At 46.1% G+C, this 144179-nt stretch overlaps 1 protein-coding gene across 5 annotated transcripts; it reads left to right on the top strand.

Moving 5' to 3' along the window:
- The first annotated feature begins 28966 nt into the window (after positions 1-28966).
- LOC138663465 (oocyte zinc finger protein XlCOF7.1-like) lies at positions 28967-116445 on the top strand. 5 transcript variants are annotated; one of them, XM_069749684.1, is made up of 7 exons: positions 28967-29010; positions 71939-72088; positions 72218-72364; positions 72449-72572; positions 72656-72750; positions 72946-73036; positions 115455-116445. In XM_069749684.1, the coding sequence occupies exons 2-7, from the start codon at positions 72011-72013 to the stop codon at positions 116390-116392; spliced, it is 1473 nt and encodes a 490-aa protein (XP_069605785.1). In that variant the 5' UTR covers positions 28967-29010; positions 71939-72010; the 3' UTR covers positions 116393-116445. The 5 variants fall into 5 exon arrangements, with proteins under 5 accessions (XP_069605785.1, XP_069605783.1, XP_069605782.1 ...); XM_069749682.1 differs by having other exon boundaries at positions 115452-116445; XM_069749681.1 differs by having other exon boundaries at positions 72656-72807.
- The last annotated feature ends 27734 nt before the right edge of the window (positions 116446-144179 follow it).

The following is a 144179-nucleotide window of genomic DNA, read 5'->3' as shown; positions in this document are numbered from 1 at the left end:
CGCAGATTCATTCCACAGAGTGAGTACTGACCACTTCCTAAATTTCTGACAATATACTTCTATATCATCCTGACCCTGGCACAAAGCCAGCAAATTTTTCTCAGCCTGATCCACTGAATTAGGCTCATCGTAAAGCAATCCGAGCGCCAGGAAAAACGCATCGACATTACTCAATGTAGGGTCTCCTGGCGCAAGAGAAAATGCCCAGTCCTGAGGGTCGCCGCGCAAAAAAGAAATAATAATCAAAACCTGTTGAATAGGATTACCAGAAGAATGAGGTTTCAAAGCCAGAAATAGCTTACAATTATTTTTGAAATTAAGAAACTTAGTTCTATCACCAAAAAACAAATCAGGAATAGGAATTCTTGGTTCTAACATAGATTTCTGATCAATAGTATCTTGAATCTTTTGTACATTTATAACGAGATTATCCATTGAAGAGCACAGACCCTGAATATCCATGTCCACACCTGTGTCCTGAAACACCCAAATGTCTAGGGGAAAAAAAGACTGAACACAGAGCTGAGAAAAAAAAATGATGTCAGAACTTCTTTTTTCCCTCTATTGAGAATCATTAGGTTGGCTCCTTGTACTGTTATGTAGGCAATCCAGAAACACAGTGTGCCAGCAATCAGAGCACAAACAGTGATCTGATAATAACCCAAAAAAATAGAACGAGCTCTGAGACGTGGAATCTCTGTAGACCGCAATACCTGAACCTATCCTAACACAACTAAAGGCAGCTGTGGATTGCGCCTGTCACTACCTATGCAACTCGGCACAGCCTGAGGAGCTGACTAGCCTGAAGATAGAAAAACAAGCCTGACTTGCCTCAGAGAAATACCCCAAAGGAAAAGGCAGCCCCCCACATATAATGACTGTTAGCAAGATGAAAAGACAAACGTAGGGATGAAATAGATTCAGCAAAGTGAGGCCCGATATTCTAGATAGAGCGAGGATAGCAAAGAGAACTTTGCAGTCTACAAAAAACCCTAAAGCAAAAAACCACGCAAAGGGGGCAAAAAGACCCACCGTGCCGAACTAACGGCACGGCGGTACACCCTTTGCGTCTCAGAGCTTCCAGCAAAAACGAATAGACAAGCTGGACAAAAAAAGTAGCAACAAAAGCAAGGAAGCACTTATCTAAGTAGAGCAGCAGGCCACAGGAAAGATCCAGAAGCTCAGGTCCAACACTGGAACATTGACAAGGAGCAAGGAAGACAGAATCAGGTGGAGTTAAATAACAAAGCAGCCAACGAGCTCACCAGAACACCTGAGGGAGGAAGCTCAGAAGCCGCAGTACCACTTGTGACCACAGGAGTGAATTCAGCCACAGAATTCACAACAGAGCAGGCTCTGTGAAGCCACCTCCCTCCCTGCAGGACCCGGATCCGCGGCCATCTTGGATCCGGGGCTGGAGGAAGCAGGGAGGGAGGTGAGACCCTCGCAGCAACGCGATCACATCACGTTGCTGCGGGGGGCTCAGGGAAGCCCGCAGGGAGCCCCCTCTCTGCGGGAAGCTTCCCTATACCGCCGGCACATCGCGATCATCTTTGATCGCGGTGTGCCAGGGGTTAATGTGCCGGGGGCGGTCCGTGACTGCTCCTGGCACATAGTGCCGGATGTCAGCTGCGATAAACAGCTGACGTCCAGCGCGATCGGCGGCGCTCCCCCCGTGAGCGCCACCGATCGCGCTGGACGTACTATCCCGTCCATGGTCATGGGGGCCCACCCCACCTCGACGGGATAGTCCGTTCCATGTCAGAAAGGGGTTAATCTGTGGTATAGATCTTTACTTTGTGTCTGGCTGCCGCTGCGCTGGGTGGTTAATTACAGCAGGCTGGTTCGGCTAAATGTGACGACAGGACTACCTCCACCCCTCTGTAACCGCATTGGTCCTCGGTTCCTTAAAAGCCCTATGACGCCTCCTTATAGACACGCCCCCAAGAGGAAGCTATCGCGAAACGTGCGTCGGGGTTCGGCAGGAATTGGCGTGCCACGTGTGGCGGTTGGCGGGGAGCATTGCATTCTCAGGTAATATGTACCATTAGGTTTTCTTATCCCGTGTACTGACATCCATTGATACATGCAGGTTATGGTGTTCATGACACCATGTCCGTTCTAGATTACTAGATTTATGCATTTGTTGTATTTTTTGTTGTTGGCCATATCCATTATACACAGAGGGTGCACTTCGGTCTTTGTGCGGCAGCATGGCTTTTAGCTGCATATGATCCATCTCAATATTAATATCACGGGGCCGATACATCGCATATAGTGGTTGTTGACATTAAGCTTTATTATTTATTTTGTTGATTTTCCTTATATTTAAACTACATTTCCAATCATTGTGCCCCTCTGGTTATAAACCTATGAATTTGGCTTATATATATTTAGCAGCGAGATTTATGGATGTTTAGTGCAAATTTTCTTAGTGGATTTAGTGAACTTTAGGAACTATTAAATTATTGAAGTATTGTGCAATATTGCATGTAGTATTATCCTCTATTCCTTCTTCTCGCAGGAGATTTATAATTATACTCAAATTGTTCACATTGATATTCAAATTACTGACAGTTAGTGATGTGAAATTAATAGAGGTATTTTCTCAGCATGCTCTACTGTTTAATAATCGGATGTATTCAAAGAATGCTGATTTTATCTGGTGCTCCATTGCTATCATTAGAATTCGCTCTACGCCTACCTGCCACTATATATCCATCTGTATGGTTTTGAGGCATTGTTTTATTTTTTGTATTTGTTTGTATCAATAAAGTTATAACTTTTTATTGAAAAGAATCAAAACACTCTTTGATTTAGCACGCAGTTTAATGATTGCCTAGCTGATCAGTATGTTTAATGATTTAGTAGGGTGTTACCCATCCCATATGGTGAGGTAATGGGTCAGGGTTATATGTTTACACTCTTCCTACTATGGATAACATTTTCAGGCATTGCACGCTGTGCTACTTTCACCAGATGGCCACACTGTCCTAAAACTGTTTTTGGTTTCGACAAACGTTTTTGGCCAGATACGGGCCTGCCAGATGACAGCTGTTGCGATGTAGATGGCTGCTGCGGATCATCCTCCTCTGCTTCTGAACTACTGGCAGTGGCACCCTCTTCCCCCAATGGCTGCCAATCTGGGTCAACAACTGGGTCATCTATCACCTCCTCTTCAATGTCATGTGCACCTTCCTCTGTGTCACCGTGTAAGGTGCTATTGCGTTCAGGATGGGGCACCATAGTCTCATCAGGGTCAGATTCTGGCTCAGTACACTGCGAGGGCAATGTAATGATCTGAGTCAAAGGAACAGCATAATAATCTAGCTGTGGCTGTGCATCTGTGCACTCCATGTCCGATTCATCTTGTAATGGGCTGTTAACAATTTGGTATTTTTGTGAGTTCTGCCCTTGGGCTCCCTCTGGTGGTTTCGAGTGGAACTGCTGCTCCTTTAGGTAGCTGTAGCAGCTGCCTTCACTAATCGCCTTGCCTGGGTTTGTTATTTAAAGCTGCTCTGGGCTTTAGTTCTTGCCTGCTGTCAATGTTCTTGGTTGGATTTGGTTCTCTCCTTGGAATTCTCATATGGCCAGTCCTTGTCTGCAAAAGATAAGTTTTTGCTAGTTTTTGTTTGTCCATTTGTTTGGACTCTATTGCTTTGCAAATATGTCTCTTTTTGTCCAGCTTGTCACTATGTCTTATTCAGGCTAGCTGGAAGCTCTGGGAAAGCAGATTTGCCCCTCCACACCGTGAGTCGGTGTGGAGTTCATTTTTGTAAACTCTGCGTGGATTTTGTAGTTTTTAATACTGACCGCACAGTATCCTTTTCTCTCTGTCTATCTAGTTGAGTATTGGCCTCCCTTTGCTGAATTCTGATTTCATTTCTGTGTACGTCATTTCCCTCTCCATTCACAGTCAATATTTGTGGGGGGCTATCTTTCCTTTTGGGGGTTTTCTCTGAGGCAAGATAGCTTTCTATTTCCTTCTTTAGGGGTAGTTATTTCTTAGGCTGTGAAGAGGTGTCTAGGGAGAGTCAGGAACATCCCACAGCTATTTCTAGTGTTGTTGTTAGGATTAGGGACTGCGGTCAGTAGAGATACCACCTTCTCAGAGCTCGCTCCATGTTGCGTTTTAGCCACCAGGTCATATCAGTGTGGCCTCTTAACCACCAGGTCATAACACTCAACACCTCGAGCCTTAGGTGCTATTTTGCTTTTCCGACTACCACCAGATGCTGCACCACCACCATCAGTACCAGCTGACAATGACCGCCCATGGCCTCTTCCACCAGACTTCCTCGTTTTTGGAAAAATCTAACCAAAATAACACCGTTATATGGTACTGTGAAACAAGGTAAAAGGTGTATATAAACTTGTGGCGAATTTAAATCTCCCTTTTTTTGGGGGGGTAGACTGCAACAAAACTCAGGCGTAGTGTATTACACTACACAATGTAACTGGCAGAACGTGGCTGGCTGATATACGACAAACTAACAGAACTGATGTAGATCCACTTAGTGCCAATTTAAATCTCCCTTTTTTTGGGGGGAGCCTGCAACAAAACTTAGGCCCAGTGTATTGCACTACACAATGTAAGTGGCAGAACGTGGCTGGAAGATGTACGATAAACTAAGAGAACTGTGATGTAGATCCACTTAGTTCCAATTTAAATCTCCCTTTTTTGGGGGGGAGACTGCAACAAAACTCAGACCCAGTGTATTACACTACACAATGTAAGTGGCAGAACGTGGCTGGAAGATGTATGACAAACTAAGAGAACTGTGATGTAGGTCCACTTAGTGCCAATTTAAATCTCCCTTTTTTTGGGGGGAGACTGCGACAAAACTCTTGCCCAGTGTATTACACTACACAATGTAAGTGGCAGAACGTGGCTGGAAGATATATAAAAAAATACAACGGCTGTAGTACAATTTCAATCTCCCTACAATGATCTCAGGAAAAGTATGGCAGCAATAAAAAGGACTGCTGCACACAAAAGTGTGGACTAGGGTTGTGCGACTTTTACTTTTTTAGGGTCGAGTCGGGTTTCGCAAAACCCGACTATCTCAAAAGTCGAGTCGAGTGAAATCGGCCAATTATCGCGAAAAGTCGGGGATCGGCCAAACACAATGCAAAGTCAATGGGAAATCTCTCTCTCTCTCTCTTCTCTTCTCTAATCTTCTCTCTCCGTCCCTGAACAGAAAAGCTGGTGTTACACATTGCAAATCGCTACAGCGCACAAGCGAGAAGATGGCGATAGGCGTGCACGCCCCTAAGACTTATGTCATCACTCTGCCCACGCTCCTTCATTGGTTGAAAAAATGGCGCCAGACGCGTCATACGTAACGCGACTTTGGCGCGAAGATCGCCGACCGCATGGGCGATCCCACACTAGGATCGGGTCGGGTTTCATGAAACCCGACTTTGCCAAAAGTCGGCGACTTTTGAATTTGTCCGATCCGTTTTGCTCAAGCCTAGTGTGGACAAATAAACAAGAGAACTGTGCAGAAAGGAGCAACAGGATTTTTGCTTTTAAAAAAGCAGTTGCTAAGATCGGCAGAAGTAAGATGGCGGTCGGCGTGCACACCCCTTTATAGCCCCTGTGACGCCACAGAAAGCAAGCCAATCACTGTCATGCCCTTCTCTAAGATGGTGGGGACTGAGACCTATGTCATCACGCTACCCACACTCTGTGCCCTCCTTCATTGGATGAAATGGTGCTGAAAACGTCATAGAAAACGCGACTTTGGCGCGCTGATCGCCGACCTCATGGCCGATCCCACACTAGGATCGGGTCGGGTTTCACGAAACCCGACTTTGCCGAAAGTCGGCGATTTTTCAATTTGTCCGATCCGTTTCGCTCAACCCTAGCTGGGATGGGCAAACCCGTGTAAAATAACTGGATTTTTACGCTGAACTATGAAAAGGATCTGGCTATTGTCTGCAGTGTCAACAACCAAAAGCAGAAACAAAGGGGGCGCTGGATTGCTTTGGAATAAAATAATCAGGATTAGGCTACTTTCACACATCAAGTTTTTTCATTCCGGCCCATTCCGGCTATTTTTAGAAAAACCGGAATTGGCGAAATTAAAAACCGGAACAGTTTTTACCCCATTGACTTGTATTAGTGCCGGATTGCGCCGCAGGGCCCAACGTTCCTTCCTGTTTTTTCCGGATCAGGCGAAAATTTCAATTCCGGCGTCTGGAAAAATGTCTACAGTAACGTTTTTTGTCGGCGGCGAAAAAGCCGTAACGGTCGGATCCGGCCTTTCCGGCTTTTTCCTACAATGCATGTCTGTGGACGCTGGAATGTGCCGGATCCGGAAAAAGCTGGATCCAGCGACCTGATACGGCTTTTTAATCTGAGCATGTTCAGAACATATTGGCCTGCCCCAGAACACATATATAAACAATGCCAGTGAGGCCCTCAGTCATTACCAGCCGTAGAGAGCCTGCCAGCAAGAGAGCCAAGAGCCTGCCTGCAGAGAGCCTGCCAGCAGAGAGCCAAGAGCCTAGCCTGCCAGCCACAGAGTATATCAGCCAGCCATCAGCCATGTCTTCTCCTGGGAGCCCTCCTGATCGTCGGCAGCGCACTGAGGTAAATAAAAGTTCTGTTTATAGAGATTTTTTTTTTTTTGCACAGTCTGAATGTCTATCTATCTATCCCATATCTATCTAAGTGTATATATATATATTTTATTTATTTATTTAATTAATGTATTTATCAATCTCTAATTTTTGTAGGAAGCTGCAATGTTTTTGTTTATAGATATTTAACTCACTTCTGCTTGTCCTCATGCAGAGAGATCACATAACTGTTTTCAAAGCGGTTTATGATCCATGTAGATCTGGACATTTGTCTGTTCACTACATTTATTGTGTCCTGCTGTCTCAACTGAGTTAGATTGATTGCTGACGAGAGGAAAAAAAAAGGTGAGTTCTAAGGCTACTTTCACACTAGCGTTGTACGACGCACGTCGCAATGCGATGTTGCGACGTACCGACGCATACTGTGAAAGCGCCGCACAACAGGGGCAGCGGATGCAGTTTTTCAACGCTTCCGCTGCCCCATTCTGAGCTGCGGGGAGGAGGGGGCGGAGTTCCGGCCACGCATGCACGGTCGGAAATGGCGGACACGACGCACCAAAAAACGTTACATGCAACGTTTTTTGGTTGTGACGTGTGGCAAAGCGTCGCTAATGTTAGTCTATGGAGAAAAAACGCATCCTGCAAGCAATTTTGCAAGATGCGTTTTTTTACCAAAATGACGCATTGCGACGTGCGTCGTACGACGCTAGTGTGAAAGTAGCCTAAGAACTAGCCTTCTATAAATGTAGACATACTTTGGGGATGCATTCGTGCAGGGGTGCATTCGTGCACTATTATTCGTATACAATTTCTAAGTACTGGCAGTTATAACATGACAGTTAGACAGGGCAGAAGACAGGTAAGACAATCTAAATCTAAACACTGTTCATTTGGAACAGAACAAATACTCACCATATGTACTTGTATAATCTATATCCTGGCTACTGCACTCTCTCACAGTCACCGCCTTTCCATTAACTCTTTACACTCCATCCATATCGGCCCCTCTGTCCTTTCCACTCCTATATATAGCACTCATGCTCTGTTCACATTGCTTAACAGCGCAGATCCATTCGGTCCCTCCATCCAACACAAGAGACACTCTCACAAATCACTTAACCATCTGCTCACTCTTTCTATCCTCCTTCTCCTAGTCGCAGGAGACATCTCTCCCGGCCCCCCATGTTATAGCCAGTCAAACCTCCCAACTGCTACACTCAGAAACCCCTCGAACCTTATTAATATTTCCTGCATGCCTTCTGTCTCTTTCAACTGTGCCCTTTGGAATTCTCGATCTGTGTGTAATAAACTCTCCTTCATCCAAGAAAGGCCGTACTGGGGGCCCACGGCACGTAAAGGAAGGCCGCCATGACTGGGTTACGTGGGACCTGGGGAGCTGGAGCAGTTAGAAGGGATACGGTGGTAAGGGGTTAACTGGGAACATGAGGGGTGGCTCTAGGGGCATTTTTTGAAAATAAGGGGTGGAACTAGGGGATTGTGGGGAGGGGGCACATAAAAAGGGGCACGCTCCTCACGCAGGCATCCATTTTAGGTGCCTGCGTGACAAGTGAGGAATCTCTGTCACACTTACCAGAATGGACGTTGAAGCGATCCTCCAGCGTCTCCGGACGGCAGCCAGCTCCCAGGGGACAGATTGGCTGAATGCATCCGTTAACAGCCTTCTCCAGGGGACATCGGGAGCACCATCGCAGGCACCGCAGGACGGGCGCCGGCCGCGGAGGACTAGGCCTCCGGCGCGCCTAAGCCCGGACATCATCCCCAGGGCCCGGCGACGAAATAGGAGCCCCTCTGCGGACCCTCCGGTAAGCAGCGCTGTTCCCTCCACCTCACAGCGCGGCGCCGGGAGGAATCCTCCAGTGCGGCGGGGCCTACAACGGGGGGTGGATCCTTCCTCCCCTCCTTCAGTGTCCGGGCGACGTGGGGCGGCAGGAGCAGGAGCCGGTACGGCGGCCGCCAGCATGCCCGCTGGCGCCGCTCAGCGTGGGAGGCAGCGACAGCCGAGGAGAGGGGGGTCAGGTGCGGTGGCCCCTCAGCGCCGAGGATTATGCGGGCGGCAGTCGGCTGGCCCTGGCATCAGCGTGCGGCCTTCTGCAGTGCACAGCTCTGGAGTCTTCAACGCAGCAGCGCCCTCTGCTGGTGGTGGCCTGGATATTGCAAGTTCTGCGCCCTCTGCTGGTGTTGGCCGGGATTTTCCTGCAGCTGCGCCCTCTGCTGGTGATGGCCGGGATTTTCCTGGATCTGCGCCCTCTGCTGGTGATGGCCGGAACTTTCCTGGATCTGCGTCCTCTGCTGGTGGTGGCGGAAATTTTCCGGATTCCGGCAGGCGACATTCCGTCGCTTCGGTACGCAGTGCCGGGGACGTATCCGTGGCAAGGAGCCGCACATCTTCCATCGGGCGGCAGGATGCTGGCTCGGCCTTTTCCCTTTCCGCAGCACCAGGGCAGTCGACGGCATCACCGAGTCGCCAGGACACGGATACGGCCGCCAGGAGTTCGGCGGGCAACATCGCGGATCAAGCCGGTCGGGATGCAGGACACCTTCGGCTGGGAGCTGGATCTTCGGCTGCTGGGCTCACAGCACCCAGGCAGCTAGGTGAGAACATTTTCCCTATCTTTAATTTGCCAGGCATAGTTTCCCCTGAAGCTAGGAATAGTGACATTACTTCGGGAGTTGCTAGCGGGGGTATGGGTTTAATCCTTAGAGGTTTAGGGGAGCTAGCGGGCTTGTGGGGGTCCGGTCTTAGCAGGGGGTCTTTGCCGTCAGCTGCTTGGTTGGGAAATACGGGGTCGTTTGAGGGGTCTAGACAGTTGTCTGAAGTTACGGGTACATCCAGCAGTGCGGGTCCTGCGGCAGACACGGGGAGCTCATCAAGGGAAAAGGACGGAACAGCACCAGGGCCTGGGTCAGGAATTGATGCACCAGGTGAGGGAGCTTTGCAGGATAAGGAAAAGGAGGATGTACCGCAACTAGACGATGCGGCTAGGGGGGAGGTCTATGTCTGCTTCGAGGGCCCGTTAGGGGCACATTTAAAACAAGAGGTTAGGGAAAAAATCTGGAAAGGGGAGTACATAGAAATATTTTCTCTTTTACCCCTAGAGAGATTTAATTTGGATAGACCTAGAAGGGAGGACTCTAAAAAAGAAGATGAGGAGAAACGGAGATATAGGCTGATTCCCAGATCATTTTCAAATTGGCTGCAAGCTTTCGCTATTATGGCTAGCGTAATCGGGGAGAAGGCCCCGGAAAATTGCTCGGCATTATTTTGTTACTTAGATGCCATAGGGGAGGCTTACAGGACCTATGGGGGACAGGGTTGGTTACGCTATGACGAACAGTTTCGTCAGCGTAAGGCTTTTAGGCCAAGTATCAGGTGGGATCACAAGGACATAGCGTTGTGGATGAGAGTTATGGTCCCGTCCCGTTTAGGTCAGACTAGCCAGCCTTTTCACGGGGGCGCCGGGAGTTCAGGGCAGTCAGGACACTCGGCGGCTTTGCAGAAGGGACTGTGTTTCGCCTTCAATGATGGCATATGCAGATTCGGGAGCAAGTGTAAATATAGGCACGAGTGTTCAACCTGCGGGGGGGTGCATAGCGCTTCAAAATGTTTCAGGGGTAACAGGCAAAAAGTTGGAGATTCAGCTGACAAAAGGGGTGACTCCGGTGCAGTGGGTCGTGATGGAGGCCTTTCTAAGTAGATACCCTGATAGGTCAGCTGCAGTTTTATTGCGCGACGGTTTTAAGGAGGGTTTCAAAATCCCTTATGTTGAGCAGGATGTTAGTTTAAAAAGAAAAAATTTGAAATCGGCGTTACAATTCCCGGAGGTCGTGTCGGAGAAGTTGAATAAGGAAGTTGCTCTGGGAAGAATGGCAGGCCCGTTTGTCGCCCCTCCGATTGCAAATCTGAGGGTGTCACCTCTTGGCGTGGTCCCTAAGAAAGAACCTAATAAATTTAGGTTAATCCATCACCTGTCATTTCCGAAGGGATCTTCGGTTAATGATGGTATTGATCCCGAGTTGAGTTCGGTGTCGTACTTATCATTCGATTCAGCGATGGAGTGGGTTAGAGCATGTGGAAAGGGGGCTAAGCTGGCTAAGACCGACATCGAAGCGGCCTTTCGTTTGTTGCCAGTTCATCCTGACAGTTTGCATTTATTGGGTTGTTTTTGGGATGGCGGCTTCTTTGTTGATCGTTGTCTTCCCATGGGTTGCTCGATTTCATGTGCTTACTTTGAGGCCTTCAGCACGTTCCTAGAATGGGTGGTGAAAGATGTGTCTGGGATACGCTCATGTTCGCACTATCTGGATGACTTTCTGTTTATAGGGCCAGCGGAATCAGCAGATTGTTCGATTTTGTTGCATACAATGGAGAGTGTGACAAAAAACTTCGGGGTGCCTTTGGCGGAGGATAAAACAGTTGGTCCGGTGACAGTGTTGAGCTTCCTAGGCATTGAAATCGACACGGTAGCAATGGAATGTAGGCTACCTGCAGACAAGGTTACCGCGTTGCGCCAAGATGTGGTTAATACGATTGGTTTGAAGAAGATAAATTTGCGCAGTTTGCAATCGTTGTTAGGGAAACTGAACTTTGCATGTAGGATCATGCCGATGGGTCGAGCGTTCTGCCGCCGCCTATCCTTGGCAACAGTAGGGGTAAAGTCCCCTTTGCATTTCATCAGGATAAAGAAAGAGTTTCGGGACGATTTGAAGATGTGGGCGGATTTTCTGGACGAGTACAATGGCAGATCTCTGTGGATTCAGCCGGTGGCAGATGCTACCTCCTTGGGCATTTTGGTGCATGTCGTTGAAATGAGTGGCTTTGGTCTTTTCTTTCATGGTAGCTGGTCAGCAGCGGCTTGGCCGGAAGAATGGAAGGAGGAGGGGTTAACAAACAACCGGCTACTGTTGCATTTGTTCCCCAGGGTAGTTGCGTTGGCCCTGTGGGGTGACAAATTGAGGAATTTGAAGATTTCTTTTCATTGTGAGCATGTTGGAACGGTGACGGCGGTAAACTCGTTGTCAGCGGCTACGCCTGCAGTAGTGAAGGTCTTGCAGCACTTGGTTTTCCTGGGTCTTAAGTTTAACTTATGGATTGTATCTGAAGTTAGCTTGTCAGCGCCTGATCCAATAGTTGTTGCTCTTTCTCAATTTCAGTGGCAGCTTTTCCGGGATTTGGCACCACAGGCGGAGAGCGCGGGCCGGGATTGTCCAGTGGAGTTGTGGAACCTGCCGCGAGGGCCGTAACAGAGTTATTTACCAAATCGCTCGCGGATTCATCTTGGTCTCATTATAATCAGGCTTGGAGCTTGTGGGAATCCTGGATGTCAAGTATGGACCAGGATATGGAGGAGGAGTATGGTTTGTTGTTGTTCTTAGGTCATCATTGGGAGGCAGGTTGGTCTGTGACACGTTTGAATAAGTTTCTGGCGGGGCTAGCCTTCAACCTTAAATGGAGGGGGGGTAAGGATATAACGAAATCCTTCTTGGTTCGGCAAGTTGTTCGGGGTTGGAAGAAAGGCTGGAAGGCTTCGGACGGTCGCCGACCCGTATCTTATGAGGTGCTCTCAGCCATTGAGCGGAAGTTGCAAGAGGTGTGTTTTTCCGAATGGGAAGTGGTTCTGTTCTGTTCAGCCTTTTCTTTGGCCTTCTTTGGGGCATTTCGGTTAGGTGAGTTGGTTAGCCCGTCCGTTAGTAAAAAAGGTATTTTGTTAAGAGAAAACGTGGATGTCGAAGGGAATAAGGTGGTAGTGTTTATTAAGGCTTCCAAAACGGACGTGTATGGGAAAGGGTGCAAAGTGGTGTTGTTCAATGTTGAAGGATCCCCGGTGTGCCCGGTGGCATCCGTGAAGAAGTACATGGCAAAGGGCGGGGTGTTAGACGAGCCATTCTTGGTGCACGAAAATGGGTCTTTCTTGTCCCGTTTTCAGTTTATTTCTGTTTTTAGGAAATGTTTGGCGGCAGCGGGCTTACCTGCAACACAATATAGTGGTCACTCCTTCAGGATCGGGGCAGCGACTGAGGCCGCTAGGTGGGGCCTTGGTGAGGATGTGGTTCGGAGAATTGGGAGGTGGGAATCTTCAAGATTCCAGTCGTATGTTCGCCCAAACCTATTGTGAGTTAGAAGCTGTGTTAAGTTAATTGTTTGTTGCCTTTCTTTCTGTGTTGCAGGGCCTGATCCGATGCTCGTCTGGATCATGGGGCATTCGTATGTTGTATGGGCTGCGTTGCGTGCTGCGGTTCGTCCGGACGGTCGTCAGTTGGGTCTTTCTCGAGAGACAGTGACTTTACGATGGATCGGTAAAAGGGGGATGGTGTGGAAGGAATGGTTACCTGAATTTCATCGTTTTGTTAGACTGGATAGAGTGCCGGAGATCGTGGTGATACATTTAGGGGGGAATGATTTGGCTAAACGGTCTTGTAGGGAGCTGATTAAGGATATCAAATTCGATATCCTGAGGTTCTGGGTCATGTTTCCAAAAGTGTTGTTGGTGTGGTCCGACATCATTCCCCGTAAAAGATGGAGAGGTGCTAGATCACACGAGGGGGTGAACAGGGCCCGGATTAAAATAAACAGGGCCATATCTCGGTTTATGGTGAGGAATGGCGCGTTGGCCGTGAGACATGTGGACTTGGAATCGGGTCAAGGAGCTTACTGGAGAGCTGATGGCGTGCACCTGAACGCGGTGGGTAATGATATGTGGTGTTTGGCTATCCGTAGTGGCATTGAATTAAGCTTGAAGGTGTGGAGGGACATGAATGGCTAAGGTGTCAGGCCATTCGTGTTCGTGGCGGGGGTGGAGGTCCTCGAAGTCGGTGGAAATGGTAAATCGTGGTTCAATGGGGTGGGGATCTTGAGAGGTCCTGGACACCCCATGAGAGAATTTAACAAGGCGCGGTACGGTTATTCCGCGTGAGGTAGATTTATGGACCCCTGGCATGGGGGTGGGTTCGGTGGACCAGGATTGGTTGTTATCTATCCCTGAGCTGATGCTTTACGGCTGGGGGTAAGACTCATCCTGGGCTGAACATTGTGGAGTTTTTGGGATACTGAGTTTTTTATAACTTTGGGGCTTCGAGGACCGCCCCTCCTATTCTGGGTTGTCATAAAAGTTCTGTTATCTTTTATTTAATAAAATGGCTGCTGTGGCCAATTAAATCCAACATATGTCTCCGTCTGCTGTTTTGAGTACGTTAGAAGTTTATTCTTTAGATTGTTAAGAGATCTGTTTAAGGGGGTTGGGGTAATTTTTTCCAGGTCACGGAACTCACGTATACCCTATGTCATGACTTCTTCCTTTCTAATTCTCTTAATCTCCTGGCTCTTACTGAAACCTGGATCCAGCAGTCAGACACCACCGCTGCTGCTGCTCTTTCATATGGTGGACTACACTTTTCTCATACCTCAAGATCGGACAGCAGAGCAGGTGGAGGCGTTGGTCTGCTCCTTTCAGCCAAATGTACCTTCCAAGTTATTCCCCAAGTACCCTCACTTGTCTTCCCTTCCTTTGAGGTCCATGCTCTCAGACTCTACATCCCCTTCTCCATGCGAGTGGCGAAGGTGTATCGTCCTTCCAGCCCCTCTCATCAGTTCTTGGATCACTTTGCCACCTGGCTTCCACACTTTCTCTCCTGTGACACCCCCACCCTCATCATGGGTGATTTCAACATCCCCATTGCTTTTCCTCTCTCCCCATCTGCTTCTCACATTTTATCTCTAACCTCCTCTTTGGCCTCTCACAGCATACTAACTCTCCAACGCATGAAGATGGAAACTCCCTTGACTTGGTCTTCTCCCGGCTTTGCTCAGTGGAGGATTTCACATACTCTGCTCTCTCGCTCTCTGACCACAACCTTCTTTCATTCTCTATCAAGAACTGCCATCCTGCCCAGGTCACCCCCACTTTCCACATTTATAGAAACATACAGGCCATTAACACCCAGAAACTTATGAAGAACTTGCAGTCCTCATTGGCCCCAATCTCCTCCATCTCATGTCCTGATTCTGCTCTGAAGCATTACAATGAAAACCTGCAAAGTGCCCTGGATGAAGCTGCACCTCCTATACATAGAACAACTCGGCACAGACGGCACGTTTCCTGCAGCGGTGCTCCAGGTGCGCCGAACGTCTGTGGAGAAAATCTAATCTTCCCGAAGATTTCATCCATTATAAATTCATGCTAAAAACATACAACTCTGCCCTTCACCTCTCCAAACAAACCTATTTCAACACCCTCATCTCCTCGCTGTCCAATAACCCTAAACGTCTCTTTGACACTTTCCAGTCCCTACTCAACCCAAGAGTGCAGGCCCCAACCACGGGTCTCCGCGCTGACGATGCACTGTCCTCCCTCCCCCATTGCATCTAGTTCACTCTCTGACTTTGAACCAGTTAAAGAAGAAATAATCAAGCTCCTTGCATCTTCTTGCCCAACCACTTGCCCCAGTGACCCCATTCCGTCACATCTCCTCCAGTCCCTTTCCCCGGCTGTCACTTCTCACCTAACAAAAATATTCAACCTTTCTTTCTCTTCCGGTATTTTTCCCTCCTAATTTAAGCATGCCATCATACATCCATTACTTAAAAAACATCCCTCGATCAAAACTGTGCCGCTAATTATAGACCTGTCTGTAATCTTCCCTTCATCTCTAAACTCCTCGAACACCTGGTCCACTCCCGTCTTATCCGCTATCTCTCAGATAACTCTCTTCTCAACCCTCTTCAATCTGGTTTCCGCTCTTTACACTCTACTGAATCTGCCCTCACTAAAATCTCTAATGACCTACTAACAGCTAAATCTAATGGTCACTACTCCATGCTAATTCTCTTGGATCTCTCCGCAGCATTCGACACTGTGGATAATTAGCTCCTCCTCACTATGCTCCGCTCCATTGGCCTCAAGGACACCGTTCTCTCCTGGTTCTGCTCCTATCTCTCTGACCGCTCCTTCACTATCTTTTGCTGGTTTCTCCTCCTCTCACCTTCCCCTTACTGCAGGGGTTCCTCAAGGATCAGTCCTAGGTAGTGTTGAGCATTCCGATACTGCAAGTATCGGGTATCGGCCGATACTTGCTGTATCGAAATTCCAATACCAAGATCCGAAATTTTTGTGATATCAGAAATCGGTATCGGAGTGTGCGGCGCATGTGGTTCCAAGGGTCTGGAGGAGAGGAAACTCTCCTTCAGGCCCTGGGATCCAAATTAATGTAAAAAATAAAGAATAAAAACAAAAAAATATGGCTATACTCACCCCTCCGAAGAACCCTGGCTGTCACCGCTGCGACCGTCCGGTTCCGTCACTGAGAATGTAGTGAGTGAAGGTCCTTCGATGACATCGCGGTCAGGTGAGCGGTCACGTGAGCGGTCAGGTGACCGGTCACCTGACCGCGACGTCATCGAAGGTCCTTCACTCTCTGCATTCTCAGTGACGGAGCCGGACGCTTGCAGCGGTGACAGCCAGGGTTCTTCGGAGCGGTGAGTATAGCCATATTTTTTATTTTTATTCCTTATTTTTTACATTAATATGGATCCCAGGGCCTGAAGGAGAGTTTCCTCTCCTTCAGGCCCTTTGGAACCATCGAGGATAAATTCCGATATTTGTGTCCCATTGACTTGTATTGGTATCGGAACTCGGTATCGGCGAGATCCGATATTTTGCCGGTATTGGCCGATACCATCCGATACCGATACTTTCAAATATCGGAAAGTATCGCTCAACATTAGTCCTAGGCCCTCTCCTCTTCTCTTTGTATATGGCCCCTATTGGACAAACAATCAGTAGATTTGGTTTCCAGTATCATCTCTATGCTGACGACACCCAATTATACACTTCTCCTCCTGATATCATGCCGACCTTTTTAGAAAACACCAGTGATTGTCTTACCACTGTCTCTAGCATCATGTCCTCCCTCTATCTGAAACTGAACCTGTCAAAAACTGAACTCCTCATGTTCTCTCCCTCTACCAACCTACCTTTGCCTGACATTGCCATCTCCGTGTGCGGTTCCACCATTACTCCAAAGCAAAGCTGCCTTGGGGTCATACTTGATTCCGAGCTTTCATTCGCCCCCCACATCCGATCACTGGCTCGCTCTTCTTATCTGCATCTCAAAAACATTTCTAGAATTCGCCCTTATCTTACTTTTGACTCTGCAAAAACTCTTACTGTTTCAATTATTCATTCTCGTCTGGACTATTGTAACTGTCTACTAATCGGCCTCCCTCTTACCAAACTCTCTCCGCTCACCAACCATTACACCGATGCCTCTACCTTGTGCCAGTCATTACACTGGTTGCCCTTCCTCTCCAGAATCAAGTACAAAACTATTACCTTCATCCACAAAGCACTCCATGGCTCAGCACCACCCTACATCTCCTCTCTCGTCTCAGTCTACCACCCTACCCGTGCCCTCCGTTCCGCTAATGACCTGAGGTTAGCATCCTCAATAATCAGAACCTCCCACTCCCATCTCCAAGACTTTACACGTGCTGCACTGATTCTTTAGAATGCACTACCCAGGTTAATACCATTAATCCCCACAGTTTTAAGCGTGCCCTAAAAACTTATTTGTTCAGATTTGCCTACCGCCTCAACGCATTAATCCAACTATCCCTGTTTGGCCCATTAAAAAAACAAAACTTAAACCATAATCAGGTTCCTCGCATCATGTTCTCATACACTTTATACAGTTAATAGCCTCTGTGTCTTTACTGCTGCATACTTAGGCAGTTAACTGGTTCATGCAGCTTTACATGAACACCCGAGCATTACACTATGGCTGGTCCGAATAACTAAAGCAATTGTTACCATCCACCTCTCGTGTCTCCCCCTTTTCCTCTTAGTTTGTAAGCTTGCGAGCAGGGCCCTCACTCCTTTTGGTATCTATTTTGAACTGTGATTTCTGTTATGCTGTAATGCCTATTGTCTGCACAAGTCCCCTCTATAATTTGTAAAGCGCTGCGGAATATGTTGGCGCTATATAAATAAAATTGTTGTTATTATAATTATTAGCAGAAGAGGTGCTTCCAGAAGAAGACCGAAGGGGTGGAGAGAGACCTGGAGTGGGATTGAAATTGGTAAGTGTCTTGCATGCATCGCGGAACCACAACCTCACACTACACCCAACACATGCAAACAAAAGATCCTTACCGAAAGAACACTGCACATAACACATAAAAAGCCAATACACAAGCACATAATTTTTGTTTTTTTTCTTATAGTCTTCTGATTCTGGTGCTCGATACAGAGGTCCTCAGAGCGGCTCCCAGGGTTGTCGGCGTGAGAGTGCGGGCGGCCGTCATCGTGTAAGCATCTCCTTATTTTTTTTATTTGAACTTAATGTTGTTTTGAATGTAATGTTTTTTTTTCTTTTTTTTTTCAACAAGCTTCACAGCGTGCTCCTGACTCGGACGGTGAGGAGGTTGGGCTAAATATTGACCTCCTCATCGATCGGATCCGAGAGAGGGAGCCGCTGTGGAACATGGGTGACCGCCTCGCTGATGTCATTGTGACCTGTCGGCTCTGGGAGGAAGTCTGCGAACAGCTGGTAAACAACTGGGAGGACCTCGATGTTCGGGCCCAGAATCAAGCACGTAAGTATACACAGTTCAGTTATGTTGATGGATTTAAAGTGTTGTATCCTAACCAATTTGTGTTTCTCCTTTTTTTGTACAGGTGAGAGGATTGTCAAGCGGTGGCGGTCAATCAGGGATAACTTCAAGAAGGAGTTCAACAAAGAGTTGTGGGCCCCGAGTGGTTCTGGAGGACGCAAGAGCAGATATAAATATGCCCAAGCCCTGTTGTTCCTCAGGTCAACGATGGTGAGCCGAAGGTAAATATTACCCACCACGTTTAATAACCAATGTTTTACATGTCTAACCCTCTTTTGCTGTTTCAGCCAGGGCCATGCAATATCAGTATATTATATTTTTTTTCTCTTTGTTCCACAGCACCGTCGGCAGCACTCAGGAGCCTGCAGCAGAGTTGAACCCTTCTGCGGCGATCCCTCAGAAGTCCGCCACCGCGGGACACTTCGACAGTCCCGGCCCCTCTGCACCTTCCCAGCCTTCCCTCATATCCGATCCCTCGATCCTATCCACCAGCGCTGGAGCATCCTGGCCGGCTGCATTACATGAATCTGCTGGTGAGGATATAGCTTTTCCTTTACCCCACCCCTCTAATGCTGCCACCTCTACTACACCGGTGGCTTTGGGGCGGCAGCGCCAAAGGGGTCAGCTACAGAGCTATGTGCCCGAGTTCTTCCACCTGAATGCATCCTTCCAGAACTGTCTCAAAGTTTTGGTCGAGCAAATGGCTGCAGGTATCAATTTGGTAACTAAAAGCATTCTCGAGTTACATACACTTCTGCTACGGATGCATTCAGAAGCAAATCACCGAACCAAACTTTTTTCCGGTCGGTACTCGAGCGCATGGATAAGCTATCTCCTGATAAGCAGATGCAAGTAATGCAATCGTGCCAGTCTGCTCTAGCGCTTGTTAGTTTTCAAGCCACTGCACCTGCCCCCCTCCAGCCAGTCCCTCATTCCTGCCCCGTACCAGCATCCTACCCGTGCCAGCCTCCTGCCCCGTACCAATATCCCACCCCATACCAGTTCCCAACAACATCTTCCGCGCCTCCTCTCCCTGCCCACTACCACCAGTCTCCTTCACCCATCATGTCAATATCCCAACCCTCTTCTCCACCCATCACCTCTTCTGCCTCTCAATCCATCAACTACACCCCTCCATCATTTGAAATCCAACTCCCAGTTTCCTGTCCACCCGTCCACTTTCTTTCTCCACCCCTTCACCGCTACCTACTGATCCTTCACCGCCACCACCACTTTCCTCTCTCAACACTTCCACTGTCGAACTGTCCCAATCTGACAGCCCCTGAAGCAATATTTCCACCCCAAATTATTCTAACTTATAAAACTTATTTTGGTTAAAAAAAATTGTTTAATAAAACTGTTTTGTTTAAACAAAATTTGTATTTTATTCATAAGGTATAGTAATACATTTAAGAATGTGGTTAGAGGTTAAATACTTCAAACAGGTACATAACTTGGGTAAAAGAAGGTAAAATACTTTGGGTACAACCCAAACAGGTACACAACTTTGGTAATATAAGGTTAAATACTTTGGGGCAACACAAACAGGTTCACAACTTGGGTACAATAAGGTAAAATATGGTTAGCAAGGTCCAGGAAAAATTGTTCAAACTCTCTCATCCTGCCAGTCTACTCTTCCTTCAGGTGAGATAAAGTATTCTGCGAATTGGTCCCTCATTCGGGAAACTGCCACAGAACTTCTATACGTAATGTTGTGATAATCGGCCAAGGTGGTTTCTTCTGAGTGGTCTTCAATGGAAATCTGTTCCTTGCATATCACATAATTGTGCAGGACTACACACGCTTTCACCGCCTCGTCAACAGTGTCAGTCTTCAAGTTTATAGATGTCAATAGAACTCGCCATTTGGTGGTCAAAATCCCAAAATCACACTCCACCATTCTCCGTGCTCGTGAGGCAGTAGTTAAAAATTCTTTTAGTTTGCATTAATCCACTACTGGAGCAGGGTTTCAGCAGGTGTTCCAACAGCTGGAGAGCTTCATCACCAACACAAACAAAAGGCATTGGGGGCCCAGAGGTTTGAGACAGTGGTCTTGGGGGGCGGAGGGGGGGAGAATTGGAAGGTGTTTCTATACAGACGACGCCCCATTGCAGACAGTTTGTAAACTTGGGAATCATTTGAGCGGCCATACGCCCCAATATCCACCGCTATAAATTTGAATTCCGCATCGGCGATGGCCATCAGCACAATGGAGAAGTGTTTTTTTATAGTTGAAATATTTCGAGCCAGAACCAGCCGGTTTCACGATGCGGATATGTTTCCCGTCCACTGCGTCCACGCCATTGGGAAACTGACACACTTGCTGGAATTTCTCGGCTACTTCCAACCAACTCTCCATTGTGGGATGTGGTATAAATTCACCGTGCAAAGAGTCCCACAATGCACAGCAGGTTGCTTGACAATTCCAGAGATGGTGGAAATCCCAAGTCTGAACTGGAAATGGAGTGACGAAAGGGATTCTCCAGTTGCAAGGAATCTGTGAATAAAAGCAAGGCAAACATTATTACAAAATACCAGCAATAACATTACAGTTAGAAGGCAGCATTACACAGTAGCAGATATGATAAAAAGATCACTAAAAAGTATTCTAAAAAAGAATTACCAGCTACAACATAAAAGTGTGCTTTACAGGTTGAGAAACAATAAAATGGCTTACCGAAGAGTTTTCATCAGATGCTCCGCCGGTGAAATGGAGAATAGGCAATAAGTATCACTCCTTTGGATGAAATGTCCAATTCGGTCCACCAAAAGATCGAAGTTCTCCGCTTTCATCCGCACATACGAGAAAAATTTCTCTGGGTCTCCTTGTAGATCCATGTACAGTGTAGAAAACACCCCACGTGTCATTCTCTGTGCAGTGATGGGGTGGATCCACAAACGCCGTCGGCGCAAACGCATGATGCGTTGCTTCTCTCGCTCCTTCTCCAAAACAATTGTTTTCAGGCGATTTGCCTCCACAGTGAAATCCACGTAGATCTTCAGAATATTCGCAATAACGACATCCATCTTGCTCTCCAAACACTTGCTCCTCTACGACCTGTCACTGATGGGCTGTAGGAACACTGTGTATATAGTATTCAGGGGGCCAATCACATTTTGGAGCCTCCCAGGGGAGTTTTTAAAAACCGGATCCGTCAAAAACTGGATGAAGAGGGGGCGTGGCCTATCTGCCGATGGAGTAGGTCGCACAGAGCGGGAGCTCCGCGGCCAGGAACCTTAAAGCGGCTCATATCTACCTCTCCGGCGTCCTCGCTCACCTCCACGATATCGGTACCGTTCCCCGGTGCGGTGGTGAGTGTATGGGGAAATCCAAAGCTGGCGCCCGTGATCCCTATAGGAGAATTCCTGATTTCTTTGCGGCCACCCCACAGCCACCGCGGAAATCCAAGATGGCGCCGTCCTCCCCCAGGCCTTCCCGCTCTTCACAACGCAACGCTCAAGCGTCGCAATTAGGTGGTGCAGCGTCGCATTCAGGCGGAGCAGCGTCGCATTCAGGCGGAGCAGCGTCACATTCAGGCGGTACAGCGTCGGATTCGGCTGACGGTCCGGTGACTGCTGCTCTCCTCAAGGGCTTACTTGGAGACCTCAGAGCCTCCATTCAAGAGGATATGCGCACTATGCTGGCTGAATTAAGAGGGGAGGTGGTGGAGCTGGGTAACCGCACTGATCGATTGGAACGCAAGATGGCGGAGCTGGTCTCTTCACATAACGAACTCTGGGACGCTCATGAGACCCTGCAAACCCTGGCCACTAAAACCCACTCTAAAGCCCTGGACCTGGAAGATAGGTCCAGGAGAAATAACATTAAACTCAGAGGTATTGAGAAGTCTGTCCTGGCAGGAGATTTGAAGCTATTTTTGCAGGATTTTATGGCTGCAGCTCTCCCTCAGTTTGCTCCAAAGGATATTATAATTGACCGTGTGCACAGGATCCCTAAACCGTCTGGCCTGGGGCCCTCCGTCCCAAGAGATGTGCTGGCTCGCATACACTTCTACGAAATGAAGGAAGATTTTCTCCAGGCTCTAAGGAAGAACCCAGCTCTTCCTGAAAGATTTGCACGCATCTCTGTCTTTCCAAATCTCTCCCCGGGTACTTTGGCCCTTCGGAGGGCCTTTGGCCCCTATACTGCCATCCTCAGAGAGAAGGGCATCCTGTACCGCTGGGGGTTTCCTACCAAGCTTCTTATCCGTAAAGATGGATCGATTACCACCTGCCTGACTCCGTCCCACGCAGCTACCGCTCTCTCCAAATGGGGACTCTCATCCCCTGACTCTCCGGTCTCCGTGACCCCTCCAAAGCCTGGGGCTGGCGGAAGTCTCAGGGCCCGCATTACACCGGACTGGGAGGTGGCCTGAGCCCACTGCATCTATGGTTCCTGGCTATTTTCCCGCACGGATTTACTTTGTTTTCCTTTTTCCTTTTTTTAAGCTGCGCTGGTTCCTCTTTTTAGAATATCCGCAGCATTTGTTTGCCCCATAGGTGAACTGTTTTTCTGATTCTCACCTTTAGGACTCAGGGTATCCCTGAATGGACCTCGGTCCACTGGTTTATTTGTTGTGTGTCTTGTTTGTTTCCTCCCCTTTTTTTTCTTCCCTTCTCTCGGTCTCCCCCTACTTATGCTCTGGTTTACTGGCCACATGTCTTTAATTCTTTTACACAGGTTATCGGTGTCTAGAAGATTGTAAAACTGTTTGCATGCCCTCAGTATGAGTACTTCGTTGTATTCAATTAATGTTAATGGTCTCAACTCTCCGGGCAAGAGGTCTGTTGTATTGCGTCAGTTGGGCAAATCCCGTCATGATATTTTGTGTCTTCAGGAAACACACTTGCTGGAATGTGATAATCCCAGAATGCACTCAGGTTTATACCCGCATCAATTTTTTGCCAATGGTCCGTCAAAAAAGGCGGGAGTAGCCATTTTCTTTAGCAGGGCCAACTCCTTTCAGCTGGTTCGCTCTATAGCGGATCCGCTGGGTAGATTCATTGTGGTTCTATGCCTTATCAATAATGCCCCCTACACCATTGCCTCGATCTATGCCCCTAATGTAGGGAAGTGCTTAAATTTCTGGAGGGGGTTTTCAAAATTCTACACGATATCCAACACGGTCACAAACTGATTGCTGGTGATTACAATGCCCCAATGTCAAGAGAACAGGACTGCACTGCCTCCTACCTGTCATGATGCGAGGCGGGACCTCTAGCTAACTCTTTCAACCTACATGATATCTGGAGATATCTGCATTGCGGCGAGAGAGACTACACGTTCTTGTCTCCCAGGCACGGTTCCTATAGCAGGATTGATTTTGTGCTGGTGACGTGACTCTTCCTCACTGCATTTCAGCAGATATAGGCAGTATCACCTGGTAGGACCATGCCCCGGTGTCCCTTACCCTAAAAGACCCCTTGGCCATCAGGCCCCCCGCGCACTGGCGTCTCAACGCCCATCTCCTTGCTGACCAATCCAACTCCCAGTGTATAGAGGAGGCCTTGCGGGAATTTTTTGACTCCATTGATACTCCTGACATATGTGACGACACCCTTTGGTTTGCCCACAAGGCGGTAATTAGGGGTTGTTTCATTAAGCTGGCGGCAATGGCAAAAAGGAAGTATAATGCAGCTCTCCAATCTGCCCTAGATGAATTAATTCATCTGGAATCTGCTCACAAACTATCCCCTACTCAAGCGCTTCTCTCTGATCTTTCTAAAGCTCTCATGCATGTCCGCAACTTACTCCTCCATAAGGCTGAGAAGGCCCTGAGGAAAACTAGAGCTAAATTTTATACAATGGGGGATCGAGCGGGTGCTGTTCTGGCTAGACATGTTAGGAAGAGAGAGGCTCAATCCAAGATCCCATTCTTGCTCAGGCCTGACGGTTCCCAGGTGCGCAACCCTATTCATATTGCTGAGGAGTTTGCATCTTATTACTCCTCTCTCTATGACCTCGGGTCTGACCCGGGGATTCCCCAGCCTTCGCGGGAGTCAATTTTGGCATTCTTGGAGAGGGCTAATCTCCCCTCGGTCACCCCGGAGCAGCTCTCTTTCCTAAACTCCCCCATTGTCGAGTCTGAGCTCTCGCAGATTGTCAGAGAAGCCAATAAGGGTTCCTCTCCTGGGCCAGATGGCTTTTCTTTTCTTTACTATGCCCAGTTCTTTTCTGCCCTCTCCCCTTATCTTCTGCGCCTTTTTAATAATTGGTTGTCGACAGGCAGTATTAGGGCTGAGGGGTTGGAGGCTTCCATAGCGACTCTCCCCAAACAAGGGAAACCCCCAACATCTCCGGGAAACTTCCGCCCGATAGCACTCTTAAACTGCGACGTTAAGATTTATGCAAAAATCTGGGCCAACAGATTATTCTCAGTTCTCCCTAGCCTCATTCACCCCGACCAAGTTGGGTTTGTTCCTGGCAGACAGACCAGGGATGGCACCAGGCGCCTGATAGACCTTTAAGATGTGGTGGAAAGGGGGGGCCTCCCCAGTGTATTTCTGTCGCTTGATGCGGAAAAAGCGTTCGACAGGGTGCACTGGGGATATATTGAACTCACACTGGAGAAATTTGGGCTCACCGGACAAATTGGTAAAGCGGTTATGGCATTATATTCCAACCCCTGTGCGTCGGTTCGATCGGTGGGATTTAGGTCTCGGACATTTCCCATTCGGAATGGTACGCGTCAGGGCTGCCCCCTCTCCCCTATCATCTTTGCTCTGGTCATGGAGCCTTTGGCTGCCATGGTCAGGCAGAGTGCGGACATAGGGGGAATTGGGGTGGGGGGAATTGAACACAAAATTGGTCTATATGCCGACGACGTGGTCCTGACCTGCACCTCACCTTTAACCTCGCTGAACGCGATCACCTCCATTTTAACTGAGTTCTCGGCGGTTTCATATTACAAACTTAATTTGACCAAATCCACAATTTTTCCCCTTTTTTTCCCAGCCCCCCTTCAAATCCAAATTCAATCTCAATACGCATTCATTTGGGCTCCCCTGGGCTTTACGTACCTAGGTATCAGGATAACTAGGCTAGACAATATAGTTCGTGTAAATTGTGAGGAAACTCTTGCGGAGGTCAGGAAGGGCATGGATCACTTATCGAATGCGTCGCTCTCATGGATGGCCCGCATGCAAACTGCTAAAATGCTATTCCTACCTAAAATTATGTATCTTTTCCGCTGCCTTCCCCTTTTTATCCCCTCGAAGTTTATTTCAGCTTTTCAATCGCTTATAGATCGGTTTATTTGGAACAAGAAGCCTCACAGGGTCAGGCGTTGGATTATGTCCCTACCGTATTCTGTGGGTGGGCTGGGCGCTCCTGCGGTGCAGTCTTACTATAGGGCGGCGATCCTTGAGCCCCTTAAAATATGGTGGGAGGGGAACTCATGTTTGCCCTGGTTTCTTATTGAATCTCACTTTGCCCCCAAAAACTCGCTTAAATTGCTCTTAGAGCTTCAGCTGCTTCGGGTTCCTCCTGTGGGCCCTTGTCTCCGTTCTATTAGGAATGCTTCTAAACTTTGGGCGCTGCTTAGCACCTCCCATCTGGTGTTTATGTATGATTATGTCTCTTTGCAGGCTTTGGAGTATGCTATCGGGCACATTTCTCTTTCCTCCTGGAGAAGTCGTGGGGTGCTCCGGGTGGCAGACCTATTCGGCTCAGATGGCCTTCTGTCGTTTGAGGACCTCTCAGGGAGATTCTCCCTTACTAATTCTGACTTTTTCCAATACCTTCAGCTCCGTAGCTTTCTCAGGTCATGTCGGTCGTTCGGGGCACCCCCGCCTTTGACAGAGGACCCGGCTCATAGATTCTTCAGACCGGCCACTATATTGCCCCATGGCATCTCCATTATCTATAAAGCCCTCATTTCCTATAGTACTACTGACAAGTTTCCTTTTATGACTTCCTGGGAGTCCTCGCTGGGCTTTGAGGCCTCCCTGGAGGATTGGCAGTTTGCAATGGTACATCCCTCTAAGTTCTGCTCATGCCTTGGCCACTTGGAACAGGTGAAAAAAATTCAGCTGCATTGGTACCTTACCCCTGTCCACTTGGCGAAGTTTTCCCCGTCTTCTTCTCCTGTTTGTTGGAAGGGGTGTGGCGCTTTGGGGTCCTCCTCTCATGTCTGGTGGTCGTGCCCGCAGATTCAGGCTTTCTGGCGCGAGGTGGAGGCATTGATTGTCGATCTGACTCATCTCCCCCTTGCGCTGAGTGGTCAGCTCGCTGTCCTAGGCATTTCCCTCATTGATCTCCCCTCCCCTCTCCGGCCCATAGTCTCTAATGTCCTAGTTGCCGCCAGACAATGTATTGCGAAGCATTGGAAGTCCTCGGATCTCCCTTCCAGAGCCGAACTGATCTCCAAGATCGATTTACACTTCTGCTATGAGGTTATTATGGCTCAGGGTTTATCGAGGAAAACTAGGGTCCTCTCATGGTGGGACCCCTGGGTGTCCTCGGCATACATCTCTCAGTCTGCTCTTACCCTCATTTAAAATGCATGTTTCTTTAATTTTTTTTGCTGTATCTGACACTGTAAGGCTACATTCACACTAGCGTTGTGCGCCGCTGCGTCGGCGACGCAACGCACAACGCACGCAAAAACGCAGCAAAACGCACGCAAAAACGCTGCGTTTTGCGACGCATGCGTCGGTTTTTGCCGAAATTTGGACGCAAGAAAAATGCAACTTGTTGCGTTTTTTTGGTCCGACGCTAGCGGCAAAAAAGACGCATGCGTCGCACAACGCAACAAAAAAAAAAACGCATGCGTCCCCCATGTTAAATATAGGGACGCATGACGCATGCGTCGCCGCTGCGTCGCCCGACGCAAATGAGCATAACGCTAGTGTGAACGTTACCTAATTGTGTATTTTGTACTGATTATGTTGTGGTCTTCAAGTATTATGCACTGGATTTTTCCCTCCATCCCCCTTCCCTCCCCGATTGCCCTTCTCTCCCTTCCTTCCCCTCCTCTTCCTGAAGTTGTCTGATGTGTTGTTTGACATGCAATATCTCAATAAAAATTTATTGGTTAAAAAAAAAAAACTGGATGAAGAAACGGATGCCAACCGTATGGAACGGATCCGGTTTTCTGCTGGATCTGAAACCCGGATCCGTCGGAAAACCGGATCCGTTCCATGTGGTTCTCAAAATTGATCTGGATCTGGCTCTGCGGCGTGGCACGACGCCGGAATTGGCAAGGCGCCAAAAACCTGATGTGTGAAAGTAGCCTTAGGGTATGTGTCCACGTGCAGGAAACGCTGCGTGTCTGACGGTGCATAGAGCCGCAGCGTCAGACACGCAGCGTCCAGATGTTACAGCATAGTGGAGGGGATTTAATGAAATCCCGTCTCCACTATGCGTGGTAACACGCACGCGGCGGCCCTGCGACTCCGGACATGCTGCGCGTCTTTTCAGATCGCAGCATGTCCGTATATCTTGCGGCGACGCAAGATATAGCACAGGGCCCTATGGTGGGGAGCGATGATCCCGGATGTGTGTTATGAACACATCCGGCATCATCGCGTCCCAGAAAGGGGGCGGGGCTTACCGCAGAGCGGCTAAGCCGCTCTGATGATACCGCCGGCCATCCTGAAAGTGGACACATACCCTTAAGATCCCAAAAAAATTATTCCTGGCCTCTGATACCTGGGGCTATGTATATATGTAATAGGCAGCAGCAGACAGTGATGGAATGGACCCTCTTGATGTATGCAGTGATATCTATATACCCACATACAGTGCCTGCAGGCCTTGCACTGATATGTAAAGAGCCACATACACTCCCCTGCCTACCTAGCACTGCAATCAATATACTTTGTAATTAGTCCTTAGAAGGGCTGTTGGTTTAGCTGGATTTGGGGATTCTATGATGGTAGACCCTCACTAACTGAAAACCCCTCACATCTGACCCGATCTCGGCAGAAACTCTCCCTATGCTGTCTGAATCCAGAGCTGAATGCTACGAGCAGGGCAGCGCCAGGTCTCTGACAGACATGATGATGCGTGCGGCCAGCCAATCACTGTAATGCCACAACCAACATGGCTACGGCATTACAGTGAGTGGCAGATAATCCCTGCATGAAAGGAGTAAAGGATAGAGAAGGTGAGCTGTGATTTCATTAATCTCTCTGAAGTCCAAGCATGGACACAGCCCTCCATCCTATTAACAAAAAACCCCTCAGCGACTGGACAGGTGGATGGCCGTATATGACCCTTAGGCCGGGATCACACACAGCGAGATACGGCTGAGTCTCGTAGGTTAAAAACAATCTCTGGCACCGGGACTCCGGAGCGGAGCGTGCGGCTCCATGTGTTGCTATGCGGCCGCACGCTCCGCTCTGGAGTGCCGGTGCCAGATCTTGGTTTTAACCTGCGAGACTCGTCCGTATCTCGCTGTGTGTGATCCCGGCCTTAGCCGGATACTGGAAGGGGATAAATAAGTCGATGGCACATAGCACAATCATATGCCGCCATATAGTAGACGTCCGGTAACTGGTGATAATTCCCTCATGTGTGGGGTCTATTTGTCTCCAGAGAAATCACACGTTACATTCCACACATAACACTGTGTAGAAAAGGCGGCGCGGGGTAATTGTGCCAGTAGTGAGGGGGAATAATGGCGGAAACGTCACTGACTGAGGAGAAGTTTCCATGTAGAGTCTACACTGCGGATATCATTCACTGAGGCCCCTGATCATGTGACCCCTGACTCCTCCCCTCCTGTGACCTCATCACAGGTCCTGTGCGCACAGAGCAGCCATATATGTGGAGTGCGGCTCTGCAGGTGGAGGTAGGTGCTGGAGATTCCCCATGACTTAGCATGGGAGACATTACCCCTTCTGCACTGAGACTCTTTTGGGGTTGTTGTTGCCACTTTATAAGAATCATAACGTTTTTGTTCTGTTTCCTGTAATAGATACATACGACCCAACTATGGAGGACAGGAAGTGAGGGAACGGATTGTTCTCCTAGTACAGGGCCCCTTTCTTGGCCCCCACACAGTGTAGTGCCCCCATTATGCCCTGTAAGCAGGGTTCTGCCCCACACCCAGCTGCCTCGGGCACTTTACCATGAGCTGGTACCTCAGATTCTTCCCCGCACCCCTTTCCTTTGTTGGCGCCAAATCTGTTCTGCCTTTGGGGCTATGGCCTTTATAATATCAGTAACTGCGTCATCAAGGTCTCCTGACCAGGTGCACCATCTAGACTCTTCCTCCCTGAAACCTCCCTCTTCCCATTGATGTCACATGGTCCCGTCTGGACGGCAGATAGCAGTATTTGTACAAATGCAGCACAGCCCTGAGGAGTCTTTTTTATGACCCTCCTTTTTACACCCCTTATGCAATATATATGATGCCGCTCACACAGTATAATGTTTCCACAGTACTGGTATCTCTCGTAAAAAATGTATTTTCACAGTACCGCCATACCACCACACACAGTATAATGTTCTCATAATACCGCCATACCCCCACACACAGTATAATGTTCCTACAGTACCTCCATCCCACCACACACAGTATAATCTCATAGTACCGCCGTCCCCACACACAAAGTATAATGTTCTCACAGTACCGCTATACCTTCACACACAATATACTCTTCTCATAGTACTTCTATACTCCCACACACAGTATAATGTTCTCACAATAGTGGCTTCCCACCAGGTACGGACTGGGGGTGAAATTCAGTCCTGGCATTTGAAATCACACAGGCCCATGGTGTCACCGTCCCCAATAACCAGATGGGGATAAATTACTAATATTACCCTGGATGGAGGAAGGGAAGATTTATTACAAGACCAATATTTCTAATTATACCCACGGCATGCTGAGGTAAGTGACGGAGTGACCGGATTTGTGCTCCATCACAACTGTTAACAGTATGGGTATCTTGAGAACATTGATTCTGTTAACAACATAGCACACAAGGCATCCCACAAATTGCCAAATGGCCAGTCCGGCCCTGCTTCCCACAGACACAGGACAATGTTTCCACAGGATTGGCATCCCCCTCACACACAGTATAATGTCCCCACAGTACTGCCATCCCCCCACTTTTTAATCTTCCCACCGTACTGCCCCCTACATGCACAATATGGTACCATCCACCTCACTGACTACCTCCAACCACCGACAGTTAATAAATACTCTCTTAGCCTCATTCTTGGTGCAAATACTAATGAACCCAGGATCTGTGAGATATTTACCATACAGTAATTGGATAGGCAGGAGTGTATCCAAAACGGTAGCCCACTTGGTTGCTATGATGCATATGAATTGACAGGGCTCAGTGGGGTGCGGTATTGGTCACCCTCCCCTTTCCATCATCACAATTTCAGCGATATCCACATTACCATGACGGTGATACCATTGAATAGAATAGTCAATCAGGGATTCGAAAGCTCCTGATCCACCATTCAGCCTTCGCTTCTGAGTCTGAGACTCCGTGCACTGCAGACACAATGATGTCACTACATCACACCTGTAGTATGGAGCCTCAGTACTCACACCGCACAGACCAGAGCAGCGTACCTCAGGAACTGGGTTGGCTGAATAGTGTGTGTTGTTTTTTTTCAAATATCAGGAATTGTGGGGGCATCATATTAAGAGAGAAGCTGTTGGGACTCTCATGCTGAATGTGTGGCTGTTAAGGGCCATTATACTGGGGTTGTGGTGGACTTTGTAAATGCCTCCATACTGATTGGGGTTTTTTATTTTGTGTAGCAGGTTGTGGTGGCCATCATTAGAGATGAGCGAATATGTTCGGAAAACGATCGCCAAGCATAAATTCGGCACGAGTATGGTACATTCGGATTCCTGATCGGTAACACAAGCATTTTTCTACCTCAATAAACATGAGAGCGTCACGAACAAAGAGAGTCATGCCGGCTCAGACGTCACCTGGATTAACAAGGTCCATGTCAGATGTCGAGGAACCAGGACAATCTTAAGATAAATGGGCTACTGGACCAAACCATACATGAACAAGGCAAGAAAACCTGGATCTGATGAAATGCTACTATAACAGCAGACCAAATGGGAGAGGATATATGAAGCATATGAAGAAACTCTGGATGGACACAAGACCTGCATGTCCACTAATTGAGAAACAACTAGTCACCCAACATTTCAATATCATAAAGAGAAAGCTATTATCACAATTTGAGATGGAACAACTGCACTGCAGATCCACCCAACATGAAGACCTGGAAGAACAACATGTGCTACCCACTGAAGATCCTGATCCAACCCTGCAACTAGAGAGCACTGCAGCTGATCTGAAATAGAAGATCTTAGATAAACCAGAGATCGACTGCCAAGGCTCAGCAAAGAAAGACCACCAAACAGTATGCTAGAGGATGCCAATAGAGCAGCTCTTGCATCAATACCTACCACCACCATAACTCAAACTAATAAGCTGATCTATGCTACTGCCTCAGCAATCATGTAAATGCTTGGCTATATAACCAGCAAGAACAACCGAAGTACAATGCTCCCCTTGAAAAAGAAGACTGTAGATAAAGATCAAGGTACCACTAAGGGAAGTCAGCCAACTATCAGAAACACAGAAGTGTGTAAAGATCAAGAATAAGACCAAGCTGGACAAGTACAAAAGGCCTGACCCCAACTGAAGAGACTGTTAAACAAAGGCTCACAGCACTCGCTGCAAGACAAGGGAGATGCATTAGAGAAGCTGAAGCCAAGAAGATAAATGCCCTGTTCTCCAAAGAACCATCAAAAGTGTAAAAAAACACAACACCAGTGCAATGTGGCTGCAATATCTGAGAATGAAACACAGCAACCACCTAGAACAAGAACCAGTCACCATTACAGAAGCAGACATCCAACAGCGGGTCAAGAACATGAAGAGCTGGACAGCATCTGGCCCAGACATGATCCTCACCTACTGGCTAAAGAAATTCACAGTGATACATGAATGCATGGCAAAGCAGATGAACCAACTGCTAGAAGCAGGCCACCACTCAGCTTGGCTAACACAAGGAAGAACAGTGATGATCATGAAGGGTCCTCACAAAGGAACCGTTCCATCCAACTACCGCCCAATAACCTGCATTACAACAACATGGAAACTTCTGTCAGGCATCATAGCCACCAAGCTACAGAACCATATAAACCAGTACATGAATCCAGCTCAGAAAGGCATTGGGACTGACATCAGAGGCTCTAAGCACCAGCTCCTAGTAGATAGAGCAGTCACTCAAGATCCAGACAGACCAATCTCAGAACAGCCTGGGTTGACTACAGGAAGGCTTATGACTCAATGCCACACACATGGCTCTGTGTATGCTTGGCTCTGTACAATCTCAACAGGAAATTAAGAACCTTCCTCAGAAACTCAATGGGGCTATGGAGAACAACATTGTAAGTCAACTCAAGATAACTAGCACAAGTGACCATCAAATGCGGCATATAACAAGGTGGTGCACTGTGCCCATTGCTGTGCTGCAAAGGCTTGAACTCAGTCAGATAATTACATAGTCTGGCTATGGATACAAGTTCAAGAGTGGAGGCAACATCAGCCACCTCTACGTGGATGACATCACGCTGTATGCGAAAAGCGAACAAGAAATCAATTCACTGATCCTCCTGACAAGGATCTAAAGTGAAGACATCAGGCTGTCCTTGAGACTGGAAAATTGCGGCCGGTTGTTAATAAAGAGAGGCAAGGTAGTCAAGACTGATGGAGTGGAATTACCAGCAGTGCACATAGCAGATGTACAGACATACAGGGATACGGTAACCATGATGGTGGCAAGGAAACAGCAACATCCAAATACTATCAAAGGGTAAGACATTCCTGAAGAGCCAGCTCAATGGGAAGTATAAAATCTGCGCCATCAATACATATGACCTGCCCGTTATCAGATACCCTGCTGGCATAGTGTGCTGGCAAAAAGAAGAGATGGAAGCTGCAGATGTGAAGACACAAAAGCTCCTCACAATGCATAGAGGTCTCCACCCTAAGTCTAAGACCCAAAGATTGTATACCAACAGAAAGGAGGGTGATCGAGGCTTGATAAGCATCCAAGCCACCATCACGGATGAAACCAGGAGTATCCAGGAATACATCAGAAAAATGACACCAAAAGATGAGATGCTGAGTGAAAGCCTAAGGCAGCAGCAACAACAGATCTGGAAGGAAGAACAGGAACATGAAGCGCCATGGCAAGACAGCCGCTGCATGGGAAGTACCATCGACAGATAATAGAGGTGGTTCACATGGAGAAATCCTACCAATGGCTGGAGAAAGCTGGACTCAGAGACAGCACAGAGGCACTAATGATAGCAAGAGCAAGCACTAAGTACCAGATCCATAGAAGCATGAATCTACCACACAAGACAAGACCCAAAGGTGCAGACTATGCAAAGAAACCTCAGAAACTATCCAACACATAGTGGCAGGATGCAAAATGCAAGCAGGAACAGCGCGAACGCCATAACCAAGTAGCGGGAATTGTATACAGTAACATCTACACAGAATATGACCTAATTCTCCCTAAGTCCAGGTGGGATACCCCAGAAAAAAGGTGGTGGAGAATGAAAGGGCTACAATCCTGTGGAACTTCAAGATCCAGACTGCTAAGCAGGTGTTGGCTAACCAACCAGACATTGTGATAGTGGACAAGGATCAGAAGACAGCAGTAAAAAAAAGATGTGGCAGTGCCAAGTGACAGCAACATCAGAATGAAGGAGAATGAGAAGCTGGAGAAATAGCAGGGCCTCAAAGGAGAACTGGAGAAGATGTGGAAGGCGAAGGCAACAGTGATTCGATTCCAGTGGTGGGTGGAGCACTTGGAGCAGTGACCCCTAAGTGGGAAGAATTGCTACAACAGATCCCAGGAGCAACATCTGAGCTCTCTGTCCAGAAAAGCGCAATGCTGGGGACACCGAAGATCCTGCGCAGAACCATCAAACTCCCAGATCTCTGGTAGAGGTTCCAAGAATGAAAAAGGACAACAAAGACCACCTCCATTGGGGGTGAGAAGGAAGTTTTTTTTTTTTTTATAGATGTCAGTGACACAGTGTATAAATATTACCTAGATAGAAGAAAAGTCAGTAATTCAGCAGCCGCGGTAGTGTAAAATCACTGCAGGAGCCGACAGGATAGAAGACATGGATTACATACAGTAAATACAAATAGAATAGGTAGATATATAGATGTCAGTGACAAATACAATTAGTACAGTGTGTAGCTTACTGTACATGTATTTAATTAATAAAAGATAATTTTCTGAAAAAATGGCGTGGGCTCTTTGAGATCCCCACTAGCACCGTGAGGAAGTCACACGATGCAGAGGCGAGTTCACCAGAAGAATTTCACTGCTGTGAATTTCAACTCTCCTCTGCACTGTGTGACTCTTTCATGGTGCTAGCGGGGATCTCACTGAGGTCACAGCAGTTCAGCCTGGCTGGGAACGCAGCCTCAGTGACGTCACTGCTAGTCACTGACGCTGCGTTCCCAGCAGCTCGTTCACCAGTGGTTCTCAGCCTGGACGGTGACATCTTGGCACCGCCCAGGTTGAAAACTATTTCTCTCCCAGACATGGATTACGGCGTGGGACAGAACGACAGACAGGTATGGTATATTGATGTTTTTTATTTTAGTTTTAGTAAAGGAGATCAAGGGCTTTGTTGGAATAAGGTGAGGTCGTAAGTATGGTTTAATTGAGATTATTAAAGGAGTCTTGCTGTGTCTTTATTTACCATATAACTATAGGATTAGTAATGGATAGGTGTCTTACTCTCCATTACTAAGCCATGGGTTAATGTCACCTGACAATGCAAAGGTGACATCAACTACACAAATTTGAACCCCACTCGCCACCACTATAGGGCAAGTGGGAAGAGCCGGGCAAAGCACCAGAATTGGCGCATCTAATATTTGTGCCTTTTCTGGGCAGCTGTGGGCTGCTATTTTTAGGCTGGGGGGTCAATATCCATGGCCCCTTACCAGCCTGAGAATACCAGCCCCCAGCTGTCTGCTTTAGAAAGGCTGGTTGTCACAAAATAGGGTGGACCCCATGCCATTTTTTAAAATTATTTCAATAAAAAGAGTGTGAGCACCCCTTTATTCTTGATAATCAACCTCAACCTTGCTTAATATGATAACTGAGGGTTGCAGCCCTCAGCTGTGAGTTTTGCCTGGCTGGTTATCAAAAATGCAGGGGAACCCACACAGTTTCTTTTGTTATTTATTTACAGCGCAGAAGCGCCTGATGAATACACCCATCAGCCACTACGGCTCTCACTGTTCTTAGCGGCTGTAGGTGTCGGATGATGGGTGCTGTAGCCCCATCAGCTGATACCAGTGACTAGAGGTAAACTTTTTACCTCCGGTCACAGATGAGCGGTCACGCTGTCTTCTGACGGGGTGGGAACCGCGGCTCTCTGACCGGCGGGGATAATTTTACCGCCGATCAGAAGCGCTACGGCGGTGTTTACCACGCTATCACACAGCTCGGGAATCACCAGCTTTTGTGCTGTGCATGTTCGGCTATTTTCGGCGATTTAATCAATGATTAAATCGGCGAATATTGCAAATTCGACGATCGTGAGCCGAACAGAACATTGAAATAACGCTCATCTCTAGCCATAATACTGTGTGAGGTGCTGTGGGGCCGTCATACTGTGTGGGAGACCTCATACTGAGCTACATGGGCACACAGGAGAACAATTGTGACCTTGTGATGAGTCAGATAGAGAGTGAGAAGTTCAGACCTTTGGTCTGTATGATTGCAGTCCTCCTGAATTGATATGGTGTTGTGTGCCAGGAGTGAGACATCAGATAGTACGATCTGAAGGTAAGCAAAGATATAATGGAAGGAGGAATTTGGATTCTAGGCAGGGAGCATAGTGGAGACAAAGAGCAGGAAGAGGTCATTATTTCAGGTTTGCTGAACTACTGTGGCTTATAATAAAAGTTATGTACTGCCACATGCAACCGGAAAGTTCCTGACTCTGTACAATGCAGAAGAGGCATTCATCAAGTGTTGTGCCTGCTATCTAATGTATATACTTCTCATCAACTTCTTGTTAAGTAAAGTAAAGTCTATTGTTGAACTTTGGTATACCTCATTCATCTCCATACCATCTGGTCTGGGCCTACAACGACAGCATGCAATCTGCAGAGTCAGGAGATATGACTCTGCTATATCTAATATATAATTGCCTAGAATACTACTTCCTGCAATTTGTGCCAACTTCCGTGGCTTTGTCCGGAGCTAATGTCCGGAGCTAATGTCCGGAGATAAGTGACATCAACAGTGTCCAGTGTCTGATTGGTTGCCGCCTGCTGCGAGCGACCAATCAGAAACGTGCCGTACTGTGACACACTCCGCCCGCCATTTTGGTGTGATTTTTGAATTTTTACCTCACAGCAAGTTTCTACTGCGTGGAGGCGGGCCCAGTGACGTTGCTCTTCAAGCTCCTGCCGAATTTCGTCAAAAAAATGATAATACCATTTACCAAAACTATATATATATTTAGTTGGGAAGTGGTTCAGTGACATTTTCACACCAATTTTGAACTTTTATTTGGTGTTTTCTCCATATACTGCCTATTATTCACTGACTGTTATACTGAGAGACTGCCGTTTATTAACCTCTTCTTTGCCACATTGGGTATATTGCTCTATTATTTGCCACATAAGGACATTGTCTATTATTGTCCAGCAATTTCTCTGCAATATAAACTGCCTATTTATTAACCCCTTCATGACCCAGCCTATTTTGACCTTAAAGACCTTGCCGTTTTTTGCAATTCTGACCAGTGTCCCTTTATGAGGTAATAACTCAGGAACGCTTCAACGGATCCTAGCGGTTCTGAGATTGTTTTTTCGTGACATATTGGGCTTCATGTTAGTGGTAAATTTAGGTCAATAAATTCTGCGTTTATTTGTGATAAAAACGGAAATTTGGCGAAAATTTTGAAAATTTCGCAATTTTCACATTTTGAATTTTTATTCTGTTAAACCAGAGAGATATGTGACACAAAATAGTTAATAAATAACATTTCCCACATGTTTACTTTACATCAGCACAATTTTGGAAACAAAATTTTTTTTTGTTAGGAAGATATAAGGGTTAAAATTTGACCAGCGATTTGTCATTTTTACAACGAAATTTACAAAACCATTTTTTTCAGGGACCACCTCACATTTGAAGTCAGTTTGAGGGGTCTATATGGCTGAAAATACCCAAAAGTGACACCATTCTAAAAACTGCACCCCTCAAGGTACTCAAAACCACATTCAAGAAGTTTATTAACCCTTCAGGTGCTTCACAGCAGCAGAAGCAACATGGAAGGAAAAAATGAACATTTAACTTTTTAGTCACAAAAATTATCTTTTAGCAACAATTTTTTTATTTTCCCAATGGTAAAAGGAGAAACTGAACCACGAAAGTTGTTGTCCAATTTGTCCTGAGTACACTGATACCTCATATGTGGGGGTAAACCACTGTTTGGGCGCACAGCAGGGCTTGGAAGGGAAGGAGCGCCATTTGACTTTTTGAATCAAAAATTGGCTCCACTCTTTAGCGGACACCATGTCCCGTTTGGATAGCTCCTGTGTGCCTAAACATTGGCGCTCCCCCACAAGTGACCCCATTTTGGAAACTAGACCCCCCAAGGAACTTATTTAGATGCCTAGTGAGCACTTTAAACCCTCAGGTGCTTCACAAATTGATCTGTAAAAATGAAAAAGTACTTTTTTTTCACAAAAAAAATTTTTCGCCTCAATTTTTTCATTTTCACATGGGCAGTAGGATAAAATGGATCATAAAATTTGTTGGGCAATTTCTCCCGAGTACGTCGATACCTCATATGTGGGGGTAAACCACTGTTTGGGCACTCGGCAGGGCTCGGAAGGGAAGGCGCGCCATTTGACTTTTTGAATGGAAAATTAGCTCCAATTGTTAGCGGACACCATGTCGCGTTTGGATAGCTCCTGTGTGCCTAAACATTGGAGCTCCCCCACAAGTGACCCCATTTTGGAAACTAGACCCCCCAAGGAACTTATCTAGATGCATATTGAGCACTTTAAACCCCCAGGTGCTTCACAGAAGTTTATAACGCAGAGCCATGAAAATAAAAAATAATTTTTCTTTCCTCAAAAATGATTTTTTAGCCTGGAATTTCCTATTTTGCCAAGGATAATAGGAGAAATTGGACCCCAAATATTGTTGTCCAGTTTGTCCTGAGTACGCTGATACCCCATATGTGGGGGTAAACCACTGTTTGGGCGCACGGCAGGGCTCGGAAGGGATGGCACGCCATTTGGCTTTTTAAATGGAAAATTAGCTCCAATCATTAGCGGACACCATGTCACGTTTGGAGAGCCCCTGTGTGCCTAAACATTGGAGATCCCCCAGAAATGACACCATTTTGGAAACTAGACCCCCAAAGGAACTAATCTAGATGTGTGGTGAGGACTTTGAACCCCCAAGTGCTTCACAGAAGTTTATAACGCAGAGCCATGAAAATAAAAAAAATTATTTTCTCAAAAATGATCTTTTAGCCTGCAATTTTTTATTTTCCCAAGGGTAACAGGAGAAATTTGACCCCAAAAGTTGTTGTCCAGTTTCTCCTGAGTACGCTGATACCCCATATGTGGGGGTAAATCACTGTTTGGGCACATGCCGGGGCTCGGAAGTGAAGTAGTGACGTTTTGAAATGCAGAATTTGATGGAATGCTCTGCGGGCGTCACGTTGCGTTTGCAGAGCCCCTGATGTGGCTTAACAGTAGACACCCCCCACAAGTGACCCCATTTTGGAAACTAGACCCCCAAAGGAACTTATCTAGATGTGTGGTGAGCACTTTGAACCCCCAAGTGCTTCATAGAAGTTTATAATGCAGAGCCGTGAAAATAATAAATACGTTTTCTTTCCTCAAAAATAATTATTTAGCCCAGAATTTTTTATTTTCCCAAGGGTTACAGGAGAAATTGGACCCCAAAAGCTGTTGTCCAGTTTCTCCTCAGTACGCTGATACCCCATGAGTGGGGGTAAACCACTGTTTGGGCACACGTCGGGGCTCAGAAGGGAAGTAGTGACTTTTGAAATGCAGACTTTGATGGAATGGTCTGCGGGTGTCACGTTGCGTTTGCAGAGCCCCTGGTGTGCCTAAACAGTAGAAACCCCCCACAAGTGACCCCATTTTAGAAACTAGACCCCCCAAGGAACTTATCTAGATATGTGGTGAGCACTTTGAACCCCCAAGTGCTTCACAGACGTTTACAACGCAGAGCCGTGAAAATAAAAAATCATTTTTCTTTCCTCAAAAATTATGTTTTAGCAAGCATTTTTTTAGATTCACAAGGGTAACAGGAGAAATTGGACCCCAGTAATTGTTGCGCAGTTTGTCCTGAGTATGCTGGTACCCCATATGTGGGGGTAAACCACTGTTTGGGCACACGTCAGGGCTCGGAAGTGAGGGAGCACCATTTGACTTTTTGAATACGAGATTGGCTGGAATCAATGGTGGCGCCATGTTGCGTTTGGAGACCCCTGATGTGCCTAAACAGTGGTAACCCCTCAATTCTACCTCCAACACTAACCCCAACACACCCCTACCCCTAATCCCAACTGTAGCCATAACCCTAATGACAACCCTAACCACAACCCTAATTCCAACCCTAACCCTAAGGCTATGTGCCCACGTTGCGGATTCGTGTGAGATATTTCCGCACCATTTTTGAAAAATCCGCGGGTAAAAGGCACTGCGTTTTACCTGCGGATTTTCCGCGGATTTCCAGTGTTTTTTGTGCGGATTTCACCTGCGGATTCCTATTGAGGAACAGGTGTAAAACGCTGCGGAATCCGCACAAAGAATTGACATGCTGCGGAAAATACAACGCAGCGTTTCCGCTCGGTATTTTCCGCACCATGGGCACAGCGGATTTGGTTTTTCATATGTTTACATGGTACTGTAAACCTGATGGAACACTGCTGCGAATCCGCAGCCAAATCCGCACCGTGTGCACATAGCCTAATTCTAAAGGTATGTGCACACGCTGCGGAAAACGCTGCGGATCTGCAGCAGTTTCCCATGAGTTTACAGTTCAATGTAAACCTACGGGAAACAAAAATCGCTGTACACATGCTGCGGAAAAACTGCACGGAAACGCAGCGGTTTACATTCCGCAGCATGTCACTTCTTTCTGCGGATTCCGCAGCGGTTTTACAACTGCTCCAATAGAAAATCGCAGTTGTAAAACCGCAGTGAAATGCGCAGAAAAAAACACGGTAAATCCGCCATAAATCCGCAGCGGTTTAGCACTGCGGATTTATCAAATCCGCAGCGGAAAAATCCGCAGAGAACCAGAATACGTGTGCACATACCGAAACCCTAACCCTAGCCCTAACCCTAACCCTACCCCTAACCCTAACCCTACCCCTAACCCTAACCCTATTCTAACATTAGTGGAAAAAAAAAAATTTCTTTATTTTTTTATTGTCCTTACCTATGGGGGTGACAAAGGGGGGGGTCATTTATAATTTTTTTTATTTTGATCACTGAGATAGATTATATTAGTATTTCCAGCCATGGCCGATGATATTTCAGCATCGGCCATGGCTGGATTGTAATATTTCACCAGTTATAATAGGTGAAATATTACAAATCGCTCTGATTGGCAGTTTCACTTTCAACAGCCAATCAGAGCGATCGTAGCCACGAGGGGGTGAAGCCACCCCCCCTGGGCTAAACTACCACTCCCCCTGTCCCTGCAGATCGGGTGAAATGGGAGTTAACCCTTTCACCCGATCTGCAGGGACGCGATCTTTCCATGACGCCGCATAGGCGTCATGGGTCGGATTGGCACCGACTTTCATGACGCCTACGTGGCGTCATGGGTCGGGAAGGGGTTAATATCTGCATTCCTGCAAAGAACTATTGCCTATTATTAACTGGCTATTTTCCTACTACCTGACACTGCCTCTTATTAACCTGTTGTTTGCCACCACCACGCTTAAAGCTGTTTAGCTTAGCCAACATGAGCTCTAATAGTAAGGATACTAATGACACAGAGCCCAAAGCTGCTGATGGCGCACGTAAGATTAGGTCTGATATAAAGTATACTAATAATGCAGAGCAAAAAGGCAAGTTGTCGTCTGATGTCTTTCATCCCTCCCCTCATAAGCATGTTCATGGATCCTGTGTAACTGTACCTTAAATAACAAGAATTGTCAAGAGCTGGTGAGTGCAGCCATTTTTTGTTCTTTCTTACTATTATTTATTAATTGTATTATTCTTACATTTGAATAAATAAAGTATATATGGATTCTAGACTCCCGATTCTTTAGAATCGGGCTGCCATCTAGTGTATATATATATATATATATATATATATATATATATATATATATATATATATATATATATATATATATATATCTCTATATATATATCTATATATATATAGCATCGTGATTACTCGCTAATCCCGCCCCCTGCACAGTAGCTCCGCCCCACCACATCACCACACATAATCCCGCCCCCACCCCATTACCACACACAATCCCGCCCGCCCACCACATCACCACACATAATCCTGCCCCCAAACACATCACCACACATAATCCTGCCCCCCAACACCACACATAATCCCGCCCCATTATCATACATAATCCTGCCCCACCACATTACCACACATAATCCCGCCCCCACCACATCACCACAGATAATCCCGCCTCCCACATCACCACACATAATCCCTCCCCCACCACATCACCACACATAATCCCGCCCCCCACCTCATCACCACACATAATCCCGCCACCCCAACACATCACCACACATAATCCCGCCTCCCAACACCACACATAATCCCGCCCCCCACCATATTACCACACATAATCCTGCCCCCACATCACCACACATAATCCCCCCACCACATCACCACACATAATCCCGCCCCCCACCACACCCACATTACCACACATAATCCCCTCCACCACATCACCACACATAATCCAGCCCTCCCACACCATTACCACACATAATCCCGCCCCCACATCACCACACATAATCCCGCCCCCCACACATCACCACACATAATCCCACCCCCCACCACATCACCACACACAATCCCGCCCCCAACACATCACCACACGAAGCTCCATCCCCCACACATTACCACATGAGGCTCCATCCACACACATTACCACACGAGGCTCCGTCCCCACACATTACCACACGAGGCTCCGTCCCCACACATTACCACACGAGGCTCCATCCACACACATTACCACACGAGGCTCCGTCCCCACACATTACCACACGAGGCTCCGTCCCCACACATTATCACACGAGGCTCCGTCCCCCCACATTACCACACGAAGCTCTGTCCCCACAAATTACCACACGAAGCTCTGTCCCCACAAATTACCACACGAAGCTCCGTCCCCACAAATTACCGCACGAGGCTCCGTCCCCACAAATTACCGCACAGGCTCCGTCCCCACACATTACCATACGAAGCTCCGTCCCCACACATTACCACACGAGGCTCCGTCCCCACACATTACCACACGAGGCTCCGTCCCCACACATTACCACACGAGGCTCCGTCCCCACACATTACCACACGAGGCTCCGTCCCCACACATTACCACACGAGGCTCCGTCCCCACACATCACCACATCAGGCTCCGTCCCCACACGTTACCACACGAGGCTCCGTCCCCACACTGTTATTAACTTCATTTTAAAGGGACACTGTCACCTGAATTTGGAGGGAACAATCTTCAGCCATGGAGGTGGGGTTTTGGGTTTTTTGATTCACCCTTTCCTTACCCGCTGGCTGCATGCTGGCTGCAATATTGGATTGAAGTTCATTCTCTGTCCTCCGTAGTACATGCCTGCGCTAAGCAATCTTGCCTTGCGCAGGCGTGTACTATGGAGGACAGAGAATGAACTTCAATCCAATATTGCAGCCAGCATGCAGCCAGCGGGTAAGGAAAGGGTGAATCAAAAACCCAAAAACCCCGCCTCCATGGCTGAAGATTGTTCCCTCCAAACCCAGGTGACAGTGTCCCTTTAAGTTAATTTACCACCTGCGTAAGCGCTATTGAATGTTGTCATTATTTACTTTAATCACCAGCAGCGTTAATTAGGTAGCAATGAGCGTGCCGAGCGTTAGCTGGCTTGGAAAAGCTAGTCTGTCTATCTATCTACGGTATCTATCTTAGCTGAAGAGCCCGGCATTGCCCGGGCATAGTGACTAACTGTGGTTAGTTCTAACAAATTATAATGATTATCCTCCATCCCATAGTCCAGTCCCCATATACTATTATTGTTATTATTTATTTATATAGTACCATTGATTCCATGGTCTGTACGTGAGAAGGGGTTACATACAAATATCACTTACAGTAAACTAACAATCTGATACAGAGGGGAGAGGACCCTGCCCTTGCGGGCTTACATTCTGCAGGATGGTGGGGAAGGAGACATTAGGTTTTGGGGTTGCAGCAGCTCCAGTGCTGGTGAGGGGGTAACTCCAGTAGTGGTGAGGAGGTAGCGGGGTCAGTGCAGGCTGCAGGTTTCCTGTAGAGATGGGTTTTCAGGTTCCATCTAAAGGATCCGAATGTGGTTTGTAGTCGGACATGTTGGGGCACAGAATTCCAGAGGATGGGGGATATTCAGGAGAAGTCTTGGAGGCGGTTGGGTGAGGAGCCAAAAAGTGTGGCGGAGAAAAGAAAGTCTTGGGAGGTCCGGAGATTACGCGAAGGGGAAAATATAGGGAGATTATTTCAGAGATGTATGGAGGAGACAGGTTATGGATGGCCTTGTAGGTCAGTATTAGTAATTTGAACTGGATATGCTGAGGGAATGGGAGCCAGTGAAGAGATTTGCAGAGGGGAGAAGCGGAGGAGTAGCGAGGAGAGAGATGAATTAGTCGGGCAGCAGAGTTAAGAATGGACTGGAGAGGTGCAAGGGCTTTAGCAGGGAGGCCACAGAAAAGGATGTTGCAGTAGTCGAAGCAGGAGATCATTACACATCCTGCATTCTATAGTCCAGTGCCCATATACCCATCACACATCCTCCATCCGATAGTCCCGTGTCCATATACCTATCACACATCCTCCATCCCATAGCCCAGTGCCCATATACCTATCACACATCCTCCATCCCATAGTCCAGTGCCCATATACCCATCATACATATCCTCCATCCCATAGTCCCGTGTCCATATACCTATCACACATTCTCCATCCCATAGTCCAGTGCCCTTATACCCATCACACATTCTCCATCCCATAGTCCAGTGCCCTTATACCCATCACACATTCTCCATCCCATAGTCCAGTGCCCATATACCCATCACACATCCTCCATCCCATAGTCCAGTGCCCTTATACCCATCACACATTCTCCATCCCATAGTCCAGTGCCCATATACCCATCACACATCCTCCATCCCATAGTCCAGTGCCCATATACCCATCACACATCCTACATCCCATAGTCCAGTGCCCCTATACCCATCACACATCCTCCATCCCATAGTCCAGTGCCCATATACCCATCACACATCCTCCATCCCATAGTCCAGTGCCCATATGCCCATCACACATCCTCCATCCCATAGTCCCGTGCCCATATACCCATCACACATCCTCCATCCCATAGTCCCGAGCTGTGTGGCGCTGAGCAGGGAGTTCCTGGAGATGTGCTGTTATGTAACCCGGCAGTGCAGCTCTGTGTGCGGCCGCTGATGATGCGATTTTCTATGCCGGTAACAATAGATCGCTATTCTCTCATTTCTGTCATGTGCTCTCTGCTCCTTTCTGGGGGGCAGACAATGGCTGGAGCTTATGTTCCCAGGGATGCTGGATTTCTCCCACCCGGTCAGTGTCTGCTGAGGTGTTGTGGAGTGGGAAAACTGTTGCTCATAGCAACCAATCACAGCTCAGCTTCTTCTGAACAGCTCTGGTAAAATGAAAGATGCTGAGTGATTGGTTGCTATGTGGAATGGGCGTGGCTTCACCCCCCCCCCCCACACACACACACACACATACACTCAGCTATATATATCTACTATATAATTGTCTAAGGGTCACTTCCGTCTTTCTGTCTGTCTGTCCTTCTTTCTGTTACGGTTATTCATTCGCTGATTGGTCTCGGCAGGTGCCTGTCATAGCTGCCGCGACCAATCAGCGATGGCCACAGTCCGGAAGAAAATGGCCGCATCTTCCTCCCTTCAGTCAGTGCTCGGTGTCCACATAGTCCCCTCCGGTCAGCGCTCACACAGGGTTAATGGCAGCATTGACCGTGGTGTAACGCACTCGGTTAATGCTGCTATTAACCCTGTGTGACCACCTTTTTACTATTCATGCTGCCTATGCAGCATGAATAGTAAAAATATCTAATGTTAAAAATAATAAAAAAAATTAAAAATAGTTACATACTCACCCTCCGGTGACCCCCCTCCCCCCCCCGGATCAGGAACCGGCCTTACCTGCTCTGCGCAACGCCCCGGTGACCGCTTCATGCATTGCGGTCTCGCGAGATGATGACGTGCGGTCTCGTGAGACCGCTACGTCATCATCTCGCGAGACCGCAATGCAATCTTCAGACCAGAGCGCTCGACAAGCATCGGGAACCGGCCGCTTCGATCTGGAGGCTCCAGGAGGTGAGTATGTAACTAATTTTTATTTTAATACGTGACTGGCCAATATACTACGTGACTGTGCTGTATACTATGTGGCTGGGCAATATACTATGTGGCTGGGCAATATACTATGTGGCTGGGCAATATACTATGTGGCTGGGCAATATACTATGTGGCTGGGCAATATACTATGTGGCTGGGCAATATACTATGTGGCTGGGCAATATACTATGTGGCTGGGCAATATACTATGTGGCTGGGCAATATACTATGTGGCTGGGCAATATACTATGTGGCTGGGCAATATACTATGTGGCTGGGCAATATACTATGTGGCTGGGCAATATACTATGTGGCTGGGCAATATACTATGTGGCTGGGCAATATACTATGTGGCTGGGCAATATACTATGTGGCTGGGCAATATACTATGTAGCTGGGCAATATACTATGTGGCTGGGCAATATACTATGTGGCTGGGCAATATACTATGTGGCTGGGCAATATACTATGTGGCTGGGCAATATACTATGTGGCTGGGCAATATACTATGTGGCTGGGCAATATACTATGTGGCTGGGCAATATACTATGTGGCTGGGCAATATACTATGTGGCTGGGCAATATACTATGTGGCTGGGCAATATACTATGTGGCTGGGCAATATACTACGTGACTGTGCTGTATACTACGTGACTGGGCAGTATACTACGTGGCTCTGTGCTGTATACTACGTGGCTCTGTGCTGTATCCTACGTGACTGGCCAATATACTACGTGACTGTGCTGTATACTACGTGACTGGGCAGTATACTACGTGGATCTGTGCTGTATCCTACGTGACTGGCCAATATACTACGTGACTGTGCTGTATACTACGTGACTGGGCAGTATACTACGTGGCTCTGTGCTGTATACTACGTGGCTCTGTGCTGTATCCTACGTGACTGGCCAATATACTACGTGACTGCTGTATACTACGTGGCTGGGCAATATACTATGTGACTGGGCAATATACTATGTGGCTGGGCAATATACTATGTGGCTGGGCAATATACTATGTGGCTGGGCAATATACTATGTGACTGGGCAATATACTATGTGGCTGGGCAATATACTATGTGACTGGGCAATATACTATGTGGCTGGGCAATATACTATGTGGCTGGGCAATATACTATGTGGCTGGGCAATATACTATGTGGCTGGGCAATATACTATGTGGCTGGGCAATATACTACGTGACTGTGCTGTATACTACGTGACTGGGCAGTATACTACGTGGCTCTGTGCTGTATACTACGTGGCTCTGTGCTGTATCCTACGTGACTAGCCAATATACTATGTGACTGTGCTGTATACTACGTGACTGGGCAGTATACTACGTGGCTCTGTGCTGTATACTACGTGGCTCTGTGCTGTATCCTACGTGACTAGCCAATATACTACGTGACTGTGCTGTATACTATGTGACTGGGCAGTATACTACGTGGCTCTGTGCTTTATACTACGTGGCTCTGTGCTTTATACTACGTGGCTCTGTGCTGTATCCTACGTGACTGGCCAATATACTACGTGACTGTGCTGTATACTACGTGACTGGGCAGTATACTACGTGGCTCTGTGCTGTATACTACGTGGCTCTGTGCTGTATCCTATGTGACTGGCCAATATACTACGTGACTGTGCTGTTTACTACGTGACTAGGCAGTATACTACGTGGCTCTGTGCTGTATACTACGTGGCTCTGTGCTGTATCCTACGTGACTGGCCAATATACTACGTGACTGTGCTGTATACTACGTGGCTGGGCAATATACTATGTGGCTGGGCAATATACTACGTGACTGGGCAATATACTACGTGACTGGGCAATATACTACGTGACTGGGCAATATACTACGTGGCTGGGCAATATACTATGTGACTGGGCAATATACTACGTGGCTGGGCAATATACAGTCCTGGACAAAAATTTTGAGAATGGGACATCTCACGCTATGAAGGCCTTGGAAAGATTAGTGCTTGCTCACTTAAGACCAAGGGTCAATGCTTTTATCGATCCCCTTCAGTTTGCCTACCAACATAGATTGGGGGTGGATGATGCTATTCTTTCTCTGTTACATAGGGTACATTCATTTCTGGAGACTGACGGAACCACGGTGCGAGCGATGTTCTTCGATTTCTCGAGTGCATTTAACTCCCTGCAGCCACTTTTACTACACAAAAAGATGACTGATATGAAGGTGGAGGTGGGGATGAGAAATTGGATAACTGACTTGACTACCTATCAGATCGGCCACAGTTTGTACAGATGGGAGCAGTGGTGTCAAGCAGATTACTGAGCAGTGTAGGTGCCCCCCAGGGAACCGTGCTTGCGCCCTTTCTATTCACACTGTATACTTCAGACTTTCAGTATAAATCTGAACTTTGCCACCTTCAAAAATTTTCGGATGACTCTGTGGTTGTGGGATGCATTAGGGGAGATCAGGGGGATGAGGAATACAGAAGGGTGGTGTCGAATTTCGTGGATTGGTGCAATGGTAACTATCTACAACTAAATGTTAAGAAAACTAAGGAGTTGGTGGCCAACTATAGCAGGATTAAGTTGGAATGCTTACCGATCACTATTGCTGGTCAGGAGGTAGAGCAGGTGGAGAGCTACAAATATTTGGGGGTCCATTTGGATAGCAAACTGGACTGGAGATGCCACTCTGTGTTTGTCTACAAGAAGGGGATGAGCAGACTGTATTTCCTAAGGAAACTGAGGTCTTTTAATGTGTGTAGCAAAATGTTAGAAATGTTCTACCAATCTGTAGTGGCAAGTGCCATCTTTTTTGCAATCACGTGCTGGGGTAGTAGTGTGCGGGCCTCTGATGCTAATAAACTGAATAAGATTATTAAGAAGGCAAGTTCTGCTGTGGGCTGTAATCTGGACTCTTTTGGGGAGGTAGTGGAGAGAAGAACTCTGAAAAAGTGTATGGCAATTATGAACAATAATGCACATCCACTATATGAGCTATTCATGAGACAGAAGAGCACCTTCAGTAACCAGCTAATACTTCTGAGGAGTAAGAAGGAAAAATATAGGAAATCGTTTGTGCCAACTGCCATGGGAATGTACAATAATATTAGGGTTAAACCACCAAGGTGAATGTCTACTTATTTCTCTACATTTCAGTTCACTCGCTGTGTATGTCCTATTCTAATGTATAATGTATCATGTTCTTCTGTCAACTCCACTGTCATGTCAACTATGTAATTCCTTTATGATTTTTATGATTTAAGTTGTGCTGCTGTGATACCATAATTTCCCACGGGATCAATAAAGTGTATCGTATCGTATCGTAAATATTAATTTTTCCAAAGTCCACTGCTTCATTTTTTCTAATGACAATTTGCAATACTCCTGAATGTCAGAGTGATCAGCTTAACAGCAATTACTGTACTTGCAAAGTCAATATTTGCCCAGAAAATGAACTTTAACCCCCAAAACACATTTCAACATCATTGCAGTTCTGCCTTAAAAGGAGCAGCTAACATCGTTTTAGTGATTGATCCATTAACACATGTGTGGGTGTTAATGAGGACAGGGCTGGCGATCAATCAGTCATGATTAAGTAAGAATGACATCACTGGACACTTTAAAAGGAGGCTGGTGCTTGGTATCATTGTTTCTCTTCAGTTAACCATGGTTATCTCTAAAGAAACACGTGCAGCCATCATTGCACTGCATAAAAATGGCCTAACAGGGAAGAGTATCGCAGCTACAAAGATTGCACCTCAGTCAACAATCTATCGCATCATCAAGAACTTCAAGGAGAGAGCTTCCATTGTTGTCAAAATGGCTCCAGGGCGCCCAAGAAAGACCATCAAGTGACAGGACCGTATCTTAAAACTGTTTCAGCTTCGGGATCGGACTACCAGCAGTGCCGAGCTTGCTCAGGAATGGCAGCAGGCTGGTGTGAGTGCTTCTGCACGCACTGTGAGGCGGAGACTCTTTGAGCAAGGCCTGGTTTCAAGGAGGGCAACAAAGAAGCCACTTCTCTCCAGAAAAAACATCAGGGACCGACTGATATTCTGCAAAAGGTACAGGGAGTGAACTGCTGAGGACTGGGGCAAAGTCATTTTCTCTGATGAATCCCCTTTTCGATTGTTTGGAACATCTGGAAAACAGCTTATTCGGAGAAGAAGAGGTGAGCGCTACCCCCAGTCTTGTCTCAGGCCAACTGTAAAGCATCCTGAAACCATTCATGTGTGGGGTTGCTTCTCAGCCAAGGGAATCGGCTCACTCACAGTCTTGCCTAAAAACACATGAATAAAAAATGGTACCAGAATGTCCTCCAAGAGCAACTTCTCCCAACCGTCCAAGAGCAGTTTGGCGCCCAACAATGCCTTTTTCAGCATGATGGAGCACCTTGCCATAAAGCAAAGGTGATAACTAAATGGCTCATGGAACAAACCATAGAGATTTTGGGTCCATGGTTTGGAAACTCCCCAGATCTTAATCCCATTGAGAGCTTGTGGTCAATCATCAAGAGACGGGTGGACAAACAAAAACCAACAAATTCTGGCAAAATGCAAGCATTGATTATGCAAGAATGGACTGCTATCAGTCAGGATTTGGTCCAGAAGTTGATTGAGAGCATGCCAGGGAGAATTGCAGAGGTCTTGAAGAAGAAGGGTCAACACTGCAAATATTGACTTGCTGCATTAACTCATTCGAACTGTCAATATAACCTATTGGTACTCATAATATGATTGCAATTATATTTCTGTATGTGATATTAACATCAGACAAACACTAATAAAAACCAGAGGGCAGCAGATCATGTGAAAATATAATTTTGGTGTCATTCTCAAAAATTTTGGCCATGACTGTACTATGTGACCGGGCAATATACTACGTGAACTACATGGCTGAGCAATATACTACGTGGCTGGGCAATATACTACGTGGGCTGTGCAATATACTACGTGGACATACATATTCTAGAATACCCGATTCATTAGAATCGGGCCACCATCTAGTATATATAGATACAGTGGGGCAAAAAAGTATTTAGTCAGTCAGCAATAGTGCAAGTTCCACCACTTAAAAAGATGAGAGGCGTCTGTAATTTACATCATAGGTAGACCTCAACTATGGGAGACAAACTGAGAAAAAAAAATCCAGAAAATCACATTGTCTGTTTTTTTAACATTTTATTTGCATATTATGGTGGAAAATAAGTATTTGGTCAGAAACAAAATTTCATCTCAATACTTTTTAATATATCCTTTGTTGGCAATGACAGAGTTCAAACATTTTCTGTAAGTCTTCACAAGGTTGCCACACACTGTTGTTAGTATGTTGGCCCATTCCTCCATGCAGATCTCCTCTAGAGCAGTGATGTTTTTGGCTTTTCGCTTGGCAACACGGACTTTCAACTCCCTCCAAAGGTTTTCTATAGGGTTGAGATCTGGAGACTGGCTAGGCCACTCCAGGACCTTGAAATGCTTCTTACGAAGCCACTCCTTCTTTGCCCTGGCGGTGTGCTTTGGATCATTGTCATGTTGAAAGACCCAGCCACGTTTCATCTTCAATGCCCTTGCTGATGGAAGGAGGTTTGCACTCAAAATCTCACAATACATGGCCCCATTCATTCTTTCATGTACCCGGATCAGTCGTCCTGGCCCCTTTGCAGAGAAACAGCCCCAAAGCATGATGTTTCCACCACCATGCTTTACAGTAGGTATGGTGTTTGATGGATGCAACTCAGTATTCTTTTTCCTCCAAACACGACAAGTTGTGTTTCTACCAAACAGTTCCAGTTTGGTTTCATCAGACCATAGGACATTCTCCCAAAACTCCTCTGGATCATCCAAATGCTCTCTAGCAAACTTCAGACGGGCCCGGACATGTACTGGCTTAAGCAGTGAGACACGTCTGGCACTGCAGGATCTGAGTCCATGGTGGCATAGTGTGTTACTTATGGTAGGCCTTGTTACATTGGTCCCAGCTCTCTGCAGTTCATTCACTAGGTCCCCCCGCGTGGTTCTGGGATTTTTGCTCACCGTTCTTGTGATCATTCTGACCCCACGGGGTGGGATTTTGCGTGGAGCCCCAGATCGAGGGAGATTATCAGTGGTCTTGTATGTCTTCCATTTTCTAATTATTGCTCCCACTGTTGATTTCTTCACTCCAAGCTGGTTGGCTATTGCAGATTCAGTCTTCCCAGCCTGGTGCAGGGCTACAATTTTGTTTCTGGTGTCCTTTGACAGCTCTTTGGTCTTCACCATAGTGGAGTTTGGAGTCAGACTGTTTGAGGGTGTGCACAGGTGTCTTTTTATACTGATAACAAGTTTAAACAGGTGCCATTACTACAGGTAATGAGTGGAGGAAAGAGGAGACTCTTAAAGAAGAAGTTACAGGTCTGTGAGAGCCAGAAATCTTGATTGTTTGTTTCTGACCAAATACTTATTTTCCACCATAATATGCAAAAAAAATGATAAAAAAAACAGACAATGTGATTTTCTGGATTTTTTTTTCTCAGTTTGTCTCCCATAGTTGAGGTCTACCTATGATGTAAATTACAGACGCCTCTCATCTTTTTAAGTGGTGGAACTTGCACTATTGCTGACTGACTAAATACTTTTTTGCCCCACTGTATATAGATATAGATAGATAATAGAAAATACAGCAGCACTATGTATAAGTTTAGGCCATGTGAAAACAGAAAAGCATTAAAACATAATCTAGATATTACTACTCAAAAAATATTTTTTCACAAAAATGTTTTTAACTTATGGAAGTTATAGAAAATGAAGGTTCTTAGCGCCGGGGTTGATGGGCATACATGAATTGGCCAATTTAAGTATGCCCATCAACGACGACAAGGGACCTCCCTCTGATGGGTCCCTAATCTACTGTACATGCCTTCTCTTGGACTATCAACCTACAATTTTGGACACTCATGTCTACTCCTGGGTTTAGCCTAAAATTTATGGGCAAGTAGAGCTGATTACAGCCACCTGCAGGTCAATAGGATGAATGCAGAATCAGACTGGATGCAGCCAACATCCAATAGTTAAATATAAAAACATATAATCTAGATAATTACTACTCAAAAAATATTTTTTTTTCAAAAAAACTTTAACGTGCGGAAATTAATGAAATTGAAGGTTCTGAGCACTGGGGTTGATGGGCATACATGAATTGGCCAATTTATGCAATAAGAACCTTCATTTTCATTCATTTCCATAAGTTACAAAACAAATTTTGAAATTTTTTTTTGAGTAGTAATACTTAGATTATATGTTTTTAATATTTTCCTGTGTTTTCACATGGCCTAAACTTATACATAGTGCTGCCATGTTTTCTTTTTTTCTATATAACGCAGTCTGGCAGCTTACACATGTTCACATTTAGGAGGTGCTGGTCAGTTTTTTGTATATTTAGATAGATTTTTTTCTTTACGTTGGAGGGCCCAATTCCAGCTATTGCTGTCGGACCTGTGATTTCTAGCTCCTCCACTGTGTACAGGATAATAGAGTATAATAAAGTAGTTATGGACAAGACTTAACTAACATTGTGCAGTGACTCTGCTTTCTATATAGTGATGGATATTTCTTGTTGCTGAAACTATGATTTTTGTCACTTTAAGGCTAAGTGCACACGTTGCAGAATTGCCGCGGAAATTTCCGCGGCAATTCTGCGCCTCCTGCCGCGGGAATATCGCATGCGGAATTGGCATGCATATTCCCGCAGAAAACTAGCGTTTTGCAAGCATAATTAGCTTGCAGAATGCTAGCGTTTTCCAAACGATCTGTAGAATCGCTTGGAAAACTGACAGGTTGGTCACACTTGTCAAACAGTGTTTGACAAGTGTGACCAACTTTTTACTATTTATGCAGCCTATGCCGCATCAATAGTACAAGATAGAATGTTAAAAATAATAATAAAAAAAATGGTTATACTCACCTACCGCAAACAGCCGATCTCCTCAGCAGCTTCCGTTCCTATAGGTGGTGTGTGTGCAGGACCTTCGATGACGTCACGGTCACGTGACCGCGACGTCATCGCAGGTCCTTCACACACCATCTACAGGAACGGAAGTGGCCACGTGCAGCGCTGAGGGGCAGGAAGACTCCGGGGGCCATCGAAGGTGAGTATATCACGATTTTTTTATTTTACCGTAGTTTTCTGACCATAAGACGCACTTTTTTTCCTCCAAATTTGGGAGGAAAGTGTGGGTGCGTCTTATGGTACGGATGTAGCATGTGGGGAGGGGGGCAGCAGTGAGTGCGATCGCACTGTTATCCCACTTCAGGATGTCCCTGCTGCCCAGAATCAGTGCTGGGGAAACCATGTGGTCCCGATGATTAAGTGCAGTGAATATTCATTAGCTACTCCCAGCACACCTATCAGCTGAGCAGTGAGCCCAGAGAGGCAGATGAATACTGCACTTAAGCAGGGACACACATGGCTTCCCCAGCGCTGATTCCTGCAGCAGCTGGGGAGATCTGTGTGTCCGGGGCAGGAGGAGGCAGCAGCAGCAGGGTCCGGGGGAGAGGAGATCGCTGTACCTTCCTGGGCTGGAGCTGAGTGCTGTGCAGTGTGCACAAGGAGGACCTGTGATGATGTCAGAAGTGGGCGGGCTGGAGCATCACATGGCAGCACAGAGCCCTCCCTCTTTTTTACATCATCACAGGTCCTTCAGACTCCAACACTAGAATCTGCTGGCTTCCATTACCTGTGCTGTGGAAAGGCAACAAGAGGGAGGGCTCTGGTGCAGTCATGGGATGCTTTTACCTCACCACAGTGTGGCTGGCTGCCACAATTAAGAGGTTAGTCTTTCCAAAACACAATAAAGCACTCTGCCACTTCTTTAATGAACTATAACTCCCAGCATGTCATAGGATCTGCAGGACATGCTAGGAGTTATAGTTCTCCCATTGGATTTTAAAGCAGCACTCCAGTGTTATTTTGCAGTGCTGGAGTGGTGCTTTAAATATAAGCCCTGTGCCCCCATTCTTATACTCACCCTCCAGCGTCTTCATATAGTACTGTACAGACACCACACTGGTCCCGCAGCTTCCAACATAATAACATACTATTATATGTGGTGTTATTATATATAATAGTATGTTATTAAATATTTTACCACTTTTTTTGCTTCAAATATTTTTTTCCCTATTTTCCACCTCTAAAACCTGGGTGCGCCTTATAGTCCGAAAAATATGGTAATTCTTTCTTTTTTTTAACAATTATATGGTGCCCAGTCCGTGGAGGAGAGTCTCCTCTCCTTCACCCTGGGTACCAACCGCACATGATCTGCTTTCTTCCCGCATGGTGGGCATAGCCCCATGCGGGAAGTAAGCAGATCAATGTATTCCTAGGTGTGCGGAATCCCCGCGATTACGCAAATTTAATGAACATGCTGGGTTTTTTTCTGGAATGCGAATCCGCTCAGGAAAAAAATGCAGCATGTGCACAAAAAAATGCGGATTGCATTCTATTAAATAGGATGCTTAATGTGAGCGGTTTTTTCGCAGTTTTATAGTGTTTTTATAGCGAAAAACCGCGAATAAAACGTGAAAAATCTGCTATGTGTGCACACAGCCTTAACCTTTTTTAAACCCCTCTGATCAGTGTGATCATAGAACATACAGGTCCTTCTCAAAAAATTAGCATATAGTGTTAAAGTTCATTATTTACCATAATGTAATGATTACAATTAAACTTTCATATATTATAGATTCATTATCCACCAACTGAAATTTGTCAGGTCTTTTATTGTTTTAATACTGATGATTTTGGCATACAACTCCTGATAACCCAAAAAACCTGTCTCAATAAATTAGCATATCAAGAAAAGGTTCTCTAAACGACCTATTACCCTAATCTTCTGAATCAACTAATTAACTCTAAACACATGCAAAAGATACCTGAGGCTTTTCTAAACTCCCTGCCTGGTTCATTACTCAAAACCCCCATCATGGGTAAGACTAGCGACCTGACAGATGTCAAGAAGGCCATCATTGACACCCTCAAGCAAGAGGGTAAGACCCAGAAAGAAATTTCTCAACAAATAGGCTGTTCCCAGAGTGCTGTATCAAGGCACCTCAATGGTAAGTCTGTTGGAAGGAAACAATGTTGCAGAAAACGCTGTACAACGAGAAGAGGAGACCGGACCCTGAGGAAGATTGTGGAGAAGGACCGATTCCAGACCTTGGGGAACCTGAGGAAGCAGTGGACTGAGTCTGGTGTGGAAACATCCAGAGCCACCGTGCACAGGCGTGTGCAGGAAATGGGCTACAGGTGCCGCATTCCCCAGGTAAAGCCACTTTTGAACCATAAACAGCGGCAGAGGCGCCTGACCTGGGCTACAGAGAAGCAGCACTGGACTGTTGGTAAGTGGTCCCAAGTACTTTTTTCTGATGAAAGCAAATTTTGCATGTCATTCGGAAATCAAGGTGCCAGAGTCTGGAGGAAGACTGGGGAGAAAGAAATGCCAAAATGCCTGAAGTCCAGTGTCAAGTACCCACAGTCAGTGATGGTGTGGGGTGCCATGTCAGCTGCTGGTGTTGGTCCACTGTGTTTCATCAAGGGCAGGGTCAATGCAGCTAGCTATCAGGAGATTTTGGAGCACTTCATGCTTCCATCGGCTGAAATGCTTTATGGAGATGAAGATTTCATTTTTCAGCACGACCTGGCACCTGCTCACAGTGCCAAAACCACTGGTAAATGGTTTACTGACCATGGTATTACTGTGCTCAATTGGCCTGCCAACTCTCCTGACCTGAACCCCCTGACGAAGGATTAGCGTCCGAAACGCGCGTCGGGGTGTCCTGTATTGGAGGAACGGACTGAATCAGGTATATTTCTTTAACTTTAAAGTCTGACCCTTTGTGCGCTGGTTTTACGGAGACGCTGATACTGCGTCCTGCCCCTACAATCCATCAGGCACTTTAGTATATACGCCCTGGCCGGTGGGTATATTTTGCCCTGCAACATACCTATATATAAGTCCGGGCCCTGCAATATATCAGACATTTTAGTATATATGCCCTGGCCGGTGGGTATATTTTGCCCTGCAGTACACCTATATATAAATCAGCTATATTTTACCCTATATTTTGCCCTGCAGCACACCTGTATATAAATCAGCTATATACTGATTTATATTGACATATATTCCCTAGTAGTACTATGTACACATAGCCATATAGGGCTCCTGTGCGTAATTAGCTAAATTAGCTTGTGTGTTATATATTTCATTCACTTGTACACATATTTATATTTTCCTTCTATATAAACATCATGATGTTTTATTAGTGAACACATATTTATAGGTCACTATACTTTCTTTGCACATATTGTTGTTATACATTTTTTACTCTGTATATATATTTTTTACACATATTTTCTTTACACATATATTTGCTTCACACTTTTGTGTTTTATTTTTACTCGCTTATTTTCTTTTTATACGCACCGATCAGTTATGGCTGTGTACATAGGGATATATGGACTAGATTTAGGGTGTGTCTGTTTCTAGTTACATTGGGTTCTTAGACTTTTTCAGTATGTATATATATATATATATATATATCCTTTACATATACCATCTCTTAGTATTTTTTACTGCTAGTTCCGTCCGTTTATTTATGTACAATTATATATATTTCTTTACTCCATATACAGGCACATTGTTAGTGCCATTGCCATAATTATTATAATAAAGGCTTATTTTTCATATATGTGTCTTCTATATTTTTCCATTTGGTTCTGCATTGTCTGGGTTTCTTTTGGTAGTGTTTTTACTTACTATCCCGAGTGGTCTGCCACTCTTTGCTCTAGTGTATGGGCCATATCTTAGTATATTAATATATATATATGAATTTATTGATATTAATATTACATATATTCATTGTTTTATAGATATTTACTTTTTCTTCTATTCTTTGATTGGCTTGGTACAACTTTGTTTGACCTGAACCCCATAGAGAATCTGTGGGATATTGTGAAGAGAAAGTTGAGAGACGCAAGACCCAACACTCTGGATGAGCTTAAGGCCGCTATTGAAGCATCCTGGGCCTCCATAACATCTCAGCAGTGTCACAGGCTGATTGCCTCCATGCCACGCCGCATTGAAGCAGTCATTTCTGCCAAAGGATTCCCGTCCAAGTATTGAGTGCATAACTGAACATTATTATTTGATGGTTTTTTTGTTTGTTATTAAAAAACACTTTTATTTGATTGGATGGGTGAAATATGCTAATTTATTGAGACAGGTTTTTTGGGTTATCAGGAGTTGTATGCCAAAATCATCAGTATTAAAACAATAAAAGACCTGACAAATTTCAGTTGGTGGATAATGAATCTATAATATATGAAAGTTTAATTGTAATCATTACATTATGGTAAATAATGAAATTTAACACTATATGCTAATTTTTTGAGAAGGACCTGTACAGGTCTCTGATGGCTCCGGTGATGCCCTGTACTACTGTAGTGCCGTGTATCATCATTGCTGTCCGTGTAATACTAACAGCCCCATACACATGAGATTAGAGTTGGCTGAACGGTCATTTGGCAGACGGCCATCTCTCCCGACTCCCCCATACACACAAATATTCCAGCTTTCCTGTGGTCTGTATGAGAGAGTCACCTCCAGACTCCTCTAGCAGAGGATTATCTACAGGAAGAACCAAAGGATTATCCTCTGAAATTCTGGATGTCAGATCCTTCTCTGCCCTGACATCATCTGTCGGGAGGCCCCAAATACATTATATAGTCGCCCAAACCCCCGAAATCAGTGATTTCATGGAACTTTAGTCTAATGTGTATGGGGGAGGTAAAAGGTAACTTATTGGATGCTGCGTCTGGCCCGGCCTAATAGACCTTCATACATTGCAGCTCAGACACCATTATTAGGCATGTAAGTATCATAATAACTAGGCCGCCCCATACTATCGAGTACTGGGGGGCGGGGGGGCATTCAGCCAAACTCTGTCACACCTTCTTAGATGTCATGTTTGCTTTTCACAGCAGCAGGTGGTTAAACTGCCAGAGTTTTTGTTGAAGCCTCATCTGTGCCGTCCTGCGGTGTACATCTATGTTCTGGTGCACAAAAAGATTAATTTCTTTTTAAGAAATATTTAACATATAAAAAATTATAATATGTATCTTCTGCTTTTTCTGGTGTTTTTCTTGAAATATAGATGTGAATACTTTTCTGCCCAATGATGACAAAAGTATTCTCGGAGTGATACATTTATTGGATACCAGAAAATAATATTGTAAGAAAGTCCTTACTGAGAGCTGGAAGAGCCGGGAACAATATGTAAACAATCCTCTTATCAAGCCCAGACTGAAGTTTATTCCGAGATTTTGCAGCAGGACAGCACATGGATAGTCAGAGAAATAAAGCATGTGAGCACGAACAGGAGTCCAGACAGACAAAGTATCGCTTTGATATCTGGCCGATGGTCTGGCCATAGCGTGGCCATGGTGTGGCACGGTGGCAGAATGGCGATGGAATGGCCATGTTGTGGCACGGCAGCAGGTTGGCGATGTAATGGCCCCGAACAACAGTAACAGGGGCTTGTCATACATGATACAGACAAAGAAAGCTCATTGCGGCAAAAAGGGCATATACATGATAACCTCATACTGCAGAGAAAAACATTCACATTCATGGACAAAACAATGGTTAAATGTAATGACTTTGAGGCTCTTTACGCCAAACTCCATTAGAACTCGTAAATCTCCATGTTTCTCTTAAGGTACAGTCACACATAACGATATCGTTAATGATATCGTTGCAACGTCACGCTTTTGGTGACTTAGCAACGATCCCGCTAACGATCTCATTATGTGTGACAGCGACCAACGATCAGGCCCCTGCTGGGAGATCGTTGGTCGTTCGGGAATGATCAGGACCATTTTTTGGTCGATGATCACCCGCTGTCATCGCTGGATCGGCGTGTGCGACGCCGATCCAGCAATGTGTTCACTTGTAACCAGGGTAAATATCGGGTTACTAAGCGCAGGGCCACGCTTAGTAACCCGATATTTACCCTGGTTACCATTGTAAAAGTAAAAAAAAAACCAGTACATACTCATTCTGATGTCTGTCACGTCCCCCGGCGTCCACAGGGTTAAAACTGCTTTCGGCAGGAGCGCTGCTAATGCACGCGCTCTGGCCGAGAGCTTCCCTGCACTGACTGTGTCAGCGCCGGCTGTAAAGCAGAGCACACGCTGTTACTGCCGGCGCTGACAGTCAGTGCAGGGAAGCTCTCGGCAGCAGTGCGTGCATTAGCAGCGCTCTTGCCGAAAGCAGTTTTAACCCTGTGGACGCCGGCGGGGGACGTGACAGACATCAGAATGTGAGTATGTAGTGTTTTTTTTTTTTTTTTTTACTTTTACAATGGTAAGCAGGGTAAATATCGGGTTACTAAGCGCGGCCCTGCACTTAGTAACCCGATGTTTACCCTGGTTACCCGGGTGCTGCAGGGGGACTTCGGCATCGTTGAAGACAGTTTCAACGATGCCGAAGTCATTCCCCTGATCGTTGGTCGCTGGAGAGAGCTGTCTGTGTGACAGCTCCCCAGCGACCACACAACGACTTACCAACGATCACGGCCAGGTCATATCGCTGGTCGTGATCGTTGGTAAGTCGTTTAGTGTGACTAAAACTTTAGTAACTGTCATTGTCCACTTAATACACTTACCGTATATACTCGAGTATAAGCCGACCAGAATATAAGCCGACCCCCCTAATTTTGCCATAAAAAACTGGGAAAACTTATTGACTCGAGTATAAGCCTAGGGTGGAAAATGCAGCAGCTACCGGTGAATTTCAAAAATAAAAATAGATGCTCCATACCGTTCATTATTGCCCCATAGATTATCCATATATAGCTGTGCCATATAGAATGCTCTGCACCGTTCATTATGGCCCTATAGATGCTCCTTATAAAGCTGTGCCATATATGCTCTGCACCGTTCATTATGGCCCCATAGATGCTCCTTATAAAGCTGTGCCATGTATGCTCTGCACCGTTCAGTTTGGCCCCATAGATGCTCCTTATAAAGCAGTGCCATATATAATGCTCTGCACCGTTCAGTTTGGCCCCATAGATGCTCCTTATAAAGATAAAGCTGTGCCATATATGCTCTGCACCGTTCAGTTTGGCCCCATAGATGCTCATTATAACGCTGTGCCCTATTTGCTCTGCACCGTTCAGTTTGGCCCCATAGATGCTCATTATAAAGCTGTGCCCTATATGCTCTGCACCGTTCAGTTTGGCCCCATAGATGCTCATTATAAAGCTGTGCCCTATATGCTCTGCACCGTTCAGTTTGGCCCCATAGATGCTCATTATAAATCTGTGCCCTATATGCTCTGCACCATTCAGTTTGGCCCCATAGATGCTCCACATAAATCTGTGCCATATATAACGCTGCTGCAGCAATAAAAAAAAAACAAAAAACACATACTCACCTCTCTTGCTTGCAGCTCCCCAGCGTCCGGTCCCGGCGTCTCTCCGCACTGACTGATCAGGCAGAGGGCGCCGCGCACACTATATGCGTCATCGCACCCTCTGACCTGCACAGTCAGAGCGGAGAGACGCCGGGAAGATGGAGCGGCACCGGGAAGATGGAGCGGCGCCTGGCGTGTGGATCGTGGACAGGTAAATATGACATACTTACCTAGTCCCGGCGATTCTGACGCTCCCCCTGCCCGTCACACTGTCTTCGGGTGCCGCAGCTTCTTCCTCTATCAGCCTGCAAGGCTTCTCCCTCTATCATTATCAACATCTTTTAGTAAATCATACAGTGGTTTAGCCAGATGAGCAAAATCTTCAATAAATTCTCTGGAAAAATTAATAAGACCCAAAAAATTTCTAAGCTCCGTAATATTAGTTGGTATGGGGACAGCTTGAATAGCTTTAACCCTATCATGCATGGTTTCTTTCCTTCTGTTGAGACGGACAGACAGACACCCAGAAATTTAACCTCTGACCTCATCAATTCTACTTTATCTAGGCTCATTTTGAGCCTGACACACATTTTCAAGGGTCTCTTTGTGTTCACATTCATTGACAGTTTGAATCAATAAATCATCAACATATTGTAGGACTTTGTCTCTGTAGCCAAGTGTTGTGAATTCTGCTCTTGGGTTCCCTCCAGTGGTTGTAGGTGGGAATGCAGTTGCCTCTGAGTCACAGTCTTGGCCAGGTGTATCTGCTAATTGCTGTTCGGACTGGGATATTTAAGTGTGCAGGATTCATTAGCCCTTGCCAGTTGTCAATGTTTCTTGTGAAGTGATGGTTCACTTTCTGGCTTCTCCTGCCTGCTGCCAAATTCTGCAAAGATAAGTGTTTGGTTCTTTGTATCTGTGGCACACTGCTGTGTGCTGGTTTCAGTTTTATTCCTGCTCTGATTGTAGGATTCACTGGAGTTGCAGATTTATGCTCTTACATCTATTAGTTAGATGTAGGTAATTTTTGTTATTTCTGCAGTGGATGTTTTTGAAGGGTTTTTTACTGACCGCACAGAACTCTGTCCTTTTCTGTCCTATTTAGCTAGAGTGGCCTCCTGTGCTAAATTCTGTTTTCTGCCTGTGTATGTTTTTTCCTCTCCGACTCACCGCCAATATTTGTGGGGGGCTGTCTATCCTTTGGGGATTTTCTCTGAGGCAAGATAGTATTCCTCTTTCCATCTTTAGGGGTAATTAGTCCTCCGGCTGTGAGGAGGTGTCTAGGTGTGTTAGGTACACTCCACGGCTACTTCTAGTTGCGATGTTAAGTTCAGGATTGCGGTCAGTACAGTGGCCACCATCTCCAGTGAAAGTTCTCATGCAGCTCCAAAGTCACCGGATCATAACAGTACAACTGGCCCACAGTGAGTTAAATGCATCTCAGAAGAAGGGAAGGAAGCTCTTGAGCCATTTTTTTTCTCCAGTCTATTTTGTGTTCTCCCTCTTAATATCTGTGTGACTGAGGAACCTGGTGCAAGCATGAATGTTCAGGATTTAGCTTCTCGTGTAGACCAGATTGCTGCTAAGGTGCAAGGTATTTGTGAGTATATTTTTCAGACTCCTGCTTTAGAACCAAAGATTCCTACTCCTGATTTATTTTCTGGTGACAGGTCTAAATTTTTGAGCTTCAAAAACAACTGTAAACTTTTTTTGCCCTGAGACCTCGATCCTCTGGTGATTCCAGTCAGCAGGTAAAAATCGTTATTTCACTGCTGCGTGGCGATCCGCAGGAGCTGGCATTTTCTCTGGAATCTGGAAATCCGGCTTTGCTTAATATTGATTCCTTTTTTCAGGCTTTAGGATTATTGTATGATGAGCCTAATTCTGTGGATCAAGCTGAGAAGACCTTGTTGGTCCTGTCTCATGGTCAAGAGGCGGCAGAATTGTATTGTCAGAAATTCAGAAAATGGTCGGTGTTGACTAAATGGAATAATGACGCTTTACCGGCAATTTTCAGAAGGGGGCTTTCTGAATCCGTTAAAGATGTTATGGTGGGGTTTCCCACGCCTTCCGGTCTGAGTGAATCTATGTCTCTGGCCATTCAGATTGACCGACGCCTGCGGGAGCGCAGAACTGTGCGCGCTGTGGCGTTATCTTCAGAGCAAATTCCTGAGCCTATGCAATGTGATAGATTTCTGTCTAGAACGGAACGACAAGGTTTCAGACGTCAAAATGGGTTGTGTTATTATTGTTGCGATGCTTCTCATGTCATTTCTGTCTGCCCTAAGCGGACTAAAAGGATCGCCAGTTCAATTACCATCAGTACTGTACAACCTAAATTTCTGTTATCTGTGTCCTTGATCTGCTCATTGTCATCATTTTCTGTCATGGCGTTTGTGGATTCAGGCGCCGCCTTGAATTTAATGGATTTTGAGTTTGCCAAGCGTTGTGGTTTTCCCTTGAAGTCTTTGCAGAACCCTATTCCTTTAAGGGGCATTGATGCTGCACCCTTGGCTAAAAATAAGCCCCAGTTTTGGACAAAGGTAACCATGTGCATGGCGCCAGCCCATCAGGAAGATTGTTGATTTCTGGTGTTGCATAACTTGCATGATGTTGTCGTGCTGGGTTTTCCATGGTTGCAGGTACATAATCCTGTGTTGGACTGGAAATCCATGTCTGTGACTAGTTGGGGTTGTCAGGGGGTTCATAATGATGTTTCTTTGATGTCAATCTCCTCTTCTTCACCTTCTGAGATTCCAGAGTTTTTGTCTGATTTTCAGGATGTATTCGATGAGCCCAAGTCCAGTTTTCTTCCACCGCACAGGGATTGTGATTGTGCTATTGACTTGATTCCAGGCTGTAAGTTTCCTAAGGGTCGACTTTTCAACCTATCTGTGCCTGAACATACCGCCATGCGGAGCTATATTAAAGAGTCTTTGGATAAAGGGCATATTCGACCATCTTCTTCACCGTTGGGAGCAGGGTTCTTTTTTGTTGCTAAAAAAGATGGTTCCTTGAGACCCTGTATAGATTATCGCCTCTTGAATAAAATCACGGTCAAGTTTCAATACCCTTTACCTTTGCTTTCCGATTTGTTTGCTAGGATTTAGGCCATGTTCACACAGTGCGTTTTTTACTGCGGAACCGCCGCGATTTTGCCGCTGCGGCTCCGCAGCTGTTTTCCATGCAGGGTACAGTACACTGTACCCTATGGAAAACAGGAACCACTGTGCACATGATGCGGGAATCGGGAAAAAAAGCCGCGCTGAATAGCCGCGGTAAAAAAGAAGTACCATGTCACTTCTTTTTGCAAAACTGCAGCAGTTCTGCACCCATTGACCTCCATTGTGAGGTCAAACCTGCAGTAAAACCCGCAGATGAAAAATATATCTGCGGGTTTTACTGCGGTTTGTGGTGCAGAACCGCTGCAGTGTGGCTGCCCCCCGTGCTCCGACGCCCCCCCCCCCCGTGCCCTCATCTCCCCCCCCTTATACTTACCTGGCCTCCCGGTGTCCGTCCGGCCGTCTTCTCCCTGGGCGCCGCCATCTTGCAAAATGGTGGGCGCATGCGCAGTGCGCCCGCCGAATCTGCCGGCCGGCAGATTCGTTCCAAAGTGCATTTTGATCACTGAGATATAACCCCTCAGTGATCAAAATAAAAAAAATAGTAAATGACACCCCCCTCTTTGTCACCCCCATAGGTAGGGACAATAAAAAAATTAAGAATTTTTTTTCTTCCACTAAGGTTAGAATAGGGGTAGTGTTAGGGGCAGGGTTAGGGGTAGGGTTAGGGTATTTTCAGCCATTTTAACCCTAAAAAACTTCCTAGAAAACACACAGACTCTGCATAGAAAACTGCATCAAAAAACGCATCAAAAAACGCACCAAAAAAGCACCAAAAAAAGGACCTGCGTTTTCTGCCAAGAGCTGCGGTTTTTAGTCCTGAAAAAAAAGGAGGGAAATCAGGAACGTGTGAACATAGCCTAAGGGAGCTAGTTGGATTACTAAGATTGACCTTTGAGGGGCGTATAATCTTGTTCGTATTAAGCAGGGTGATGAATGGAAAACTGCGTTTAACACGCCCGAAGGCCATTTTGAGTACCTTGTGATGCCATTCAGACTCTCTAATGCTCCATCTGTTTTTCAATCCTTTATGCATGATATTTTTTGGACTTATCTTGATAAATTCTTGATTGTATATTTGGACGATATTTTGATTTTTTTCCGATGATTAGGAGTCTCATGTGCAACAGGTCAGGATGGTATTTCAGATCCTTCGTGACAATGCCCTGTTTGTGAAAGGGTCTAAGTGTCTCTTTGGGGTGCAGAAAGTCTCTTTTTTGGGCTTCATTTTTTCTCCCTCGTCTATAGAGATGGATCTGGTTCAGGTTCAGGCCATTCATGATTGGATTCAGCCCACATCCGTGAAGAGCCTTCCGAAATTTTTGGGTTTTGCAAATTTTTATCGCCGTTTCATTGCTAATTTTTCTAGCGTGTTAAACCCTTGACAGATTTGACGAAGAAAGGTGCTGATGTGGCTAATTGGTCCTCTGCGGCTGTCTCTGCCTTTCAGGAGCTTAAACGTCGATTTACTTCTGCTCCTGTGTTTCGCCAACCGGATGTTTCTCTTCCGTTTCAGGTTGAGGTTGACGCTTCTGAGATTGGGGCAGGGGCCGTTTTCTCTCAGAGGGATCCTGTTGGTTCCTTAATGAAACCGTGTGCCTTCTTTTCCCGTAAATTTTCGCCTGCTGAACGCAATTATGTCTGCAATCGGGAGTTGTTGGCTATGAAGTGGGCGTTTGAGGAGTGGTGACATTGGCTTGAAGGAGCTAAGCACCGTATTGTGGTCTTGACCGATCATAAGAATTTGATTTACCTCGAGTCTGCTAGACGGCTGAATCCTAGACAGGCTTGATGGTCCTTGTTTTTTATCCCGTTTTGATTTCGTGGTCTCGTACCTTCCGGGTTCTAAGAATATTAAGGCTGATGCCCTCTCTAGGAGTTCTTTGCCTGATTCTCCTGAGGTCTTGGAGCCGGTTGGTATTCTGAAAGAAGGGGTGGTCCTTTCTGCCATTTCCCCTGATTTACGACGGGTTCTTCAGGAATTTCAAGCTGACAGACCTGACCGCTGTCCTGTGGGGAAACTGTTTGTTCCTGACAGGTGGACTAGTAGAGTAATTTCTGAGGTTCACTGTTCCGTGTTGGCTGGACATCCTGGCATTTTTGGTACCAGAGATTTGGTTGGTAGGTCCTTTTGGTGGCCTTCATTGTCACGTGATGTGCGTTCTTTTGTGCAGTCCTTTGGGACTTGTGCGCGGGCTAAGCCTTGTTGTTCCAGTGCTAGTGGGTTGCTTTTGCCATTGCCTATTCCTGAGAGGTCCTAGACGCATATTTCGATGGATTTTATTTCTGATCTTCCGGTCTCCCAGAAGATGTCTGTATCTGGGTTGTTTTTGTGACCGGTTCTCTAAGATGGTTCTTTTGGTGCCCTTGCTTAAATTGCCTTCCTCTTCTGATTTGGTTCCGTTGTTTTTTCAGCATGTGGTTCGTTTGCATGGTATTCCGGAGAATATTGTGTCCGACAGAGGTTCCCAGTTTGTTTCTAGGTTTTGGCGGGCCTTTTGTGCCAGGCTGGGCATTGATTTGTCTTTTTCCTCTGCATTTCATTCTCAGACAAACGGCCAGACCGAGCAAACTAATCAGACTTTGGAGACTTATTTGAGATGCTTTGTGTCTGCTGATCAGGATGATTGGGTGGCTTTTTTGCCATTGGCCGAGTTTGCCCTTAATAATCGGGCTAGTTCGGCTACTTTGGTTTCGCCTTTTTTTTGTAATTTTGGTTTTCATCCTCGTTTTTCTTCTGGGCAGGTTGAGCCTTCTGACTGTCCTGGTGTGGATTCTGTGGTTGACAGGTTGCAGCAGATTTGGGCTCATGTGGTGGACAATTTGGTGTTGTCTCAGGAGGAGGCTCAGCGTTTTGCTAACCGTCGTCGGTGTGTTGTCTTCCCGTCATGTTCCTATGAAGGTTTCTTCTCCTAAGTTTAAGCCTCGGTTTATTGGTCCTTATAGGATTTCTGAGATTATTAATCCGGTGTCTTTTCGACTGGCGCTTCCGGCCTCTTTTGCTATCCATAATGTCTTCCATAGATCTTTGTTGCGGAAATATGTGGAGCCCGTTGTTCCCTCTGTTGATCCTCCGGCCCCTGTGTTGGTTGATGGGGAGTTGGAATATGTTGTTGAGAAGATTTTGGATTCCCGTTTTTCGAGGCGGAAGCTTCAGTACCTTTTCAAATGGAAGGGTTATGGCCAGGAGGATAATTCTTGAGTTTTTGCCTCTGATGTCCATGCTGCTGATTTGGTCCGTGCCTTTCATCTGGCTCATCCTGATCGTCCTGGTGAGGGTTCGGTGACCCCTCCTCAAGGGGGGGGGTACTGTTGTGAATTCTGCTCTTGGGTTCCCTCCAGTGGTTGTAGGTGGGAATGCAGTTGTCTCTGAGTCACAGTCTTGGCCAGGTGTTCGGACTGGGATATTTAAGTGTGCAGGATTCATTAGCCCTTGCCAGTTGTCAATGTTTCTTGTGAAGTGATGGTTCACTTTCTGGCTTCTTCTGCCTGCTGCCAAATTCTTCAAAGATAAGTGTTTGGTTCTTTGTATCTGTGGCACACTGCTGTGTGCTGGTTTCAGTTTTATTCCTGCTCTGATTGTAGGATTCACTGGAGTTGCAGATTTATGCTCTTACATCTATTAGTTAGATGTAGGTAATTTTTGTTATTTCTGCAGTGGATGTTTTTGAAGGGTTTTTTACTGACCGCACAGAACTATTCTGTCCTATTTAGCTAGAGTGGCCTCCTGTGCTAAATTCTGTTTTCTGCCTGTGTGTTTTTTCCTCTCTGACTCACTGCCAATATTTGTGGGGGGCTGTCTATCCTTTGGGGATTTTCTCTGAGGCAAGATAGTATTCCTCTTTCCATCTTTAGGGGTAATTAGTGACGAGGTGTCTAGGTGTGTTGGGTACACTCCACGGCTACTTCTAGTTGCGGTGTTAAGTTCAGGATTGCGGTCAGTACAGTGGCCACCATCTCCAGTGAAAGTTCTCATGCAGCTCCAAAGTCACCGGATCATAACAGCCAAGGGGTTCTAACACCTGAGCCAATGCCTGATGGAAATACACAGGAGAACTGTGAAATCCCATGGGCAACCACGTGGACAAGTACTGCACATTCTCAAGCATCAATGCAAAGCGGAGGGCAGATTCAGGTGTTACGGGTACACTGAGGAAAAAGCCATTTACAATGTCCAAACAAGAAAACACTTTACAATCACTCCTCAGCTGTGACATAACTTCAGGGACAGATGCAACAAGGTGAGCTGCTGAGAGTGTGTACTTATTTACAAGTTTCAGGTCCACAACCATTCGAAAGCTGCCATCTTCCTTTTTTACAGGTAAAATGGGCTGTTACATGGAGAATTATCTTTCACAACACCTTGTTTTTCCAATTCATTGACCACAACCCTTATGTAATGGATTGCATCCTCAGTAATACGATACTGGCACTGGAAAGGTGGCAGCCTTTCACCATCAATTTTATATCGAGTTTAACTGGTGTTTAACTTGAGTTTAACTTGAGTTTGCATTCGCCCACAATCAGCTTTCTTTGAGATCCACAATGCAGGGAACCTTTGCTTCAATTCATTTTTTAAAACATCATTGTCAACATTTTCACTAGTACATGAGCCTAGACTGGCAGTGGGAAATTTGTGACTCTTCTCTTCCTCCTCCACAGGTACAATTACAGAACAAATAGTCACTTCTTTGTTCCACCACGACTTTGTTACACAAATCAACAATTCCCATTACTCTCAAAACATCAGTACCCAAAATAGTGGACCGTAACTGTGGATTTACCCAAAAAGTGCATGGAAGACCCCTTTTCTTCGATCCCCCTGCGCCCTGAAATCTCAGGTTCACTGGATGACTTTTTTTCTGCTTGAATGCAGGAGGCCTCAAATCCTACCAAAGTGGTAGTCTCAGGCAGTCCAGGGGGTGACTGCAATTTACCCTATGTCCTGTTGCTGAAACTGAGGCTCCTGTATCGATGAGGATATCTTCCCACTGCAGCCCCTCTAGTCTCCCTTTGACATAAGGTCTTCAGTCCTTGCCCATGGAAAGGGGGGCAAGGAGGACAAGGGAACAGGGGGAGCACTCCATCAGTCAGTATTTCCTGCGGTGGGAAGCCCAAAAATCCATCATCCTCATCTAGACATGGCTTCCATCCCACAGCTCCCATCTCTGCCCCAAGGAGATCCTCAGTAAGAGTCCGGTCCTCATGTTCCCACAACTCCCTTAGCAAAGGAGCGTAGGGAAGAGAAGGAGTGACCCCTCCCTGAAGAGCATGGATCTCCGAGCATGAATGATTGGGAGCTACTGGGGAGGAAGCAGGAGCAGAAGGCTCGAGAGACTTGGTTAACCATTTGAAGCCCGTTATATTGCTGATACTGCCTAGGGTCATTCACCACTAGATACAGAGGTATAACTCCAGAAGGAGGTTTGGAGATCTCCCAGGGCTGCTGGGGATTAAATGGCACCCAGGGTTCAGTCCCTGGCTCAAAATTGGGACAAAAACGTCTAACGTATCCAAGCTGCCCACAAAGGTAACACAGAGGACCCCTTGTGAGATTCTGGGGGGATCTGCCGAATGGGACCGGCCCACTCTTGGCAGCTTGGGGTCATATACGTGATCCGATGCCCATGCGATAAACTTTATGTAGGACGCACTAAGCGGTGTCTTATGACTCGAATCAAGGAGCATCTGAAAAATATCCAGAAAGGCCACACAGGGCACCCCCTGACATTTTTTAATGAAACATAATAAATCAACTAAAGGAATATTTTTTACTGGCATCCAACTGGTCCACCAAAACCCTAGGGGGGGGGGCGATTTTATTAAGAGCATGTCCAGGGCAGAAACGCAATGGATATTTACCCTAGACATCCTGGCCCCAAAGGGTTTAAACCAGGGGCGGACCTATCATTGGTGCAACCTGTGCGGCCGCACAGGGGCCCAAGAGGTAAGGGGGCCCATTTCTACCTCCGAAACAAGTGCAATTTTGCATTTTTAGTAGCTCTTGAGCTGCAAAGGGTCCAAATATTTTTCTTGCACAGGGGCCCTTTTCTGTCTGTGTCCGCCAGTGGTTTAAACCATGAGGTGGAATTATTTGCATTCTGATGTGTGTAGGTTGCCCTGTTGAACTAGTAGTGGCCAGTCAGCAATGGGGTAAAATATTGGAGAACGGGGCATAAAGATATGTCTATAGGTACTATAGGGAAATCATACAAGATAAGTAAGACAAGTTTTAGAAAGAAAGAAAAGGCTTTTTTCTGGGAAGTTTTTTCTGGGTGATTTTTTTTGGAGCCTTTGAGGCATTTTCTGTATAAAGAATTATTTTAAACATATTCCAGTTTTTATTTTATCTTTGGAAAAGAAATTTTTTTTTAGAGTATATACATTTTTAGAGTACTCCTTGTGAGTATTGTTTAAAGGATGTTTAGCAATATTAATAAAAGAATTTTCCCAAAAACTTTTTCCCTAACGAATCCACTTCTTATGCATCACTTAGAATGTTTTAAATGGTGTCATTTGACATTTGATATATTAATAAAATTACGGTTTTAATATATACATATATGCACTTATTTACAGATGAACTTAGCACACTGCACCATGTACCCCTCTGTCTCGTCAAAACATAATAGTTTTACTCTTATGGAAATTTGGGCGCTGCTATGAACACATAGGAGACTGGTGTGGATATTTTGACACTTGCTGGGAAACCTGGGGTTAAATTGTGGGCGGTGCGCATAGATGGGCTGATAAGATATAAGATAGGGTGAGTTTAGGGAGCGGTAACCCTGAGGAAGAAGAGTGCCGCTCTTTGAAATGCGTTGGTTGTTTCCTTCTCCCCTTTTTGAGCCCTGTAGCGCTCCATACTGCAGGTGGCGTCACTAGTAGGAGGAGCCTATCGGCCATCTTGTTTGTTCCACGTGGTATCCAGGGAACGCTACCGGCCATAGCTTCCCTGGACCAACACTGCACTCTGCCATCTGACACAGACGGCGCCGCAGCCCTGGGTACGTACACCGGGCAGGTGAACAGGTATCCAGCACTGTCCCTCATACAGCTACATTCATCAATCTAGAGGTAAGCTGATGGGTATTGGTACCTGATTTAAATCTGTAGTTATACATACGACACGGCCAGTATAGGGATCTTTTGGTGGATTGGTTGTTTGCTACTGATTTCAGTGGGATCTTGTTACTTGGAATTCACTTGGGGTCTCTTTGGATTATTTGTTACCTAAGTATCCTGTTTAGTCCTCTCCTATTTATGCATCCTCAAGCGCGGTATCTATTGATCTAACAGGTGTATATTGGCATACGGGGTGGCACTACCCTGGTTGATTTCAGCAGCTGAGGACTGCTAGTTTCGGGTTGAGCTCCAGTGTGACCACTTATTGTTAAATCTCCTCATATGTTTCCCTTATTATCTCCAGTAATTGTATTATTACACAGGATTCTTATGATGTTACATCGGCTCATCTTCTCATTCAGGTCTCTACAATATCGGATTCTCTCAGTGAAGATCTTCTACAAAAGAAAATTTTCTTGATTTACCCATAAAAGATGGATATGGACAGAGACAAGATGGCTGAGAGGATATTACACCTCACCCTGGAGATCCTCTTCCGGCTTACTGGAGAGGTGAGAGATTCTGATGACGTCACATTACATCATTCTTATCTATGGGAATAACAGATGGACAGAACTGGAGAGGTGAGGACTCTGGAAATGTCTGTAGTGAGATTTATTAATGTGTCTCTCCATAACAAGGATTACACAGTGGTGAAGAAGACCTCTAGTGAACGCTGTCAGGACCCTGTGTCTGAGGGATGGGGAAGACTCCTGATACATGAGGACATCAATGACCAGAAGATCCTAGAACTCATCTACAAGATGATTGAGCTGCTGACTGCAGAGGTGACACTGCTCCGAATTCTGGGACATTGTACAGTAGCACTATGTAGAGATTGGGGGGGGTGACTGTATCATTGTATGTGTCAGGTTCCTATAAGGTGTCAGGATGTCGCTGTCTATTTCTCCATGGAGGAGTGGGAGTATTTAGAAGGACACAGAGATCTGTACAAGAACGTCATAATGGAGGTTCCCCAGCCCCTCATATCTCCAGGTAATAGACAGGACTAAATACACACGGTCTATAATTATCTGTATGTAAAGAATTAATTCACTCCCTGTATGTGTCTCCTCCAGATCTATCCAGTAAGATGACAACACTAGAGACATGTCCCTGTCTTGTTCCACAAGACTGCAAGCAAGAAGATCTCAATGCTCCTCAGGATCATCAGGTAGATGGAGAGAAGGTGTCAAGAGATCTTGCCTATGATGTGCAGATGGTTGTGAAGGTCTTGTGCTCAGTCTTGTTTTATCTACCAGTATTATATGATTATACTTGTGTAATGAGAACGGTGGAGATGGCAGGATCAGAGCTGATCATAGATGTGACTTCTCCATGTCTGTGACTTTTATAATATGTGTTTCAGGGTGAAGATCTGACCCATATTAATGCTATAGAGACATATGTGAGGGGTGATGAGCGGTGTAAGGAGGAGATTCCTACATATGACTACCCAGGTGAGTAGTAACCACTAAATGCAGAGAAGTCACAGATTCTCCTCCGTCACCGGCTGTGGCTGCTTTATCGGTGGTGTAGTCTGGCCGTATTACCATGATCACCATTTTGCCTCCAGATCACAACATTCTCCTCTACCCAAAACTGCTCAAATGACTTTGGGCATTGAAAGCCCTTTTCTATAGAACTTACAACCTGGTAGATCCACCTATCCCCTGGGTTTAGAAGACGCTGTTACCTGCCCAGATCTGTGAACTACAAAGCCAAATGACAGCGTACGTAGAATGTGCTGACAAGATAGAAAATCACTTGAAGAAAAATATTATGATGGTCCTGTAAGAGAAAGCGGAGGGTAATGATGCTGTTGGCTTCCTAGAACCCTGAGATCTTATCAGATGAATCTCCCTTCTCTCCCTTCTGTGCTGCTGAATGTGATCATATGGTCCCGACAAGACCAGGTCCAGTCTTTCTGGCCAAACTTCACTTTTATGATCGACAACATTAAATGTGCAGTGAGGCCAAGTGTGAATTTCTGTAGAATAACAGAGTTTCCCTTTATCCTGACTTTCCACTTTGTATTAAAACCGACTAACTTCATGGAGGATTGTGATAATCTACATAAAACACATCACACCTGTGCCAGGATATATCTCTAAGCTGTGCGTGGCTGATGGCTGTAATATACATTTATTCACACCTGCAGGAGATGTGTTGGCTCCGGCCCTGGTTTCATGGATTCACACCACCTCATAAATTACATTGTTTTTGATGCTAAGAAATTCAGATTACTGCACAATCTCTCTTGAAATGGGGAGCAATATTATTTTCTCTAATCTTCTGGTCAGGATTCATAGTAGCTCCAATGGTCCACCATAAATGAATGCAACTCTGGTTTATTGTTGTTTAATCTGTATTTGTAGTTTTCAGTTCATTAGATTCTCGTGCTCTGGGGCGGGGCTGTGGGTGGGGCTTTGTGGTGCTATGGGGCGGGGCTTTATGTTCTGCTCTGATTACATATTCATCTGTATTGGCTTAAGATAGGTCACTTATCCCTCACTGACCTTCCCCCTATTTTTACATAATGCATATAGTAGTGTTGATATTATTGTTGATAATGCCTATAATATTGTGGCTATTAGGAGGCTTAGAAAAAAAATTACATCCAGCAAAATGACTCCAGTGGCGCCTGTCCAGTAGCATCTATCTCGTACTTATAGATGCTACTGCGCATCTACTTATCATTGCTATTATATGCATTATCTAAAAATGACGGGCAGGTCAGTGAAGGACCAGCGACCTGTCATAAGCCAATAGAGATGAATATGTAATCATAGCACCACATAAAGCCCCGCCCGCAGGCTGCCCAAAGCCCCTCCCCAGAGCACGAGAATCTCATTAACTGAAAACTACAAATACAGATAAAACAACAACCACAAGACGGATTTCATCACCAGGTATCAGTGTAACCAGTATAACGGCACCGACTTGACAGTGTATGTAGGTCACTGAGCAGAATCCTGCTGACAGGTTCCCTTTAAGACATCTCCACTCTACACTATTATGCACAGTTCTCTTTAAATGTGTAATATTTCTTCTTGAAACTCATCTGACAGAAAATATTGGAGCTTACGATAGTTTAGATTGTGAAGTCACCGAGCCCCGTCCTCTAATTACCCCAGAGAGGTTTCACCACTAGCTACTCATTTATTACAGATGGAGACTGTTCAGTTTGAGCATTTCAGTAGATGTTATTGTCTATAGTCACAGTTTTTCATTACAGTAGTGTCCAAAATACTCTGATTTTAACCTCTTCCTGCAGCCAGTTTTGTGTTCTTAATCAGGCCCCATTTTTACAATCTGACGTGTGTCACTTTATGTGGCAATAACTTTGGAATTCTTCACAAAGGATAATAGAAAACAAATGGATCTTACAAATTATTTTTCAGCTTCTCACAATACCGTATATAGGATTGTACACTACTCTCTGGGCACATGGCAGTGTTCAGAAGGGAAGGAGCACCATTTAGCTGTTTGAATGCAGATCTAGCTGGAATAGTTTGCAGACACAATGTATTGGGAGCACTGTTCGTGGTCAACTGGCAGCTCAAAAGATATCCACCATTAACATGCTTGGCAATATCTTCTGTGCTTTCCATATCCCAAGGATTGCATTGCTCATCGCTCTTTATCACCATTACATGGATCTGGACTTACACTGGAACCCCTAGGTTTGGACCATGGTGTTACCTGCTATTCTGTGGTATTAGATGGAAAGAAGAATATTCCGGTAGCTGGGTCAGAAGCAGAAGGACAGAATCAGAAGACACAAGAGTAGTCAGTAAACGGGCCACGTTCACAACAGGAAACAAATACTCAAGCCGCAAGCTGAGCATAGAGGACTGAACCAGAGGAGAACAAGGCTGTATCTGGCAGATTCCGGCCATGTGCTTTGAGCTTTAGTAGGGTGTGGTACTTTCCAATTAGCTGAAGTAGGGAGCAGATTACTCCTGTTGGACAGCAGGAACAGATCCCAGATGAGATTGGACACACCGTGTGCAGAAGCCCTAATATGACAGAAAACCAGAATAGTCCAAATCCCCATAAAGTGTTTCCATTTTATAAATTGATTCACTGAGGGTTATAATCTATACATATGTGGTCAAAATTGTTGGTACCCCTTGTTTAATGACAGAAAAACCCACAATGGTCACAGAAATAACTTGAATCTGACAAAAGTAATAAGAAATAAAACATCTATGAAAATGAACAAATAAAAGTCAGACATTGCTTTTCAACCATGGTTCCACAGAATAAAAAAAAAATAAAACTCATGAAATAGGCCTGGACAGAAATGATGGTACCCTTAAAAATATTGTGACAAAAGGGACATGCTAAGTTGCGGTGTGTCCACTATCTAGCATCACAGGTGTCTACAATCTTGGAATCAGTGAGTGGCCTGTATATAGGGTTACAGATACTCTCTGTGCTGTTTGGTGACATGGTGTGTATCACACTCAACATGGACCAGAGAAAGCAAAGGAAAGAGTTGTCTCAGGAGATTAGAAAAAAAGTTATAGATAAACATGTTAAAGGTAAAAGTTATAAGACCATCTCCAAGCAGCTTGATGTTCCTGTGACTATAGTTGCACATATTATTCATAGTAACATAGTAACATAGTTAGTAAGGCCGAAAAAAGACATTTGTCCATCCAGTTCAGCCTATATTCCATCATAATAAATCCCCAGATCTACGTCCTTCTACAGAACCTAATAATTGTATGATACAATATTGTTCTGCTCCAGGAAGACATCCAGGCCTCTCTTGAACCCCTCGACTGAGTTCGCCATCACCACCTCCTCAGGCAAGCAATTCCAGATTCTCACTGCCCTAACAGTAAAGAATCCTCTTCTATGTTGGTGGAAAAACCTTCTCTCCTCCAGACGCAAAGAATGCCCCCTTGTGCCCGTCACCTTCCTTGGTATAAACAGATCCTCGGGGCGTGGCCTGAGAGTCCATGTGAGCGGACGTGCGGCTGTGAGCTCCCGCCGCTGTATATTGTAAAATCCTGCAGAGCCGCTGCTGTTTGGTCCCTGCGGGGGCTTACTGGCTGCGGGGAGACTTGGAGAGGCCGGCGGTGCTGTTCGGTAGCGCTGGAACCGACGAACATGACCAGGAGACGGCAGAAGGACGCGGGAGCCGGGGATGCAGGCGCAATCCAAGATGGCGCCGACTTGAGGGAAAAGGCAGACAAGGAGAACGCCGCATGCAGAAAGCGCATGGAGGTAGCGGCAAAGCTCCAGCAGTTTGCGAGAGCGGAGGCCGCAGAGGAGGGAGCCGGAGCTGATACCGAAGAGGAGGAGGAGGAGGAGAGCCCAGCAGGAGAACATGAGGTACAACAGGGGAGAAAGGAGAGTAAAATGGCGGTGGCAGAAGGGGGACCCGAGGAAATGGCGCCAGAAGCTGAGCCTACCTTAAGAGATGTTTTTGCGCTAGTTTCTTCATGTAAACAGTCTCTGACCTTACAGATACAGGAGGTTAAGTGAGACACAGCCCAGATAAACGCAGCCATGCAGAAGATTGACAAGCGTGTGGGGGAGGTAGAGGAGAGAGTGAGCACTGTAGAAGACCATATAGTGCAGCTGCAAAAAGCAGAGAAAAAGTTCACTCAAGCAATAGCTGAATTGGCTGCGAAAAATGAGGACCTTGAGAACAGGTCCAGAAGAAATAATATTCGCATAGTGGGCATCCCTGAAAAAGCTGAAGGGAGGAATCCAACGGAATATATTGAAAAATGGCTGTTAGAGACATTTGGAGATATGGCGCTAACAAAAGTGTTCGCGGTAGAAAGAGCGCATAGGGTCCCGCCGAAACCACCTGTCCCTGGAGCGAATCCCCGTACCATGCTAGCCAAAATTCTAAATTATAGAGACAGAGACATTATCCTGAGGAAGGCCAGAGACATGACGGATCTGACAGTTGAAGGTCAAAAGATTGCTATATACCCAGACTATTCTACTATGGTGCAGAAACAACGGATGATGTTCACGGGTATCAAGAGACGGCTGAGGGAATTGGGAGTGCAGTATTCCATGATGTTCCCAGCAAGACTGAGGGTGGTGGCGTTTGATAAAATTCATTTTTTCCAGAAGCCGGAGGACGCTACCCAGTGGATCGATATTAATGCTAAAAAGCTTAAAGGAAAAGGAGACTGAAACTGTGGGAAGAGTCTGAAGTTGTTTACTTATCTGTCAGTTGGAAAAGAGTCATGTGATTGACAAGCCAAGGGGTATGGGGGGGGAAGAAGGGAAAGGGATGGTGTAATGGCTGCTGGGAAAGGGGGAGGAAGGGTTTGCGACATATTTTAAGTTTATGCAGGCTTCTTGTGTGTGCAAATAATTCTAAGTTAAAATGTTTTGAGAACGTTATTTTTCAAAATGTCTGAAATCCTGTTATGTACAGTGGTGGGAGGAGGGTTGGGAAGGTAATGCCAAACGGAGTGTTCGCTATGGGCGATGATGCCCCACTCTTGGAAAGAGGTGGAATGGTTAGATGTGAGGGGGGAAGGGTGGGAGGGGGAGTTGGGAGGGGGGAGGGGGGGAGGGTAGTTAGACAGCCTGAGCTCAAAATTGATGATACTTATAGTGAAGATGAGCCAAGTGATGGGGACCCGTTTTAAGATTTTGTGCTGGAATGTGAGAGGCCTAGGGGAGAAATCTAGACGTGCTGCGTGTTTGCAATATGCAAGAGACCAAAGGGCCTCAATGATATGCTTGCTGGAGACGCATTTGGTAAGGGAAAAAGTGGATGTTTTGAATAGACGATGGATCCAGAGGGGATATCATTCTACCTTCTCCACGTATGCAAGAGGAGTCTCAATCTTGGTTCCAGCGGGAGTTCAGTATGAGGAGGTGAAGGTATATGTGGATGTGGAGGGACAGTATGTACTATTACGGTGTATACTGTATGGAGTGATGCTGTGTGTTGCCGCGATGTATATTCCGCCTCCCTACTCTAGCAGGAAGATTAGAGAAGTAATGGAGCGAGTGGAAAAATGGGGACCGACACCGTTAATAATTATCGGAGATCTAAATAACATCTGTGATGAATATTGGGATAAAAATAAAAATACTCAGAATAGGTCGGAGGGACACATAACAACATTTGGCACCTATATACAGGAGATAGGTTTGATTGATCTGTGGAGGGTTAGACATGTGGGGGAGAGAGGGTACTCATGTTATTCACCGGCACATGCCACACTCTCTAGGATTGATATGGCTCTGGGTAACAGGATTTTGGACACACTGGTTGGGGAGGTGAGATATCTGCCAAGGGCCTTGTCGGACCATAGTCCAATTGAAGTAGAGGTTAGATTGGAGGGGGCTCGCTCGCTAAGTGGGAGAGAATGGAAGATTCATCCTAATTGGTTACAGAGTATTGAGTTGGAAAGTATAGGACGGGAGGTGGCGGAATTCTTTCTCTTAAATGATGGAAGCGCCGACGCTCTTACAATTTGGGATGCAATGAAGGCGTACCTGAGGGGACTACTGTTTAGGGACATTAGTAGGTGTAAGCGGAGGACGAGAGAGGTAGAAAAAGCGGCAGTTGAGGAGTTGAAGGAAGCAGAGGATGGGATGGCCACACTGGGAACCCCTGAGGCAGAGAGAAGAATGAAAAACGCACAAAATCATTTGGAAAAAATTCTGCTAGGTAAAGCTGAGAGGAAACGAGATTTCCAAAGGGTATTGTTCTATCAGGAGGGAGAAACAGTGGGACATATGCTGTCGGTAGTGGCTGCTGCTCAGAGAGGTTCTTCATATATACACTCTTTGGATTCTGCTAGTGGAGGTAAAATAACGGAAACACCTGAAATTTTGAGAGCCTTTGCGGACTTCTATGCAGATTTGTATTCCTCTCGGGTTGGTGAATCGGTCGAGGATGCACTGACTTTCTTGGAGGGTCTGGATTTGCCGAGACTGAGTGAGGCAGATAGGGAGAGCCTTGAGGCCCCTATCACTGAGGAGGAATTGAGTCGGGCATTGATGTCTATGGCCAATGGGAAGGCGCCTGGGGTCGATGGGTTACCCGCTGAGATCTATAAAGGGTTGGCAGAAGTGTTGATTCCTAGATTAAAAATGGTATTGGAGGAAGCTAGGTCTTGTGGGCGCTTGCCAGCCTCTATGAGAGAGGCCATAATAGTGGTCATTCCAAAGGAGGATAAGGACTTGGGGAAACCGGAGTCGTATCGCCCAATTTCTTTACTAACAATTGATGTCAAGCTTCTGGCCAAGGTGTTGGCTCTCCGCCTCTCTAGTGTTATTGCGAGTCTGGTGCATTCGGACCAATCTGGCTTTATGCCGGATAGATCAACGGCGATCAATTTGCGGAGGTTATATGTAAATTTGCAGGTAGAGTCTGATAACTGTGGTCGAAGAGTGATTGTATCGCTAGATGCACACAAGGCGTTTGACAGCGTCGAATGGGGGTACCTCTGGCAGGTGCTGGAATGTATGGGGTTTGGCCCGCAGTTTGTGGCCTGGATACAGCTGTTGTACTCATTACCATCCGCCAGAATTAGAGTAAATGGGGAGCTATCTCGTCCTATAGGGCTGGCTAGGGGTACTAGGCAGGGATGTCCGCGGTCACCCCTCCTGTTCGCGTTGGCTGTAGAACCTCTTGCTGCTAAGATTCGGCAGTCGGATGGGGTCCCTGGGTTTAGGTATGGCAAAGTAGAGGAAAAAATAGCGTTATATGCGGATGATGTTTTGCTGTTCCTGGAGGATCCAGACAATTCACTAAGAGGGGCCGTTGAAATTGTTGAGAGATTTGGTACTGTGTCGGGACTAACAATTAATTGGGATAAGACGGTTCTTTTTAGAGTGGATGACGTAGGAGAGAATGTGAGTGAGGATGTTGGGGATGAGAGGCTGAAGGTGGTTTCCCAATTTAAATATCTTGGAATATGGATTTCGGTGCCGGTGGCGGAGTTTCTGCAAAGAAATTTGACTCCTGTTATGGGGGTACTCAAGGCGAAGGTAGATGCCTGGAATAAACTACATCTATCGGTCGTCGGTAGGGTAAACCTTATTAAAATGGTCCTTATGCCAAAAATTCTTTATGTTCTGCATAACGCACCAATTTGGATCCCTCGGGGGAAGTTCAGGCAGATTAATGCCCTCTTTAGAAGTTTGATATGGGGTAGACAATATCCACGTATTAGCTTGGAGACGCTTCAACGACCCAAGGAAGATGGTGGTTTGGCTTTGCCCAACCCGGAAATATACTTCCTTGCGGCCCAGAGCCAGCATTTGAAGGGCTGGGCGCGAGGGGCATCATCCAGTGCAGTACAACAGCTATTGGAAGAGGTGACGGACCGACGACCGATGGCCAGGTGTTTGGAGGATGGCTCATTGGGCGCGCTGGGGAAAATATACCCAACCCTGTTCCTGATTCGTAAATTATGGAATAGACTAAGGCAGATTCGTGGGGTTACAGGGTTGACTAAATTCACACCGATATGGTCTAACCACAACTTAAAGGATTTTGAGGCCCTGGGAGGATTGATGGAATGGCAGAATAAGGGAATTTGCTTTGTTCACCAGATAATCCAGCAGCAGGAGCTGAAGTCCTTTTCCCAATTGCAGGAAGAATTTGGTTTGCGATCCACAGGGGAATATCAGTATGCGCAGATGAGACATGCCTTTAGAGCTCAGAATAAGAAGGCTGATATCAGGGTTCAAGATGATATAGTGTTGGAGTATGTGTGTGGTGAGGGTACTACAGGGGGAGTTATTTCCACCCTGTATAAGGACCTTATGCACACATTTCTGCTAGATTTCCCTATAAAGGCGAGAGCTAAGTGGGAGAGAGAAGTGGGGCCGATGGAAAATGAAACCTGGGAATCGGTGAAGGAGTGGGTTCCGCGACTATCCTTGAGTGAACCATATAGGCTCTCGCAGCTATACATTTTGCATAGGGTATATAAATCTCCGGAAGTGTTATACAAAGCGGGATTGCGTGCCAATTCTGGGTGTCCGAGGTGTGCGAGTGAGAATGCAGGAATATATCACATGATGTGGACGTGTCCGAGACTGGCTGCCTTTTGGGTGGTGGTTTTGAGCCGAGTTGAAGCAGCGTATAAGTGCAGAGTTGTTAGAGACCCGATAGTATGTGTGCTGGGATATGTGGAAGAAATTGGAGTTGACAATACTTGGAAGATTGCAATCGCTAGGCTACTCTACATGGCCAGGAAAGTAATAGCACGAAACTGGATAAACGCGGAACCACCTGTGAGAAGGGAATTTCTCCAATATGTTCAACATGGTCTAAAATTGGAAAAGGGGGTGTACAGTAAAAGGGGGAAAATAGAACTCTTTAATAAAATATGGTCTCCTTGGCTTGATTTGGATTGAGGAGTATAGGCGTCGTGTTTCCTAAGACCTGGAAGAGGATAAATTACAAGAGGCAGATAATGCCTCGGTGCGGTGGAGATTGAGACTGAGCTGTCTTATGGGGGAGGGGGGTAGTTGGGGTAATGTTGGGGTTTATTAAAGTAAGAAAATGTGTATCTGATATAATGCAATGTAAATGGCATTCTGTTGTTCTCCTTTTTTTTTTTTTTTTTTTTATATTGTTAATAAAAATCTATTTAAATTAAAAAAAAAAATAAACAGATCCTCAGCGAGATATTTGTATTGTCCCCTTATATACTTATACATGGTTATTAGATCGCCCCTCAGTCGTCTTTTTTCTAGACTAAATAATCCTAATTTCGCTAATCTGTCTGGGTATTGTAGTTCTCCCATCCCCTTTATTAATTTTGTTGCCCTCCTTTGTACTCTCTCTAGTTCCATTATATCCTTCCTGAGCACCGGTGCCCAAAACTGGACACAGTACTCCATGTGCGGTCTAACTAGGGATTTGTACAGAGGCAGTATAATGCTCTCATCATGTGTATCCAGACCTCTTTTAATGCACCCCATGATCCTGTTTGCCTTGGCAGCTGCTGCCTGGCACTGGCTGCTCCAGGTAAGTTTATCATTAACTAGGATCCCCAAGTCCTTCTCCCTGTCAGATTTACCCAGTGGTTTCCCGTTCAGTGTGTAATAGTGATATTGATTCCCTCTTCCCATGTGTATAACCTTACATTTATCATTGTTAAACCTCATCTGCCACCTTTCAGCCCAAGTTTCCAACTTATCCAGATCCATCTGTAGCAGAATACTATCTTCTCTTGTATTAACTGCTTTACATAGTTTTGTATCATCTGCAAATATCGATATTTTACTGTGTAAACCTTCTACCAGATCATTAATGAATATGTTGAAGAGAACAGGTCCCAATACTGACCCCTGCGGTACCCCACTGGTCACAGCGACCCAGTTAGAGACTATACCATTTATAACCACCCTCTGCTTTCTATCACTAAGCCAGTTACTAACCCATTTACACACATTTTCCCCCAGACCAAGCATTCTCATTTTGTGTACCAACCTCTTGTGCGGCACGGTATCAAACGCTTTGGAAAAATCGAGATATACCACGTCCAATGACTCACCGTGGTCCAGTCTATAGCTTACCTCTTCATAAAAACTGATTAGATTGGTTTGACAGGAGCGATTTCTCATAAACCCATGCTGATATGGAGTTAAACAGTTATTCTCATTGAGATAATCCAGAATAACATCCCTCAGAAACCCTTCAAATATTTTACCAACAATAGAGGTTAGACTTACTGGCCTATAATTTCCAGGTTCACTTTTAGAGCCCTTTTTGAATATTGGCACCACATTTGCTATGCGCCAGTCCTGCGGAACAGACCCTGTCGCTATAGAGTCCCTAAAAATAAGAAATAATGGTTTATCTATTACATTACTTAGTTCTCTTAGTACTCGTGGGTGTATGCCATCCGGACCCGGAGATTTATCTATTTTAATCTTATTTAGCCGGTTTCGCACCTCTTCTTGGGTTAGATTGGTGACCCTTAATATAGGGTTTTCATTGTTTCTTGGGATTTCACCTAGCATTTCATTTTCCACCGTGAATACCGTGGAGAAGAAGGTGTTTAATATGTTAGCTTTTTCCTCGTCATCTACAACCATTCTTTCCTCACTATTTTTTAACGGGCCTACATTTTCAGTTTTTATTCTTTTACTATTGATATAGTTGAAGAACAGTTTGGGATTAGTTTTACTCTCCTTAGCAATGTGCTTCTCTGTTTCCTTTTTGGCAGCTTTAATTAGTTTTTTAGATAAAGTATTTTTCTCCCTATAGTTTTTTAGAGCTTCAATGGTGCCATCCTGTTTTAGTAGTGCAAATGCTTTCTTTTTACTGTTAATTGCCTGTCTTACTTCTTCGTTTAGCCACATTGGGTTTTTCCTATTTCTAGTCCTTTTATTCCCACAAGGTATAAACCGCTTACACTGCCTATTTAGGATGTTCCCCATTTATTATCTGTATTCTCATTTCTGAGGATATTGTCCCAGTCTACCAGATTAAGGGCATCTCTAAGCTGTTCAAACTTTGCCTTCCTAAAGTTCAATGTTTTTGTGACTCCCTGACAAGTCCCCCTAGTGAAAGACAGGTGAAACTGCACAATATTGTGGTCGCTATTTCCTAAATGCCCAACCACCTGCAGATTTGTTATTCTGTCAGGTCTATTAGATAGTATTAGGTCTAAAAGTGCTGCTCCTCTGGTTGGATTCTGCACCAATTGTGAAAGATAATTTTTCTTGGTTATTAGCAGAAACCTGTTGCCTTTATGGGTTTCACAGGTTTCTGTTTCCCAGTTAATATCCGGGTAGTTAAAGTCCCCCATAACCAGGACCTCATTATGGGTTGCAGCTTCATCTATCTGCTTTAGAAGTAGACTTTCCATGCTTTCTGTTATATTTGGGGGTTTGTAACAGACCCCAATGAGAATTTTGTCACCATTTTTCCCTCCATGAATTTCAACCCATATGGACTCGACATCCTCATTCCCTTCGCTAATATCCTCCCTTAAAGTGGACTTTAGACAAGACTTTACATACAGACAAACCCCTCCTCCTCTCCGATTTTTACGATCCTTTCTAAACAGACTGTAACCCTGTAAGTTAACTGCCCAGTCATAGCTTTCATCTAACCATGTCTCTGTTATTCCCACTATGTCAAAGTTACCTGTAGATATTTCTGCTTCTAGTTCTTCCATCTTGTTTGTCAGGCTTCTGGCATTTGCGAGCATGCAGTTTAGAGGATTTTTTTTTGTTCCAATCTCCTCACTGTGGATTGTTTTAGAAATGTTCTTACCTCCCTTCTGAGTATGTTTTCCTGGGTTGTCTTTGTTCAAGTCTAATGTTTTTCTTCCCGTCCCCTCTTCTTCTAGTTTAACGCCCTCCTGATGAGTGTAGCGAGTCTTCTGGCGAATGTGTGTTTCCCAGGTTTGTTGAGGTGTAGTCCGTCTCTGGCGAGGAGTCCATCATACCAGTAATTCACACCGTGGTCCAGGAATCCAAATCCTTGTTGTCTGCACCATCGTCTTAGCCAGTTGTTTGCATCAAGGATCCTGTTCCATCTCCTGGTGCCATGCCCATCTACTGGAAGGATAGAAGAAAAAACTACCTGTGCATCCAGTTCCTTTACTTTCTTCCCCAACTCTTCAAAGTCCTTGCAGATTGTCGGTAGGTCCTTCCTTGCCGTGTCATTGGTGCCAACATGTATCAGAAGAAATGGGTGGACGTCCTTGGAGCTGAAGAGCTTTGGTATCCTATCGGTCACATCCTTGATCATCGCACCTGGAAGGCAGCATACTTCTCTTGCAGTTATGTCCGGTCTGCAGATGGCTGCTTCTGTGCCTCTCAGTAGTGAGTCTCCCACCACCACCACTCTTCGTTGCTTCTTGGCTGTACTTTTTGCTGTCACTTGTTGCTGTGTGCCCTTTTCTTTTTTGCTTGCTGGTATTGCTTCATTCTTAGGTGTGCCATCTTCATCCTCTACAAAGATTTGATATCGGTTCTTCAGTTGTGTGGTTGGTGATTTCTCCACGGTCTTCTTGCTTCTTTTGGTCACATGCTTCCACTCATCTGCTTTTGGAGGTTCTCTGACACTTTTTGCACCTTCTGTGACCAGTAGAGATGCTTCTGTTCTGTCTAGAAAGTCTTCATTCTCTTTGATGAGTTTCAAAGTTGCTATTCTTTCTTCCAGACCCCGCACCTTTTCTTCTAAAAGGGCCACTAGTCTACACTTCTGACAGGTGAAATTGGATTCTTCTTCTGGTCGATCTGTGAACATGTAGCACATGCTGCAGCTCACCATGTAGGTTGTCACATCTGCCATGTTGCTCCTAGATCCTGCTGACTTGCTGTGTGTTTTCCTTCTTGTGTAATCTACTCAGCCAAGCTCTCTTGCAATAATGTCCTACAGGCAAAAATTATGGCGCGCGGTTTGGTGATGCTTTCGAAGCAGCTGGTCCCGGCTGTACCCAACGATCTTCTAGCTTAGGGAGACTTCGCTTCTCCCAGAAGGCACCTTGAATATGCAAATTAGCCTCCTGAAGCTTGAATCCCTGGTTTCAGGAGGATTCAGAAATGTAAGATCCAAGGGACTGTAGCCAACCTCCCTGGACGTGGTCGCAGGAGGAAAATTGATGGCAAATCAAAGAGACGGATAATACGAATGGTAACAAAAGAGCCCAGATAATCTTCTAAACGAATTAAAGGTGAACTTCAAGCTCAAGGAACATCAGTGTCAGATCGCACCATCCATCGTTGTATGAGCCAAGGTGGGCTTTATAGGAGACGACCAAAGAGGACACCATTGTTGAAAAAAATCATAAAAAAGCCAACCTGGAATTTGCCAAGCTACATGTTGACAAGCCACAAAGATTCTGGGAGAATGACCTATGAACAGATGAGACAAAATTGGAACTTTTTGGCAAGGCACATCAGCTCTCTGTTCACAGATGGAAAACTTAAGCCTATCAAGAAAAGATCACTGTCCCTACTGTGAAACATGGAGGAGGCTCTGTTATGTTCTGGGGCTGCTTTGCTGTATCTGGCACAGGGTGTCTAGAATCTGTGCAGGGTACAATGAAATCTCACGACTATCAAGGGATTCTAGAGAGAAATGTGCTGCCCATGTCATAATGACCCAAAACACACAGCTAAAAGCACCCAAGAATGGCTAAGACGGAAACATTGGACTATTCTGAAGTGGCCTTCTGTGAGCCCTGACCTAAATCCTATTGCGCATCTTTGGAAAGAGCTGAAACATGCCGTCTGGAAAAAGGCAACCTTCAGACATGAGACAATTAGAGCAGTTTGCTCTTGAGGAGTGGGCTGTTGTGAATTCTGCTCTTGGGTTCCCTTCAGTGGTTGTAGGTGGGAATGCAGTTGTCTCTGAGTCACAGACCTGGCCAGGTGTATCAGATGATTACAATTCTGACTGGGATATTTAAGTGGGCAGGATCCTTTAGCCCTTGCCAGTAGTCAATGTTCCTTGTGAAGTGTTGGATCACTTTCTGGCTTCTCCTGCTCGCTGCCAATTTCAGCAAAGATAAGTGTTTGGTTTTTGTTTCTGTGACACACTGCCAGTGTGCTTGTTTCAGTTTTATTCCTGCTCTGATTGTAGGATTCACTGGAGTTGCAGATTTACGCTCCTACATCTTTTAGTAAGATGTAGGAAGTTTTTGTATATTCTGCTGTGGATGTTTTGAAGGGTTTTTATACTGACCGCACAGAACTCCGTCCTATCCTGTCCTATCTAGCTAGAGTGGCCTCCTGTGCTAATCCTGTTTTTCTGCCTGTGTATGTTCTTTCCTCTCCGACTCACCGCCAATATTTGTGGGGGGCTGTCTATCCTTTGGGGATTTTCTCTGAGGCAAGATAGTATTCCTATTTCCATATTTAGGGGTATTTAGTCCTCCGGCTGTGACGAGGTATCTAGGTGTGTTAGGTACACTCCACGGCTACTTCTAGTTGCGGTGTTAAGTTCAGGATTGCAGTCAGTATAGTGGCCACTTTCTCCAGTGAAAGCTCTCATGCAGCTCCTAGGTCACCGGATCATAACAGTACTACTGGCCAACAATGAGTTAAATGCATCTCAGAAGAAGGGAAGGAAGCTCTTGAGCCATTTTTTTTTCTCCAGTCTGTTTTGTCTTCTCCTCCCTCTTTATCTCTGGGTGGCTGAGGAGCCTGGTGCAAGCATGAATGTTCAGGAATTAGCTTCTCGTGTAGACCAGCTTGCTGCTAGGGTGCAAGGTATTTCTGATTATATTGTTCAAACTCCTGCTTTAGAACCGAAGATTCCTACTCCTGATTTCTTTTCTGGTGACAGGTCTAAATTTTTGAGTTTTAAAAACAACTGTAAACTGTTTTTTGACCTGAGACCTCGATCCTCTGGTGATTCCATTCAGCAGGTAAAAATCGTAAACTCCCTGCTGCGTGGCGACCCTCAGGATTGGGCGTTTTCCCTGGAATCTGGGAATCCGGCTTTGCTTAATATTGATTCCTTTTTTCAGGCTTTACGACTATTATATGATGAACCTAATTCTGTGGATCAAGCTGAGAAAACCTTGTTGGCCCTGTCTCAGGGTCAAGAGGCGGCAGAATTGTATTGTCAGAAATTCAGAAAATGGTCTGTGTTGACTAAATGGAATAATGATGCTTTGGCGGCAATTTTCAGAAGGGGGCTTTCTGAATCCGTTAAAGATGTTATGTGGGGTTTCCCACGCCTTCCGGTCTGAGTGAATCTATGTCTCTGGCCATTCAGATTGACCGACGTCTGCAGGAGCGCAGAACTGTGCGCGCTGTGGTGTTATCCTCAGAGCAAATTTCTGAGCCTATGCAATGTGATAGAATTCTGTCTAGAACGGAACGACAAGGTTTCAGACGTCAAAATAGGTTGTGTTATTATTGTGGCGACGCTTCTCATGTCATTTCTGTCTGCCCTAAGCGGACAAAGAGGATCGCCAGTTCAATTACCATCAGTACTGTACAACCTAAATTTCTGTTATCTGTGTCCTTGATCTGCTCATTGCCATCATTTTCTGTCATGGCGTTTGTGGATTCAGGCGCCGCCTTGAATTTAATGGATTTTGAGTTTGCCAAGCGTTGTGGTTTTCCCTTGCAGCCTTTGCAGAACCCTATTCCTTTAAAGGGCATTGATGCTACACCCTTGGCTAAAAATAAGCCCCAGTTTTGGACACAGGTAACCATGCGCATGACGCCAGCCCATCAGGAAGATTGTCGATTTTTGGTGTTGCATAACTTGCATGATGCTATCGTGCTGAGTTTTCCATGGTTGCAGGTACATAATCCTGTGTTGGACTGGAAGTCCATGTCTGTGACTAGTTGAGGTTGTTAGGGGGTTCATAATGATGTTCCTTTGATGTCAATCTCCTCTTCTTCACCTTCTGAAATTCCAGAGTTTTTGTCTGATTTTCAGGATGTATTCGATGAGCCCAAGTCCAGTTTCCTTCCACCGCACAGGGACTGCGATTGTGCTATTGACTTGATTCCAGGCTGTAAGTTTCCTAAGGGTCGACTTTTCAACCTATCTGTGCCTGAACATACCGCCATGCGGAGCTATATTAAGGAGTCTTTGGAGAAAGGGCATATTCGGCCATCTTCTTCACCGTTGGGAGCAAGGTTCTTTTTTGTTGCTAAAAAAGATGGTTCCTTGAGACCCTGTATAGATTATCGCCTCTTGAATAAAATCACGGTCAAGTTTCAATACCCTTTACCTTTGCTTTCCGATTTGTTTGCTAGGATTAAGGGAGCTAGTTGGTTTACGAAGATTGACCTTCGGGGGGCATATAATCTTGTTCGTATTAAGCAGGGTGATGAATGGAAAACTGCGTTTAATACGCCCGAAGGCCATTTTGAATACCTTGCAATGCCATTCAGACTCTCTAATGCTCCATCTCTTTTTCAGTCCTTCATGCATGATATCTTCCGGACTTATCTTGATAAATTCTTGATTGTATATTTGGACGATATTTTGATTTTTTCCGATGATTGGGAGTCTCATGTGCAACAGGTTAGGATGGTATTTCAGATCCTTCATGACAATGCCCTGTTTGTGAAAGGGTCTAAGTGTCTCTTTGGGATGCAGAAAGTCTCTTTTTTGGGCTTCATTTTTTCTTCTTCGTCTATAGAGATGGATCCGGTTAAGGTTCAGGCCATTCATGATTGGATTCAGCTCACATCCGTGAAGAGCCTTCAGAAATTTTGGGGTTTTGCAAATTTTTATCGCCGTTTCATTGCTAATTTTTCCAGCGTGGTTAAACCCTTGACAGATTTGACGAAGAAAGGTGCTGATGTGGCTAATTGGTCCTCTGCGGCTGTCTCTGCCTTTCAGGAGCTTAAACGTCGATTTACTTCTATGCCAACCGGATGTTTCTCTTCCATTTCAGGTTGAGGTTGACGCTTCTGAGATTGGGGCAGGGGCTGTTTTGTCTGAGGGATCCTGTTGGTTCCTTAATGAAACCGTGTGCCTTCTTTTCCCGTAAGTTTTCGCCTGCTGAACGCAATTATGATGTCGGCAATCGGTAGTTGTTGGCTATGAAGTGGGCGTTTGAGGAGTGGCGACATTGGCTTGAGGGCGCTAAGCACCGTATTGTGGTCTTGACCGATCATAAGAATTTGATTTACCTCGAGTCTGCTAGACGGCTGAATCCTAGACAGGCTCGATGGTCCTTGTTTTTTCCCCGTTTTGATTTAGTGGTCTCGTACCTTCCGGGTTCTAAGAATATTAAGGCTGATGCCCTCTCTAGGAGTTTTTTGCCTGATTCTCCTGAAGTCTTGGAGCCGGTCGGTATTCTGAAAGAGGGGGTGGTCCTTTCTGCCATTTCCCCTGATTTACGACGAGTTCTTCAGGAATTTCAGGCTGACAAACCTGACCGCTGTCCTGTGGGGAAATTGTTTGTTCCTGACAGATGGACTAGTAGAGTGATTTCTGAGGTTCACTGCTCTGTGTTGTTCGGTCATCCTGGCATTTTTGGTACCAGAGATTTGGTTGGTAGGTCCTTTTGGTGGCCTTCATTGTCACGTGATGTGCGTTCTTTTGTGCAGTCCTGTGGGACTTGTGCGCGGGCTAAGCCTTGTTGTTCCCGTGCTAGTGGGTTGCTTTTGCCATTGCCAGTCCCTGAGAGGCCCTGGACGCATATTTCGATGGATTTTATTTCTGATCTTCCGGTCTCCCAGAAGATGTCTGTTATCTGGGTTGTTTGTGACCGGTTCTCTAAGATGGTTCATTTGGTGCCCTTACCTAAATTGCCTTCCTCTTCAGATTTGGTTCCGTTGTTCTTTCAGCATGTGGTTCGTTTGCATGGTATTCCGGAGAATATTGTGTCTGACAGAGGTTCCCAGTTTGTTTCTAGGTTTTGGCGGGCCTTTTGTGCCAGGCTGGGCATTGATTTGTCTTTTTCTTCTGCGTTTCATCCTCAGACAAATGGCCAGACCGAGCAAACTAATCAGACCTTGGAGACTTATTTGAGATGCTTTGTGTCTGCTGATCAGGATGATTGGGTGGCCTTCTTGCCATTGGCCGAGTTTGCCCTTAATAATCGGGATAGTTCTGCTACCTTGGTTTCGCCTTTCTTTTGTAATTTTGGTTTTCATCCTCGTTTTTCTTCTGGGCAGGTTGAGCCTTCTGACTGTCCTGGTGTGGATTCTGTGGTGGACAGGTTGCAGTAGATTTGGGCTCATGTGGTGGACAAGTTGGTGTCTCAAGAGGAGGCTCAACGTTTTGCTAATCGTCGTCGGTGTGTTGGTTCCCTGTTATGAACTGGTGGTTTAGGAGCAACATGGAAAGAGCTCTGAAGGAGGTGGTACCTGTACTGACCGCAGTCCCTAAGCTCAACACAACACTAGAAGTAGCCGTGGGATGTTCCTGTCACTCCCTAGACACCTCGTCACAGCCTGAGAACTAACTACCCCTAAAGATAGAAACAGGAAAACTATATTGCCTCTGAGAAAATCCCCAAAGGATAGATAGCCCCCCACAAGTAATGACTGTGAGTGGAGAGGGAAAAGACATACACAGAATGAAACCAGGATGTAGCACAGGAGGCCAGTCTAGCTAGATAGATAGGACAGGATAGAATACTGTGCGGTCAGTATAAAAAACTACAAAAATCCACACAGAGTTTACAAAAATCTCCACACCTGACTAAAGGTGTGGAGGGTAAATCTGCTTCACAGAGCTTCCAGCTTAACTGAATTAATCCATACTGACAAGCTGGACAAAACATAGAATGCACAGAACGAATAAGTCCACAACATGTGGACAGAAAGGAGCAAAGCATCGACTTTGCTTGGATTTCCCTGATATACTGAACAGTTCAGCAAAGATGAGATGGACATCGGAGGCAACAACCCAAGAATTATCCTCCTGGCCATAACCCTTCTACTTGACAAGATACTGAAGCCTCCGCCTCGAAAAACGAGAATCCAAAATTTTCTCAACCTCATATTCCAACTCTCCCTCAACCAACACCGGGGCAGGAGGATCAACCGAGGGAACAACAGGCACCACATATCTCCGCAACAAAGATCTATGGAAAACATTGAATGGCAAAAGAGGCTGGAAGAGCCAAACGAAAAGACACCGGAGTGATAATTTCAGAAATCTTATAAGGACCAATAAACCAAGGCTTAAACTTAGGGGAAGAAACCTTCATAGGAACATGATGAGAAGACAACCAAACCAAATCCCCCACACGAAGCCGGGGACCAACACACTGACGGCGGTTAGCAAAACGTTGAGCCTTTTCCTGAGACAACGTCAAATTGTCCACCACATGAGTCCAAATCTGCTGCAGCCTGTCCACCACAGAATCCACACCAGGACAATCAGAAGGCTCAAACTGCCCTGAAGAAAAACGAGGATGAAAACCAAAATTACAAAAAAAGGTGAAACCAAAGTAGCCGAACTAGGCCTATTATTTCGCCTCCCGAAGAAGCAGTGCGAAACGCGCGTCGGGGCAGAGGGACACCGAGGACTTCACCCATGTGGCCGACTCCAAGGTAACCTTTGTTATTCTTACATAATACCAGTTTGTTCCAGGGCTGAGAAAGCATACATCTGAGGATTAATGTTATCTACCTCCTGAGTGCTGAGAAATGCATGACATCCGGGAGGATTAGAATTTGTTTACCTCTGTATACTTTGCTGGGACATTTGGCATATAATGTCTTTTCTATCACATATACTATATATCTTAGTAGTTATGTTTTATGATATGCACCTTTAAAATATACACCATGTATTTATATGTGATATCGGCCCAGGTTTAGGGTTTAGCCTATGGCAGTTTTGTCCCTCGTTTTGTATGGTCCAGTATCCCTTTATTTATTCTGATATATGTTGGTTTTATTAATCATATCCTAATAAAATTGTTGTTTTTTTACAAGTACCATGGTCAAGGTCATTTTCATTTATCTGGTATGATCAGACCTCACGTTATGTTACCATAATGTCTTCCATAGATCTTTGTTGCGGAAATATGTGGAGCCCATTGTTCCCTCTGTTGATCCTCCGGCCCCTGTGTTGGTTGATGGGGAGTTGGAATATGTTGTTGAGAAGATTTTGGATTCCCGTTTTTCGAGGCGGAAGCTCCAGTACCTGGTCAAATGGAAGGGTTATGGCCAGGAGGATAATTCTTGGGTTTTTGCCTCTGATGTCCATGCTGCTGATTTGGTCCGTGCCTTTCATCTGGCTCGTCCTGATCGTCCTGGGGGCCATGGTGAGGGTTCGGTGACCCCTCCTCAAGGGGGGGAGGGTACTGTTGTGAATTCTGCTCTTGGGTTCCCTCCAGTGGTTGTAGGTGGGAATGCAGTTGTCTCTGAGTCACAGACCTGGCCAGGTGTATCAGATGATTACAATTCTGACTGGGATATTTAAGTGGGCAGGATCCTTTAGCCCTTGCCAGTAGTCAATGTTCCTTGTGAAGTTTTGAATCACTTTCTGGCTTCTCCTGCTCGCTGCCAATTTCAGCAAAGATAAGTGTTTGGTTTTTGTTTCTGTGACACACTGCCAGTGTGCTTGTTTCAGTTTTATTCCTGCTCTGATTGTAGGATTCACTGGAGTTGCAGATTTATGCTCCTACATCTTTTAGTAAGATGTAGGAAGTTTTTGTATATTCTGCTGTGGATGTTTTGAAGGGTTTTTATACTGACCGCACAGAACTCCGTCCTATCCTGTCCTATCTAGCTAGAGTGGCCTCCTGTGCTAATCCTGTTTTTCTGCCTGTGTATGTTTTTTCCTCTCCGACTCACCGCCAATATTTGTGGGGGCTGTCTATCCTTTGGGGATTTTCTCTGAGGCAAGATAGGAATACTATTTCCATCTTTAGGAGTATTTAGTCCTCCGGCTGTGACGAGGTGTCTAGGTGTGTTAGGTACACTCCACGGCTACTTCTAGTTGCGGTGTTAAGTTCAGGATTGCGGTCAGTATAGTGGCCACTTTCTCCAGTGAAAGCTCTCATGCAGCTCCTAGGTCACCGGATCATAACAGTGGGCCAAAATACCTGTCGAGAGGTGCAGAAGTCTCACTGACAGTTACAGAAATTATTTGATTGCAGTGATTGCCTCAAAAGGTTGTGCACCAAATATTAACCCTTTCGTGCCAGAGCCTGTTTTTGCCTTCTTGATCGGGCCAATTTTTTCAATTCTGACCAGTGTCACTTTATGACGTCATAACTCTAATGGTTCAACGAATCCTGGTGATTATGAGGTTGTTTTCTTTTGACATATTTTTCTTTATGATAGTGGTAAAGTTTCTGTGATATAGCTTGCATTTATTTGTTAAAAAAATGGAAATTTGGCAAGAATTTAGTAATTTTCAAAATTTAAATTTTTATTCTCTTAAATCAGAGAGTCATATCACACAAATTAGTTAATAAATAACATTTCCAATATGTCTAGTTTACATCAGCAAAATTTTGGAAAAACATTTTTTTCTTAGGAAGTTATAAGGGTTAAAATTTAACCAGCGATTTCTCATTTTTACAACAAAATTTACAAAACAATTTTTTTAGGGACCACATCACATTTGAAGTGAGTTTGGGGGGTCAATGTGACAGAAAATACCCAAAAGTGACACCATTCTAAGAACTGCACCCCTCAAGGTGCTCAAAACCACATTCAAGAAGTTTATTAACCCTTCAGGTGCTTCACAGGAATGAATGGAATGTGGAAGGAAAAAATAGATTTACTTTTTTTTCACACAAATTTTCCTTTAGACCTAATTTTTTTTTTTATACTTTCACAAGGGTAACAGGAGAAAATGGACTATAAATTTTGTTTCACAATTTCTCCTGAGCATTCTGATAACCCATATGTGGGGGAAATCTACTGCTTGGGCGCATGGCAGTGCTCGGAAGGGAAGGAGTGCCATTTGACTTTTTGAATGTAAAATATGTTGGAATAATTAGCAGTTGCCATGTCGCGTTTGGAGAGCCCTGATGTGCCTAAACAGTGGAAACCCTCCATAAGTGACACCATTTGGGAAACTAGACCCATTGGCGAACTTATCTGTATGTGTATTGAGCACCTTGCACCCACAGGTGCTTCACAGAAGTTTATAATGTAGAGCCGTGGAAATAAAAAAAAAATTTTTAACAAATCTTTTTAGCTCCATATTTTGCATTTTCATAAGGGTAACAGGAGAAAGTGCTCCATACAATTTATTGGTCAATTTCTCCTGAGCACGCCGATACCCCATATGTGAGGGAATACTACTGTTTGGGCGCATGGCAGAGCTCAGAAGGGAAGGTGCGCTATATTGGAGAGCAGATTTTCCTGGAATTGTTTGTGGGTGACATGTCACATTGTCAGAGCCCTTGAGGTGCCAGAACAGCATAACCCCCCAAAAGTGACTGCATTTTACAAAATACTTCCCTTAATGAATTCTTCTAGTGGTGCAGTGAGCATACTGACACCACAGCTGTTCCATAGAAAATTACACCATTGCGCAGTGAAGAAAAAATAATAAAATTTTTACCACTAAAATGTTGTTTTAAGGGGGGGCGTGGCAATGTAGTGGAGCAGGAAAGACGTGCCTGGCTGGAGCTCCGATTATCCAGAACCATAACCCGCAGCTATATTACCCAGAGAGATCTGGTACCGGTATCGCTTATCTCCCCTGGGCACCTAGAGGCATCCGGCTTCTGAGGAGGTCGGTATCGCGGCCCCGGCTGGATTTAATCCGGAGATACCCAGGTGGAGAGCAGTGTCTGCATGAGGCGGCAGCCATTTTCTAACTGCACCTGGGGGGAGAGGGATGCGGAGCGCTGGTGCTTGGCTCTGGACAGGCTAGCTGTAAATTCTGGAGGTACGAGAGGGGGAGTGTGCGGTGTGTGCCCTGAGAGACGGGCCGTGCTCCCTCATTAACTACATAAACACTGGCCGGCTCCCAGCGTCTGCACTATTATATGTGCTCCTCCCCTCTGCTCCCTCAGCCTGGACCAAGGATAAACCTGCTAGAGATCTAACTTATCACTCACCCTGCTGAGTTTCTGTTGTCTCTAATCGCTGGGGCTACTGTTGTCTCTCATTATGCTGCAGAGAGGAGGAGAGTGCATTGAATAGAGATATACTGCATGTGGGACTCTTTTGGTTCTTAGCCTGGATTCCCTGACCCTCCCCTCCCCTCCCCTGGGGCCATAATTGCAACAATCTACTAACTTTACAGTGCACTGTTTTGCTGAGCCTGCAGGCTCCATAGCTGCATTGAGTGCAGGTGCCCTCTACAAGTATACTCTGGCACGCTAGGCTCATTCTGTCTGCATTCCACTAAAGTGTCACGAATCGTGGTCTTAAGACATTCACTATGGACCGCTCAAGGAATTTGAGTGCAACTGATAAATTGAAAAAATATGTGCGAACCGACCCAGCAGACAATCCACGACCACATAAAGACAATTTATCCGGGGTCAAATCTCCAGGCCAACAGAAAAATCACACTTCAGATAATGAGGAGGGGGAGGATCAGGAGGATTTAACTTTAAAACAGGCATCTGAGCAACTGATGCAAGCTATAACCTTAACTAGGACATCCCTGTCTGGGAAGATAGAGGAAGTACACTCCGAGGTGGGACGCCTCTGACAAGATATGCAAACCATGAGTGGCCGGATTACGGAAATTGAATCACGGGTATCTATCCTGGAGGACAAATCCATACCTATGGAGACCAAATTGACCAAAGTATCTGGTTCTATAAATGCTTGGAGGCAGAAGGCGGATGACCTAGAGAACAGACTGCGTCGGAATAATATCCGTATTATTGGGCTACCCGAACGCTCAGAAGGTCAGCAGCCCGAGCAATTCTTGGAGAAATGGCTCAAAGATACTCTAGGAGATGAATTCTCCTCAACGTTCTCTGTGGAGAGGGCCCACAGGGTACCTACTAAGCCTCTTCCTCCGGGCACTCAGCCGAGGCCCTTTTTGGTGCGTATCCTTAACTGTAGAGACAGGGATACTATACTTCGCATGGCAAGGCAGAGAAGCCCCATTAAATTTAATAATGCCACTATTTCATTGTTTCCTGATTTCTCAATGGAACTCCAAAAACAACGAGCTCAATTCATGGAGATAAAGAAACGACTCAGAGAAAAGAATATTCTCTATTCAATAGTTTATCCGGCTCGGCTTCGCGTTGTTTATGAGGGCTCTTCCTTTTTTTTGCGTCCCCAGCGGAGGCTGAGGAATGGATGCGGTCTCGTGTGGGAGCAAGTGGGGGAGGGGGGAAAAATCCTAAATTGCTTGCCGCCTCTAGATATGGGTATATAAGAAATGGAACTTCCTCATTCTGGGGGGGTTTTCTTTCACTTTTTTCTTCTCCTTTTTGGTAAGAGGAGCTCCTTCCGCTGACGTCCAAGAAACCACCTTTACCGGACTCTGTGCTCAGAGATGGTACCCTCTTTTTTGGATGGTGATAGGAGTAGGAAACTTTACTCCCTTGTGAAATGTTTTTTTGTTTTTTCTTGTTGTTCAAAGTTTGTCAGTTGTTGTTTTCATAGGATTTGCTGCCATGATTCTCTCTGTTAATTGCAAGAAGTGTGTTTGGTGTGACGATGCATACTATGTCTGGATGAAGGGGTATGGCATCTGATATTGCGTGTATGACCTGGAATGTGAGAGGTCTCGGAACACCCAGAAAGAGAGTGAAAGTATTTTCACAGATACGCCGCTATCATCCCCATATTATAGCTCTGGTTGAAACACATCTGACCAGGGATTCGGCTCGATATGTGCAAAAGCCCTGGGTGCAGTGGTCTGTACATGCATTCCACACTAATTACTCCAGAGGGGTTTCTTTATTAATTCACAAAGATGTTAGATGGGAGGTTGGGGAGATTCGAAGAGATCCAGAAGGACGCTTTATATTTGAACATGCGATGGTGAATTCGAAAGACTACGTTATAATGTGTATATATAATCCCCCTCCGGCTGGCATGTTAATTCTTAAAAAGGCGATAAGCTTTACTTTAAGTTATCCAGACGCACATGTTATGTGCATGGGACATTTTAATTTGGTAATGGATGTTAGCCTGGATAGGCTTAGATTGGACAACATGGTCTCAGAAGAGACCTCCTCTCCTTCTAGGTTATCACTACTTATGGAGGGCACTGGTTGGGTAGATTTATGGAGAACGCACCATCCAGAAGTCAAAGAATTTACTTGCCATTCATCTGTTAGACGTACTTTGTCTCGGTTAGATTATATTTTCGGATCTAGTAACTTGGCGGTATGGGTGGGTGAGGTGAGGCATGGAAGTAGGGGCATTTCAGATCACAGCCCGGTAATCCTTAAACTTAGATTTGGCCACACGAGGAACAATATAGTCTGGAAGTTAAATCCATTTTGGCTGAAACTGATAGAGTCCAGTGACAGGACTGTAGACCAACTGAATTGTTTTATTTCATCTCACTCGGAACCATATAATATTAACGTCTTTTGGGATGCCCTTAAAGCATACCTGAGGGGTTGTCTATCCTCTACAATCTCATACATTAAACGTAGGACCTCACAGGAGGATAATGATATAGAGAGGCGACTGAGAGACTCGGAGGCAGCATACATAGCTAATCAAACGAGTGCAAACAGAGCTGAATGGTTACTTTCTTATAGACTGCATGGCCAATATACTGACACTAAATCTAAGCGCAAACTGTTTTTTACTCGTCAGGCGTACTTTGAACTAGGAAACCAGTCTAGTAGACTTCTAGCATTTATGGTGCGCCAGCATCGCACATCTAATACTATACTTAGGATTCAGAAACCAGATGGTTCAATAACTACCTCGACAGATGACGTACTTCATTGCTTTCATGACTTTTATAAAGAACTATACAGCTCCAGGGGGAATTTTGACACCTTAGACTGTTTAAATTATTTATCAGACATAGAATTCCCTACTCTGAGCCGTACACAACAGGCCTCCTAAAGGTACCTTCACACATAACGATATCGTTAACGATATCGTTGCTTTTTGTGACGTAGCAACGATATCGTTAAGGAAATCGTTATGTGTGACAGCGACCAACGATCAGGCCCCTGCTGGGAGATCGTTGGTCGCTGAGGGAAGTCCAGAATTTTATTTCGTCGCTGGCCTCCCTGCAGACATCGCTAGATCGGCGTGTGTGACACCGATCCAGCGATTTCTTCACTGGAAACCAGGGTAAACATCGGGTTACTAAGCGCAGGGCCGCACTTAGTAACCCGATGTTTACCCTGGTTACCAGCGTAAAAGTAAAAAAACAAACATTACATACTTACCTACCGCTGTCTGTCCCCGGCGCTCTGCTTCTCTGCACTCCTCCTGTACTGGCTGTGAGCGTCGGTCAGCCGGAAAGCAGAGCGGTGACGTCACCGCTCTGCTTTCCGGCCGCTGTGCTCACAGCCAGTGCAGGAGGAGTGCAGAGAAGCAGAGCGCCGGGGACAGACAGCGGTAGGTAAGTATGTAGTGTTTTTTTTTTTTACTTTTACGCTGGTAACCAGGGTAAACATCGGGTTACTAAGCGCGGCCCTGCGCTTAGTAACCCGATGTTTACCCTGGTTACCCAGGGACTTCGGGATCGTTGGTCGCTGGAGAGCTGTCTGTGTGACAGCTCTCCAGTGACCAAACAGCGACGCTGCAGCGATCGACATCGTTGTCGGTATCACTGCAGCGTCGCTGAGTGTGAAGGTACCTTTAGACGCAGATTTTACTCTTGAGGAGATAAATGTGGCCATAGCAGATTTAGCTTCTGGGAAGGCACCCGGTCCAGATGGATTTCCCATGGAGTTGTATAAGAAATATCGAGACACTCTAGCACCTATTCTTTTGAAAGTATTCCAGGGCATCTGGGAAGGGGGTTCCTTGCCAGACTCCTATTATGAAGCAACTATTATAGTTTTAAAAAAAGATGGTAAGGACCCTTTGAAATGTGGATTTTATCGTCCCATTTCATTAGTTAACGTGGACTACAAAATCTTTACTAAAATCCTGGCCACTAGATTAAATATGGTAATATTAGATATAATACACCCAGACCAGACTGGTTTTATGCCGGGTAAGAGTACATATATTAATATCAGGAGAGTGCAATCCATAGCTCAATATAGCTCGCTGGTATTGGAAAATAAGTGGGCCATGGCCTCGCTGGACGCAGCTAAGGCTTTTGACTCTCTAGAATGGTCTTTCCTATTTGCATGTTTACAGAGGTATAAATTTGGTCCTAAATTTCAAAAATGGATTTCCGCAATATATTTGAAACCTAAGGCCCGGATTATTATTAATAATTCCATTTCTGACACATTCTCCTTGGAAAGGGATACCCGCCAGGGATGCCCTCTCTCTCCGGCCCTCTTCACCCTCGCAATTGAAGCGCTAGCGATACGCATGAGATCCACTTTGGCTATTAAGGGCATTAGGATAGCAGATCGCACAGACACCATTGGTCTATATGCGGATGATATGGTAGTTTTTATGGATGACGTGGAGGAGACGCTGCCACATGTGATCACCACCATAGATGGATTTAGTAAACGATCGGGGTTACACATTAACTGGGATAAATCTGCTTTGATGCCTCTTGCCCATGCCCCACTAGACCGTCTTGAAACATTATCCCCATTACCGGTAGTATCTAATTTTAAATACTTGGGAATATTTATACCACAATGCAGTAGACTTGATCTACAACTTAATATTCTTCCACTGTTAGACTTAGTCAAGCATAAGTTCCTTATCTGGAGTAAATTACAATTGGCCGTATCTGGGCGTATAAATTTGGTTAAAATGATATTGCTTCCGAAACTTAATTATTCCTCCAACACAGCGCAGTACCGGTTCCTAAATCCTTTTTCTCGAGCCTAAACTCTCGAACGTCATCCTTTATATGGGGAAAGGCTAGACCTAAACTTAAGTTATCCACCCTACATCGATCTAAACAAATGGGAGGAGCAGCGCTACCAGATTTTTTTTTGTACTATTTAGCTGGACAGCTTAGAGCGTTGGGCAAATGGATGCCTGGGGAATGTTTACCGAACTCAGAGAGCCATTTGATTCATGCTGCAAGGATTAATTGCCCGTTGGGTTTTTTATAAATAAATAAATTCCATTCCCCTAGATTACTGCCACTACTCCGGCTGGCACGACTGATTTGGAAACAGGTTAAAAAAGTAATCCACTTTAATGGAACTGTGGCTGAGATGCCATTATGGAATAATGAATACTTTCCAGGATTACTGAATCACCCCTCTGCTCAGTTCTGGATGTCATATGGTGTTTTCTCAATTAATGATCTATATGAACTGGGAGTTATGTTGTCTTTTGAACAAATGCAAACTAAATATAATGTTCCTAAACCTCAGTTTTTTCGCTATTTGCAACTTAGGACAGCGATCCAATCACATATGTATAGTATAAATGAGACGCAACGAATATCATCCTTCCCATTGATAGGGATCCTTAAATCGCAGGGACCCCATGGCCTTATCTCTGCACTATATACATATATGCTATCCACGGGTGCTGACTCTGTTTTATTACCAATTAAAGAAAAATGGAAGCTTCTGATTCCCGATCTTCAGGAAGAGAACTGGGAAACAATTCTTGAGTCCCCAACTAGGGTTTCTCCCTCGGCCAACAACAAGATGACCCAAATGTATATAATACATCAATCATATTTAACCCCGCTGCGATTATTTAAAATAGGGTGGCCTCAATCTTCAGAATGTCCCAGATGCCACACAATAGATGCAGACTTTATTCATATGGTATGGGGTTGTCCAATTATTTTATCTTTCTGGAAGGAGGTGATCTCATTGTTGTCCTCCCTTGTACACATTCCTGTTCCCCTGAATCCGTTAGTATGTCTGTTTGGAGTCTTGGAGGAAGAGATTTGGGCACACCATGTTAAAATTCTTTTGAGAGAGACACTTTTCTTGGCAAGGAAAATAATAGCCCTGCGTTGGATGGGTAATACACATCCATCTTTCAGAGCCTGGATTGAGCTGGTAAACTCAATTATACTTTATGAACGAACCTTATACCACAATCGGGGCTGCTTAGGGAAATTTAATAAAATCTGGGATGCATGGAACTCATCATTTCTTACTATGTCATCTCATCGGTAATGTTCCAGCTCCAAATTGATAGTACTTAAGGTGGATCTTGCATTAGTTCGCACTTGGTTCACAATCTGAAGTATTAATGGGATGGAGATTGTTATGGCAGTGGGTTTGTTTTAGGGTTTTTGAGTTTTAAGTAACTGCTTTAGACATGTTGTAATATCTTATGTCACTTTTATTGCTATTTCATGGATATTATGCTGATTGTATATGTCCTGATTTGAATATTTGCCAACCATATATGTCTTAATTCTGTTGTTGTTGTTTAATAAACGAATATAAAAATAAAAATGTTGTTTTAACCCCAGATTTTACATTGGAAAATAGGTAGATAGGTAAATGGTCACTACACCCATAAATGAATTAGCAGAGGGGTGTAATTTCCAATTCCCAGAGGGGTGTCATTTCCAATTCCCAGAGGGGTGTCATTTCCCAATGGGATCACTTCAGGGGGGATTCTGCTGTTATGGCACTTTGGAGAACCGCTAAATGCCAGAACAACAGAATCCCCTGAAGTGACCCCATTTTGGAAATGACACCCCTCTAGGAATTCATCTATGGATATAGTGACCATTTTCACTACATGGATGATTTCCAGAGACACGTAGTGGAAGTTTTAGAGCAAAAATTGCGAAAATGTAATTGTAGTGCCCCAATATATTGTGCCCAGCTTGTATCTCCGGAGACATCCCCCCCACCTACCCCCGGAAATTGTTAAGTCAGCTCTACTAAAATGTGTCTGTCACTAAATAAACCAAATGCTTGAATGTCAAAACAGTTTAAAAACGTGGTTCTGTGTGGAAGATTTTAAATCAGTCGTGGAGGCATAAGGCTGGCAATGATGGGCATTGTGGGCAATAATAAGGGTATCATGCCTCATTCCTCTCTTGGAACATACACAACATCTTCTCTGGGGTTCTTTCTTGTTTCAGTTGCTGGAATGAGTGCAATAAAATGTCCCTCAGTGAGCCTTCTGACATCTTCAGATTCTAAAAGATTGGCGGGGACAACATTTTCAAAAACAAGATTTTCAATTACCTTTTTCTGATAATCAAAGAAAGCATCTGCATTTCCGGCTTTTTTATATGACACAAAATAATTATATGTGGCCACCTGAAACAAATAAATGGCTAACTTTTTATACCAGATATATGATTTTCTTGATACCTGATATGGCTGTAGAACCTGGTCTGCAAGGTCCACACCCCCCATATATTTGTTGTAGTCAATGACAGACACAGGTTTTGGAGTAGTGGATCCCTGTTGGTCTGCAGTGGCCCTTGTGGCATCTGTGTGGATCGAGCTTAGGATAAAAATATCTTTTTTATCCTTATACTTAAGGGCAAGCAGCTCTCCATTGTGTAAAGCACCTGTCTGCCCCTTTCTTAACTTTTCATTGACCACTGATTGTGGAAACCCCTGACAGTTTTTGCGAATGGTCCCACAAGCCCCCATGTTATGTTCAACCGGGCTTTTAAATGGAGGTATGCCGGTGTAGTAGTTGTCAACATACAGATTGTAGCCTTTTTGTAAAAATTGAGTTATCAGCTCCCACCCGATTTTTCCAGATGTCCCCAGATAAGTAGGGCATCCTGGTGGGTTTAGTTGGCTATCTTTGCCCTCATAAATGCGAAAAGTTGATGTGTATCCTGTTGAACTCTCGCACATTTTATAGAGATTTATTCCGAACCTGGCCCTCTTAGAAGGAATAAGTTGCTTGAGGTGCAGTCTTTGGAATTTTACAAGGGACTTATCCATGGAAATGTTTTCTGTTGGGGTCTAAAGCTTTAAGAACTTTTCTGTCATGTCTTCGATGAAGGGTCTGATTTTGAATATTCTGTCATGTTCTGGGGCATTTCTGGGCAGGCATTGACTGTTGTCCTTTAAATGCTAAAATCTTATAAGCATATCATAATGGGTCCTAGGAAGAATGGCAGGAAACATAGGGGTGGCTTGAACAGGGCGGTTGGACGAATGCTCTTTTTTTTTTTTTTTTAACAAGCACCATAGCGAATGTAAGTCTTGAAAATGTTTTCATTTCTAGGATTTTAGTTGGTGTCCATAAATTTGACCTAGCATGATAGGAGCGTGGATTCTGGCTGATGAATTGGGACACATATAAATTTGTTTGTAGGACAATATGCTCCAGCAAGCTATCTGTCAGAAACAAATTAAATAAATTAATCGGTCCAAAATTTTCGCCTCCCATTTATACCAGGAATGGCATTAAAATTAGGGATGACTGGAGTAGCCGAATCCGAAGCCTCTTGGACATTGGTGTGCGCCAATTCACGAGCACTAGGGACAGCGCTAGTACTGGGCATTGTTCCTTGAGTTGGAGATTTTTCTCCGGAAGCGCTATTTGTCCTTCTTCTTGTACTGGTCCATGCGTGTGAGGATGGACCAGAATCATTGCACATTTCTGAGCTATCACTGTCACTGCTAATAAAGCCCACGAAATCCACATCGCCATCTGGCACTGCACTTTCTTCACTGTCAGAACATAAAAGTGCATAATAGTGATGAGCGAGTGTACTCGTTGCTCGCGTGACCTCCGAGTATTTGTTATTGCTCAGAGATATAGTTTTTATCGCCTCAGTTGCATGATTTACTGCTTCCAGATAAGCTGAATACATGTGTGAATACCCTAACAAACAGGCATTCCTCACATGTATTCAGCTTATCTGGAAGCCGTAAATCATGCAACTGAGGCGATAAAAACTATATCTCAGAGCAATACCAAATACTCGGAGGTCACCCGAGCGTCGTCGGGAAAACCCGAGCAACAAGTACACTCGCTCATCACTAGTGCATAAGCCTCCTTTGCACTATAAGGCCGGTTTCACACGTCCAGATAATTCCAGTACCGTATAAAATCGGTACTGGAGTTATCCGTGTCCGTGTGCTCACGTGGCGGCACATCAGTGTGGCACACGTGCGGCACACATGTGCCGCCCGTGTGCCCACTGGGTACCACACGCACCGTGCAGGAGACAGCGCTAAAGTTTAGCGCTGTCCCCTGCATCGTGCTGAATCCGCGATTCATATCTTCCCTGCAGCAGCGTTTGCTGCAGAGAAAATATGAATAATAGTGTTTAAAATAAAGATCTATGTGTCCCTATGGGAGGTGGAGCTGCATATTCATTACTGTAAATGAGCAGCCCCACGTGACCGCATACAGGAGAAGATGCGGCCAGACCAGGAAGCAGCGACAGCCAATGAGGGAGGCGGGTGAGTATTTTCAGAACAGGAGTGCGGGGGACACATAGATCTTTATTTTAAACACTATTATTCATATTTTCTCTGCAGCAAACGCTGCTGCAGGGAAGATATGAATCGCGGATTCAGCACCAGTGGGGGGGGACAGCGCTTAATGTAGCGCTGTCCCCTGCACGGCACACGGACTGCACACGGACAATGTCCGTGTGCGGTATGTGTTTTACACGGGCCCATTGACTTTAATGGGTCCGTGTAATACGTGCGCTCCCACGAACACTGACATGTCTCCGTGTTTGGCACACGGAGACACGGTCCGCAAAAAATCACTGACATCTGAACAGATGCAGTGATTTTTATGTGTCTACGTGTGTCAGTATCTCCGGTACGTGAGGAAACTGTCACCTCACATACCGGAGACACTGACGTGTGAAACCGGCCTCATGCTGACGGGCCACTTTATTTGTTTTTTTTTTCCGGGAATAGAAAACTGATGTGACGTGAATAAATTATTGAGGAGACAATTGAGAAAAGCCTAATTCTTTAGCCTAACCATAACTTTAGAATAAACCCTAAGTCTAACTTTAGGCTAACAATAACCCTAACTTTAGCCTAACAATAACCCCAACTTTAGCCTAACATCAACCCTAACTTTAGACTAACACTAAGGCCTCTTTTCCACTTGCGAGGAAAACGGACGAGTGCAATCCGATAAAAAATCGGATTGCACTTGGACCAATGTTATTCAATAGGTGACATTCCATTTGCGATTTTTTTTCTCAGCCGCAATCGGACTGAGACTCGCCAATGCAAGTCAATGGGTGCGATTAAAAAAAACGTACAGCACTCGCACCATGCGAGTGCTGTTCGATTTTTACGCATCGGTGTCCTTTGAAAAGCCGGCAATTCAGCGCGGTGTACAGTAAAATCACTCTGACAGGTTAGATTAGAGTAGATATATACACAGAGAAAAGTATTTAGTCAGTCAGCAATAGTGCAAGTTCCACCACCTAATAAGATGAGAGGCGTCTGTAATTTACATCATAGGTAGACCTCAACTATGCGAGACAAACTGAGAAAAAAAAATCCAGAAAATCACATTGTCTGTTTTTTTTTATCATTTTATTTGCATATTATGGTGGAAAATAAGTATTTGGTCAGAAACAAACAATCAAGATTTCTGGCTCTCACAGACCTGTAACTTCTTCTTTAACCCCTTTCTGCCATCAGACGTACTATTGCGTCCATGGGGGGTGGGCCCTACTTCCCAAGGACGCAATAGTACGTCATATGCGATCGGCAGCGCTCACGGGGGGAGCGGCGCCGATCGCGGCCGGGTGTCAGCTGCCTATCGCAGCTGACATCCGGCACTATGTGCCAGGAGCGGTCACGGACCGCCCCCGGCACATTAACCCCCGGCACACCGCGATCAAAGATGATCGCGATGTGCCGGCGGTGCAGGGAAGCACCGCGCAGGGAGGGGGGCTCCCTGCGGGCTTCCCTGAGCCCCCCGCAGCAACGCGATGTGATCACGTTGCTGCGAGGGTCTTGCCGCCCTCCCTCCCTGCTCCAGGTCCCGGATCCAAGATGGCCGCGGATCCGGGTCCTGCAGGGAGGGAGGTGGCTTCACAGAGCCTGCTCAGAGCAGGCACTGTGAAGGCTGCAGCGCTGCATGTCAGATCAGTGATCTGACAGAGTGCTGTGCAAACTGTCAGATCACTGATCTGTGATGTCCCCCCCTGGGACAAAGTAAAAAAGTAAAAAAAAAAATTTCCAAATGTGTAAAAAAAATTAAAAAAAAATATTCCTAAATAATGAAAAAAAAAAAAAAAATATTCCCATAAATACATTTCTTCATCTAAATAAAAAAAAAAAAAAAACAATAAAAGTACACATATTTAGTATCGCCGCGTCCGTATCGACTCGCCCTATAAAACTGGCACACTAGTTAACCCCTTCAGTAAACACCGTAAGAAAAAAAAAAAAAAAAACGAGGCAAAAAACGACGCTTTATTATCATACCGCCGAACAAAAAGTGGAATAACACGTGATCAAAAAGACAGATATAAATAACCATGGTACCGCTGAAAGCGTCATCTTGTCCCGCAAAAAACGAGCCACCATACAGCATCATCAGCAAAAAAATGAAAAAGTTATAGTCCTGAGAATAAAGCGATGCCAAAATAATTATTTTTTCTATAAAATAGTTTTTATCGTATAAAAGCGCCAAAACATAAAAAAATGATATAAATGAGATGTCGCTGTAATCGTACTGACCCGAAGAATAAAACTGCTTTATCAATTTTACCAAACGCGGAACGGTATAAACGCCTCCCCCAAAAGAAATTCATGAATAGCTGGTTTTTGGTCATTCTGTCTCACAAAAATCGGAATAAAAAGCGATCAAAAAATGTCACGTGCCCGAAAATGTTACCAATAAAAACGTCAACTCGTCGTGCAAAAAACAAGACCTCACATGACTGTGTGGACCAAAATATGGAAAAATTATAGCTCTCAAAATGTGGTAACGCAAAAAATATTTTTTGCAATAAAAAGCGTCTTTCAGTGTGTGACGGCTGCCAATCATAAAAATCCGCTAAAAAACCCGCTATAAAAGTAAATCAAACCCCCCTTCATCACCCCCTTAGTTAGGGAAAAATAAAAAAATGTATTTATTTCCATTTTCCCGTTAGGGCTAGGGTTAGGGCTAGGGTTAGGGCTAGTGTTAGGGTTAGGGTTAGGGCTAGGGTTAGGGCTAGGGTTAGGGCTAGGGCTAGGGTTAGGGCTAGGGTTAGGGCTAGGGTTAGGGCTAGGGTTAGGGCTAGGGTTAGGGTTAGGGCTAGGGTTAGGGCTAGGGTTAGGGTTAGGGTTAGGGCTAGGGTTAGGGCTAGGGTTAGGGCTAGGGTTAGGGCTAGGGTTAGGGTTAGGGCTAGGGTTAGGGTTGGGGCTAGGGTTAGGGCTAGGGTTAGGGCTAGGGTTAGGGCTACAGTTAGGGTTGGGGCTAAAGTTACAGTTAGGGTTTAGATTACATTTACAGTTGGGAATAGGGTTGGGATTAGGGTTAGGGGTGTGTCAGGGTTAGAGGTGTGGTTAGGGTTACCGTTGGAATTAGGGTTAGGGGAGTGTTTGGATTAGGGTTTCAGTTATAATTGGGGGGTTTCCACTGTTTAGGCACATCAGGGGCTCTCCAAAAGCGACATGGCGTCCGATCTCAATTCCAGCCAATTCTGCGTTGAAAAAGTAAAACAGTGCTTCTTTCCTTCCGAGCTCACCCGTGTGCCCAAACAGGGGTTTACCCCAACATATGGGGTATCAGCGTACTCAGGACAAATAGGACAACAACTGTTGGGGTCCAATTTCTCCTGTTACCCTTGGGAAAATACAAAACTGGGGGCTAAAAAATAATTTTTGTGGGAAAAAAAAGATTTTTTATTTTTACGGCTCTGCGTTATAAACTGTAGTGAAACACTTGGGGTTCAAAGTTCTCACAACACATCTAGATAAGTTCCCGGGGGGGTCTAGTTTCCAATATGGGGTCACTTGTGGGGGGTTTCTACTGTTTAGGTACATTAGGGGCTCTGCAAACGCAATGTGACGCCTGCAGACCATTCCATCTAAGTCTGCATTCAAATGGCACTCCTTCCCTTCCGAGCCCTCCCATGCGCCCAAACAGTGGTTTCCCCCCACATATGGGGTATCAGCGCACTCAGGACAAATTGGACAACACATTTTTGGGTCCAATTTCTCCTGTTACCCTCGGGAAAATACAAAACTGGGGGCTAAAAAATAATTTTTGTGGGAAAAAAATTTTGTTTTATTTTTACGGCTCTCCATTATAAACCTCTGTGAAGCCCTTGGTGGGTCAAAGCGCTCACCACACATCTAGATAAGTTCCTTAGGGGGTCTACTTTCCAAAATGGTGTCACTTGTGGGGGGTTTCTACTGTTTAGGTACATTAGGGGCTCTGCAAACGCAATGTGACGCCTGCAGACCATTCCATCTAAGTCTGCATTCAAATGGCACTCCTTCCCTTCCGAGCCCTCCCATGCGCCCAAACAGTGGTTTCCCCCCACATATGGGGTATCAGCGCACTCAGGACAAATTGGACAACACATTTTTGGGTCCAATTTCTCCTGTTACCCTCGGGAAAATACAAAACTGGGGGCTAAAAAATAATTTTTGTGGGAAAAAAATTTTGTTTTATTTTTACGGCTCTCCATTATAAACCTCTGTGAAGCCCTTGGTGGGTCAAAGCGCTCACCACACATCTAGATAAGTTCCTTAGGGGGTCTACTTTCCAAAATGGTGTCACTTGTGAGTGGTTTCTACTATTTAGGTACATTAGGGGCTCTGCAAACGCAACATGGCGTCTCATCTCAATTCCTGTCAATTTTGCATTGAAAAGTCAAACGGCGCTCCTTCCTTTCCGAGCTCTCCCATCCGCCCAAACAGTGGTTTACCCCCACATATGGGGTATCAGCGCACTCAGGACAAATTGTACAACAACTTTTGGGGTCCAATTTCTTCTCTTACCCTTGGAAAAATAAAAAATTGGGGGCGAAAAGATAATTTTTGTGAAAAAATATGATTTTTTTATTTTTACGGTTCTGCATTATAAACTTCTGTGAAGCACTGGGTGGGTCAAAGTGCTCACCACACCTCTAGATAAGTTCCTTAGGGGGTCTACTTTCCAAAATGGTGTCACTTGTGGGGGGTTTCAATGTTTAGGCACATCAGTGGCTTTCCAAACGCAACATGGCATCCCATCTCAATTCCTGTCAATTTTGCATTGAAAAGTCAAACGGCGCTCCTTCCCTTCCGAGCTCTCCCATCCGCCCAAACAGTGGTTTACCCCCACATATGGGATATCAGCTTACTCAGGACAAATTGTACAACAACTATTGGGGTCCAATTTCTTCTCTTACCCTTGGAAAAATAAAAAATTGGGGGCGAAAAGATAATTTTTGTGAAAAAATATGATTTTTTATTTTTACGGTTCTACATTATAAACTTCTGTGAAGCACTTGGTGGGTGAAAGAGCTCACCACACCTCTAGATAAGTTCCTTAGGGGGTCTACTTTCCAAAATGGTGTCACTTGTGGGGGGTTTCAATGTTTAGCCACATCAGGGGCTCTCCAAACGAAACATGGCGTCCCATCTCAATTCCAGTCAATTTTGCATTGAAAAGTCAAATGGCGCTCCTTCGCTTCCGAGCTGTGCCATGCGCCCAAACAGTGGTTTACCCCCACATGTGGGGTATTGGCGTACTCAGGACAAATTGTACAACAATGATTGTGGTCCATTTTCTCCTGTTACCCTTGGTAAAATAAAACAAATTGGAGCTGAATTAAATTTTTTGTGAAAAAAAGTTAAATGTTCATTTTTATTTAAACATTCAAAAAATTCCTGTGAAGCACCAGAAGGGTTAATAAACTTCTTGAATGTGGTTTTAAGCACCTTGAGGGGTGTAGTTTTTAGAATGGTGTCACACTTGGGTATTTTCTATCATATAGACCCCTCAAAATGACTTCAAATGAGATGTGGTCCCTAAAAAAAAAATGGTGTTGTAGAAATGAGAAATTGCTGGTCAACTTTTCACCCTTATAACTCCCTAACAAAAAAAAATTTTGGTTCCAAAATTGTGCTGATGTAAAGTAGACATGTGGGAAATGTTACTTATTAAGTATTTTGTGTGACATATCTCTGTGATTTAATTGCATAAAAATTCAAAGTTGGAAAATTGCGAAATTTTCATAATTTTTGCCAAATTTCCGTTTTTTTCACAAATAAACGCAGGTACTATCAAAGAATTTTTACCATTGTCATGAAGTACAATATGTCACGAGAAAACAATGTCAGATTCACTGGGATCCGTTGAAGCGTTCCAGAGTTATAACCTCATAAAGGGACAGTGGTCAGAATTGTAAAAATTGGCCCGGTCATTAACGTGCAAACCACCCTTGGGGGTAAAGGGGTTAAGAGTCTCCTCTTTCCTCCACTCATTACCTGTAGTAATGGCACCTGTTTATACTTGTTATCAGTATAAAAAGACACCTGTGCACACCCTCAAACAGTCTGACTCCAAACTCCACTATGGTGAAGACCAAAGAGCTGTCAAAGGACACCAGAAACAAAATTGTAGCCCTGCACCAGGCTGGGAAGACTGAATCTGCAATAGCCAACCAGCTTGGAGTGAAGAAATCAACAGTGGGAGCAATAATTAGAAAATGGAAGACATACAAGACCACTGATAATCTCCCTCGATCTGGGGCTCCACGCAAAATCCCACCCCGTGGGGTCAGAATGATCACAAGAACGATGAGCAAAAATCCCAGAACCACGCGGGGGGACCTAGTGAATGAACTGCAGAGAGCTGGGACCAATGTAACAAGGCCTACCATAAGTAACACACTACGCCACCATGGACTCAGATCCTGCAGTGCCAGACGTGTCCCACTGCTTAAGCCAGTACATGTCCGGGCCCGTCTGAAGTTTGCTAGAGAGCATTTGGATGATCCAGAGGAGTTTTGGGAGAATGTCCTATGGTCTGATGAAACCAAACTGGAACTGTTTGGTAGAAACACAACTTGTCGTGTTTGGAGGAAAAAGAATACTGAGTTGCATCCATCAAACACCATACCTACTGTAAAGCATGGTGGTGGAAACATCATGCTTTGGGGCTGTTTCTCTGCAAAAGGGCCAGGACGACTGATCCGGGTACATGAAAGAATGAATGGGGCCATGTATCGTGAGATTTTGAGTGCAAACCTCCTTCCATCAGCAAGGGCATTGAAGATGAAACGTGGCTGGGTCTTTCAACATGACAATGATCCAAAGCACACCGCCAGGGCAATGAAGGAGTGGCTTCTTAAGAAGCATTTCAAGGTCCTGGAGTGGCCTAGCCAGTCTCCAGATCTCAACCCTATAGAAAACCTTTGGAGGGAGTTGAAAGTCCGTGTTGCCAAGCGAAAAGCCAAAAACATCACTGCTCTAGAGGAGATCTGCATGGAGGAATGGGCCAACATACCAACAACAGTGTGTGGCAACCTTGTGAAGACTTACAGAAAACGTTTGACATCTGTCATTGCCAACAAAGGATATATTACAAAGTATTGAGATGAAATTTTGTTTCTGACCAAATACTTATTTTCCACCATAATATGCAAATAAAATGTAAAAAAACAGACAATGTGATTTTCTGGATTTTTTTTTCTCAGTTTGTCTCCCATAGTTGAGGTCTACCTATGATGTAAATTACAGACACCTCTCATCTTTTTAAGTGGTGGAACTTGCACTATTGCTGACTGACTAAATACTTTTTTGCCCCACTGTGTATATATATGTCAGGGAGATATATATATGGAGATATATAGGGGATGGCAAAAGCCATTACCGGCTTTTAAGCTATCTAGCGCCGCATTAAAGATAAATCATATATATATATATATATATATATAATCTTTAATGCGGCGCTAGATAGCTTAAAAGCCGGTAATGGCTTTTGCCATCCCCTTCACAAACCCGACATGATATGAAACATGGTTTACATACAGTGAACCATCTCATATCCCCTCTTTTTTTGCATATTCCACACTACTAATGTTAGTAGTGTGTATGTGCAAAATTTGGGCGTTCTAGCTAAGCGTTAAATCGTGGAAAAAAATTGGTGTGGGCTCCCGCGCAATTTTCTCCGCCAGAGTGGTAAAGCCAGTGACTGAGGGCAGATATTAATAGCCTGGAGAGGTCCATGGTTATTGGCCCCCCTGGCAGAAAAGGCACACCTGGAAGATGCGCCTATTCTGGCACTTGGCAACTATCTTCCCATTCCCGTGTAGGGGTGGAATATGGGTAATGAAGGGTTAATTTCACCTTGCTATTGTAAGGTGACATTAAGCCAGATTAATAATGGAGAGGTGTCAATTATGACACCTATCCATTATTAATCCAATAGTATGAAATGGTTAAAAAACACACACATTATTACAAAGTCTTTTAATGAAATAAAGACACAGGTTGTTGTAATATTTTATTATACTGGTAATCCACCTGAAGACCCTCGTTCTGTAAAAAAAGGTAAAATAAAAAAACAATAATATCCCATACCTTCCGATGATCAGTCTCATCGCACGCTGTAAATCCATCTGAAGGGGTCAACTAATTTTACACCCAGGAGCTCTGCTAATGCAGCTGGGCTCCTGGCTGTAAAACCCCGGGAATGAATGGAATGTAGGTCAATGACCTGTAGTTACCTTCAGTCGCGGTGATGCGCCCTCTGCTGGATGTCCTCATATGAACTCGAGTGTGGGAAAATATTCTGAAAAGTTCCCAGTTATCAGTATAATAAAATATTATAACAAACTGTGTCTTTATTTCATTAAAAGACTTTGTAATAATGTGTGTGTGTGTGTGTGTGTGTTTTTTTTAACCATTTTATAGAATTGGATTAATAATGGATAGGTGTCATAATTGACGCCTCTCCATTATTAATCTGGCTTAGTGTCACCTTACAATAGCAAGGTGACATTAACCTTCATTACCCCATATCCCACATGGGAATGGGAAGAGAGAGGCCAAGTGCCAGAATAGGCGCATCTTCCAGATGTGCCTTTTCTGGGGTGGCTGGGGGCAGATGTTTTTAGCTAGGGGGGGGCCAAGAACCATGGACCCTCTCCAGGCTATTAATATCTGCCCTCAGTCACTGGCTTTACCACTCTGGCGGAGAAAATTGCGCGGGAGCCCACACCAATATTTTCCGCGATTTAACCCTTAAATTTAATAGCTAGAGCGCCCAAATTTTGCAGATACACACTACTAACATTAGTAGTGTGGAATATGCAAAAAAAAGGGGATATGAGATGGTTTACTATATGTAAACCATGTCTCATATCATGTCGGGTTTGTGAAGGAGATAGCAAAAGCCAGCAATTGAATTATCGGCTTTTAAGCTATCTAGCGCTGCATTAAATGTAAATATATAGGTGTCTCCCTGACATATATATATGTATACATACCTATTCTATGTGTATAGATCTACTCTAATCTAACCTGTCAGTGTGATTTTACTGTAAACTGCGCTGAATTACCGGCTTTTCAAAGGACAGCGGTGCGTTAAAATCGGACAGCAATACGGATGTCATACGGATGTTGCGATAAAAAAAAAATCGCATGACAATCGCATACGTCACATCCGTTTTTTTGGTCCGTAAATCGGACCGTTTTTTTTTCTCTCAAGTGGAAAAGAGGCCTAACCCTAACTATAGCACTAACCCTAACCTGCCTTAACTGTTTTTTTTTTTTTTTTAAATTTATAACAAGATCGCTGACTGACACGGCTGTTGCCAGCAGCACTTGTAACACTGTTTCTCCTCTAATCTCTCACTGACAGGAGATCTGAGGAGAAACAACGTTTTTATGAGGCACCCGGGAAAGTTAGTTGCTATTTCAAACTTTCCTAGTGATATGTCTCATTGGCTGGTGTGACGCTGACGTCATCAGGACCTGAATCAATTCAGTCTCGATGAAGGCAGGGGTCATAGGAAGTGTTGTGCGACGGAATCCCCTCATTATAAGGTACATGGGGGTCCCAATGAGCAGTGGATGTTGGAGAGTGAAAATTACTATTTGCCATTTTATTACCCAGTACATAGTGCCCAGATTGTGCTCCAGGAGACACACACCGCAATTTTAGTGGATTCTTCTCACTATAATATTGATAAATACAGGGATCGTAAATGTTGTTTGAGCACACTGCAAGACTCAGAAGTGAAAGCGGATTTTGCTGGATTATTTTATAGAAACCCTGTTGCTTTTCAACAGCCTTTGAGCCACTAGTGGTGTGGGAACCTCTGTTTTTCCATTGACAGATGATGGACCTGAGTGGGGACTTATTTTTTCTGAGATATTCGATATTTGGGAGGCAGAATGAACAGTTGAACACCACACACTACTGGGTCATCCAACAAGGTTTTCTATTAGTCTGTGAACTGTCATTGTTTTGATAAATATTTTTTTTACGTAGCTTGCCATTTTTATGGACAGTTTAAGTAGAAATGTTCAATAATATAAAGCTCAAAGATATTTTATTAATTTTTTTTTATCTTAGCAGATGACTGTACCAGGAGATCAGAGGGACAGCTGACAACTTCAATTTTTAAATCTGATTATCTTGAGATCCTACAGGATACAACTGAAGTGATTGCCATGACTCCAGATATATCATCATCCATTCACAGCAAAGATCTGTCATCTGATCCTATGAAAAAGGTCCTGTCTTCTCATTCATTACTGACTACTAAGGAAAATCAAAGTCACAAAAGAGGCATTAAAAAACAAACTGCTCCTAAAGCAAAGAAGTCATTTTCATGTTCAGAATGTGGGAAATGTTTTGACAAGAAATCACATTTTGATAGGCACCAGAGAATTCACACAGGGGAGAAGCCTTTTTCATGTTCAGAATGTGAAAAATGTTTTAACAATAAATCAAATTGTGTTAAGCACCAGAGAACTCACACAGGGCAGAAACCTTTTTCTTGTTCAGAATGTGGGAAATGTTTTACCGTCAAAAACTCTCTTGTTGTACACCAAAGAACTCACACGGGCGAGAAGCCTTTTTCATGTTCAGAATGTGGGAAATGTTTTAACCTGCAATCAGTTCTTGTTGTTCACCACAGAACTCACACAGGGCAGAAGCCTTTTTCATGTTCAGAATGTGGGAAATGTTTTACCCACAAAGAGAGTTTTGTTAAACACCAAAGAACCCACACAGGGGAGAAACCTTTTTCCTGTTCAGAATGTGGGAAACGTTTTTGTCAGATAGGGCATCTTGTTAGTCACAATAGAACTCACACAGGGGAGAAGCCTTTTTTCTGTTCAGAATGTGGGAAATGTTTTAACAGGAAAGGGAGTCTTGATTTACACCAAAGAACCCACACAGGAGAGATGCCTTTTTCATGTTCAGAATGTGGGAAATGTTTTAAATGGAAAGCGCTTCTTGTTAGACATCAGAGCAGTCACACAGGGCAGAAGCCTTTTTCATTTTCTTAATGTGGGAAATATTTTACTTGCAAATCATCTGTTAATAAACATCAGAGACGTCACATAGAGAAAAGCCTTTTTTATGTTCAGAATGTTGGAATAGTTTTAACCAAAATGGAATCTTCTTAAATGGGTTATATCTTGTCATTCCTCATGTTTGCTGACAAAAGGATAAAACTAAACTTTATTAATTCCAATGTAAAACTATACCCATAATTTACCCCCTGAAGGTTAGTCAGTAGGTGACTAATAGAAAAAACATGTACCCCACAGTTCAGTATATAGGGTGAGGTGACGTATACACACTCACTCTCCAAGCCTCTCATTTCTTTGGCTTTCATCATCCTCACCAAAGGCGACTCATCAGGAGACTATTTAATATTGACCTATATTCAAGCGAGACTAGACAAAAAAAAAACCCTAAATTCATGTTATCCGAAACAGTCAGAAAACCAGCCACATATTGGCAGATCCCAGACCTCAAACTATATACTTCGTAAGTTTATAAGTCACTCCAGTGTCAGGAATAGATAGTATGTGAAAATACCGTATATACCGCTCAAGTAACACAACTTTCAGAGATAATTTCCATATTCATACTAAATAATGGCACACATCTTCCAGACATTATGATTGCTCATATCCCTAGTCTTTATAACGATATTGCCCTCATTCCTTGACAGGCCGCAGAATGGCCATTAGAAGCTGCTATTGATCTTTGGAGCAGGTAAGTTTTCCCTGAGTGGTACATATTGGGCCGTCTGAAAATGGAGTTAAAGGGAACCTGTCACCACTTTTTTGCTCTATCAGCTAAAAATGTAATTTAATTGATTGTCAGGTATGCATTCCACATCTACATTTGAAACCCCCTGACACCCCATGCATCACCTATAAAACCTTTTTTTTGTGTCCCGCGCTGTATGTTAATCTGTTCAGTCCGGTCCGATGGGCGTTGCCTGTGTTCCCTCACTCCACCCCTCCTCGGCTTGCTGTACGCATTCTTCGCCGTGAATCTCGCAGAGCGCGTACCGGACTGAATAGATTAACATACAGCGCGGGACCAAAAAAAAAGGTTTTATGGGTGATGCATGGCGTGTCAGGGGGTTTCACATGTAGATGTGGAATGCATACCTGACAATCAATTAAATTATATTTTTAGCTGATAGAGCAAAAAAGTGGTGACAGGTTCCCTTTAACTCCGTTTTCAGATGGCCCAATACTGTATGTACCACTCAGGGAAAACTTACCTGCTCCAAAGATCAATAGCAGCTTCTAACTAATGGCCATGCTGCGGTCTGTCAAGGAATGAGTGCAATATCATTATAAAGACTAGGGATATGTGCAATCATAATGTCTGGAAGATGTGTGCCATTATTTAGTATGAATATGGAAATTATCTCTGAAAGTTAAGTGTTCCCTGAGTGGTATATACTGTGTTTTCACATACTATCTACTCCTGACACTGGAGTGGCTTATAAACTTATGAAGTATATAGTTTGAGGTCTGGGATCTGCCAATATGTGGCTATTTTTCTGACTGTTTCGGACAACATGATACATGATTTTAGGGTTTTCTGCGTTTAGTCCCGCTTGAATATAGTTCAGTATTAAATAGTCTCCTGATCTGCAACTGCGACATGCATTCTCTAGACAGTGGAGAAAGTCACCGATAGTGGTACAGAGTGACAGAGCTTTGCCTTTTAGCCCCGGGGTCAGGTATCGTGCCCATTCATCTGCAGGCAGCTGGTACTGTCTGCAGGCTTTCTCAAATGCCGGCAGAAAAGTGTCCAAGTCCCCATCCTTTTCCATCACAGGAAAGTGCTCTGGCCGGGATTTAGGGATCTGAGCGCTGCTGGGCTCGCCGCTGGACTGGGACGACCTCTGCATCGGGCTAACTCCAGCTGTTGCTCCCGATCCGCTTACTGCTCAGCTCTCTCCGCCTCCCGCTGGGCCTCTTCGAATTGCAGGACCAGCTGTAGACGTCTCTGTGTGTCATCTGCGGAACATTGTTGCAGAGCCAGCTGCAGGCGGAGGTCCGCGCTCCCCTGGTTGCAAGTAGGGCCGGCATTCCGCGGTTGGACCTCTGCAGCAGCACCACCTGCACTGGTACTGGCTTCTGCATCCGCTGGGCTCTGAGGACCGGCTTGGTCTGCTTCAAATCGCACCAGTTTTATGTCAAATTGAGCCTTGGTTTTGCTATGGGGGTCCAGGCCGTGGTACATACATACTCCAATAAGAGTTTCCTTTTTCTGCTGGGTGTACCAGGCTTCTCCTTTTGTGGCCATCATTGCCAAATAAAAGATAGGATAGAAAAATGAAGAGAAGGAAGGGGGTAATTGCAAATACACACGGTATTGTCCCAGAACTGGTAAACACTGAGCTTGCTCTCCAATCTTATTTACGCAGAGTCCTCTCAAGAACTGTGCAAGTTTTTAGTTAGAGGAATGATTGCTCAAACCAGATCACTAAAGCTCTATTATCCCACCGCTCTGCCACCAATACGTCACAATTCACACCGTGCTGCCAACAATATGTCAGGAATCCCGGTGAGGATATCTTTATCGTCCCCACTACTCACACCAGTTTGTCACGAACCGGGGTTGCTTTGGTTGCCCCTGGTTCCTTCTGAAGGGGATTTATCTATATCCCTCTTCCCAGTTCCGGTTTGGAACTTGCAGCTCTCAGGCGCCCCCTTTACCCTCAGGTCACATTAGGTACTGCACCTAGGGTAATTAGTCACCTGCTATGTACTGACTATTGGGCACGCTGCAGTGAGGGCAATATAACTACTCCCACACTGGCAGGAACAATAATTATCAACGCCGCCATCGCTACAAAGATTCCCAATCGCACAGAACAAAGTATGCTGCCACCAGCTCTGATTCCACCAAAGGTTAACGGGCTCGTAGCCAACCCAAATCAGTAGCAAAATTCACTTCAGAGGAAGCGACAGTTCGTTCATAGAGCAGGAAAAGACAGCTAGTAAACTATATATTGTACTCCATAAAGAGTTAGGCAGTATTTACATAGTATTACAGATATTACAAAGAAGAAAAATTCATGTGTACATTGCAGATTACAAAAAAAATAGGATTAATATTGAATGGAGAACACTTACAGGTCATTCAGATCATTTCATATCCGCATGGCGGCAGTGTGCTCAGGAGATACATCCAGCTGCATTAGCACAGCTTTGCTGAGCTGTTGATAGCTCGCTTACTGGACAAAGACTAAAACACAACTCAGCAGGCGTAAGATATGCCCTCTCGTTGTGACATCACTAAGTGGGCTAATGATATGCACTCTTTTCTCAGAATTTATGTTTTTGAGTCCCCAGACAAAGGCATTCCTGGGTTGGTAAGGGGAGGGGGACGAGTGGCTTTACAGGATTGGTTGTCTGCTGTTTAAAGCCACACCCTGCTCAAATATTAGCATCAAGTTGCATAGTGTCTCTGCCATAGGGCTTTGTTTGTGGTACGAGCAAGTGCAGGGGGGGGGAAGGGAGGGGTCGAAGCTGCAGTGTGTGTCTGACATGGTACTTTCTAGAACTAATCTCACACTATGAAATTTTTCCATTATCGTGACAAGGGCGATCATTCCTGCCAGATTAGGGATGAGGAGGCATGCATACCAGGATAGGGATGAGGAATCCATGCATACCAGGATAGGGATGAGGGATCTATGCATAACAAGATAGAGATGAGGGATCCATGCATACCAGGATATGGATGAGGGATCTATGCATACCAGGCTAGGAATGAGGGATCTATGCATACCAGGATATGGATGAGGGATCCATGAATACAGGATAGGGATGAGTGGGCCATGCATACCAGGATAGGGATGATGAGGAATCTATGCATACCAGGATAGGGATGAGGGAGCCATGCATACCAGGCTAGAGATGAGGGATCCATGCATACCAGGATAGGGATGAGGGATCCATGCATACCAGCCAGGATAGGGATGAGGGATCCGTGCATACCAGGATATAGATGAGGGATCCATACATACCAGAATAGAGGGGGCCATGCATACCAGGATATGGATGAGGAGGCCATGCATACCAGGAGAGGGATGAGGGGGCCATGCATACCAGGATACGGATGAGAGGGCCATGCATACCAGGATAGGGATGAGGAGGCCATGCATACCAAAATAGGGATGAGGAGGCCATGCATACCAGGATAGGGATGAGGGATCCATGCATACCAGGATAGGGAAGAGGGATCCTTGCATACGAGGATAGGGATGAGTGGGCCATGCATACCAGGATAGGGATGATGAGGCCATGCATACCAGGATAGGGATGAGGAATCTATGCATACCAGGATAGGGATGAGGGAGCCATGCATACCAGGATAGGGATGAGGGATCCATGCATACCAGGATAGGGATGAGGAGGCCATGCATACCAAAATAGGGATGAGGGATCCATGCATACCAGGATAGGGATGAGGGATCCATGCATACCAGGATAGGGAAGAGGGATCCTTGCATACGAGGATAGGGTTGAGGAGGCCATACATACCAGGATAGGATGAGGGATCTATGCATAACCAGGCTAGAGATGAGGGATCCATGCATACCAGGATAGGGATGAGGGATCTATGCATACCAGGCTAGGAATGAGGGATCTATGCATACCAGGATATGGATGAGGGATCCATGCATACAGGATAGGGATGAGTGGGCCATGCATACCAGGATAGGGATGATGAGGCCATGCATACCAGGATAGGGATGAGGAATCTATGCATACCAGGATAGGGATGAGAGGGCCATGCATACCAGGATAGGGATGAGGGATACATGTATACCAGGATAGGGATGAGGAGGCCATGCATACCAGGATAGGGATGAGGAGGCCATGCATACCAGGATAGGGAAGAGGGATCCTTGCATACGAGGATAGGGTTGAAGAGGCCATACATACCAGGATAGGGATGAGGGATCCATGCATGCCAGGATAGGGATGAGGAGGCCATGCATACCAGGATAGGGATGAGGGATCCATGCATACCAGGATAGGGATGAGGGATCCATGCATACCAGGATAGGGATGAGGCAGCCATGCATACCAGGATAGGGATGAGGGATCCATGCATACCAGAATAGGGATGAGGGGGCCATGCATACCAGGATATGGATGAGGAGGCCATGCATACCAGGAGAGGGATGAGGAGGCCATGCATACCAGGATACGGATGAGAGGGCCATGCATACCAGGATAGGGATGAGGGATCCATGCATACCAGGATAGGGATGAGGAGGCCATGCATACCAGGAGAGGTATGAGGGATCCATGCATACCAGGATAGGGATGAGGGGGCCATGCATATCAGGATAGGGATGAGGGATCCATGCATGCCAGGATAGGGATGAGGGGGCCATGCATACCAGGATAGGGATGAGGGATCCATGCATACCAGGATAGGGATGAGGGGGCCATGCATACCAGGATAAAGATGAGGGATCCATGCATACCAGGATAGATATGAACGGGTCATGCATATCAGGATACGGATGAGGGGGGCCATGCATACAAGGATAGGGATGAGGAGGCTATGCATATCAGGATAGGGATGAGGGATCTATGCATAACAGGCTAGAGATGAGGGATCCATGCATACCAGGATAGGGATGAGGGATCTATGCATACCAGGCTAGGAATGAGGGATCTATGCATACCAGGATTTGGAGGAGGGATCCATGCATACAGGATAGGGATGAGTGGGCCATGCATACCAGGATAGGGATGATGAGGCCATGCATACCAGGATAGGGATGAGGGAGCCATGCATACCAGGCTAGAGATGAGGGATACATGCATACCAGGATAGGGATGAGGGGGCCATGCATACCAGGATAAAGATGAGGGATCCATGCATATCAGGATAGGGATGAGGGATCCATGCATACCAGGATAGAGATGAGGCGGCCATGCATACCAGGATAGGGATGAGGGATCCATGCATACCAGGATAGGGATGAGGGGGCCATGCATACCAGGATAAAGATGAGGGATCCATGCATACCAGGATAGGGATGAAGGGGTCATGCATATCAGGATACGGATGAGGGGGGCCATGCATACAAGGATAGGGATAAGGAGGCTATGCATATCAGGATAGGGATGAGGGGGCCATGCATACCAGGATAGGGATGACGGGGCCATTCATACCAGGATAGGGATGAGGGGGCCATACATACCAGGGTAGGGATGAGGGAGCCATGCATACCAGGATAGGGATGAGGGATCCATGCATGCCAGGATAGGGATGAGGGGGGCCATGCATACCAGGAGAGGTATGAGGGATCCATGCATACCAGGATAGGGATGAGGGGGCCATGCATATCAGGATAGGGGTGAGGGATCCATGCATGCCAGGATAGGGATGAGGGATCCATGCATACCAGGATAAGGATGAGGGATCCATTCATACCAGGATATGGATGGGGGGGCATGCATACAGGATACAGATAAGGGGCCATGAATATCAGTGTTACAGAACCCCCCAGCACCAAGAATGTTATGCAGTATATGTATGTATAATAGTTTCCATGTGAAATGCATCAGTCCACAGGCTGCCCCCTGGATAAGATATTCTCTTTCTGACCTCCCCCCACCTTTGTAATTCCCACAGTAAATAGCAGCAGGCTACGGCCCCCTATGTCTGGCCAGCTGTTTTCCTATTAGCCTGCCCTGTGTATCTGTGTTTTATATTCTGTGTGCTGTAAATAAAGGGTGTTCTTAGACTGGAAATACGTGGAGAAGCAGTCAGCTTTTATATGCTCTCATGTAATCAAGAAATTCCTGCCAGCGTCCTTCATTCAGAATCTAGCAAAAGCAGATTGGACCTCCTGAAATACGGGGTGGTACTGAAAGAGGTACCCCAGCTTGGTAGACCCCGTTACACTGGTGGCAGACAGCGGGATGTGATATCCCTTCTACAGGAGGAAAGGAATGAATGGAAGACAACTACCAGAAGTTAAAGAGGACTACATTAAAAGATCTGGTGGAAGCCCGAGGGTTAATCGCCAACAACAAAACAAAAGCGGATTTGATAGCAGCCATCATGGAACACGACAGTGCAGCGCCCCCCAATGTGAACGTGGAGGAGACTGAATTCCAGAGGGAGGTAAAGAACAGACTGGCGTTCTATGGCCCAAACCCTGCAGTAGAGATCATACGAGAGGTGATGGCTGATGTTCGCACTGATCTGAAGGAAGAGATGGCCGAGCGGACCAGGATAGAGCTAACCAAGATGGAGATGGCAGAGTGGACCAAAGTGGAGCTGGCCAAGATGGAGATGGCAGAGCGGAGAGAGGATAGTCAGCGAGCAAGGGGAGCTCTGGCCTCCACCCAGGTACCTTCAACCGTAAGCCACAAAAAGATCCAGTATAATGCCTTCCGACAGTTGGGGGAGGCAGAGGAAGACATTGATGGCTTTCTGCAGGACTTTGAGCGGCAGTGTGCCCTTCATCAAGTGAAGCCGGAGGAACGGGTTCAGATTCTGGCCAGCAAGCTGACAGGCCGGGCAGCGGACGCCTATCGCACGGTACCCGATGAGGACTGTATGGACTATGAGCAGATCAAAGAAGCGATTTTGGCCCGGTATGCGCTGACACCAGAGGCATACCGCCAAAAGTTCCGCGGACTTATAAAACGAGTAACCGATACCCACGCTGAATGGGCCTGTAAATTACGGCGGTCACTGCTACAGTGGGTACAAGGCAGCCAAGCAACCACTAAGGAGGACGTCCTCCAGCTCTTCTTGTTAGAATGATTCTTTAATGGACTAAACCCCGAGACACAGGAATGGCTTCGGGACAGGCGGCCAATGACTCTTGAGGAAGCCGCTCGTCTGGCCACTGAACATCATGACGCCAGGAGGCCTCAGTTGTCCGGATCAAAGATGGTCACTAGGGGTCCGCCCATGGACCTGGAGGGCCCCAAACCACCGAAGATTGTAGGGGGACCAGCTAGAAACCGGCCTACCACAGTTCCCCTGGGGCGTGATGCCACACCTGCCGTCAGCTGGGCCACCTGCAAAGACAATGTCCCAACCGGACTCGGCATACCCAGTGGCCAAAGGCGGGAACAGATACCTTCCGCCGGGCCGCTGTACACTGCTACCAAGGCGAAGCTGACCCGGCATTGTGGGCTACAACTAACCAAGGGGTGGAAGACATGGAGGAAGTGCTGCATGAAGTAGACCCCGTGCAGGCAGCCCGGGCAGATAATCGACAACAGCATCGACATGTCGTGTGGGTTAATGGGAAACGCATGCAGGGACTAAGAGATTCCGGAGCAACTTTGACCCTTGTGAAGCCTCATCTCGTCCGGGACCAAGAGAAGACGGACCGGACAGTGGCAGTCCGTGTAGCAGGGGGAGCCATACATCGACTGCCCACTGCCAGGATTCACCTGAACTGGGGAATTGGGGATGGCCTTGTTGAGGTCGGCTTGATGGAGGATTTGCCTGCAGACGTTTTGCTGGGAAATGACTTGGGGCCCATGTTGTCTGCCTTCTCGGTTGCCACTCTGGCTGAGACATATCCTGTGACCACCCGGAGACAAGCTCGAGCTGCGGAGGCGGAATCACACTCAGAGGAGGCCCAGGTAAGACATCCCAGCCCTACACGTATTCCCATAGCCAGACACATTTCTTGGGCCACCCCAGATGAATTTAAGAGGGAGTTACTTGAGGATCCTTCATTGGAGGGATATCGTGGGAAGGCACAGGAGGGGAGAGGGGTACTGGAAGGGGAACAGTTTATATGGAAGCAGGGACTCCTCTACCGGATCACAGAGCAGCACCACACAGGGACGAGCACCACTATAAAACGACAGCTGGTAGTTCCCAAGAAGTATAGGCAGGAGTTACTGCGAATCTCTCATGAAATACCCTTGGCCGGGCACTTCGGCATCAGTCGCACCAGGCATCGTCTGACACAAAACTTCTTTTGGCCCGGGGTAATGATGTTCGTCAATACTGCCAGACCTGTGACAGTTGCCAGCGCATTGGCAAGAGGGGAGATCGATGCAAGGCCAAATTACGCCCCCTCCCCATTGTGGAGGAACCATTTAGCCGAGTAGCGGTCGATCTGATAGGGCCGTTAGCCAAACCCAGTCCGTCAGGGAAAAGATATATATTGACAGTGGTAGATTATGCCACACAGTATCCAGAGGCAGTTGCGTTACCTAACATACTGGCAGAGACGGTGGCGGCTGCCTTGCTCCAGGTTTTCTCACGGGTTGGATTTCCCCGGGAGATTATCTCAGACCAGGGTACCCAGCTTACAGCAGAGGTGACCAACCAACTGTGGAAGCTGTGCGGCGTAAAGTCCATTAGAAGCGCCCCGTACCACCCGCAAACCAATGGGTTGTGTGAGCGCTTTAACGGGAAGTTAAAGCAACTCATTGGGACTTTTACCAGGACCTACAGGGACTGGGAGAAATTCTTGCTTCACCTCCTGTTTGGCTATCGAGAGGTGCCCCAAGAATCCATGGAGTTCTCCCCATTCGAACTGTTATACGGGAGACGGGTAAGGGGACCCCTAGACTTAGTGCTAGAACACTGGGAAGGGGAGGGCACCATAGAAGGGGTACCTATTGTACCCTATGTGCTGGAATTCCGGGACCGCCTACAGGAGCTGACACAGGCTGTACGTGGGAACATGCAGGTGGCCCAGCGGCGCCAGCGCGTATGGTACGATCGTAGGGCCAGAGAGCGCACCTTGGAAATAGGGCAGAAGGTCCTGGTGTTATAGCCCACTAGGCAGAACAAGTTCCAAGCTGCATGGCAGGGGCCCTACCAGGTAGTGGGGAAAATAGCCGACACCACCTATAATGTCGCCGATTGTGACGACCCCAGGGTTATCCACATGTTCCACGTGAATATGCTGAAGCCCTATCGGGAGCGCCCTGAAGAGGTAGTGGCCATCTGTGCACCTGAAGCAGAGGATTTAGCCGGACTTCCCTTGCCTGATGTCTTAGGGGAGAGGATTCAGTCTAAAACATGGGACCAGGTACACTGGGGTGAAGACTTAGGTCCCCGGGAGAGACAGCAGGCAGAGGAGTTTTTGAGGCAGCGACAGAGGATGTTTTCGGGGAAACCCGGGTACACTCACCTGGCACAACACAAGGTTGAGACCCAGGATCAGACTTACCCTGCGACAACCCCCCTTTCGCGTCCCTGAGTCTGTACGAAAAGGGATGCAACAAGAGATACAAGAGATGTTGCGTTTAGGGGTCATTGAAGAGTCAGATAGTCCCTGGGCATCCCCCGTAGTGTTAGTGCCCAAGAAGGATGGGACTACACGGTTTTGTGTAGACTATCGTAAGCTCAATGAGAAAACAGTGAAGGATGCGTATCCCATGCCGCGTGTGGATGACTTGTTAGACCGGCTGGCAGGGGCAAAGTATTTGACCACCATCAATCTATGCAAAGGCTACTGGCAGATTCCCCTTAGTCCTGATGCTATTCCCAAGTCGGCATTTGTCACCCCGTTTGGCTTATTCCAGTTTCGAGTTATGCCATTCGGGATGAAGACTGCCCCGGCGACCTTCCAGAGGCTGGCTGACCGGCTTCTGGATGGTCTCCAGGACTATGCGTGTGCCTACCTAGATGACATCGCCATCTACAGCGCAACATGGGAAGAGCATCTAAATCACCTAGAGACAGTATTAGACAGGATCCACAAGGCCGTAATCGTCCTGAACCCAAACAAGTGTCACGTGGGCAAAGCAGAGGTTCAGTATTTAGGGCATTGGGTGGGAAGTGGGAAACAGAGACCAGAACCAGCCAAGATTGAGGCCATAGCCAATGGCCCACCCCACGCACTAAAACCCAGGTCATGGCGTTTCTAGGGACAGCGGGGTATTACAGGAAATTTGTTCCCTATTACAGCAGTGTAGCCAAGCCCCTCACTGATCTGACCCTTAAGAACTAACCCCGCCAGGTAACCTGGACCCCAGAGTGTGAGGAAGCCTTCCGCCAGCTAAAGGACGCCCTCACCAATACCCCTGTATTGGCCGCACCCGATCCAACTAAACGTTTCCTTGTCCACACAGACGCTTCTATGTTTGGATTTGGGGCAGTACTGAGCCAAGTCGGGCCGGACGGCCAAGAACACCCGGTAGCTTACCTGAGTCGGAAACTACTGCCCCGTGAAGTGAGCTATGCGGCCATCGAGAAGGAGTGCCTGGCAATAGTATGGGCACTCAAAAAATTACAACCATATTTGTATGGACGAGAGTTTTTCCTCCTAACGGACCATAATCCCCTAGTCTGGCTTAATCGGGTCTCCAGAGACAACGCCAGATTACTGCGGTGGAGTTTAGCCCTACAACCTCTGGACTTCACCATCCACTACAGACCCGGCAAACAAAACGGTAACGCCGATGGACTAAGTCGACAAACGGAACTCGTACCAACCCCATGAACTTCGGTCATCCCCAAACCGATCTGTTAAGGATCAGACTGTGTATGCCGATCGCGTCGCTGAAAAGGGGAGCCGTGTTACAGAACCCCCCAGCACCAAGAATGTTATGCAGTATATGTATGTATAATAGTTTCCATGTGAAATGCATCAGTACACAGGCTGCGCCCCTGGACAAGATATTCTCTTTCTGACCTCCCCCCACCTTTGTAATTCCCACAGTAAATAGCGGCAGGCTCCGGCCCCCTGCGGCTATTGTAATGTATGTCTCGCCAGCTGTTTTCCTATTGGCCTGCCCTGTGTATCTGTGTTTTATATTCTGTGTGCTGTAAATAAAGGGTGTTCTTGGACTGGAAATACGTGGGGTAGCAGTTAGCTTTTATATGCTCTCATGTAATCAAGAAATTCCTGCCAGCGTCCTTCATTCAGAATCTAGCAAAAGCAGATTGGAACTCCTGAAATACGGGGTGGTACTGAAAGAGGTACCCCAGCTTGGTAGACCCTGTTACGTTGGCCAAGCATATCTGGCTAGGGATGAGGGGGCCATGCATACCAGGATAGGGATGAAGGGGTCATGCATACCAGAGTAGGGATGAGGGAGCCTTACATACCAGGATAGGGATGAGGGACCCATGCATACCAGGATAGGGGTGAAGGATCTATTCATGCCAGGATAGGGATGAGGGGGCCATGCATACCAGGATAGGGATGAGGGGGCCATGCATACCAGGATAGGGATGAGGGACCCATGCATACCAGGATAGGGGTGAAGGATCTATTCATGCCAGGATAGGGATGAGGGGGCCATGCATACCAGGATAGGGATGAGGGGGCCATGCATACCAGGATAGGGATGAGGGGGCCATGCATACCAGGATAGGGATGAGGTGGTATGCATACCAGGATAGGGATGAAGGATCCATGCATACCAGGATAAGGATGAGGGATCCATGCATACTAGGATAGGGATGAGGGGGCCATGCATACCAGGGTAGGGATGAGGGATCCATGCATACCAGGATATGGATTGAGGGGGGCATGCATACAAGATACGGATGAGGGGGCCATGAATATCAGGATAAGGATGAAGGGGCCAGGCATACCAGGATAGTGATGAGGGGACCATGCATACAGGAGACGGATGAGGGGCCATGCATACCAGGATAGGGATGAGGGATCTATGCATAGAAGGATAGGGAAGAGGGGGCAATTGCATAACAGGATAGGGATGAGTAGGCCATGCATACCACGATAGGGATGAGGGATCGATACATACCAGGATAGGGATGAGGGGGCCATGCATATCTGGCTTGGGATGAGGGGCCATGCGTACCAGGATAGGGATGAGGGGGCCATGCATACTAGTATAGGGATGAGGGGGCTATGAACACCAGGATATGGATGAGGAGGCTATGCAGCGTTAGTCTGGAGCACCTTGGGACCACCAGAGAAAATCATTCTTGGGGCCCACTATGTAGCTACATAGAAATAGATACAAGACCACCAATTGTGCAGTATAAATCGCTAATATCAGGGTATAATATAAGGTAGTTCACATCTTAATTATGTAGCAAGGGTTGGGGTAGCCCCCTCATAAAATATAATGCAGTCCCCTCTCATAGAATATACTGTAGCACCCCACAAAATATAATGCAACCCCCTCAGGTATAATTCATTCCCCACCATAGAATATAATGTAGCACCCTGATAGGGTTTAATGCAGCCCCCTCATATAGTATAATGCAGCCCACCACAGAATATAATTTAGTCCCCTGAGAATAATGCAGTCCCCCCACAGAATATAATGTAGCCCCCTCATAAAGTATAATGCAGTCCCTCTCCACCCCATCATTGTCCTCATCACCACCTCCATCACTGCCTTCTCCCCCCTCCACCCCTATCATTCTCCCAACCACCTCCATCACTGCCTATTCCACCACCTGCATCATTGCTTCCCCCCACCATCATTGTCCATTTCATCACCTCCATCATTGCCTCCCACCACCACCATTGCCCATCACCTCCATCATTGCCTCCCCCACCACCATCATTGCCCATTTCATCACCTCCATCATTGCCTCCCACCACCACCATTGCCCATCACCTCCATCATTGCCTCCCCCCACCACCAACATTGCCCATCACCTCCATCATTGCCTCCCCCCACCACCAACATTGCCCATTACCTCCATCATTGCTTCCCCAACATCATTGCCTATCACCTCCCTCATTGCCCATCACTTCCATCACTGCCTCCCCACCACCATCATTGCCCATCACCTCCATCATTGCCTCCCCCACCATCATTGCCTACCCCACCAACATTGCCATCATTGCTTCCCCAACATCATTGCGTATCACCTCCATCATTGCCCATCACTTCCATCACTGCCTCCCCACCACCATCATTGCCCATCACCTCCATCATTGCCTCCCCCACCATCATTGCCTACCCCACCATCATTGCCCATCACCTCCATCATTCCCTTCCTCACCATCATTGCCCATCACCTCCATCATTGTCTCCCCCACATCATCGCCCATTACTTGCACCATTGCCTCCCCACCACCACCATCATTGCTCATCACCTCCATCATTGTCTTCCACCCATCATCATTGCCCATCACCTCCATCATTGTCTCCCCCCACCACCATCATTGCCCATCACCTCCATCATTGTCTCCACCCACCACCATCATTGCCCATCACCTCCATCATTGCCTCCCCCCACCAATATCATTGTCCTTCACCACCACACACAAACACACACACACACCTCATCGCAGCTCATCACACACACGCAGGCACACACACTCTCACACACGCAGGCACACACACTCTCACACACACACACGCAGGCACACACACGCAGGCACACAGCACAGCTCACCTCCCCGCAGCAGCAGCACATCCCAGCAGCCTCTTCCACGCTGGAAGCTTTCTGTCTGAGACAGCACGCTGGATGATGACGTCATCCAGCTAGGCTGTCTCAGACAGGAAGCAGGATGACGGGAGGTGAGCTGCTCTGTGTGCCTGCATGTGTGTGTATGTGTGCGGTGCTGTCTGTGTGTATGTGTGCGGTGCTCTGTGTGTGGTGTTGGGGCTTTACATGCAGGCAGTGTTAGCTGCACCCTGCAGCTAGTGCTGCCCGCTATTAAAGAGAAATGGATTCACGCCTCTCCACGCCAATAGGGGCGTGGGGAAGCATGAATATTCATTTTGCTTTAGCAGCGAGGACAGGATCCTGTCTCCAGCTGCTGCTACTGGCACAGGGCGGACCCCCTTGACACAGGGGCCCCATAGCCACTGGTTGGGGGCATCTGGAGCAGTGGGGGCCCTAGTGTTGTGAATTCTGTGGCCAAGCTCCCTCCTGTGGTCGTGAGTGGTACTTCGGCTGGTTCTGTCTATGAGCTTCCTTTGGTGGATGAGAGTGGTACTGCGGCTTCTGAGTTTCCTTCCTCAGGTGATGAGGTTAAGTCGTTAGGTGCTGCTCTATTTAACTCCACCTAGTGCTTTGATCCTGGCCTCCAGTCAATGTTCTAGTATTGGTCTTGCTTTCTCCTGGATCGTTCCTGTGGCCTGTCTATCCTGCATAAGCTAAGTTTTGCTTGTGTTATTTTCGTTTGCTATTTTTTCTGTCCAGCTTGCTATATTGGTTTTTCTTGCTTGCTGGAAGCTCTGGGACGCAGAGGGAGCACCTCCGTACCGTTAGTCGGTGCGGAGGGTCTTTTTGCCCCCTCTGCGTGGTTCTTTGTAGGGTTTTGTGTTGACCGCAAAGCAATCTTTCCTATCTTCGGTCTGTTCAGTAAGTTGGGCCTCACTTTGCTAAATCTATTTCATCTCTGCGTTTGTATTTTCATCTCAACTCACAGTCATTATATGTGGGGGGCTTCCTTTTCCTTTGGGGTATTTCTCTGAGGCAAGGTAGGCTTATTTTTCTTTCTTAGGGCTAGCTAGTTTCTCAGGCTGTGCTCGAGGCGCATAGGACTGGTCAGGAGCGCTCCACGGCTACCTTTAGTGTGGTTGGATAGGATTAGGGATTGCGGTCAGCAGAGTTCCCACGTCTCAGAGCTCGTCCTATGTTTTTGGTAATTGTCAGGTCACTTTGTGTGCTCTGAACTTCAAGGTCCATTGTGGTTCTGAATTACCTGTTCATAACACCCTAGGCAGCTGCTGGCCAGTATGCCAGCAGGTGTCAGTGCCTGGGCCCACCAGAGAATCCTCCGGTTTTCCGGTGGGCCAGTCCGAGCTTGAGGCCATGCATACCAGGATAGGGATGAGGGGGGCCATGCATACCAATATAGGGATGAGGGAGCCATGTGTATCAGAATAGGGATGAGGGGGCCATGCATAGCAGGATAGGGATGAGGGATCTATGCATACCAGGATAGGGATGAGTTGGCCACGCATACTAGGAGAGGGATGAGGGAGCCATGCACACCAGGATAGGGATGAGGGATCCATGCATACCAGGATAGGGATGAGGGATCCATTCATACCAGGATAGGGATGAGGGGGGCCATGCATACCAATATAGGGATGAGGGAGCCATGTGTATCAGAATAGGGATGAGGGGGCCATGCATAGCAGGATAGGGATGAGGGATCTATGCATACCAGGATAGGGATGAGTGGGCCACGCATACTAGGAGAGGGATGAGGGAGCCATGCACACCAGGATAGAGATGGGGAGGCCATGCATACCATTATAGAGATGAGGGGGCCATGCATACCAAGCTATTGATGGGGAGGCCATTTGTATCAGGATAGGGATGAGGGATCCATGCATACCAGGATAGGGATGAGGGGGCAATGCATACCAGGATAGGGGTGAGGGATCCATGCATACCAGGATAGGGATGAGGGATCCATGCATACCAGGATAGGGATGAGGGATCCATGCATACCAGGATAGGGATGAGGGACCCATGCATACCAGGATAGGGATGAGGGGGCCATGCATACCAGGATAGAGATGAGGGGGCCATGCATACCAGGATAGGAATGAGGGATCCATGCATACCAGGATAGGGATGAGGGATCCATGCATACCAGTATAGGGATGAGGGGGCCATGCATACCAGGATATGGATGGGGAGGCCATGTGTATCAGAGTTCCAATGAGGGGGCCATGCATACCAGGTTAGGAATAAGAAGGCCATGTGTATCAGGGTTCGGAAGAGGGGACAATATATACCAGGATAGGGATGAGGGATCCATGCATACCAGGATAGGGATGAGTGGGCCACGCATACTAGGAGAGGGATGAGGGAGCCATGCACACCAGGATAGAGATGGGGAGGCAATGCATACCATTATAGAGATGAGGGGGCCATGCATACCAAGCTATTGATGGGGAGGCCATTTGTATCAGGATAGGGATGAGGGATCCATGCATACCAGGATAGGGATGAGGGGGCAATGCATACCAGGATAGGGGTGAGGGATCCATGCATACCAGGATAGGGATGAGGGATCCATGCATACCAGGATAGGGATGAGGGATCCATGCATACCAGGATAGGGATGAGGGATCCATGCATACCAGGATAGGGATGAGGGACCCATGCATACCAGGATAGGGATGAGGAGGCCATGCATACCAGGATAGAGATGAGGGGGCCATGCATACCAGGATAGGGATGAGGGGGCCATGCATACCAGGATAGGAATGAGGGATCCATGCATACCAGGATAGGGATGAGGGATCCATGCATACCAGTATAGGGATGAGGGGGCCATGCATACCAGGATATGGATGGGGAGGCTATGTGTATCAGGGTTCCAATGAGGGGGCCATGCATACCAGGTTAGGAATGAGGAGGCCATGTGTATCAGGGTTCGGAAGAGGGGACAATATATACCAGGATAGGGATGAGGGATCCATGCATACCAGGATAGGGATGAGTTGGCCACGCATACTAGGAGAGGGATGAGGGAGCCATGCACACCAGGATAGAGATGGGGAGGCCATGCATACCATTATAGAGATGAGGGGGCCATGCATACCAAGCTATTGATGGGGAGGCCATTTGTATCAGGATAGGGATGAGGGATCCATGCATACCAGGGATAGGGATGAGGGGGCAATGCATACCAGGATAGGGGTGAGGGATCCATGCATACCAGGATAAGGATGAGGGATCCATGCATATCAGGATAGGGATGAGGGATCCATGCATATCAGGATAGGGATGAGGGATCCATGCATACCAGGATAGGGATGAGGAATCCATGCATACCAGGATAGGGATGAGGGACCCATGCATACCAGGATAGGGATGAGGGGGCCATGCATACCAGGATAGAGATGAGGGGGCCATGCATACCAGGATAGGGATGAGGGGGGCATGCATACCAGGATAGGAATGAGGGATCCATGCATACCAGGATAGGGATGAGGGATCCATGCATACCAGTATAGGGATGAGGGGGCCATGCATACCAGGATATGGATGGGGAGGCCATGTGTATCAGGGTTCCAATGAGGGGGCCATTCATACCAGGTTAGGAATGAGGAGGCCATGTGTATCAGGGTTCGGAAGAGGGGACAATATATACCAGGATAGGGATGAGGGATCCATGCATACCAGGATAGGGATGAGGGGACCATGCATACCAGGATAGAGATGAGGGAGCCATGCATACCAGGATAGAGGTGAGGGATCCATGAATACCAGGTTAGGGATGAGGGAGCCATGTGTTTCAGGATGGGGGTGAGGGATCCATGCATACCAGGATAAGGATGAGGGATCCATGCATACCAAGATAGGGATGAGGGATCCACGCATACCAGGATAGGGATGAGGAGGCCATGAATACCAGGATAGGGATGAGGGGGCCATGCATACCAGGATAGAGATGAGGGAGCCATGCATACCAGGATAGAGGTGAGGGATCCATGAATACCAGGTTAGGGATGAGGGAGCCATGTGTTTCAGGATGGGGGTGAGGGATCCATGCATACCAGGATAAGGATGAGGGATCCATGCATACCAAGATAGGGATGAGGAGGCCATGAATACCAGTATAGGGATGAGGGGGCCATGCATACCAGAATATGGATGGGGAGGCCATGTGTATCAGGGTTCCAATGAGGGGGCCATTCATACCAGGTTAGGAATGAGGAGGCCATGTGTATCAGGGTTCGGAAGAGGGGACAATATATACCAGGATAGGGATGAGGGATCCATGCATACCAGGATAGGGATGAGGGGTCCATGCATACCAGGATAGGGATGAGGAATCCATGCATACCAGGATAGGGATGAGGGACCCATGCATACCAGGATAGGGATGAGGGGGCCATGCATATCAGGATAGAGATGAGGGGGCCATGCATATCAGGATAGGGATGAGGGATCCATGCATATCAGGATAGGGATGAGGGATCCATGCATACCAGGATAGGGATGAGGAATCCATGCATACCAGGATAGGGATGAGGGACCCATGCATACCAGGATAGGGATGAGGGGGCCATGCATACCAGGATAGAGATGAGGGGGCCATGCATACCAGGATAGGGATGAGGGGGCCATGCATACCAGGATAGGAATGAGGGATCCATGCATACCAGGATAGGGATGAGGGATCCATGCATACCAGTATAGGGATGAGGGGGCCATGCATACCAGGATATGGATGGGGAGGCCATGTGTATCAGGGTTCCAATGAGGGGGCCATTCATACCAGGTTAGGAATGAGGAGGCCATGTGTATCAGGGTTCGGAAGAGGGGACAATATATACCAGGATAGGGATGAGGGATCCATGCGTACCAGGATAGGGATGAGGGGGCCATGCATACCAGAATAGGGATGAGTAAGCCATGCATATCACGATAGGGATGAGGAAGCCATGCATACCAGGATAGGGATGAGGGGGCCATGCATACCAGGATAGAGATGAGGGAGCCATGCATACCAGGATAGAGGTGAGGGAGCCATGAATACCAGGTTAGGGATGAGGGAGCCATGTGTTTCAGGATGGGGGTGAGGGATCCATGCATACCAGGATAAGGATGAGGGATCCATGCATACCAAGATAGGGATGAGGGATCCACGCATACCAGGATAGGGATGAGGAGGCCATGAATACCAGGATAGGGATGAGGGACCCATGCAAACCAGGATAGGGATGAGGGACCCATGCATACCAGGATAGGGATGAGGGGGCCATGCATACCAGGATAGGGATGAGGGGGCCATGCATACCAGGATAGGAATGAGGGACCCATGCAAACCAGGATAGGGATGAGGGACCCATGCATACCAGGATAGGGATGAGGGGGCCATGCATACCAGGATAGGGATGAGGGGGCCATGCATACCAGGATAGGGATGAGGGACCCATGCAAACCAGGATAGGGATGAGGGACCCATGCCTACCAGGATAGGGATGAGGGCAGTGATGCTGCTCCCATTAGGCGATTTGAGCTTTTTGGCTCAGGCGGCAGAAGAGAGGGGGCGGCAGATTCTGTAGTACCCAGCCTCTAGGGGCCCCCAGCCAGGAGTGGACATACCGCCAATGCCACTGCTCTGGGGCCCAGAGGTGGAAGGTGGCCCCTGCAGGCAGGCCCGGTATCATGTAGCATCGGGCCCCTGTCACTGGCTCCTGTAATCCTGCCAACACCCTCAGCTGGGGAGAGAGCGGCGTGGGAAGTGCAGGAGTTCAAAAAGGGGGCGTGTCATGCAGGGAGAGACGCTGGCCAATGAACGCTTTCCTCACCAGACTGAGGAGAGCGCTCACTGGCTGCTGTCTCTGTCCTCCTGCATGGCGGGTCCCTGGTGACTGGCGAGTACTCCCTCCCTACAGTACAGTTGGGGGCCCCGCCACACAGCACAGAGGGATAGCAGTGGAGGAAGAGCAGGACTTACAGTGTGTCTTCTTCCTCCACTGCTCTGTTCCCAGCAGGCTGCAGCATCTCTGTCCTCACTGTGAAGAGATGAGGGAGGAGCTCACTGCACGGGACAGCACAGCAGCACCAGGGGGCTGTTATCAGTCTGCTCTGTGCCCCATCCCCCACAGTGAGGTCTGCAGCCCTCTCCAGCTGAACTGACCTCCTCCAAGGCTCCTCTGATCACCTATACAAGATTAGTATGTGTGTATGTATATGCTTGTATATGTATGTATGTGTGTGTGTGCATCTGTGTATGTACAGTGTGTGTGTGTATCTATGTGTATACTTCTGTGTGTGACTGTTTATGCATGTACAGTATATGTGTATGTCTGTGTGTATAATGTGTGTATCTGTATGTGCGATATATTTGTATGTATATACGGTATGTATATGTGCATGTATGTACAGTATGTGTGTATGTCTGTGTGTATGGTATGTGTATACTTTGTGTATATAACTGTGTATGTATGTACGGTACAAGTATGTGTACCTGTATGCATGTACGGTATATGCAGGGTCGGACTGGCCCACCGGGACACCGGTGAAATGTCCGGTGGGCCCCGACCCAGGGAGGAGAAGGAGGAGGAAAAAGAAAAAAAAAAAAAAAGACGCGGACCCTTTAAATCAGGGCCCTCTCCCGACCAGGGCCACCCCCCCCCCCCGAACAGGGCCCCCCTGGTGCCATCGCTAGCATTGGGCCCCCCTTCTATACTCACCTCTCCTGGCTCCTGCGGCTGCGCGGTAGCTGCAGCGTCTTCAGCGCCCTCTGACTCTGCGACGTCTCAGGGCAGAGGGCGCGATGACGTCATCACTGCGCGCTCAGCCTCTCTGTCCTGAGCGTTGCAGAGCCGGAGAGACGCTGAGCACCGGACCTGTGCTGGGAACGGGAGAGGTGAGGATTTAACTTTTTTTTCTTTCTTTATGTCTGTCTATGGTGGTAATATGCTGGAGACACTGGGGCCGGAGGCAATGCTGGACACACTGGGGCAATATGCTTGACATACTGGGGAAGATTGATGGACACACTGTCTGGGGGCAATGCTGGACACACTGGGGCAGATTGCTGGACATACTGGGGCAGATTGCCGGACACACTGGGGCAGATTGCTGGACTCACTGGGGCAGATTGCTGGACACACTGGGGCAGAATGCTGGACACACTGGGGCAGAATGCTGGACACACTGGGGCAGAATGCTGGACACACTGTCCGGGGGCAATGCTGGATACACTGGGGCAATATGCTTGACATACTGGGGAAGATTGCTGGACACACTGTCTGGGGGCAATGCTGGACATACTGGGGCAGATTGCTGGACACACTAGGGGTAATATGCTGGACACACTGGGGACAGGACTGGAGGCATGGGCAGAATGTAGATACGGGGCATGATTGGAGACACGGGGCAGAAAGAAATACATGGGGCAGGATTGGATCATGGGGCAGGATGGATACGATGGACACAGATGGGGCAGGATGTGGAGATCATATGGGGTAGAATGGATACTCATGAGGGATTAAGGGATATTATTACTGCAGTGATGTATTTATTTTATTTTTTGAGTATACTGTTTTAAATGGGGACGGTCCTGTTACTGTGCAGAGTGACACTATATCACCTTTTTTTCTTCATGTGGTGTAATGTAGAAGTTGGGAAAAATTAAGTAATATGTAATTATGATGGAATATAGACTGAACTGGATGGACAAATGTATTTTTTTGGCCTTACTAACTATGTTACTATGTTCTGCAAGTGGAGCTTGAGATAACTGTGTTATTTCCTGCAGAGACGAATCCTGGCTGGATGAAGTAATAGCGGTCTGTGCTGGATGAAAGATGAAGGACTTCACCTAGAGACGTCACTAGTGAGTCAGTGTTACCTATACACTGACACTATACACTGTATACTATATACAGATCTCCTGTGTATAATGTCACCAGTGATCACTGTATTACCTCTACACAGACACTGCATACCAAGTACAGATCTCCTGTGAATACTGGCACTGATGGTGATAGTATTGTGTTTTGTTTTATTACTGATCAGTATTGTAGTATTCAGTCACTATGTGGTGGTAATATGTGGTCTGGAAATGGTGTTGTGGTATTTGTCCCTTGTATGTGCTATTTGGTCACCAAGTGGTGGTAATATGTGGTCTTGACATGGTGCAGTGGTATTTGTTCCTTGTATGTGATATTATTCGATCACTGTGGTTGTAATTTGTGGTCTGGTCATGGTGCGGTGGTATTTGTCCCTTGTATGTAGTATTATTCGGTCACTGTGGTGGTAATATGTGATCTGGTCATGGTGTGGCAGTATTTGTCCCTTGTATGTAGTATTATTCGGTCACTATGTGGTCTGGTCATGGTTTGGTGGTATTTCTTCCTCTTATGTGATATTATTGGTCTTGGTATAGTGGATTGTGTTGTGTATGGTGGTCATTTGTTCTCTCTGATATTAATTAGGAGAAGATTCTTCATTTCCATTAAGGCCCCGTCACACATAGCGACGCTAAAGCGATCCCGACAACGATATGACCTGTCAGGGATCGTTGCTGCGTCGCTATGTGGTCGCTGGTGAGATGTCAAACTGTGAGATCTCCCCAACGACGCAGCAGTGATGCGGTGACCTGTAGCGACCTGTACAACGATGTCACATGGCAGCTATTTCATGACGATTAACAGACCTCAATGAGGGACGTCCTGTCATGAGGTCGTTGGTAAGGTGTCAAACACAGTGATGTGTGCTACCCAGCGGGACCTGAACGATCAAAAAAAGGTCCAGGCCATTCCGACACAACCAGCGATCTCACAGCAGGGGCCTGGTCGCTGCTACGTGTCACACATAGCGAGATCGCTACTGAGGTCGCTGTTGCATCACAAAACTTGTGACTCAGCAGCGATCTCGCTATGTGTGACGGGGGCTTTAGCCCCTTAGCGACCGCCGATACGCCTTTTAACGGCGGCCGCTAAGGGTACTTAAACCACAGCGCCGTTAATTAACGGCGCTGTGGAAAAAGTAAATAGCGCCCCCCAGAGTCGGATTTTCTCCGGGGTCTCGGCTGCCGGGGGTAGCCGAGACCCCAGAGAACATGATTCGGGGGTTTTTTTACCCACCCCGCATTTGCGATCGCCGGTAATTAACCGTTTACCGGCGATTGCAAAAAAAAAAAAAAGCGATCTCTTTTTAATTTCTCTGTCCTCCGATGTGATCGCACATCGGAGGACAGAGAAAAGGGGTCCCAGGTGGCCCCCCAATACTTACCTATCTCCCCCGGTGCTCCTCGTGGCTCCCGGTGGGCGCCGCCATCTTAAAAATGGCGGGCGCATGCGCAGTGCGCCCGCCGGCCGGCCCCGCGAGAGTCTTTGGGGTCTCGGCTGCCGGGGGTAGCCGAGACCCCAAAGAGCATGATCGGGGTCGGTTTTACTGACCCCTGTTTTGCGATCGCCGGTAATTAACTGTTTACCGGCGACCGCAAAAAAAAAAAAAAAAAAGTAAAGTGTAATTCTCTGTCCTCTGATGTGATCGCACATCAGAGGACAGAGAAATAGGGGAATTCGGGGACCCTACAATACTCACCTGCGTCCCTGGATCCTCCTGCTGCTCCTCCTGGCCGCCGGCAAAAGAAAATGGCGTGCGCATGCGCAGTGCGCCCGCCATCTGTCTCCATCTGCTGGCCAGCAGGAGAACAGCAGTTGGGGCTAAAATTAGGGTTAGGGGTAGGGTTAGGGCTAGGGTTAGGGGTAGGGTTAGGGTCAGGGCTAGGGTTAGGACTAGGGTTGGGGCTACATTTAGGGTTAGGGTTGGGGCTACATTTAGGGTTAGGGTTGGGGCTAAATTTAGGGTTAGGCTTCTTTCACACTTACGTCGGTACGGGGCCGTCGCAATGCGTCGGCCCGACATACCGACGCACGTTGTGAAAATTGTACACAACGTGGGCAGCGGCTGTAGTTTTTCAACGCATCCGCTGCCCAATCTATGTCCTGGGGAGGAGGGGACGGAGTTACGGCCACGCATGTGCGGTCAGAAATGGCGGATGCGACGTACAAAAAAACGTTTCATTGAACGTTTTTTTGTGCCGACGGTCCGCCAAAACACAACTGATTCAGTGCATGACGGACGCGACGTGTGGCCATCCGTCACGATCCGTCGGCAATACAAGTCTATGGGCAAAAAACGCATCCTGCGGGCACATTTGCAGGATCCGTTTCTTGTCCAAAACGACGGATTCCGACGGATGCCAAACGACGCAAGTGTGAAAGTAGCCTTAGGGCTAGGGTTAGGGTTGGGGCTAAAGTTAGGGCTAGGGTTGGGGCTAAAATTAGGGTTAGAATTGGTATTAGGGTTAAGGTTGGCATTAGGGTTACGCTTGGGATTAGGGTTAGGTTTGGGATTAGGGTTAAGGTTAGGGTTGTGATTAGGGTTAGGGTTGTGATTAGGGGTGTATTGGGATTAGGGTTAGGTTTGAGGTTAGGGTTGAGATTAGGATTAGGGGTGTGTTGGATTTAGGGTTTTGATTAGGGTTATGGTTAGGGTTGACATTAGGGTTGTTTTGGGGTAAGGGTTGATATTATGGTTAGGGTTAGTGATTAGGATTATGGATCAGGTTGGGATTAGGGTTAGGGGTGTGTTGGGGTTAGGGTTGGAGCTAGAATTGGGGGATTTCCACTGTTTAGTTACATCAGGGGGTCTCCAAACACGACAGCCAATTTTGCGCTCAAAAAGTCAAATGGTGCTCCCTCCCTTCTGAGCTCTGCCGTGCGCCCAAACAGTGGGTTACTCCCACATATGGGGCATCAGCGTACTCGGGATAAATTGGACAACAACTTCTGGGGTCCAATTTCTCTTGTTACCCTTATGAAAATAAAAACTTGGGGGCTACAAAATCTTTTTTGTGGAAAAATATATATATATATTTTTTTATGACTCTGCATTATAAATTTCTGTGAAGCACTTGGGCATTCAAAGTTCTCACCACACATCTATATAAGTTCCTTGGGGGGGTCTAGTTTCCAAAACGGGGTCACTTGTGGGGGGTTACTACTGTTTAGGTACATCAGGAGCTCTGCAAACGCAACATAACGCCCACATACCATTCTATCTAAGTCTGCATTCCAAAACGGCGCTCCTTCCCTTCCGAGCTATGCCGTGCGCCCAAACAGTGGTTTACCCCCACATATGGCGCATCAGCGTACTCGGGATAAATTGGGCAACAACTATTGCAGTCCAATTTCTCCTGTTACCCTTGTGAAAATAAAAACTTGGGGGCTACAATATCTTTTTTGTGAAAAAAAAAATATTTTTTATTTTCACGACTCTGCATTCTAAACTTCTGTGAAGAACTTGGGCATTCAAAGTTCTCACCACACATCTAGATAAGTTCCATGGGGGGTCTAGTTTCCAAAATGGGGTCACTTTTGGGGGATTTCTACTGTTTAGGTACATCAGGGGCTCTCCAAACGCGACATGGCGTCCAATCTCAATTCCAGCCAATTCTACATTGAAAAAGTAAAACGGCGTTCCTTTACTTCCAAGCTCTGCGGTGCGCCCAAACAGTGGTTTACCCTCACATATGGGGTATCGACGTATTCAGGAGAAATCGCACAACAACTTTTGTGGTCTAATTTCTCCTGTTACCCTTGTGAAAATAAGAATTTGTGGGCGAAAAGATCATTTTTGTGTAAACAAAAGCGATTTTTTATTTTCACGGCTCTACGTTATAAACTTCTGTGAAGCACTTGGGGGTTCAAAGTGCTCACCACACATCTAGATAAGTTCCGTAAGGGGTCTAGTTTCCAAAATGGTGTCACTTGTGGGGAGTTTCCACTGTTTAGGCACATCAGGGGCTCTCTAAACGTGACATGGCGTCCGATCTCAATTCCAGCCAATTCTGCATTGAAAAAGTCAAACGGCGCTCCTTCACTTCTAAGTTCTGCGGTGCGCCCAAAAAGTGGTTTACCCCCACATATGGGGTATTGACGTATTCAGGAGAAATTGCATAACAAAATTTATGGTTACATTTCTGTTTTTACACTTGTGAAAATAAAAAAAATGGTTCTGAATTAAGATGTTTGCAAAAAAAAGTTAAATGTTCATTTTTTCCTTCCACATTGTTTCAGTTCCTGGGAAGCACGTAAAGGGTTAATAAACTTCTTGAATGTGGTTTTGAGAACCTTGAGGGGTGTAGTTTTTAGAATGGTGTCACACTTAGGTATTTTCTATCATATAGACCCCTCAAAATGACTTCAAATGTGATGTGGTCCCTAAAAAAAATGGTGTTGTAAAAATGAGAAATTGCTGGTCAACTTTTAACCCTTATAACTCCCTAACAGAAAAAAATTTTGTTTCCAAAATTGTGCTGATGTAAAGTAGACATGTGGGAAATGTTATTTATTAACTATTTTTCGTGACATATCTCTCTGATTTAAGGGCATAAAAATACAAAGTTTGAAAATTGCAAAATTTTTAAAATTTTCGCCATATTTCAGTTTTTTCATAAATAATCGCAAGTAATATCGAAGAAATGTTACCACTAACATGAAGTACAATATGTCATGAAAAAACAGTCTCAGAATCAGCGGGATCCGTTGAAGCGTTCCAGAGTTATAACCTCATAAAGTGACAGTGGTCAGAATTGCAAAAATTGGCTCGGTCATTAAGTACCAAATTGGCTCTGTCACTAAGGGGTTAGAGTTTTAATGCTTTGTACACAGCGGCGGAGATGCACTTACAGGGGGTTTCCTGTGGAAAAAAGTAATCACCTCTCCACAGGATAAGTGATAACGTATTGATTGGTGGAGGTCTGACTGCTTGGACCCATTCAGCAAAATGTGGCACTTTTTATCCCCATTAGACTGGAGTGGCATGTCCGACTAGATCACTGATCCATTCATTCACTCTGTGGCTGCACTTGTTTTTTTCTGGAAGCCCCAAAGAGAATGAATGGAGCTGCGGTCAGAAATCCCACCTGCCGCTGCATTTTAAAATAGTGATAAAAGTGTCCTGTCAGGGATAAAACTTCCCCATTCTTCCGATCGGTGCAATTTCTAATGGTCGGATCTAAGCGATCACCTATCCTGTGAAGCCCATGGATGGGTAATAACTTGTTTTAACCAAGAACCCCATTAATGTAAACTACCGTAATTATACATCCAAGTTATTGGGGCACACGGTAGATGTGCAGCAGCCGCTGGTGTTTTACAGCCGATGCTCCACTATAATGACAGATATTTGCATATAGCTGTAGGGTGGGCCCCTAGAGTCCATTCCTCTGGTGGGCCCCAGACACCCCAGTCCGACGCTGGGTATATGTATGTGTATGTACAGTATATGCATGTATGTATGACGGTATGTGTATCTGTGTGTATGTACAGTATATGTATGTACGGTATGTGTGTGTACGGTATGTGTGTGTACAGTATGCGTGTGTATGTACGGTATATGCATGTG

Source organism: Ranitomeya imitator, chromosome 2 (genome assembly GCF_032444005.1).
Source record: "Ranitomeya imitator isolate aRanImi1 chromosome 2, aRanImi1.pri, whole genome shotgun sequence".
Classification (NCBI taxonomy): domain Eukaryota; kingdom Metazoa; phylum Chordata; class Amphibia; order Anura; family Dendrobatidae; genus Ranitomeya; species Ranitomeya imitator.
Note: the sequence above shows the minus strand (reverse complement) of the source record. Positions and strands in the feature narration are given on the sequence as shown.

What these genes read in the sequence shown, in the direction of transcription:
- LOC138663465 (XM_069749680.1), top strand. Translation starts at nt 72,011, where the DNA reads ATGGATATGGACAGAGACAAGATGGCTGAGAGGATATTACACCTCACC. An exon ending in TCTTCCGGCTTACTGGAGAG is followed by an intron (nt 72,089 to 72,217) that starts GTGAGAGATTCT and finishes CTCCATAACAAG; the next exon opens with GATTACACAGTGGTGAAGAA. An exon ending in CCAGCCCCTCATATCTCCAG is followed by an intron (nt 72,573 to 72,655) that starts GTAATAGACAGG and finishes TGTCTCCTCCAG; the next exon opens with ATCTATCCAGTAAGATGACA.